Below are 105,531 nucleotides of genomic sequence, written 5' to 3'. Positions count from 1 at the left end.
GGAGAGCAGCCGCATCCCTCCCCAACCTCACCCCTGCAAGCCTGACACTACCAAGCTTCGTACCAGCAGGCCAGGCTTTGACTCTCTGCAACCTTAGCACCTCACCTGTCAAATAGGGCAGTACCACCTGTCCAGCAGGTACATCTGTGAGGAACAGGTGAGAATGTACAGGATGGGGCTCCCAGGACCTGAGCTGCAAAGCTGCAGGCATAAATGTCACCCCTGCCCCGCTGCCAAGGCTGGAAGCAGGCAGGAAGTGAGGAATGGGAATGCCAGAAAAGAGCTCACCCCTGCCCCATTCCCCCAAAGCTGGAGAAAAAGGCTGAGCCAGGGGCCACCAAGGCCATGAGTCAGCCTCCCCTGAAAAGCCAGGCAGGGGGCCCAGGTCCTCCTCCATGGGTGGGGAGGGTCTCCCTGGGGAACAGCAAAGCCACCCAGGCTAGGAGCCATGTGGAATTCATCTCTCCCAAGCCTATGGAAGGGTGTAGAGTGATGCTGACAGCAGCTGGCTGGACTGCACTGGCCCCTGGAAAAGGTTTCCTTACAAAGGCCAAGCTTGGTGCCCCCTTGGGGGCTACCTACCCCCTTCTCTCAGACTACTTTGCATGGCCCCCTCCATCCTGCCACCCCCATCCCCCGGCAGCCGCCACAGTGCCCAAAGGGCCCTTCTGAGCCAAGAACAGGACTTCAGAGAATAGCAACAGTCCCTTCCCGGTGCAGATGGGGAAATCGCCACAGGGGGCAGCACTGAGCTGCCTGGGTCTGCACGGCCAGCTAGTGGCAGGGCTGGAGATGGGGCCCAGCTGGGCCTGGCCCCAAGGCCTGGCCCTTGGCTCTGCCCTGAAGACAACTCACTCAGGTGCATACGCCCCCTGTGCTGCTGGGTTGGACCCTCTGGCACAGGCAGGCTCTGACGCCAGAGTGGGGACACCATTCATTACCCCATTTCACCCGGTCTCTCACCAGCCCCCAACCACCGCTTGCTCTAGCCACAGGAACTTCTTGCAGTTCCCTCAAACTGGCCAGGTGGTCTCCAGCCTCTCCAGCTCCAGGCCTTTTCGTTTCTTTTTTCTTTCTTTTTTTTTTTTTTTTTTTTTTGAGACAGGGTGTTGCTCTGTCACCCAGGCTGGAGTGCAGTGGCGTGATCACTGCTTATGCAGCCTTGACCTCCCAGGCTCAAGTGATCTTCCCGCCTCAGCCTCCCAGATAGCTGGGACTACAGGCGTGCCACCACACCCAGCTAATTATTTTATTTTTTGTAGAGATGGGGTTTCACCATGTTGCTCAGGCTGGTCTTGAACTCCTGGGCTCAAGCGATCCACCTGCCTTGGCCTCCCAAAGTGTTGGGATTAAAGGCATGAGCTACAGCACCCGGCCCCTCCAGGCCTTTGTCCATGACGTTTCTTTTGCCTAGAAATGTGTTTCTCCTCCTTTCCCTGGTCAGCTTGTACCCATCCCTCAACTCTCAGTGCAGACAGTAGACATGGCTTCCTCCGAGAAGCGCTCCCTCTTTCCTCTCACCTGCCCCCATGAAGGTGGGGTTACAAACCCCTCTCTGGACTCCCACTCAACAGGAAAGCTACTCTGCAGGGCCCATGGCTCAGCCCCAGATCCTAGCAGCACAGCCAGTACACAGCAGTGGCTCACTGTTTGCTCACTGAGGGGACCAGTGAACAACAAGGAATGGACACTCACAGTGGAGGGGCTCCAGGATGAGAGCCAGTGCAATCCCCTCCTCTCCCACTCCCTCTTCTGGCCACTCCAGATGCTGGGGAGCTGGAAGGGAGACTGAGAGGGGCAGGAACTGCCACTTTCACCCTGTCTGTGGCCTCCCCTTGGAAGTGCCTGCTCCACCCTCTGCTCCTCAGACTCTTTCTCACTTCTGCTCCAGAGCCCCTGCGGCTCACCTCTTCTTCACTCTCTATTTTCCTCTTCAAATTCCAGAGAGAGGAATCCAACAGCCGTGGCCTGGCACTGGCCGGCCCAGGAGATCATCATGCAATCGTCTTCAGCCAGCAGCCCGGGGCAGGTCCACACCCCAGGGTGATTCACTCAGAAATCCACTCATTCTTTCATCCCTGTGCCCGGCACTGTCCTAGGGGCAGGGGATCCAGCAGGGAAGAAACAGATGGGGCCCTGCCCTCCCAGGGCAGACAGTCCAGGGAGACTCTTCTCTCCTCCCCATGTTTATAGAAGCCTCAGACTTCCCACCTGGTAAAGATTTCTTCATTTCTCCTCTCCTCGCCACAAAACCCTTCTATGCAGCTGAGACACAGTTGGGGGCCCAAGAAGGAGGTCAACCACAAGGACCACATGAGGACCCTAAGACAATGACAACTACGGTTACCATGACAACACTCACTGTGGGCTGAGTCCTGCCTCAAGCCTGTTCCATCTGCTATCAGTGAATCCCTGCCATACCCTAGGAAGGTGCACATGGCTGTTATTCCCATTTCTGTGAAAGGGGAAAGCACAGTGAGGTTAATGTCACATCCTCAGGTCGCAGAGCTCAGGTTGGTAAACACTGGAGCCAGGTTTAGTCCAAGTCATCACACCCTGAAGGGAAGGGCTGAGCCACTGAGCCACTTGGTTTTTCCCACTCAGAAGGGCACATCCATTGGTTCATTGCCCTGCAATGATCCTGCACCATCAGAGGTGTAAGGCCTCCACTAAGCCTGCCTTCTGGACGGAAGAAGGTGTTGGGCAGGGCCTGCCTGGAAGAGGGGGACAATCACCACCCTTGCCTATCCAGCCCCTTAGGAGGAGAGACACTACCCTCCCCCAGCAGCCCAGCCTCAGTCTCAGGGACCTCTTTTCCTTCTCCACTGTTGCCAGTGGCACAGGGGCCAGTGCGGGGAGCTGTGCCCACTTTACCATCCCATGCTCAGGACACCAGCTCTATTTCCTGCATCCCACACCTCTGGCCTCTGGCTTCCCTGGCCCGTCTCTATCCTCTGCAGCCCCCATTGCAGCCAGGGTGGCCTCCTGTTCCCCAGCACTCCCTGTGGCCATGTGGGCTGCCCTCATCAGGCTCACCCCACTGCCGGGCCCGACAAGGCCATCCATGTGTCCCAGTTGGAAGCTAGTGATCAACTCAAAATAACTACTCCCCTCCACTCTGACACAACTGTCTTCCCCCAGAAGGACGACAGCTGCAAGGGATTAGAGCTGGGGATGGAAGGAGAGAACCCCTCACCCACAGCCCCAAGCCCACGGAGCTGGAGCAGGTGGCAGCGGCATGGGGTGAAGAGCCTGCGTCTAGGGCTGCCCTGTCTTCTGGAACAAGTTCCTCTCCCCCCGGAGCTGGAGAAGGTGAAAGAGGGGATCTGGAAGGTGCAGCCTCCCCTACCCTAGCACCCCAGCCTGGCCCATGTGTGGCTGGAACCTGCCCACCTCCAAGCCTGCGGCTGCAGCCTGGAAATCGATGGGAGGGAACCACGTGCTCCTGCTTACCCAAAAGCTGGCTGTCCCGAGACTGGGCCTCTTGATTTGCTCCACTTGGTTCTCCTTCCCCTCACAGCCTGGTGCCACACCTCCTAGTCCTTCCTCCACAAAGCCTTCCTCCACACCACCCCCCAAAATCCAGAATCACACAGTTCACCCACCCCCACACTCTCTCTAACCGTATTTCTAGAGGGGAACAGTTCCCTGGGTGAGGATGACACCCCTGTCCCTTTCCTGGGAAAGCTTGATCACTTTCTCCCTCCAGGTCACAAGGGTTTTCAGGGCAACATTTTCAGGCCATCTCCCAAGCACATATGAAGAGAGGTGGCATCAAAACAGACCTCCTCCTGGCAGGTAGCCCTTGACCTTCCTGCCTTTACTGAGCCTTTTTCCTCCCCCTCATCCTTCTAGCTTTAAGAACACATCAGCCGGGCGACGTGGCTTCTGCCTATAATCAAAGCCCTTTAGGAGGGCGAAGTAGGAGGATTGCTTGAGGCCAGGAGTTCAAGACCAACCTGGTCAACATAGCAAGACCTCATCTCTACAAAAAAATTTAAAAAACTTGGCCAAGTATGGTGGTGCGTGCCTGTAGTCCCAGCTACTCAGGAAGCTGAGGTGGGAGGATCGCTTGAGCCTAGGAGGTTAAGGCTGTAATGAGCTGTGATCGTGCCACTGCACTCTAGCCTGGGTGACAGAGCAAGACCCTGTCTCTAAAAAAGGAAAGCTTCACATTATATGCACTTTTGGTAAACCTCATATCCTTTTAGGAACTGAGATGAGATGCACATTAATAAATGAATAAATATTACCTGCTTTCTCCAGACTATGCCTTAATGTATCTTTTCCTGTCCTTGCCTCAAGGGCACTTGGGGTCTGAGGAGAAGGGGCAGGTACTGAGACGGGGCGACTGGGTGCTCCTCTAGGACCTGAGCCACTCAGGTTTTTGTGATCAGCTGCTACCTGAGGAACCACCTGAAACTTCATGGCTTAAAGCCACCACCATCGTATTTGCTCCCAATTCTCCCCTTTTATTTTTTTGAAACGGAGTTTCGCTCCTGTTGCCCAGGCTGGAGCGCAGTGGAGCAATCTCAGCTCACTGCAATCTCCGCCTCCGAGATTCAAGCAATTCTCCTGTCTCAGCCTCCCAACTAGCTGGGATTACAGGCGCACGCCACCATGCCCAGCTAATTTTTGTATTTCTAGTAGAGACAGGGTTTCGTCATGTTGGCCAGGCTGGTCTCAAACTCCTGACCTCAGGTGATCTGCCCACCTCGGCCTCCCCAAAGTGCTGGGATTACAGGTGTGAGCCACCACACCTGGCCTTGTTTGTTGTTGTTTTATTTATTTATTTATTTTTTTGAGACGGAGTCTCACTCTGTCACCCAGGTTGGAGTGCAGTGATGCAATCTCAGCTCACTGTAAACTTCTGCTGCCCAGGTTCAAGCGATTCTCCTGCCTCAGCCTCCTGAGTAGCTGGGATTACAGACGTGCACCACCACGCCCAGCTAATTTTTGTATATATGTATTTTTTAATAGAGATGAGGTTTCACCATGTTGGCCAGGCTGGTCTCGAACTCCTGATCTCAAGTGATCCACCCGCCTCGGCCTCCCAAAGTGCTGGGATTACAGGTGTGAGCCACCATGCCCAGTTCACTTTTGGCTGAACTCTCTGGGCAGTCCTTCTGCTGGGCTGGCTGGTGACCACCTGTGTACTTGTGTTCATGGATAGCTGAAGCCGGGCCTCCCTCTTCTTCTCCACATGCCTCTCCCTGTGGTCTCCTGACATGATCTCTAGGGTAAGTCTAAGGTAGCCAGACTTCTTTGTTTGTTTGTTTGTTGGTTTGTTTGTTTTAGACACAGGGTCTCACTCTGTCGTTTAGACTGGGGTGCAGTGGCACGATCATGGCTCGCTGCAGCTTCAACCTCCTAGGCTCAAGTGATCCTCCCACCTCAGCCTCCAAAGTAGTTGGGTCTACAGGCGCATGCCACCACACCTGGCTAATTTTTTTTTTTTTTTTTTGCTCTGTCGCCCAGGCTGGAGTGCAATGGCACGATCTCAGCTCACTGCAAGCTCTGCCTCCCGGGTTCATGCCATTCTCCTGCCTCAGCCTCCCGAGTAGCTGGGGCTATAGGCGCCTGCCACCATGCCCAGCTAATTTTTTGTATTTTTAGTGAAGACATGTTAGCCAGCATGGTCTCAATCTCCTGACCTCATGATCAGCCCGCCTCGGCTTCCCAAAGTGCTGGGATTACAGGCATGAGCCACTGCGCCCGGCCCTTTTTTTTTTTTTTTTTTTTTTGAGACAGAGTCTCATTCTGTCACCCAGGCTGGAGTACAGTGGAGCGATCTCAGCTCACTGCAACCTCTGCCTACTGTGTTTAAGCGATTCTCATTCCTCAGCTTCCAGAGAAGCTGGGCTCACAGGAGTGCACCACTACACCCGGCTAATTTTTGTAAAAAAAAATAGTAATTTTAAAAATTATTTATAGAGACAGGGGTCTCCCTATGTTGCCCAGGATGGTGTCAAACTCCTGGGCTCAAGTGATCCTCCGGCCTTGGCCTCCCACAGTGCTAGGATTACTGGTGCGAGCCACCATGCTCGGCCTATGCTAGCCAGACTTCTGATGTGGCTGCTCAGGGCTTCTGAGAACACAAAAGCAGGAGCTGTTAGGCCTCCTGACGGCTTAGGCTGGGACCTGGCACGGAATGTCACTTCTGCCACGTTCTGTAGTTAAGCATGTCATGGGGCCAGCCCAAGCTCAAGGGGAAATACATGAGGCAAGACATGAATACTAAGAGGCCACATTCATTGGGGGTCAACAAATTGACAGACTATAGTGACATACACAGAACTGAGTGGTGCATGAAAAATTCTAACAATGGTAATTTGGGGCCGTGGGAATAAGGGTACTTTGTGCTTTCCTATTTTTACATTTGAAAAAAGACAGGAAATAAAGGGGAGGCTGAAACAAGGCATCCAGCTCAGCGTCTGAGCAGAGCTGTCTCAGGCAGCTGTCACTGCAGGCCCCCTCGGTCCCTGAGGAATTAGGGCCTCCTGGGGCCCCAACATGGGAGAGGGCAGGGGAGCTGTCCCTGACTGTCAGGGCCTATCAGGGTGGCAAAGGGGCCCTTGTGCTGGGCCTGTCATTCACAACAGGCCTGATATGAGACATTGTGTCTGAGTGAGGTTACTCAGTGGCCAAGGCATCCTGTCAAAGCCAAAGAAGGTAATGTGCGTCACTCGTCACATAGGTCTCAACTCGGGCCCCATTCCTGAGGCTCAATGCCTATAATGCACCTTAAGTGTTATCTATTTATTTATTTATTTATTTTTGAGATAGAGTCTCACTCTGCCTCCCAGGCTGAAGTATAGTGGCACGATCTTGGCTCACTGAAACCTCCACCTCCCAGATTCAAGCGATTCTCCTGCCTCAGCCTTCCAAGTAGCTGGCATTACAGGCATGCGCCACCACGCCTGGCTAATTTTTATATTTTTAGTAGAGATGGGGTTTTGCCATGTTGGCCAGGCTGGTCTCGAACTCCTGACCTCAGGTGATCCACCTGCCTCAGCCCCCCAAAGTGCTGGGATAACAGGCGTGAGCTACCACTCCTGGCCTGTTTTGATTTTTTTAGAGATGAGATCTCACTCTATGACCCAGGCTGGAGTGCCGTGGCACGATCAGAGCTCACTACAGCCTCAAACTCCTGGGCTCAAGTGATCCTCCCATCTCAGCCTCCTGAGTAGCTGGGACCACAGGCATGTGCCACCATGCCTGGCTCTCTTGTTTTTCAATGAATCTTCTAATCTCTCCCTTCTAAAGAGTGGTCCATGGACCAGCAGTGTGGGTATGACCTGTGAGCTCATTAGAAATGCAGAATCTAGGGTCTCATCCCAGACCTGCTGAGTCAGAATTTGTATTTTAAGGCCAGGCATGGTGGCGCACACCTGTAATCCCAACATTTTGGGAGGGTGAGGAGGGTGGATCACTTGAGGCCAGTAGTTCGAGACCAGCCTGGGTAATATGGTGAAACCTGTCTCTATTAAAAATACGAAAAATTAGCCAGTTGTGGTGGCAGGCGCCTGTAATCCCAGCTACTCAGGAGGGTGAGGCAGGAGAATCTCTTGAACCTGGGAGGCGGAGGTTGCAGTGAGCCAAGATCATGCCATTGCACTACAGCCTGGGCAACAGGGTGAGACCCCATCTCAAAAAAAATAAGAATTTGCATTTTAATAACATCCCTAGGTGATTCCTGTGCACATTAATGTTTGAGAAGCCTGCTCAAATCAGCTTATTAAAGTCACCATTATAATACATTGAATTTTTTTGGTGGTGGTGATAACATCTTATTTTGTTCAATGCAAGCATTTAAAACAGCATTGTCCAGTAGAAATTGTCTTTACCTGCACTGCCCAATGTGGAGGTCACCAGCCACGTGTAGCTACAGAACACTTGAAATGTGTCTAGTATGATAGAACTGAATCTTAAATTTTATTTAAAGTTAATTAATAAAATCTTAATTTAAGGCTGGGTGCAGTGGCTCACGCCTGTAATCCCAACACTTTGAGAGGCCAAGGTGGGCGGATCACCTGAGGTCAGGAGTTCGAGACCAGCCTGGCCAACATCGTGAAACCACGTCTCCATTAAAAATACAAAAATTAGCTGGGTATGGTGGCGGGCGCCTGTAAACCCAGTTACTTGGGAGGCTGAGGCAGGAGAATCGCTTGAGCCCAGGAGGCAGAGGTTGCCATGAGCAGAGATCATGCCACTGCACTCCAGCCTGGGTGACAGAGCAAGACTGCGTCTCCAATAAATAAATAAATGAAAATAAATTTTAATTTAAGTAGCCACACAGCTAATGGCTACCATGTTAGACGGCATGAATTAAAAATCTACTTTGTGTTTTGGTAGGGCGTGATGGCTCACGCCTCTAATCCCAGCACTTTGGGAGGCCGAGGCAGGCAGATCACAATGTCAAGAGATCAAGACCATCCTGGCCAACATGGTGAAACCCTGTCTCTAATAAAAATGCAAAAAATTAGCTGGGCATGGTGGCGAGCGCCTGTAGTCCCAGCTACTTGGGAGGCTGAGACAAGAGAATCACTTGAACCCAGGAGGTGGAGGTTGCAGTGAGCCGAGATGGCACCACTGCACTCCAGCCTGGGTGATAAGAGGGAGACTCTGTCCCAAAAAAAAAAAATCTACTTTGTGTTTTAATGGCTCATAAACCGCCTGGGTGCGGTGGCTCACACCTGTAACCCCAACATTTTGGGAGGCTGAGGCAGGTAGATCACGAGGTCAGGAGTTCGAGACCAGCCTGGCCAACATGGGGAAACGTCATCTCTACTAAAGATACAAAAAGTTAGAGGCGTGGTGTGTGCCTGTCATCGCAGCTACTCAGGAGGCTGAGGCAGGAGAATCACTGGAACCCGGGAGGCGAAGGTTGCAGTGAGCTGAGATCACGCCACCGCACTGCAGCCTGGGTGACAGAGTGAGACTCTGTCGAAAGAAAAGAAAGAAATAAAGAAAGAAAGAAAGAAAGAAAGAAGGAAGGAAGGAAGGAAGGAAGGAAGGAAGGAAGGAAGGAAGGAAGAAAGGAAGGAAGAAAGGGAAAAGAAAGAAAGAAGGAAAGGAAGAAATGAAGAAAGGAAGAAAAGAAGAAAGGAAGAAAGGAAGAAAATTGCCAGCAGCTTGGCCCGTCCTCTGTCTGCAGGGGGATTTGCATGGCCCCTGTACTCCTTGTTACGGTTTTACAGACAAGGCGGGAAAGATTGTGTCACTGAGTGCCACAGAGCCTCAGGAAGCTCCACCTCCTCCACATCCTTATTTGAGGTTGCTGGGATTTCCTGCGGTGGTGGTGGCCTTGGAGTGGAGTTAGGAAAAGGGCTTTGGGTACAGAGCATCTCTCTCCCTCCTGCCCCTCTGCCAGCATGCTGACCAAAGTGTTCACAGCCTTCTGGGAATGAATCTCTGCTCCCCTATCATTAGTACAGGGATCTCAGCAATACCTTTCCATTAGTGAAATGAGTCAAATTCAAAATAAATGACTGGCTAGAAACGTTATATAGCTACCTCTGTCGCCATTAAAATGGGGCATAAGAATTGGGTGAGCTCAGGCTTGTAAAAGCTTTGGGACATCTTAGTGCAGAACTCCTGCAGGACTCACCCCTCACTCCCACCCACCCACACACTTAACAAAGAATTCCCCCCTGGTACTGTTCTCTCATCCCATCCTGCTGTCCATGTGTATTAGTCTGTTCTCATGCTGCTAATAAAGACATACCCGAGACTGAGTAATTTATAAAGGAAAGAGGTTTAATTGATTCACAGTTCCACATGGCTGGGGAGGCCTCACAATCATGGCGGAAGGCAAAGGAGGAGCAAAGTCACATCTTGCATGGTGGCAAGCAAGACAGAGCACGTGCAGGGGAACTCTCTCTTTTTTCTTTTTTTTGGAGACAGAGTCTTGCTCTGTCACCCAGGCTGGAGTGCAATGCCACGACCTCAGCTCACTGCAACCTCTGCCTCCTGGGTTCAAGCGATTCTCCTGTCTCAGCCTCCTGAGTAGCTGGGACTATAGGCACCTGCCACCATGCCTGGCTAATTTTTGTATTTTTAGCAGAGACGGGGTTTCACCATATTGGTCAGGCTGCTCTTGAACTCCTGACCTCAGGTGATCCACCTGCCTCGGCCTCCCAGAGTGCTGGGATTACAGGTGTGAGCCACTGCGCCGAGCCGGAACTCTCCTTTCTAAAACCATCAGACCAGCAGGGCATGGTGGCTCACGCTTGTAATCCCAGCATTTTGGGAGGCCAAGGCTGCTGGATCACCTGAGGTCAGGAGTTTTAGACCAGCCATGCCAAAATGGTGAAGCCTCATCTGTACTAAAACTACAAAAAAAGTTAGCCAGGCATGGTGGTGTGCACCTGTAATCCCAGCTACTCCAGAGACTGAGGCAGGAGAATCACTCCAGGGAGGCGGAGGTTTCAGTGAGCTAAGATCATGCCACTGCGCTCCAGCTTGGGTGACAGAGCAAGACTCTGTCTCAATAATAATAATAAAATAATAATAATAAGGCCGGGTGCGGTGGCTCACGCTTGTAATCCCAGCACTTTGGGAGGCCGAGGCGGGCGGATCACGAGGTCAGGAGATTGAGACCACGGTGAAACCCCGTCTCTACTAAAAATACAAAAAATTAGCCGGGCGTGGTGGCGGGCGCCTGTAGTCCGAGCTACTCGGAGAGGCTGAGGCAGGAGAATGGCATGAACCCGGGAGGCGGAGCTTGCAGTGAGCCGAGATAGCGCCACTGCACTCCAGCCTGGGCGACAGAGCGAGACTCCGTCTCAAAAAAAAAAAAATAAATAAAAATAATAATAATAATAAATAAAACCATCAGATCTCATGAGACTTATTCACTATCACAAGAACAGCATGGGAAAGACCCGCCACCAGGTCCCTCCCACAACACAGGGGAATTATGGGAGCTACAAGTTGAGACTTGGGTGGAGACACAGCCAAACCATATCATCGTACATCCTAAAACATGCACTTCCACTGAGCTTTAGGTGTAGGTGGCATGAACCTATTTTGCATGTTCACTAATAATTTTTTTTCTCCTTCCTTGTGGGCTGAGATTTGCTTTCATTGTAGCACACTACCAGCAGTCAGGTGGAGGGAATAGGAACTACAGCTCTCCCTGCCTTTTACTGCTGGGGGCTTAGGTCAGTTTCTGATATCAAGAAAAGAGGTCTCAGGCTTGTAAAGAGGCTTTAGGTTCAAGTACACATGAGGGCGGTCTTGGAGGATGGGAGGGAGCTTTGGAGAGTGACTTGGAACCCAAAGGTTAGTGTATTTATGGCCCGATTTTACTGTATTTATTGATCTTACTGTCTTCCCTCCAAAATACCAGGATTTACAATTTAAGACTTTATGGAAGCAGGGGCTGGGGGATACCCAAGTGATGAGAGAACCCATGGAGGCTCATATTGATATTTATTGGTGTCATTCAATAGAAGAGTAGAGGCGCTTGGTGACCTTTTATACCCCTTTAACGAGGGGTTCTGTTCAATCCCTTTCCATATCCACCCCTTGCACACTGTTTTTCTTTGCTTCAGACACCATGGATACCAAGAGGTACGATTTTTCCAAGGCTCATGCTCTATCCAGATGTTCAACGTCTTGTGGATTTACAATTTGGAGTGCCTCTATCACAGCCCAGAGGCACTCGTGGTTTGCATTACAGGACCTCACACTTTCAGGTTATGGAAAATGTATGGAGACGTCAGTGACATATTAGAATTCTGTATAAAAGGAGGAACTTAAGGGTTTTTTTGTTTGTTTTTTGTGGGAGGAGTTTGCAATCTGCAGATGTGCCTGGGTGGCGGGCGGGGGCAGGGAGGGCGGTGTTTTATGTTTCTTTTCTCTCCCAGCAGTGTCTGACCTCTCTACACTCAGATGTATCATATCCACCCGCTCACTCCAATGTGGAGCCGCTCTCAGATGACAGAATCACCAAAAAACACCAGGAGAAGGTATTAAGATGCAGATTTCTGGGTTGGCTTTAGACAGAGAGAATAAAAATGTTATCTCTTGGGGTGGGGACAATTGTCATTTTAATAAGCTTGGTCCCAGAAATATGCATTTTAAATAGGCCAGGCCAAGGAATCTGAATTTGCTGGATTTTTATTTATTTTTTTAGAGTGTTGCTCTGTCACCCAGGCTGGAGTGCAGTGGTGCAATCATAGCTCACTGCAGCCTCCACCTCCCCGACTGAAGTGATCCTCCCACCTCAGACTCCCCAGTAGCTGAGACTACAGATGCATGCCACCATGGCTGGCTAAGTTTTTTATTTTCTGTAGAGATGGGGTCTCGGTATGTTGCCTGGGCTGGTCTTAAACTCCTGGCCCCTGGTGATCATCCCACCTTGGCTTCCCAAAGTGCTGGGATTACACACATGAACCACTGTGCCTGGCCCAGCAACATAATTTAAGAATATGAATTAATATTCAGCAGATTCATTTTCCTGTGGGAAAGGTACATTGTGCACCCCCACCCCCTCCAAATCAGGTCTATCCTTATTTATTTAGAGACAGTCTTGCTCTGTTGCTCAGGCTGGAGTGCAGTGGCACAATCTTGGCTTACTGCAACCTACGCTTCCCAGGTTCAAGCGATTTTCCTGCCTCAGCCTCCTGAGTAGCTGAGATTACAGTTGCCCACCATGCCCAGCTAATTTTTATGTTTTTAGTAGACATGGCGTTTCACCATGTTGGCCAGGCTGGTTTCAAACTTCTGGCTTCAGTTGATCTTTTCGCCTCGGCCTCCCAAAGTACTGGGATTACAGGCATGAGCCACTGTGCCCGGCCTATTCAAGTCTATTCTAGATGCCTTATGAGCAGACACTTGAGCTCAACAGCAGGAGTCTGACCTTCTAGCAGGAAGCCCTAGGCTTTATTCCCAGCTCTGGCCCATGTGAGCTATGCAGCCCCTGTGAGCTATTTAACTTCTGTGCTTGTCCATAGATGGGGGCAGCGCCACACGTAACCTTCCAGACAGGATCCCAAGGGCGCCACATGCAACGGCTATGAAAGCATGCTGCCTCTGAAAAGCACTGCCATGTACCGCGCGGGTCTCCATCTTCCTTCCTTAGAAGTCACCTGCAGTGCCAGGCCTTCCCAGGCTCCTGAGAGAACACGCATGACAGGGATCAGGAAACTGAAAAAGCTGTTCATGCTAGGCGGCTGGGTGCAGGAAGAAAGGGCAACTACATTCTGTTAATACATTCGGGTGCTGTCATTTCAGAAATGGGAAGTATGGGAAGTGGGACTTATATCTTACTTTATATTATTATTATTATTTTTTGAGACGGAGTTTCACTCTTGCTGCCCAGGTTGGAGTGCAGTGGTGCAATCTCAGCTCACTGCAACCTCCGCCTCCCAAGTTCCAGCGATTCTCCTGCCTCTGCCCTCCGAGTAGCTGGAATTAGCGGTGTGCGCCACCACGCCCGGCTAATTTTTTTGTATTTTAGTAGAGATAGGCTTTCACCCTGTTGGCCAGGCTGGTCTCAAACTCCTGATCTCAAGTGATCCACCTGCCTTGACCTCCCAAAGTGCTGGGATTACAGGCGTGCCCAGCCCTTCATATTCTTTGGACCATGAGCTCATGAATGTACCATGAGCATGTATTACTTTTATGATTCCCTGGTTAAACACAAATGAGATTTTTACTGTCAGCCTCAGACCCTGGTGTTCAACTAATATGTGACCACATAGTGACTGACCAGGCCAGCCCTCACTGCTGAGGCAGAGCTGACTCCAGTCCTTGAGGCAAAGGGATGCCAACATAAAAGAGGATATAGGTCTCATCAGGTGCATTGGGTCCTCGTTCCACCTCGTCGCTTCTAGAGGGGCTAGCCCATCCCTCTCTGGGCTTCAGTGTTCTGATCAGTAAAATGAGGGGGATGGGGATGTGGACAAGAGCTCCAAGACCTTTTTCAGTGAATTTCCTGACACTTAGGGCTTCTGGCTGAAGCTGCTGAGGGGCTAGGGATATCGGTTTGGGGTTGTTCTCTGGGATTCTTGCAACCTTCAGAAATGCCCCAGGAGGGGACTGGTGTGGCGCCGGCCAGTCTTCTAGCCTGGCTATAGAGGAAGCAATCAACGGGCCAGGGGCAATTAAGGGCCAGAGTAAATCGACTCTCCCCCAGAATCAGCCCTGTTGGGAACGGCTATGTGCTATTCCAAGTTCATGCCAATTACCTAACACTCTCTCATTTAGAGGGCAATTCCTTCTAAAACACACCATGACTTCCAAGGAGCTGGATAATGCAATTCTGCCTGCTCCAATTACCGTGATCCGAGATCACCCGGGCCCAAACTCCATGAGGGCGCCTCAGCCCAGCAGCCTGTCATTCCCTCTTCCCTCAGGCTCACTGGAGGTTGTCGTCTTCCTGGTGAGCTGGAAAGCTGCAGGCAAGGGGCTGTGCAGTCATGACACCACTATTCACCCTGGCCTGGGGCCAGCTCAGATAATACCTCTCATCACCCCTGGGGCCCCTCGCTTCCTTCTTCCTCTGGGATGGGTATGTGAGGCATCTGGGAAGTCGCCGCCTACCACCCCAAAGAGGGTGGTGAGGTAATCCCCAGACACGGTCTGACAAGTGCCTGGGGTGAAAGAGGCTCTGTGTGGAGGAGAGTGCCTCGCTGTGTTGCTCTGAACCCCCAGGAGCACTTCACTGATATCCTGGCACCCAGAAGAGATGAGAAGTTAACCCGGTTTTCTTGTCACCACAAAAGCATCTTTCATGCCATAATCGAGTCTGGATTGGAGGGAAGATTTCACTAGACAGTGGCCAGAGGCTAGACACTCTGTTGGTCACTGCCCACCCCTCCACCCACTCAAGCCATTTGAAGATTCCTACTGTAGCCGAGAAAGTGAAGGAGACAGGCACACTGCCTAACAGGGGGATGCTGATATGCTAAGCACAGGGAAGCAGGACGACATTCAGTTTTGACCGAAGTTGGCCCTGCAAGAGCAGGCTCTGTCACCTGGGCTGAGGGGGTGTTCTGTGATGCTGACGACTAGGGACTCAAAGGAGAGGGGCAGCATCCTCCAGAAGGTGGCTCCAGGCTGGTCACTGGCAGGAGAAAGGGGAAAGTTGTCTTAACTGCGCCCACCTGAGTTTCAGGCACTTGACAACTGTCTCATCACGTAGCTGTGGAGCACCCTCCCCTCCACTTCTCCCCCTCCTGTAGCCCCTGCCTCCTCAGAGACTTGGCCATGCTTCCCCACAGCATACTCTGGAGGATACGGATGCGGGGAAAGCATGCTTCCTGCCATTTAACTTCTCAGAAGGCAGCAGTGGAAATGACAAATTCCAGAACTTAGTGTTTTCACCTCTAACCAAAGTCAAAATGGCAGGTGCCCACAATTCTAGTCTGTGCAATGACAGCAAACCCCGGGGAGTGACTGGGGGAGGGCACAGAATCTGGAATAGCCTTTTGCTCTTGCATTAACTTTGAAATTTTTATTACAAAAATGTCTTTCCAAAAAAAATTTTTTTTTTGAGATGGAGTCTTGCTGTTACTCAGGCTGGAGTACAGTGGCATGATCTCAGCTCACTGCAACCTCTGCCTCCCAGGTTCAAGCAATTCTCCTGCCTCAGCCTCCCAAGTAGCTGGGATTACAGAAGCGTGCCACCACACCCAGCTAATTTTTTATATTTGGTAGAGATGGGGTTTCACCATATTGGCCAAGCTGGTCTCAAACTCCTGACCTCAAGTGATCCACCTGCCTTGGCCTCCCAAAGCGTTGGGATTACAGGCTTGAGCCACCACGCCCGGCCAAAAACATTTTTTTTTTTTTAATAGTAGAAGAAAGTATACAAGTGATTAAAAAATAACACAACAAAATTATTCTGCCCAGGTAATCACTGTATTAGTTGTGTGTCCTTCAAGATCATATAGGACACCACCTAACAGGGGGATGCTGATATGTGCTCTTCTCTGCCCTCAAATTGCTTTCCCCTCAGAAATGTTGCATGTGGTAGAGTTGCATCATATACAGTGCTTAACTTTTGCAAATTCATCTGTGCCTAACCAAAAAAAAAAAAAAAAGAAAAAGGCAGGCAATAGTGCCAGTGTCATTCCACTCAACAGGCATCTGCCCAGAGCCCAGAATAAGCACAGTGGGAAAAGTGGTGTAAGGTTCCAGTTCCCTCATGCGATTCCAGCGTTTAAAGAAACATTTTTCTGGCCGGGTGCAGTGGCTCACGCCTGTAATCCCAGCACTTTGGGAGGCCGAGGCGGGCGGATCATGAGGTCAGGAGATCAAGACCATCCTGGTTAACACCATGAAACTCCGTCTCTACTAAAAATAGAAAAAAATTAGCCGGGCATGGTGGCGGGCGCCTGTAATCCCAGCTACTCGGGAGGCTGAGGCAGGAGAATGGCGTGAACCCAGGAGGAGGAGCTTGCAGTGAGCTGAGATGTTGCCACTGCATTCCAGCCTGGGCGACAGTGAGACTCTGTTTCAAAAAAAGAAACATTTTTATTTAAGTCCCTACACTCAAGGCCAGTAGTACTTCAGCAGGAACTCAGATAGAGAAATGGTGATCTGCTCCAATGCTTTAGGTGCAATTTAGACTATGTCATTCTGTCTTAAGCTCAACCTAGGACCCAACCCCTAGCAAGATGATTCCACTGGTCACATACTATTTTTTTTTCCCATTTAGTCTTTAAAGTTGTTCTGAACCAGTTTATACAGTTGACCCTTGAACAACTCAGAGGTTAGAGGCACCGACCCCCTTATGCAAAAATCTATGTATAACTTTTGACTCTCCCAAAGGTTAACTACTATAGCCTTCTGTTGACTAGAACTCTTACTGATAATATAAACAGCCATTCAACACATATTTTGTATGAATTGCATACCGTATTTTATATTCTCACAATAAGGTAGGCTACAGAAAAGAAAACGTTATTAAGAAAATCATAAAGAAGAGAAAATATATTTACTGTTCATTAAGTGGATCATCATAAAGGTCTTCATCATTGTTGTCTTCACACTGATGAGGAGGGGAAGAGGAGGAGGTGGAGGGAGAGGAGGAGGGACTGGTTTGTTGTCTCAGGGGTGGCAGAGGTGGAAGAAAATCCTCATATAAATGGACCCGCACAATTCAAACCTGTGTTGTTCAAGGGTCAGCTGCATAATATGTCTTTTTCTTTAGACACTTAATACAAGACATTTCACAGCATGAAATGTACAAGATGTTCAATGGAAACAGTTCTCTTTTCATATCACAAAGGAAACAGAAATGTCACCATGAAAAAAGACAAACTAGGAACAAATTTACAAACCAGGAATATATCATTTTATTCATTTCCAGATTATGGGTATGACACAGCATATACATATATTTAGATAATATATAAAACATAGAATAAACCGCAGGAAGAAATATTGGTCTGGAATTCCTTATGGGCCATCTTCAATTCTGTAAGTTCATGATAAAGGTATCTCCCCCCTCACTGGGGCAGGCAGCGGAATAAGCTCCAGCATTCATGCACCACTCACAGGACTGCTTACCCCCACTGCACTTACAATGCAGTCACAGAGTTACGGCATGTTCACCGGTGTCCATGACAAGTAACACCAAGTATAAATAACAGAACTACAAAACTACAGCAGAGCGAACTAAGATAAATATGTTTTTGCATCGTCCTCCACATAGTTTCCTTCTAAAAAGAAGAGTCACATCCAGGGTCTATCCCTTGAGTCACAATTCCAGTTATTGCTGAAGGGAAAAAACAGAGAAGAGGCATCAGTTTAAGTTACTAGAAAATAGACGGTCAGTCTCACAGGCCCCCTGCTCCTGGTGACACTTGAGTGGACAGTGACTGTGGAGAATGGACACACATCTGCAGCACACAGGCAGGGAAGCACCCACCCTTGTGTTAGCAGGGACCTATCAGCTGATAATACTTTTGGGCTGATTAAGAGTTAAGATGGGGCTGGGCACGGTGGCTCATGCCTGTAATCCCAGCAGTTTGGGAGGCCGAGGCAGGCAGATCACTTGAGGTCAAGAGTTTGAGACCAGCCTGGCCAACGTGGTGAAACCCCATCTCTATAAAAATTAAAAATTAGTTGGGCATGGTGGCGGGCGCCTGTAATCCCAGCTACTCAGGAGTCTGAAGCACAAGAATCCCTTGAACCTAGGAGGCAGAAGTTGCAGTGAGCTGAGACCGTGCCACTGTACTCTAGCCTGGGCAACAGGGCAAGACTCCATCTCAAAAAAAAAAAAAAAAGAGTTAAGATGGAAGATATTTTCTGAAGTTCTGTGAGCCAGTAGTAGGAAGTGCCTCATTCCCTCTCACTGTGGAGAGAGGAGACAGCAGTAACAGAATATTTCACAGGAGCATTCCTGATTCAGTGCTGATGCTGGAAGGAGACCTAAGATCTTGCGATATAAAGGCACCCCAAAGTGTCAACACAGAGAGGCTCTGCAGCTGAATTCTTAGACCAGAGCACCTTCCAGCAACACAGCTCCCCCAACTCACTGGTGGGCCTTCCTGTGGGGAAGACTGGCTTACCTTTGCCTTGTTCTGAACTGGGAGATACAGTTTGAACTCTGCCGGCAGCTCATCTTCTGAGTAGAGTCTGTCTGAGAAGTAAACCCGTCGGATGCGACAATTTGCATGGATCTGTCAAGGCAATGCTTCTTTTGAGAGGCTAAATGTGACTGTTCTCCCCCTTTTCCTGAATCTTCTAGAGGCCCTCTTCTAGGACTGGAAACACTTCATCTCCAGCATCTCCTTGGCTTGTCTTAGGGATGGATTCTGGCAAGAGGGAGGTCTTACTTGCTGCGTTCACCTCTATACCTGACCCGACTTCTGAATATTTCCTGGACCTTTGTGAGGCCAAAGCTCCCTGGACAGTGTGGCAACTGAAGCCAGAAACCCACACTGTTCTGCTGCATGGGCCACAAGCCAATATTAGACGCAGTGTGCCCTATCCCCAACCCAGAGCTCTATCTGGGAAAGGAGCAGTACCTGCACTCTGAGGGTCTCGATGTAATTGGTGCCGTATGCTCGCCGCGTGAAGTCTAGTAAGTTGAACTGAATCTGGTTCCAGCCGTCATCCAGCCGCATGGGCATAGTGCAGATGAAGGGTTTGACCCGGGTGGTGCTCTGGTAGTTACTTGCCCGAAAGCGACGACGCACATTCTTGTCATCTAGTACCTGTGAAATACAGAGAAGAAGCGTCACACTAGCTTTGTCTTGGAAGAAGCACACAACCTTGTCCAGACAAGGACCTGAATTCCCACAGCTTGCTTTCCCAAGGCTGAGACTTAGAGGAAAATAAACAGACCAGACACAGGTCATACGCTGCATGCAGATGGCCCGGAAGTAGCAAGTTTATCTTGTTTGTTGCCAAGACAACACCAGCTGCTTATGACATGTAACACAGTCAGCAGGCTCTCAGACCATAGAGTATATAAATGTTCTTCCTTTTGAAAAATCAGAAATACTAAAACAGAACAGCCACCCACTATTAAATAATCACTCCCCAAATGGATACCACACTAACTGACACTTTGAAATTAGTAGATTTTCTAGGTGCTTACTGTTTCTTTAAAAACCTGGCATTAAATTTTATTACTAATATCAAATTTACATAACAAGGACTGCATTGGGCTTACACTAGAAGCAGAAAAGAATACATGCAAAAGGATAAAGATACTTTTGTAGGGCCACTTTTTCCCATCAGTTCAAAGGCTATCTCTTTGGTATAGTCAAGAGTGGACACATTCATGTACACATACTTACCTGCACTTCGAAGGTAAAATACTTCTTCAGGTTTTTGATAATCATGACAAGGAAAGGAAGTTTAATTCCCAGTGTCTTCTTGGGGTCTGCAGGGCATGTGATATATGTGGTGCTGTAGAGAGAGGAAATACTAATAAACACACTCCTGGACTCTCTTCCTTTGTGGTATGCGCAACAATAACACACGGTCCAAGAGGATACACTGGAAAGCAGATCTAAAAGATTCAGACATGCCACCCAGTGAATCCCTCAGCCCTAAGTCAGCGGATGCTTTAACAAATGCTGGACCCAGAAACAAAAGCTTAACACAGGACTAGACAGCAGCAATAAAATATCTGAAAAACAAAGCCAGACAGTGGATCTTAGAAGCTCCTCCAGTGAGAGAAGACCTCAATTCTGGTCCAGGGGAGCCATCAAATGACAGAAAACCAAAACTGAGACCTCTATGGCACTGAAAACCACACTGTCCACCCACTGGATGAGCTGTACAACACTGCCCACTCCCCACCCCAACAGACACTTTGGTTAATAATATAGCTAATAACTGACATCGTACTTACTATGTGCTAAGCAAGGCTTTAAGTGTTTTATATATATTCATTTATTTACTCCTCACAATAACCCTATAAGGAAAATGTACTATTATTCTGCCCATTGTACAGATGAGTATGCTAAGGTCTGGGGGATTCAGTAACTTGCCCATGGTAAGCTCTAAGTGGCAGAGATGGACTCACATCCAGCACTCTGACCCTGCAGTCTGTGCTATTAACCTCTATGACATACAGCCTCCCTAGTATATGATGTCTCTGGGAGAACAGAGGTGGCAACCTACCTTACATTTGTCCCTTCAATCTCTAGCACCAGGGACTGGATGTCATTATCAGTGATTCTTTTGATGTGGCCATTCCGTACCTACAAGAAAGAAAATTCGATTAGTACTGAAATATCCGACAAGGCTGAATAGGACTATTTAAAGAAAACCATGGTAGCCCAAGAGGCGTACAAAGAAATTTGTGACACAGTACACTGAAGCTTATATGTAAGTAAGCCATGCTATTACCTCTAGACAGGGTCACATCAACCACCATGGGAATCCCAGGTAATTTGGCAATCCCTAAACCAGGGGAAACTTCTCCCCAAATACATCAACTCAATTTAGATTCAGCTAATATCTACCGAATGCCTACTATGCACCAGGAATATCACACACATTCCCTTCTCACTTAAGCCTCACACAATAAAAACAACAAGGCAGGTGATACTGTTTCCATTTTACAAATGTGGACATTGGCACCCCGGAACTGCAAATGCCAAACCCTAAGTAGGAGACTAAGGATTCAGCAGCCTTTCCACTGACTCATACTGCCTCGTAGATTTCTTTCTTTCTCTTTCTTTTTTCTTTTTTTTTTGAGACGGAGTCTCGCCCTGTCGCCCAGGCTGGAGTGCAATGGCGCGATCTTGGCTCACCGCAACCTCTGCCTTCCAGGTTCAAGCGATTCTCCTGCCTCAGCCTCCTGAGTAGCTGGGATTATAAGCATGCGGCACCACGCCCAGCTAATTTTTTTTTTGTATCTTTAGTAGAGACGGGGTTTCACCATGTTGGCCAGTCTGGTCTCGAACTCCTGACCTTGTGATCCACCTGCCTTGGCCTCCCAAAGTGCTGGAATTATAGGCATGGGCCACTGCGCCCGTCCTGCCTTGTATATTTCTTTGGCCAGAAAAACCAAAGCTGAGTGTTACTGAGGAGGGCAGCAACAAAAAGTGAAAGCATTCCTCCCCTGGAGTTATCCTGCTTCATGCTTCCCTGTCTGCTTTTCCCTAATTTTCTACTTTTTAAAGCAGGAATTCAATTCCCATTTGTGCCACACACAGATGCCTTCTTTAGCATTTTCAGCCCACACTGACCTCTCTTTTCTCTGATTTGTTTTTCTGGCTCATGTTGTCTAGACGACATAATTTAGCACCTCATCCTGCATTGTTTTGTATTGTTTGCTGCATATGTAGGAGGTAGACGATGGGGAGGAATCAATACTCAATACAGATTCCTCCTCTCAAAATATTTAGGAAAGAACAATTATCTTCAAGCATTAAACTTTTAAGCAACTAATATGGACAGAACAGATATGCAAAGGTACTTTCAAAACAGGGCTGGAGCCAGGCACAATGGCTCATGCCTGTAATCCCAGCACTTTGGGAGGCCGAGGCAGGAGGACAGCTTGAGCTCAGGAGTTCGAGATCAGCTTGGGCAACATAGTAAGACATTGTTTCTACAAAAAATTAGCCAGGTGTGGTGGCGTGCACCTGTAGTGCGCCTATAGTCCCAACTACTTGGGAGGCTAAGGTGGGAGGATCACTTGAGCCCAGGAGGTCCAGGCTGCAGTGAGCTGTGATTGTGCCACTGCACTCCAGCCTAGATGAGTAGGTGACAGAGCAAGACCCTATCTCAAAAAAAAAAAAAAAAAAAAAAAAAAAAAAAAACCAAACCAAACCAAAAAAACATGGCTGGGGTCGGGCATGGTGGTTCACGCTTGTAATCCCAGCACTTTGGGAGGCCAAGGCGAGAGGATTGCTTGAACTCCGAGATCAAGACCAGTCTGGACAACATGGTGAAACTCCATCTATACAAAAAATTAGCCAGGTGTAGTGGCACATGCCTGCAGTCTCAGCTCCTCAGGAGGCTGAGGTGGGAGGACAGCCTGAGCCTGGGAGGTCGAGGCTGCAGTGAGCCGTGATTGTGCCACTGTACTCAAGCCTGGGCGACAGAGTGAGATCCTGTCTCAAAAATGAACAAACAAACAAAAAAAACAAGGCTGGACTATTAGGGCTGAATGGAATAGCATATGAAAAAGATCAACTAGGTTTAGAACAGGAGACATCAGAAAGACAAACATACAGTCTTTCTTTAGGTATTGTGGAAAGGGCTGTCTTAGGCTGCCATAATCAATGACTCAATCACACTGACTAAAGCTCCTCTTGTTCACTCATCAGCCTTCTGATTACAATTTGGCTATTAGACTTGCATATGGGGAGAAATCAGTGTTGAGTCTGGTAGTTTTATTTTTCAACATAAATTATTAATAATATGTTTCTGTTTTTAGACATTAGTCCCTGTGAGCTCTGTCACTGTGAGTCTGATCCACTCATGGTCTGCCTGGTGTTCTAAAGGTGACATCTGATGTCACTGCCCACCTTTTTCACAACTGCAACCAAGTCTTGTCTCCTTAAAAAAGAATAAGCTCAAGCAAGAGCAAAGACCAGTTATGAAGCATCAGTTCTATCTGCGACAATGCTTAGCACAGTGCTAGCCATAAACTAAGAGTTCAAATATTTGCTGACTTCTGGAATCTGTCACCCTAAGAGTTGGCACATATGAATAGGTTCAAGGAGGGTTTTAAAAATTCCTGGATAACACATCCCCCGTGGACTATTATAGGAAGCCAGAGATGCTGGGGCATATCACAAAGCCCACAGGGCCGCCAGCATGAAGAATGCTTCCACAAATGGGTGCCCATTGTCAGAGACAGAATGCTGGGCTAGACGGGATCCCAATCCCTGCCAATGGAGCATTTCTTAGGCTCTCAAGACACAAAACGTCACATTGAAATGATTCTCAAACAAAGCTGGCAATGTTCAATGCCCTCCTGCTTTGAATTCTGGGCCCCTTTCCAAGGAGATTAAGAGCACAAAGGCTTGGGTCTGTGCAGAACACGCCACCACTGCCCACCTCATTCGCCATCTAATGTTTCCAACCTAAGTGGCAATATTCCTCCTATATTTTCTGTGGAAAACCAGGCAGACTCAGTGAAGAAGGAATTAATGAAGAAATCATTTCCAACTAATGCGAGCAGCCCTACTGATAAGAGCTGGCAGTATTCCAACAAGATGCAAACACTACTTTTGTAACACACCACTAATTATTCTCAATAACATAACCATTCTTTAAAACGGGACAAACTGCAAAGATCAAATAGACAGTTAAATTGACAGGATTAAGAAGTAACTTGGGCCTGAAAACTGCTATTGCTAAAAAGCAACATGTTGCTATTGACCCACCCTTATTTAAAGCATGCCCTCAAATTTCACATCCCTCAAGCTCTCTCTGGCCAGAGTCAACAAGAGGCCTCCCTCAGTTCCAGAAAGACCAGCCAGATCTCACAGGGAGAAAATGTTAGGGAATCTGCCTTCTGCCCATCTCAAAGTTTACGACTTCCCTGGAACTCCAGCAGATATGACCTATTCAGGTCTTTACAGAAGAAAACAAAGCCGTACAATGCACACAGAAGCCAATGCAGGCTGGAAGCCGGATAGACTGTAGTATTCCTACACTTCTGCCCGAAGGCAAGCTAACTTTTATTTGGATTTCAATAAATTACTAAAGAGATTTCTTTTTCTCCCAGTGTTACTAGATAACAAACACACTCACAAATTTAAGTTTTACAAAATGAATGAATGTATTCCACAAAACAAGGGAACTTGGAAGGGTCAAGGCAACTTTGTTGAAGGAATGCCCATCAGTCTCTAGAGTTTGAACCTGGCTGGTGGTAAGACAAACTAAACAGAGCTTTTCCCCAAGAGACTGTTTAACCCCCAAAGAAGAAAAACACAAGTATCCCCATGTGACAAGTCTCCAGAGGTTTGAAATCAAATTAAGTGGATTTGTTAGTGAATTATGATTTTTCTCCTTTATTAAGTTTAAAGGGCTGCAAATACAAACTCACTGGAAAAGAGTAGGGTGGAGGTAGTAAGGGCGATGAATCAGATATGTGCATTAGAGGGTAATTTCCCAAAGCCTCTTCTCTAGGCTCTAAAACTAGGATCAAAGGGGAGAGGCGACAGGCAATTTGGGGCAAAGGCTCCCCACCACCTTAAATGTGGCTGTCATTGCCTAATATTATAAAGGTCTTCAGGAAAGCAACCCCCTCCTAAAACCAGCTTCTGACAACAGCATACAGGAAGATACATGTCTCAGAAAGTATCAACGTCCTTTCCTTAGCTCCTTCCAGTTCAGAGGTCACTGGCAGGCTTGGCTTTGGGATGAAGATAAAATGAACTGCTCAGCATTTATTGCTCATGGCGGAAGCAGGTTTTAACATGTTCTGTCCCTCTCTAGATCACAAAAACAGCCGACTGTTTTTGATTTGTTAATTCTTTTTCATTCATGATACATTCCCACTATCAAAGTGTGGCCTATGAGTGCTTTATTCCTCAAAAAAAAAAAAAAATCTAAAGCCAATATTGTTTTATTTCATTAATTTCCCCTCCCCTGCCCATGAGCTGGAGATACTCAAAGAGCTTCAGAACCCAGTTACTGGCAATTACAGATCATAGTGGTTCTCTGCCTCTGCAGACAACAGAGGTGACCAAAGCTTCAGGCCAGTCTTACAATCACTCTCCCAGGCTTTCCATGGTTGCTAGGGCAACTAATAACACCGATTTCTCTCCCTCCCCGCAATGTAAGCCTCAGGGAGGTGGGTCAAGCTGAGGGAAAAAAAAAATACTACTAGTGGGATAGGGAGGGAGCTGGTGGATGCTGTATATTTCTATGATTGCTTTAAAAATAACACGAGTTGTATCCATTCCCTCCCCCAACTTTCATTTTTCTGGCCCCACCCACTCAGCCTGGCAGGCAGCTGAACCCTCAGCCATCTGGCATCCTAGCTTTAATGACACATGCTCTAATTTACATTAAGCCATTAGAGCTGTCCATTTCAGCAGGAAAGTTCCTGCACTGGGTTAAGGGCCGGCTTCCGAGACAGAAATTAGGCAGAGGGAGACCCCTGTGGGGAGAACTGGGCATAGCTCCGACTCAGATTCCCAGGCTCCAAGGGTCAAAGGCTTCACTCCCTTCGCTGTACTTGACAGGGGCTATCCAGACAGCAGACAAGCAACTCTGGGCATACACCAACAACCCCTAAGTTAGCGTAAGGACAATTATGTGCACAGCTAAGAAAAGGCAAGTGTAATTAAAATCCATGCCTTCGGACGGGCGCGGTGGCTCACGCCTGTAATCCCAGCACTTTGGGAGGCTGAGGTGGGTGGATCACCTGAGATCAGGAGTTTGAGACCGGCCCGGGCAACCTGTGAAACCCTGTCTCTACTAAAAATACAAAAAATTAGCCGGGCTTGGTGGCGGGCGCCTGTAGTCCCAGCTACTCAGGAGGCTGAGGCAGGAGATGGCATGAACCCAGGAGGTGGAGCTTGCAGTGAGCCGAGATTGTGCCACTGCACTCCAGCCTGGGGGACAGAGCGAGACTGTCTCAAAAAAAAAAAACAAAAAAAAAACAAGGCTGAAAATTATAGCCTGTTTTACACAAGTATAAGTGGGAACAGAACCTCCTGGTATTTTCCTTACAACCAGAAGTAATGTTTACATTAAACATAAGAGTCTTTTAATAAATATGATTTGCTGGTGCCAGATGTCAAGGTAACATTAAAGAAACCCCTAATTTCTTCTAAGCTGTTGGTTTAGAAACTTACAAAAGCTTCTATCAGGAAACTGTATAGCCAGGAATACAGACCTTAAGAAGCTAATAATGTCAAATGTGATAAAAAAGAAATTAACTTACCTTGAAGAGTCAAGGAAGGTCACTCTGAGAAAGGCCTTTGAACTGTGACTGGAGACTAATGAAAAGATGGGAGTGAGGCTTGTGGGGTGGTGAGGGGCAGCGCCCAGCAGAGGGACCAGGAAGTGCAAAAGCTTGAAAGTGCGAGAACAGGACTTCCTTCAATTCAGTAGGAGGCTACTACTAAGAGGGGGAACCGGGTGAAGTGAGCCCCGCCTGGAGAACGAGTGAAGCAGGTGCCAGAGCATGGGTTATGTGGCCTTAGAGCCACATTAAGGGCTTAGGGCTGGGCGAGCCATGGTGCAACAACTAAATTCTTCTCACTTCAGAAGTCTGGTTTTACAGTACTTCCTATTCCTAGAAATCTGGATGGTGAGCTCGGTTTAAACATCTTATTTTAGTTTTGAGCAAATTCCTCAGTCCCTGCCATATTTAATACTATATGTCATTACTTATAAAGTACTAACTACAGTCATGCATTGCTTAAGGATGGGGTTACGTTCTGAGAAATGCCTCATTAGGCAGTTCCATGGCTGTGTGAATATCAGAGTGTACTTACACAAACTTAGACAGTACAACATCCTACACACCTGGGCCATAGGCTACAATCTGTACAGCATACTATGGTACTGAATACTGTAGGCAACTGTAACATAATGGTAAGCATTTGTGTGTCTAAACATAGAAAAGGTACAGTAAAGTACTGTATAAACGATAAAAAGTGATACAACTGGATAGGGCACTGGCCATGAGTGGAGCATGCAGGACTGGAAGTTGCTCTGGGTTGAGTCAGTGAGTGAGTGGTGAGTGAATGTGAAGGCCTAGAACATTACTGAATACTTTGTAAACACAATACACTTATGCTACACTACATTTATTTTATTTAGTTATTTACTTACTGCTGGGATTACAGGCATGAGCCACTGTGCCTGGCCAGGCTACACTAAATTTATTAAAAATATTTTTCTTTCATCAATAATAAATTAACCTTGGCTTACTGAAACTTTTTTACTTTATAAACTTTAAAAATTTTAAAAACTTTTAGACTATTTTGTACCTAACACTTAGCTTAAAACACAAACACAATGTTCAACTGCACAAAAATATTTTCTTCCTATATATCTTTATTCCATAAGGTTTTTCCTATTTCTTTTTTTAACTTTTTAAACTTTTTTGTTAAAAACTAAGACACAAACACACACATGAGCCCAGGCCCGCACAGGGTCAGGATCATTAACATCAATCACAGTCTCCACCTCCACATGCTGTCCCACTGGAAGGTCTGCAGGAGCAATAACGCACATGGCGCTGTCATCTCCTATGACAACACTGCTTCTTCTGAAATATCTCCTGAAGGACCTGCCTAAGGTTATTTTTCCAGTTAACTTTTTGTTGTTGTTGTTGTTGTAAGTAGGAGTACATTCTAAAATTATGATAAGGCCAGGCACGGGAACTCATGCTTGTAATTCTAGCACTTTGGGAGGCTGAGGCAGGAGGACTGCTTGAGCATAGGAATTCAAGACCAGCCTGGGCAACATGGAGAAACCCCATCTCTACAAAAATACAAAAATTAGCGAGGTGTGGTGGTGAGGGCCTGTAGTCCCAGCTACTTGGGAGGTTGAGTTGGGAGGATTGCTTGAGCCCGGGAGATGGAGACTGCAGTGAGCCCTGATTGTGCTACTGCATTCCAGCCTGGGCAACAGCAAGACCTTGTCTCAGAAAGATAAAATACAATAAAATAATGATAAAGAGTATAGTAAATACATAAGCCAGTAACACAGTCATTTATCATCAAGTGTTAGGCACTGAACATCATTGTATATGCTATACTTTTACATGACTGGCAGTGCAGTAGGTTGGTTTACACCTACTCACAAACACGACTAATGCATTTGACTTAACGAACAACTATTATGTCACTAAGCGACAGGAATTTTTCAGCTCCATGATAATCTTATGGCACCACTGTCATGTGTAAGGTCTGTCATTGACTGAAACGTCATCATGTGGTGCATGACTGCATATACTATAACTCTGTTGCTAAGGACTTTATATACAGCTTCATTGAATCTTCATAACCATGAGAAATAGATGAGAAAACTGAATGGTTAAGGACATAGCTAAGGTCACACAACTGGAACACAGCACAGCCAGGATGCAAATCCAAGGTGTCTGACCATGTCCTAGCGCTGAGGTTTTTCGGTAAGATACTGTTCTTCCGCTTAAGGAACCTGCAGTCCAGTGCACGATCTACAATAGAAAACCGCCAGCCACAGGCACACCCATGAGGCTTAACTTAAGTTCTCAATGAAAAGAATGTTTAAGTTGAGATCGAAGGATGAGATGGAGGGGAGGGGCTGTGAGCTTCAGAGAGTCAAATAAATTGCCGGTGTTACAAACACTAACGAGCAAGCCATCCTCACAAAAGGGAAGCTTGCAAATTCACTGTGAATTTACTGTGAATACAGCGTTCACTTCTATGCAGACAGAGGCTAAACAAAAGTCAAACCAAATTTCTCAAGATTCTTCATAGAAACCGAACAGAAATTCTATATATACTCAGGAAAGAAAACAGGAAAGTTTTCTGAAATAAAAACTATAAATAGGCACCACAGTCAATATATACCTACTGGCAAAAGTCAAGGTCATGTCTAGCTAAATGTAGACAGTCCTCACCTCCCCATAAACTCTGTCCTTATTACAACTTTGCCTTAGTCCCTGGCAGCAGGAAAAATGCTTTCTCTATCTTCCCAAGTCTACACAAAGCCTGTCACTCAGCTGTCACTCAATAAATCTTTGATAAGTACATCAATTCCCAGTGTTCCCCCTACTGGATTGGATTTCCAGCACTTTATGCGGACTTACAGCTGAGAAAAAGCACACACAACAAAGCTGAGGGATACGGCCCCAAACTTTCCCTTTTCTTCTCTTTCCTTCCCTTGCCCCAAGAGGGGAAAAAACCTCAATCCTAAACATTTTTCAATTGAGTCTAAATAAGAAGAGTTAGAAACACAAAATTAACTTTTACCATTGTGAAGATTTTGCTTGAAACGAGTGTTCTAAAGGTTTTGCCAAAATGTCTGTTTAATTTACTCCAAGTAACTGTGCCAATCGATTTAACAACGTTTTCACACGTGTTTATGTCATTAGGATACCATCCGACCTCTAGTGGTGTTGTTAAGGGACACAGTGCACCATGGTTACTATGCTTTTATATTCTTGGGTAAACATGTTGACTAGTCAAAAAGCTGCATTTGAAAAATAAAACACAGCACACAAGATCAAGCCCAGAAGGGTTAAAATGGAAAACTGATACAAGTTTTGAAACAGAAATTCTGAGGCCTCCCTACTACTGGAATTCTTTCAGCTTTAGTAAGTTCTCTATCTGCTCTGAAAACCTCTCCTCCTAGGTCAAGTCCCATTCTGGATTTCAATTGCCTTATACTGACACTTTGTTACAATTCAGTTTCCAAATTCCACTGGCACAGAGGGCCCCCCTCTTCAGGCCTTCTGACAGCCCATAACTGAGTCAAGTGACAGCTGGGAAGCCAACCTCCTTACAGAGTTCCCAGGCACCCTGGGCTCTCTTTGTACAGATGCAATTTACAGTTTACAATGCTTTATTCCATTGTGAAAAAACACATGAAAACTAAAAACCTCAGTAACGCAGCAACGTTAAGGAACTGCTTTCCTGTACTCTGGCACTAGCTCTAGCTTGTGGATAGAATCATCTGAAAGAGAAGAGATGGGCAGATGTTACATACACAAAGGCCCAACTTCATTATATTCAGATTTTTCAACTATCTTATGAAAGTAACATTATGAACACACCATCCTCAAAGCTGCCCTCAGAACGCAGAGTTCCCTAATGGTGACAGGCAGAAAGCTGCTCATGTTCTCTCCCAACTTTATGTGGCCCAGAGCTCTCATCTGTGGATAAGGGAATACAGAGACTTGTTCCGAGATCAAATCCAAAATTCTTGGCTTCATTACCAATAAATCCTGCTGAGATTATTCCACATGCATCTCTATAAAAAGCAGCATTCAGCATACCCACACTCGCCATTCTCCCAGAGAGCAGTACTAAGAATATGACTTAAATTCCACATTGGAGTGCCTCCCGTAACTTATATTCAAGAAATAGTACAGCTGATTGCCTGGGAATTTGCATGAAGAACGAAATACCGAAGTAATAAAATGCAGACCAATTCATAGACAGCTAGATCTTTCTTCACATCTGCAAAAAATAGATTCATCATCTCGTGGGGTCAAACACAGTATCATCTAGTGGATGCCTGAATAAAGATGAGGCCTGTACTTGGCTCTGAGTTTATTAATCCAAACAAGACTTTGACTGTCAGCATTCTGCAGTTTTCCTGATGGAGAAATCAGGCACCGAGGGCATAGTACAGGCAAGTCACAGTGAGTGTGGAGCAGGTGCCAAGGGCCACTGAATTCTGACTTATTTGGGATCAGTGGGAGGAAGGGAGCAAATGAATGAAATTTAAACATCACTGGCTTGGCCGGAGCCTTTCTGTCTGCGCCTCTGTAAGGGTGCCTGAACAAAGGCTCTGTGTCTAGTGCCCAGCACCATGCCTGGCACAAAACATGATATCAGTAAATATTTGGAATCCGTGAATAGCAGGTCCTTTCATCTTTACATCCCCAAAGCTCCCTCAAATAAGTTCGTGCATTTCATGGTAGGAGATGGGCACCATCAACCCCATTATACTGGTGGGGAAACAGTGGCTCAAAAGAATGGACTGACCGACCAAGTCAAGTCAGCAGCGAGGGTCGTGGCCCTAACCACACCACAGCTGCAGGACACTTAGATCTCAGCCAAGCCCACCCACATGCACCGCCCCCCCACCTCCTCCGCTGCTTACACGACGCCCCCACCTCGCGCCCCAGTCCCGCCAGGCTGGGGACAAGGCACAGCAGCGTCCTCTCGGCCTCTCCCAGGCCCCAATTCGACACAACCATTCCCCGTCCCCAGCCCCCGGACAAGGAGGGGGTGCAGCCCCTCCACCCCGCCCCGTCGCCGCCCCTAGCCCGACCTTTTTGTCCCAAATTTGCAGAGGCTTGCTGCCGATGCTGTAGAGGATGGAGAGGAAGCCGCTCTGGAACGTGTTTTTGAACATCTCGCCGGCGGCCTTCTCCTAAGCCGCCCCCGGAGCCGACCTAGGCCCCGGAGTAGATACAGGCACCTAGCGTCCAAGGCACAGCAGCGGGCCGGCCCTGTTCCGAAGAAGGGTGGTTGAGCTCCTGGCCTCCGGATCTGCAGCCACTGATGGCCGGACTCGGACGCGGGAACGCTAAGTCCGCGATCTTCAGCTCCTAAGCTGCGAGCTCAGAACGGAAACCACAGCAACTACCGCCAGCGCCGCGGTATTTCCCCGCCTTCAATGGAGGCGGAGGGCCGCCCGTTGCTTAAAATGAATCCCTCCGCCCATCTGAGCCCGCCCCCGGGGAGGGCGGGGCCCAATCCCGTTACAAGGACCACGGACTTCCGTTTCGTTCTGCTTGTAAGCCCCGCCTGGTCCCGCCTCCTCCTGAAAAGAGCTCAGTTGTCAAGGAACTATTTTTCTTGCTGTCGTCGCAGAGATGCCTTTGGGAAAGCGGAAGGGCACGGAGGGTTCTGGCGTTTGTTGCTGGCGCCTGCGTGGTGTCATGGGAACGTGGCAGGGCGGTGAGTGACTTGAGGGGGCGTGACGGCCAGGCCGGGAGGAGTTGCCCGCGCGGGAGAAAAGGGGCAGCGCAGGGAAACTGGCTTTGAAAAAGAAGAGCTTCTTGGCGTCGGGCGGACGCCCAACAAATGCTTGTCGGCCAAGTACAGGATAAGGTTAAAGGGAACTAACTAATATTCAGCACTAACTGTGATGAGCGCCTAATATACGTCCCTGCCTGTCATTATTCACATTGTGGCATGCAGTCAAAGCGACACGCTGAGGAAAATGTATCGCCTTAAATACATTAATTAGAAAATAAGAAAGCCCGAACATTATTAGGCCGGGCGCAGTGGCTCACGCCCGAAATCCCAGCACTTTGGGAGGCCGAGGCAGGCGGATTGCTTGAGTCCAGGAGTTCAAGACCAGCCTGGGCAAAAAAGCGAGACCCTTCCTCTACAAAAGAACACAAAAATTAGCCGGGCATGGTGGCGCGCGCCTGTAATCCCAGCTACTTGGGGGGCTGAGGTGGGATGATCCCTTGAGCCCGGGAGGCGGAGGCTGCAGTGAGCCGAGACCACGCCACTGCACTCCAGCCTGGGCAACAGAGCGAGACCTGGTCTCAAATAAATAAACAAATAATCCTGAACATTAAGATAAAGGCAGAAATACATTAACAAAATTAAGAAAGTTGAGTTGAACCAACAGCTGATTTTTATTTTATTATTTATTTGTTTATTTATTTTTGAGACAGGATCTTGCTCTGTCACCTAGGCTGGAGTGTGGTGGTGTGATCATGGCTCACTGCATCCTCGACCTCCCCTGCTCAGCCTATCATTCCACCCCAGCCTCCAGAGTAGCTGACTTCAAGCGTGGGCCAACATGCCTGCCTAATTTTTTGTTTTTGTAGAGACAGGGTTGCACTATGTTGCTCAGACTGGTCTTAAACTCAGGCCAGTCTACACTCCAGCCTGGGCAACACAGTCTCTGAAGAATAAAAATAAAAATACGGTTGGGCACGGTGGCTCACTCCTGCAATCCCAGCACTTTGGGAGGCTGAGGCAGGCGGATCACGAGGTCAAGAGATCGAGACCATCCTGGCTAACACGGTGAAACCCCATCTTTACTAAAAATGCAAAAAATTAGCTGCGCGTGGTGGCGAGCGCCTGTAGTCCCAGCTACTCGGGAGGCTAAGGCAGGAGAATGGCGTGAACCCGGGAGGCAGAGCTGGCAGTGAGCTGAGATCGTGCCACTGCACTCTAGCCTGGGTGACAGCGAGACTCTGTCTCAAAATAAATTAATTAATTAATTAATTAATACCTAAAATATTTTAGAAAACACATAAAGTAAGCTACATTTTGAGGGTAAAGGGAAATCTCAAATGTTGACATACATTAGTCACTGAGCATCTACCTAAATATTGTATTTTGTGCCTAGGCCTGTGCTGGGTGGTATGGCTGATAGAAATGGAGTCTGTAGCTAATATCATCATTATTAGCAGTTTTTGTCCATTATAGCAGTAAGTTGAACATTTACTATGTGTCAGGCACTATATATTAACACCTTAGCAATGTATTAACTCATTCAGTCCTCACATCAGCCCCCTAAATAATCCAGCCAGAATTTCTGGACATAGTGAGAAAATATATGAATCTTATTACTGTAGAAAGTCAAAAACTTTTTATATGAAACTGTCATTCTTGGATGATTTCTGGAGAGGCTATACCTTAGACCGATGAACAATGTATCCCTTTTTTTTTTTTTTTTTTTTTTTTTTTTGAGACGGAGTCTTGCTGTCACCCAGGCTGGAGTGCAGTGGCGCGATCTCGGCTCACTGCAAGCTCCGCCTCCCGGGTTCACGCCATTCTCCTGCCTCAGCCTCTCCGAGTAGCTGGGACTACAGGCGCCCGCCACCGCGCCCGGCTAATTTTTTTTGTATTTTTAGTAGAGACGAGGTTTCACCGTGGTCTCGATCTCCTGACCTCGTGATCTGCCCGCCTCGGCCTCCCAAAGTGCTGGGATTACAAGCGTGAGCCACCGCACCCAGCCACAATGTATCCCTTGATTGTTATTAAATTGTTAAAAATATCTTAGGCAAAAACTCCAGTTAAGAAAAGCAGACACATTAAAGAAAGAATTGACTATAGAAGAGTTATTATGATGATTATTTAGATACTACACACAACTTTACCCCCTTGGAAATCTATACGAGATAAATTATTTTCTAGGAAAAAGGTGACCAATATTGAGTCTAGAACTAGAGAACCACATGAACAATAATCATAGAGGAAAATAAAGCTTGTGATTGCTCACCTTCAGAAAGGTTCTAATTATTTTATGTGAGTTTACTTTTTTTTCCTTTTCTTTTCTCTCTCTTTTTTTTTTTTTTTTTTTTTTTTTGAGACGAAGTCTCATACTGTCGCCCGGGCTGGAGTGCAATGGCGCAATCTCGGCTCACTGCAACCTCCGCTTCCCGGGTTCAAGCAATTCTCCTGCCTCTGCCTCCCGAGTAGCTGGGACTACAGGCACCCGCCACCACGCCCAGCTAACTTTTTGTATTTTTAGTAGAGACAGGGCTTCACTATGTTGGCCAGGCTGGTCTCGAACTCCTGACCTCGTGACCCTCCACCTCCCAAAGAGCTGGTATTACAGGCGTGAGCCACTGCGGCTGGCCAAGTTTACTTTTTTCCGATTAATGTAATATTAAGTTCATTGAGGAAACTGTGCAAAATAACATTATGATCACTCATAATGCCATTATTCAGAAATAATTGTGTACTTTTGTGTATTGTCTGTTCATGTCTTCCTGTCTTGCCATCCTCACCCATTCATTTGACTTAATTCATTCTCCTTCCTCATTGAATTGTTTAAAAATACATACAGACATTCATGGAAGTTTTGTTTTAAGATAGACACAGCCAGGCGCAGTGGCGGCATCTGTAAGTCTCAGCTAACTGGGAATCTGAGGCAGGAGGATCGCCTGAGCCTGGGAGGTCGAGACCAGCCTGGGCAACATAGTGGGACTTATCTCAAAAAAGTAAGATAAAAATAAGCAGCACACATTTTACAAAGAAAAAAAAAAAACCGGCCGGGCGCAGTGGCTCACACCTGCAATCCCAGCACTTTGGGAGGCCGAGGTGGGTGGATCATTTGAGGTCAGGAGTTTGAGACCAGCCTGGTCAACATGGTGAAACCCCGCCTCTACTAAAAATACAAAAATTAGCCAGGTGTGGTGGTGGGCACCTGTACTCCCAGCTTCTAGGGAGACTGAGGCAGGAGAATCACTCGAACCTGAGAAGTGGAGGTTTCAGTGAGCCGAGATCGTGCCACTGGGCTCACTTGTAGTCCTAGCTGCTGGGGAGGCTGAAGCAGGAGGATCTCATGAACCTAGGAGGTAGAGGCTGCAGTGCTGCTATAATGGAGATGGTGAATAGCTACTGCACTCTAGCCCATCTCTAATATTAATATATGTATAAAGATACAATAGACACATACTGAGCACATTCTTTAGCACTGTGGCTTTTAAGATCCATCCATTGTACCAGTGTGCATCTAGTCCATTGCTTGTAACTGCCGCTCAGTTTTCCAGGTGTGCCCCAACCACATTTTATTTGTCCATGCCTACAGTAATGGACGTCCTTATACCTGTCCTCTTAAGGACCTATATGAGAATTTTCTTTCTCTCTCTCTTTCTTTCTTTCTCTCTCTCTCTTTCTTTCTTTCTTTCTCTCTTTCTCTCTTTCTTTCTTTTTCTTTCTATCCTTTCTTTCCTTTCTTTCTTTCTTTCTTTTGACAGAGTTTCACTCTTGTTGCCCACGCTGGAGTGCAAGGTGCAACGGCACAATCTTGGCTCACTGCAACCTTCGCCTCCTGGGTTCAAGCGATTATCCTGCCTCAGCCTCCAGAGTAGCTGGGATTACAGGCGTGTGCCACCGCGCCCAGCTAATTTTGTATTTTTAGTAGAGACGGGGTTTCTCTATATTGGTCAGGCTCGAACTCCTGACCTCAGGTAATTCACCCATCTTGGCCTCCCAAAGCGCTGGGATTACAGGCGTGAGCCACCGCACCTGGCCGAGAATTTCTTTTGCATACACAGGCAGTAACAGAATTTCTAGGTATTCATCTATGCATATACAATGTGTAATGTGACTAAATGGCTCTCCAAAATAGTGTACCCATTTACACTCACATTAGCAATGCATGAGGATCTCTGCAGTCACATCCAACCACCAATAATGGATGTTATTTCACTTTTTGAACTTTGCCAGTCTGATAGGTATACAATGATAATTCATTTTATTTATCATTTGTCTGATTACTAACACGCTGGCTTATCTCTTCATAGGCATTTAAGTTTCTTTATTTTATTTTTATTTTATTTGGAGACGGAGTCTTGCTCTGTCATCCAGGCTGGAGTGCAATGGTGCAATCTCAGCTCACTGCAACCTCTGCCTCCCAGGTTCAAATGATTCTCCTGCCTCAGCCTCCCGAGTAGCTGAGATTACAGGTGCCCACCACCATGCCTGGCTAATTTTTGTACTTTTTTTTTTTTTTTTTTTGAGATGGAGTTTTGCTCTTGTTGCCCAGACTGGAGTGCAGTGGTGTGATCTTGGCTTACCACAGCCTCCAGCTTCCTGAGATCAAGCAATTCTGCTGCCTCAGCCTCCCGAGTAGCTGGGATTACAGGCATGTGCCACCAAGCCTGGCTAATTTTGTATTTTTAGTAGAGACGGGGTTTCTCCATGTTGGTCAGGCTGGTCTCAAACTCCCGACCTCAGGTGATCTGCCCGCCTTGGCCTCCCAAAGTGCTGGGATTACAGGCATGAGCTACCACGCCCAGCCAGTTTTTGTATTTTTTAGTAGAGATTGGGTTTCACCATATTGGCCAGACTGGTCTCGAGCTCCTGACCTCAAGTGATCTGCCCGCCTCGGCCTCCCAAAGTGCTGGCATAACAGGCATGAGCCACAGCACTGGCCATTCTTTATTTTAAAATTGCCATTTGGTATCCTTTGCCCAAGTCTCTATTGAGGTACCTTTCTTTTTCTTATTGATTTGCAATAGTAAATAGTATGTCTAGGTAGTAATAATCCCTCACTGGTTTTAGACACTGCAAACATCTTTTCCCAGTCTGTCAATTGTTAATTTCATTTATCAATGTCTTCATCGAACAGAAGTCTTAATTTTTACTTAATTGTTTCCTTTCTTGTGTTATGGTTTGTGCTTAGAGGTTTAAAGAAGTTATTACCCACCCTTAGGTCACCTTTGCAAATTAACTGCGTAGATTTATATTATGCATTTATGTTTCAATCCTTCCAAAGATAGTATTTGCATGTGGCATGGGTAGGAAATCAGTTTTATTTTTCTCCTTAGAGTAAGCCAGTTTCATTAATGTCGTATGTAAATTATTTTTTCCTGAATGGTTTATGAAGCCACCTTTATTTTATATTAAGTTTCCATATATACAATGTATCTATTCCTGAACTCTCTTCTAGTCCACTGGTCTATTTAAAAATTCTTACACCAGTAAGACCCAGATTATTAGATTTTATTAGTATTGTTTTGTAGTGTATCTTTTTTTTTTTTTGGAAACAGAGTCTCACTCTGTCACCCAGTCTGGAGTGCAGTGGTACACTCTTGGCTCACTGCAACCTCTGTCTACCCGTCTCAAGTGATCCTCCCACCTCAGCGTCCTGGGACTACAGGTGCACCCCACCATGCCCAGTTAATTTTTGTGATTTTTGGTAGAGATGGGGTTTTGCCATGTTGCCCAGGCTGGTCTCAAACTCCTGACCTTGGGTGATCCATTCACCTCAGCCTCCCAAAGTGCTGGGATTACAGGCGTGAGCCACCACATCTGGCCTATGGCATGTCTTAATATCTGACAGGGGAATCTCTCTCTTTTTTCTCAAGTCTAATTTGGCTAATATTCACAGACCTTATTCTTCCATTTAGATTTTACAGTAAGTTTGCTGACTTTCTCAAAAATATTTAACTAGTTTTGATTGTGATTGCATTGTAATTATAAATTAGTTTAGGAAGAATTAACATCTTTATAATATTGTCATCCCTACGAAAAAAATATGTACTATCTCTCCATTTCTTTTTTTTTTTTTTTGAGACGGAGTCTCGCTCTGTCATCCAGGCTAGAGTGCGGTGGCGCGATCTCAGCACACTGCAACCTCTGCCTCCTGGGTTCAAGTGATTCTCCTGCCTCAGCCTCCTGAGTAGCTGGGATTACAGGCACATGCCACCATGCCCGGCTAATTTTTGTATTTTTAATAGAGACAGGGTTTCACCATGTTGGTCAGGCTGGACTTGAACTCCTGACCTCGTGATCTGCCCACCTCAGCCTCCCAAAGTTCTGGGATTACAGGTATGAGCCACCATGTTCGGCCCTCTCCATTTCTTATTAAGGTCATCATCTGTCTTTATGCTTTAAAACTTACTCCATAGAGGTCTTATATTAAATTGTTTCTTAGATATTTTTATATCTACTTTTTATATCTTCTTATATCTATGTCTTCTTAGATATATTTTATACCTACCTTTTTTAGATATAAATTTTTGTTGATATTTGGAATAATATCTTATTTTAAATTATATTTTCTAGTTGGTTATTGCTGGTGTTGAAAACTACCACAGATTTTTCAAAGTTAATCTTGTATCCAGGCATCTTGTTGAACTTTTAAATTATTAATTTTAATAGTTTGTGATTTCTTGATTTTTCTGTGTAGATGATCAGATCACTGCACAAAATAAAAGCTATATCCCTTTTCCTTTTTTTTTTTTTGAGATAGTCTCCGTCTGTCATCCGGGCTGCAGTGCACTGGTGTGATCTCAGCTCACTGCAACCTCCGCCTCCCAGGTTCAAGCAATTCTCCTGTCTCAGCCTCCCGAGTAGCTGGGACTACAAGTGTGTACCAACATGCCTGGCTAATTTTTGTATTTTTAGTAGAGACAGGGTTTCACCATCTTGGCCAGGCTGGTCTGAAACTGCTGACCTCAGGTGATCTGCCCTCCTTGGCCTCCCAAAGTGCTGCAATTACAGGCATGAGCAACCGCGCCTGGCCGCTATATCCTTTTTCTCTGAATGCTCATACCTCTTATTTGGTGTCCTTATTGCGTTGGCCAGGATCCTCAGGACTATGTTAAACATTAGGGGTAATGGTTGGCATCTTTGCCTTATTCCTTCTAATGAAATGCTTCTAAGGTTTCCCCACTAAATATGATGTTTCCTTTGGGTTTCTGGTATATAACCTTTGGTCAAAATAAGGAGTTACTTTCTACTTCTAGTTTGCAACAACAGAAATGTTTATCATGAATAGATACTGATTGTATTTGAGGTGTCAGCCAATTCAATTACAGAATAAAAAGCAATTAGAGTCATAAGAACTGGAAAAGAAAAGGTAAAACTGTATTTGCAGATGATACAATTATATAACTGGAAAACTCAACAGAAAAAATAGGAAATTTTTATAAATAGATAATAAAGTATCAATATATAAAAATAATATACAGAAATCAATAGCTTTCATCTTTTTTTTTTTTTGTGAAACAAAGTCTCACTCTGTCACCCAGGCTGGAGTACAGTGGCGTGATCTCTGCTCACTGCAAGCTCCGCCTCCCAGGTTCACGCCATTCTCCTGCCTCAGCCTCCCGAGTAGCTGGGACTACAGGTGCTCACCACCATGCCTGGCTAATTTTTTTTTTTTTTTATATATTTTTAGTAGAGATTGGGTTTCGCCATGTTAGCCAAGATGATCTCGATCTCCTGACCTCATGATCCACTCACCTCGGCCTCCCAAAGTGCTGGAATTACAGGTGTGAGCCACCACACCAGGCCAGCTTTCATCTTACTAAGAATAAACAATAAGAAAAAATGGGGCAAGGGACTTGCTAATAAGGTATTGGGATAACTGAACAACCATATGGAAAAATATGTAATTGAATTCCTTTCTCATCCCTCATCATGTAATGAGCTTGTATCATTCTGAAACCATCAACTCCCACCCCCGTTGTCCCCAGTCTGTGGAAAAATTGTCCTCCACAAAACCATTCCCTAGTGCCAAAAAGGTTGGGGACTGCTGCTCTAAAACATGTCAATAAAAATTTTGAAAACTAAAGCACAAAGAAAAAAAATAAGAACAATGTGTGAGAGACATGTGCAAAATGTCTAACATATCTGTAGTTTGAGTTCCATGAGGAGAGAATAAGGCAGAAAATAATATTTGAAAAGATACTGAGAATTTTCCAAAATTGATTACAAATGTTAACCTACAGATTCAAGAAGACCTCAAGCAGATTTGAAAAAGAGAGAAAGCAAGAGAGAGAACACCTAGGTATTGTCAAGCTGCTGAAAACCTAAGACAACCAAAAAAAAAAACCTTATAAGCAGCTAAAGGGAAAAAGCACATTAAATTCACAGGAACAAATAAGAAAAATTACAGCTTACTCTTCAACAGCAACAATGGAAACCAAAAAACGATGGAATAACATCTTTGAAATACTGAAAAACAAATTACAGCCCAGAATTTTATACTGAGACAAAAGGGTCTTCAAACGTTTGATAGCTGAAGAAGATAAACACATTTTCACACAAATGAATGTTAATTCATTTCCAGCAGATTCATACTACAAGGAATACTAAAGGACGTTCTCCACACTGAAGGAAAATGATCTAAAGAGAAACACAGACCTGTAAGAAGAACTGAAGAGCACTGGTAAAGGTAAATGTCAAATTATTTAAGATTAAACTATATGTTTAAATCGACAATAATTGTGATAATTATAACATAATAAAAGTAAAATTACATGATAACAATAGCATAATGGGGGGCATGGAATTATATCATTTGCGATAGTTTGGATGTTTGTTCTCCTAAACCTCATGTTGAAATTTGATCCCCAATTTTGGAGATGAGGCCTAATGGGAGGTACTATGATCATGGTTGGGGGATCCCTCATGAGTAGAGTAATGCCCTCTTGGGACTGGGGAGCTTTTATTAGTTCCTGTGAGAGCTGGTTGTTAGAAAGAGCATGGCACCTCCCTCCTCTTCTCTTGCTTCCTCTCACCATGTGATCTCTGCACATGCTAGCCTAGCTTCACCTTCTGCAATGTGTGGAAACAGACTGAGGTGCTCACCAGAAGCAAATGCTAGCACCGTGCTTCTTGGAGAGCCTCCAGAACTGTGAGCCAAATAAACCTTTTTCTTTATAAATTACCCAGCCTCAGATATTCTTTCACACAACACAAAAGGACTAAGACATTATTGTAAGGTTTTAGACATTTTACACATGGTATAAGATGTGGTGAAATACTAAATCAAAGCACAGACAGTCCCTGATTACAGTGGCTTGACTTACAGTTTTTCAACTCTTTACAATGAGTTCATTGGGATGATTAAATGCATTTTCAACTTAACAATATTTTCGGCTTACAATGGGCATATCAGGACATAACCCCATCATAAGTTGAGGAACGTCTGTAGATTATAATAAATTAAACATGCACATAGCAATCTAGAATAACTACTAAAAGAAAATGCAAACATAGGTATAACTAAAGAGATAAGAGAGAGACAAAATAGATTTAAAACACTTGATTAAACTAAAAGAAGGCAGGAAAGGAGGAACAAAGGAACAAAGAAGAAATGGGATAAAACAGAACAAACAGCAAGATAATAGACTTAAACTCAATTATGCCAGCAATTACATTAAGTGTAAATGAACTAAATATGCAGTTAAAATATCTAGATTGGCAGAGTGGATTAAAACAAAATAAGATTCAACTATATGTTTCTTTTTTTTTTTTTTTGAAAAATAAGAAACATACTTTAAATATAAGATACACAATAGTTGGAAGTAAAAGAATTCTAAAAAGATATATTATGCAGATACTACTCATAAGGAAGCTGGTGTGGCTGTATTATTAGTCAGCTAAGGTTACTTCAACACAGAAATATTACCATAGATAAACAGGGACATTTCATAATGACAAAACAGTCAATTCTTTAAGAAGATGCAATTATAAATGTGCATGTACCTAATAATACAACTTACAAGGAGAAATAGAAAACATGAATTGTCCAAATGTACTAAAGAAATTAAATGCAAAATAAAAATCCTTCCCACAAAGAACCCTTCTGGTTCAGGTGGCTTTACTATTAAATTCTTCCATATATTTAAAGAAGAAATAATACTATCTTCACATTCTCTTATAGAAAATATTTTCCAATTTCTTTTTCTTCCTCCCTCCCTTCTTTCCTTCCTTCTTTCCCTCTTTCCTTCCTTCTCTCCCCCTCCATCCTTCCCTCCTTCTTTCCTTCCTTCCCCCCTTCCTCCCTCCTTCCATCCCTTCCTCCCTTCCTCCCTTCCTTCCTTTTTAAATTGAGACAGGGTCTTGCTTTGTCACCCAGACTAGAGTGCAGTGGCATGATTATAGCTCACTGCAGCCTCGACTTCCTGGGCTCAAGTGACCCTCCCACCTCAGCCTTCCTAGTAGCAAGAACTACAGGCACATGCCACCATGTCCAGCTAAATTTTTTAATTTTTTTCTAGAGACAAGGTTTTGCTATGTTTCCCAGCCCAGTCTCAAACTCCTGGACTCAGGCAATCCTCCCACCTCAGCCTCCCAAGGTGCTGAGATTACAGGCATCAGCCGCCAGGCCTGGCCCCAATTTCTGCTACCAATCAGTATAACCCTGACACCAAAACTTAACAAAATAATCACAAGAAAACAAAATTACAAGTCAATATTTCTCATGAACATAGATGCAAAAATTCCAAATAAGAGACTAGCAATCAAGTTCAGCAAAATATAAATAAAGGATAATATATCATGAACAAGTAGGAATTACTCTAGGAATGCAAGGTTGGCTTTACACATTAAAATCAATCAGTGTAATTTACCACATTAACAGAATAAAGGAGATAATATAATTACCTCAGGAGATGTAGGAAAAAAATTTAAATGTTCACTTATGACTTAAAATAATAAAAGAACTGGATGTGGTGACTTGTACCTGTAATCTTAGCTACTCAAGAAGCTGAGGCAGGAGAATCTCTTGGGCCCAGAAGTTTGAGGCCACAGTGAGCTATGATGGTACCACTGCATTCCAGCCTGGGTGACAGAGCAAGGCATCATCTCTTAAAAAAAAAAGAAAGAGGCCGGGCGCGGTGGCTCACGCTTGTAATCCCAGCACTTTGGGAGGCCGAGGCGGGCGGATCACGAGGTCAGGAGATCGAGACCACGGTGAAACCCCGTCTCTACTAAAAAAAAAAAATACAACAAAAAAAATTAGCCGGGCGTGGTGGCAGGCACCTGTAGTCCCAGCTACTCGGAGAGGCTGAGGCAGGAGAACGGCGTGAACCCAGGAGGCGGAGCTTGCAGTGAGCCGAGATTGCGTCACTGCACTCCAGCCTGGGCGACAGAGCGAGACTCCGTCTCAAAAAAAAAAAAAAAAGAAAAAGAAACAACTTTCAGCAAACTCCTTCTTTCCTTCTTTCCCTCCTTCCCTCTCTTCTTCCCTCCCTCCCCTTCCTTCCTTCCTTCCTTGCTATCTTGGATAGCAAGATCCAAGATAGGATCTTGCTGTGTTGCTCAGACTAGAGTCCAGTGGCTACTCCTAGATGCAATCATGCTGTACACTATAGCCCAAACTCCTGGTCTAAAGGGATCTCCTGCCCCAGCCTCCAGAGTAGCTGGGACTACAGGTGTATGCCACCATACCCAGTTTCAGTTTCTTTCTTTCTTATTCTGAAGAAGGCTATTTACAAAACTATCTCAGCTAGCATCACACTTAATGGTGAAATTGAGCACATTCCCCCTGGGGTTGGGAGATGGATAGGGATGTTCACTCTAATCACTTCTGTTCAACATTGTACTGGAGGTCATAGCCAGTGCAATAAGGTAAGAAAAATAATTATTAGGTATAAAATTGGAAAGAAAAAAGTTAGAGTCGGCCAGGAACGGTGGCTCACACCTGTAATCCCAGCACTTTGGGAAGCCAAGGCAGACTGATTACGAGGTCAGGAGATCGAGACCATCCTGGCTAACACAGTGAAACCGCATCTCTACTAAAAATACAAAAACATTAGCCGGGCGTGGTGGCGGGTGCCTATAGTCCCAGCTACTCAGGAGGCTGAGGCAGGAGAATGATGTGAACCCAGGAGGCGGAGCTTGCAGTGAGCTGAGATCATGTCACTGCACTCCAGCCTGGGCGACAGAGTGAGACTCTGTCTCAAAAAAAAAAAAAATATTAGAGTCATTATTTGTAGATGACATTATTACGAGTATACATAACTACAATCAAATGGTTAATATTAATACATGAATTTAGGTAGTTCAATGGATATAAAATCAATATACAAAATATCAATTATATTTTTTATGTAACAGCAACAAACAATTAGAAAATGAAATTTAAAAAAGACACCACTTACAAATAGAACCAAAATATCAAATTCCTGGAAATAAACCTAATGAAAGTTTGGTAAGATTCCTCCGTTGAAAACTACAATATATTGCTGAGAGAAATTAAAGAAGATGTAAATAAATGGAAGAATATGCTATATGCTTAGAGTGACAGAGCAAGTATTAAGATGTTAACAAATTGATCTATAAATTTAATGCAATTCCAATTGAAATCTCCATGGGATTTTTGGTGAAAACTGGCAAGATGATTGTAAATTTTACATGTAAATGCAAAGGACCTGGAATAGCCAAGGCAATCTTCAAGACCCTTAACAAAACTGGAGACTTACGCTTTCAGATATTAAAACTTAATACAGTTAGTATTGGCACAAGGATAAACAAATAGGCTGATGGAACAAAATCTAGAAACTGGCCAGGTGCAGTGGCTCATGCCTGTAATCCCAGCACTCTGGGATCAGGCAGATCACCTGGGGTCAGGAGATAGAGACCAGCCTGGCCAACATGGTGAAACTCCATTTCTACTAAAAATACAAAAATTAGCCGAGTGTGGTGGCGGGCACCTGTAATCCCAGCTACTCGGAGACTGAGGCAGTAGAACTGCTTGAACCTGGGAGGCAGAGGTTGCAGTGAGCCGAGATGGCACCACTGCACTCCAGCCTGGGCGACAAGAGTGAGACTTCATCTCAAAAAAACAAAAACAAAAACTAGAAACCAACCTATGTGATTTATGACAAAGGTGCTAAAGAAATTCAGTAGGAAAAATGATAATCTTTTCAATAAGTGGTGCTGATATCTGTATTGTAAAAAATTAAAGCTTGATTCTTACCTCATACACAAAATTAATTCTAGGTAGAGGGTGGACTTGAAGGTGAAAAATAAACAATAAAGTTCTAGATAAAAACCTAGAGAAATATCTTCAAAGCCTTGAGGTAGATAAAGATTTCTCTCTTTCCTTTTGTATTTTAAATAGAGGCAGGGTCTCGATATGTTGCCCAGGTTGGTCTCAAACTCCTGGCCCCAAGTGACCTTCCTGCCTTGGCCTCCCAAAGTGCTGGGATTATAGGTGTGAGCTACCACATCCAACCAAGATTGCTTAAATAGAACAACAAACCCACTCACTTAAAAGAAAATATTGAAAATTTTGATTTTATTATAATTTTTTTTTAGATATTTGAAATACAACTTTCTTCTGATTCTAAACGAAAAGGAATGGGAATGATAGTAACAAACAAGATTTCACCACTGAATATCGTGGTGTGACTGTAGTGTCTCATATTTGAAACTCAAGAAGAAATCAACTGTGTTCCAAAACAGTGAAAGATGCAGGTCCAAACAATGAAGGTATTTTCTGAACTGCCACATTTACTCTGAAGCCATATTCATGTCCTTTGGCATCCCACAGGTGATAATAAAGTGGCACACACGCTGCACCACTGACATCACAGGACAGCTTCCTATAAAACCAGACTCTGACGCTGAGCTCCAGCTTCATCCTCACAGGTCATCCATCATCCTCATCCAGGAGAGCAGTTGTCTGAGCAACCTCTAATCTGGGCTCATATTGTACTGCCACAGCTGGGTCCATGACAGCCCGTGGTAGGGCAAGAGCAGGCATGGCAACCACCTCCAACTTAAGGTCTCCAAAGAGCTTCCTAGCAAGCCAGAGGAGGGCTTTTCAAAGTTGTAGTAACTTTTTGGCCAGGTGCAGTGGCTCATGCCTGTAATTCCAGCACTTTGGGAGGCCAAGGCAGGTGGATTGCTTGAGCCTAGGAGTTTGAGACCAGGCTGGCCAACATGGTAAAACACTGTCTCTACAAAAAATGCAAAAAGTAGCTGTGTGTGGTGGAGCACCTGTAGTCCCAGCTACTCAGGAGGCTGAGGTGGGAGGATCACTTGAACCCAGGAGGCAGAGGTTGCAGTGAACAGAGATCACACCACTACACTCCAGCCTGGGTGACAGACTCAGACCCTGTCTCAAAAAAAAAAAAAAAGTAAAAAACAAAACAAAAAACCCAAAAAACAAAGTTGTAGTTACTTTTGGTAGAAATGTCATAGTACTGAACATTGGTGGAAGGCAATAGATTTTGCCTTCACTTTTCTATCCTTAATATCCACTTTGTTGCCGCACAACATAATGGGGAGTTTTCACACACTCATACCAGATCTCTGTGCTCGTTGGGCACATTCTTGTAAGTAACTCTTGATGTTACATTAAACATTATAATGGCACATTGGGATTGGATATCATAGCCATCTCTCAGTCCACTTAATTTCTCCTGGCCAGTTGTATGTATGTATGTATGTATATATTTATATTTATATTTATATTTTTGGAGGGGACAGAGTTTTGCTCTTGTTGCCCAAGCTGGAGTGCAATGGCATGATCTCGGCTAACTGCAACCTCCGCCTCCTGGGTTCAAGCGATTCTCCTGCTTTGGCCTCTCGAGTAACTGGGATTACAGGCATCTGCCACCACACTCAGCTAATTTTTGTATTTTTAGTAGAGACGGGATTTCACCATGTTGGCCAGGCTGGTCTTGAACTCCTGACCTCAGGTGATCCTCCCACCTTGGCCCCCCAAAGTGCTGGGATTACAGGCATGAGCCACTGTGCCTGGCCTATACATTAAATTTAAAAGGTCCTCTGTTGGTGTGAAACACAAGCAGATAAACCTCAACACCCAAGGTATACTTCTCAGATTCACCAGCCAAATGATGTTTCATGGGTGTAGTTTTTCCAGCACCAACATCGCTAACCAGTACAAGTTTGAACTGGACTCGGGGCTCTCCTTGGGCAGCCATCGTCATGTTGCTTCCAGAAGCATCTCCACACCAATATGACTGGGCTGGAAAGATGGTGGAAGCACAATTGTTATCATTTAAAAAATTGGTTAATTAAAAGTCAACATTATCAGAGTAAAAAGGCAAACCACAACTTAGGAGAAGATGTTTGCCATATATACATTAAAAAAAAAAATCTTGTTTCCCGAATATATAAAGAACTCCCATAAATTAATACAAAAAAGACAAATTCCAATTTTGAAACATTGGTAAAAGACAAACAGGCACTGTACAAAAGAGAATATTCAAATGGCCAGTAAGCATATGGAAAGGTACTCATCATATCTGGTTATCAGAGAGGGGCAAATTTAAATCAGGATATATTATTACACCTCTACCAGCATGGCTAAAATTTAAGAACTGACAATATCAAGTGCTGAAGAGGATGTGGAACAACTGGAATTTTCATACTTTCTTGGTGAGAGTCTAAATTGATATAGCCGTTTGGGCAAACTGACAACATCTACTAAAGTTAGACATATGCATACTTTGTGACTGAGAAATTCTAATCCTGGGTATATTCAAACAAAAATATTTATATCCATGAAATACCTGCACAAGAATGTTCATAGCATGGCTGGGCGCGGTGGCTCACGCCTGTAATCCCAGCACTTTGGGAGGCCAAGGCAGGCGGATCACAAGGTCAGGAGATCGAGACCATCCTGGCTAACACAGTGAAACCCCGTCTCTACTAAAAATACAAAAAATTAGCCAGGCATGGTGGCAGGCGCCTGTAGTCCCAGCTACTCGGGAGGCTGAGGCAGGAGAATGGCATGAACCCAGGAGGTGGTGCTTACAGTGATCTGAGATCATGCCACTGCACTCCAGCCCTGGGTGACAGAGCAAGACCCCATCTCAAAAAAAAAATAAATAATTTTCATAGCAACAGCATTTATAATAGCTCCAAATTGGAAACATCCCAAATGTCCATCAACATTGGAATGGATAAATTTTCATGTATTTATTCAATGAAATTATCTATAACAATGAAAATAATAAATATTCTCCTCACAATAACTTTGCCGAATATGTGCTGCTATTGGTGGTACTGCCACTTGTTTGTGCCTTCCAAATCCTGATTAATTCTATTGTGTTTGAGTCCTGTTTTAAAAGAGGGAAAAGAAAAGTCCTTTTTTTTTCCTCCTGGACTCAAGCGATCCTCCCACCTCAGCCTCCCCAGTAGTTGGGGCTACAGGTGCACACACCACATCCAGCTACTTTTTGTATTTTTTGTAGATAGAGAGCTTTGCTATGTTGCCTGGGCTGGTCTCGAACTCCTGGGCTCAAGCAATCCACCCACCTTGGCCTCCCAAAGTGCTGGGATTACAGGCGTGAGTCACCACGCCCAGCTATCACTATATACTCTGTACTATTGCCTTTATTTCTGATGGGAGGGAAGTTCCATTTTGACTCAGCTTTTAAAAAAATACCCTATGAAGAGATTCACCAGCTCAGCTTTGTTGAGACCCAAATCCTCTGCTTACCTTTACAAATTTTACAAAACCATGTGGACGACTTGAATAAATCACTAAGTCACCTCCCAAGTGCTTGGAAGGGGCTCAGCAAGTGAGGGTCCCTGAAGTTTGAGTTTCTTCTGGAAGAATATGTCTCTGCTTCCCTCATATCATTCACTTACTGATACTCTATTCAGCCAGGTTGGTCTTTGCCATTTCCCATAAATAAGCACTTTCCCACCTCATTTCCTGCCCATACCATTCCCGCCTCCATCTTGTCTGCTTATTCCCGGAAGGCATGGCTTTCCCTTCAACCCTCTTAAAGTGAGTTAGGCAGTGGGGTGAGGTGACTCACGCCTGTAATCCCAGCACTTTGGGAGGCTGAGGCAGGCGGATCACCTGAGGTCAGGAGTTCAAGACCAGCCTGACCAACATGGAGAAACCCCATCTTGACTAAAAATACAAAATTAGCTGGGCGTGGTGGCGCATGCCTGTAATCCCAGCTACTCAGGAGGCTGAGGCAGGAGAATCGCTTGAACCCAGGAGGCGGAGGTTGCGGCGAGCCGAGATTGTGCCATTGCACTCTAGCCTGGGCAACGAGAGCAAAACTCCATCTCAAAAAAAAAAAAAAAAAAAAGTGAGGTAGGCTCTCCATTGTACCCCTCAACCACTGGGTCTAGAGGTGGGATGTAGGTCCTCCTTTTTCTTCATATCTCCTCCCAGACCATTGCCTCTCTCTCATTCCAAAAACCTCCAGCTCCTTTGAAACTCATACCATCAGCCTCTGCTACCCACTACCCCTCCCTCATTGCAGCCATCTCAGATCCCTGGGTCATCTCTTGAATATTTAATGCCTGGCCCATTGTCTCTCTCCGTGGCTCTCATGAATAACTATTTCTGATATGTGTGCAACAGCTTCATTGAGATGTAATTTACTTACTAGAAAACTCACCCATTTTAAGTGCAAAATGATTTTTCTTGTATTTACTGAATTCTGCAAACACCATCACAAATTTTCCATAACTTTCATCACTTGAAAAAGAGTCTCTCATCTAGCTTCTCTCTGTATAGATTTGCCTTTTCTGAATATTTTATCTAAATAGAATTGTACAAAATGTGGTCTTTTGTGCCTGACTTCTTTCACTTAGCATAATGTTTGGAAGGTTCATCCACACTGCAGCAATCAGGACTCTGTTCATTTTTGTTGTTAAAGGGCATTCCATTGTATGAATGTACCACATTTTTGTTTATCCATTCATCAGCTGACAAACATATGGCTCATTTCTACTTTTTGAATGTAAATAATAAGGCTCTTATGAGGCTGGGCATGGTGGCTCATGCCTGTAATCCCAGCACTTTGGGAGGCTGAGGCGGGTGGATCACCTGAGGCCAGGAGTTCGAGACCAGCCTGGCCAACATGGTGAAACCCTGTTTCTACTAAAAATACAAAAATTAGCCAGGCGTGGTGGTGTGTGCCTGTAATCCCAACTACTTGGGAGGCTGAGGCAGGAGAATCACTTGAACTCGGGAGGCAGAGCTTGCAGTGAGCTGAGATCGTGCCACTGCACTCCAGCCTGGGTGACAAGAGCAAAACTCTGTCTCAATAAATAAATAAATAAGGCTGCTATGAACATTCACATATAAGTCTTTGTGATGACATATGATATACCTAAGAGTGAAATTGCTGGGTCCTATGGCAATTCTATGTTTAACATTTTGAGAAACTACCAAATTGTTTGCCAAAGTGAATGCATCATTTTCCAGTTCCACTAGCAATGTATGACAGTTACAGTTTCTCCACATCATCACCAGCTCCTATCATTGTTTTTGATGATCCAGGACTTCACTCCACCCCAGCTACCTGTTCCTGTGGAAAGACCTCTCTCTCAAGCATCCCACTCCACTACCTCTTCCTATTATTATTCAGGCTGCCTTCTTCTCATGTTCTGAGTCCTTGAGTCCTCACGTTATGCAACATCACTGGGACTTTGAATATACTACTCTCTTATGTTGGATGCTCCCTCACTTCTGTCACATCCTCACTTTCATTTGTCCTGGCTTAGATTTCACAGCCCATTATTAACTCACTGGTTTGAGTACATCCTCCACAACATTTTCACCCTCTCCTCCTGGTATGCACATGGATTCATGTGGCAAAACCCAAGCCAGGTTAAATGTGGTTGGGTCTAGTCTGTTTATCCCCAGGCAGTTAGATGTGGCTGGAGAAAGGTTCACAGCCATGAGGACTCATCTTGCATCAAATTCATAACCATGGACCTCCAGTGGACACTTAGTGCAGCTCAGCAATTCTCTGACATTTCTTGGGCACCTGCTCTTCTGTATTAGTCTGTTCTCATGCTGCTGATAAAGACATACCTGAGACTGGGTAATGTATAAAGAAAAAGAGGTTTAATGGACTCACAGTTCCACGTGGCTGAGGAGGCCTCACAATCATGGTGGACGGTGAAAAGCACGTTTTACGTGGCAGCAGACAAGAGAGAAATGAGAGCCAAGCAAAAGGGTTTCCCCTTATAAAGCCATCAGATCTTGTGAGACTTATTCACTACCATGAGAACAGTATGGGGGAAACCACCCCCCATGATTCAATTATCTCCCACCAGGTCCCTCCCACAACACACGGGAATTATGGGAGCTACAATTCAAGATGAGGTTTGGTGGGGACACAACCAAACCATAACACCCTCTTTTATCACCTTCCCCTCTTCTCCTCAAGTTTCAACATTTCCAAACCCAGTGCCTTTTGGATAAATACCATCTTCCTCCTCCTCTTCTTCTTCTTCTCCTTCTTCCCCATCACCATTATCTATTTTCAAACCTTTTTAATTATTTCAAACAGGAACTCTGTACCCATTAAGGAAGTATAAGCTTGGTTCTATTTCACTGAGAAAACTGAAGCAATCAGAACAGGGCTTCCATAGGTCCCTTCTGTGAAACACACAACCCGGATGTGTACACATCCAGGTATTGTGCTTTCCCTCCCATTACACAGGAGAACCACCTGTGCTATTTAAGGCCAGCCCTTGTACCTGGGCACCAGGTCCCAAAGCCACTGACTCATCACAGATGTTATTCCTGCAACAATGCCCTCATGCTCCCACACCATCAATTTTCCCTCTGCAGAGGATCATTTCCATAAGTCTATGAACAGCTGTAATATTCCCATCTAAAAATAAATGCCTTCCCTTGGCACTGCCTCTTTCTCCCTATAGCTCAATTTGCTGCCTTTTATAGCAAAGCTTCTCAAAAGAGTTGTCTTATAGTCTCCACTTCTTTTTCTCCTGTCCCTACCTCAATCCATTCCAGTCCCACTTCTGCCACACCACTCTGCAAGCTCACTCCTCATGCTCACAAGTGACCGCCATGTTGGCAAACCCAGTGGCCAATTCTCACACCTCACATGACTTGATTTTTCAGCAGCCAGTCATTGCTTCCACCTTCTTGAACTACATTTTTTTCCCTGACTTCCAGGCATCATACTCTTCTGGTTTCCTCCTTTTTTCTTTTCATCAGTCATTCCTTCTTTGTCTTCTTTGCTAGTCCATCTTCATCTCCTCCATGTCTAAGCTTCACAGGGCTCCAGGTGCCATCTGCAAACTCCACTCTTCCCAAAATCCACTCCCTCCAATATCAGCTAGTCTCATGGCTTTAATACCTCCCTATATATATGCTGATTCTTTCCACCCCTATTCCCAAAGTCTATCTCCACTCCCACTGCCCCACTGGGCTCCGTTTGCATATATCCAACTATCTATTTGACGTCTCCCTTGGGAGGTATCATGGGCATTTGGATCTTAACATGGCCCAAACAGAGCTTTACGTTTCTCCGCCCTCTCCCCTCACACACATCCCACATGCAGCCCTTACCCAAGCCTGCTCCACCCCAAGTCTTGCCCATTTTGGTAAATGACAACTTGATTCCTTGCTCAGACCCAACACCTTGGAGTCAGTTCGAGCTCCACTTTTTCTCACAGCCCACATCAGCAAATCCTATAGCTCTACCTTCAAAATATCTCTCCAATCTAATCACATCCCTACCTTTATGGGTACTGCCCTGGTCCAAACATCAACCCCTGATATGGTTTCAATGTTTGTCCCGTCCACATCTCATGTTGAAATGTGATCTTCAGTGTTGGAGGTGGGGCCTGGTGGAAGATATTTGGGTCAGGAGGCAGATCCCTCACTCATGAATAGCTTGGTGCTGTCCTTGTGATAATGAGTTCTTGGTCTGAGTTCACGTGAGATCTGGTTGTTTAAAAGTGTGTGGCACTGGCTGGGCGCAGTGGCTCACATTTGCAATCCCAGCACTTCGGAAGGTTGAGGTGGGCGGATCACTTGAGGCCAGAAGTTCAAGACCAGCCTGGCCAACATGGTGAAACCTATCTCTACTAAAAATGTCAAAAATTAGATGGGCGTGGTGGTGCGTGCCTGTAGTCCCAACTACTTGGGAGGCTGAGGTACAAGAATCACTTGAACTCAGGATGTGGAGGTTGCAGTGAGCTGAGATCATACCACTGCACTCCAGCCTGGGCAACAGAGTGAGACCCTTTCTCAAAAAAAAAAAAAAGTGTGTGACACTTGCCCCCTCACTCTCTTGCTCCCCCTCCTGCCATGTGGCGCACCTGCTCCCCTTTGCCTTGTGCCATGATTGTAAGGTTCCTGAGGCCTCACCAGAAGCAGATGCTGGAGCCGTGCTGGTACAGCCTGCAGAACTGTGAGCCAATGAAACCTCTATTCTGTATAAATTAACCAGCCTCAGACATTTCTTTATAGCAATGCAAGAAGGGCTAATGCAGCCCCTCTTCCCTGTACACCCAAGACAGCCTCCTCCTGATTGCTCACAACTACTCTTGCCATCCTGTAGTCCACTCTCCACATGGCAGCCAGAAGGATCCTCTTAGTGGCTCTTTGCTCTAATAGCTACTCATTTTGCTAAGAATAAAACTAAGGCTCACACCTATAATCCCAGCACTTTGGGAGGCCAAGGTGAGCAGATTGCTTGAGCCCAGGAGTTTGAGACCAGCCTGGGCAACATGGCAAGACTCCGTCTCTACAAAAAAATGCAAAAGCTAGCCAGGCATGGTGGTGCACACCTGTAATCCCAGCTACTCGGGAGGCTGAGGCACGAGAGTCACTTGAACCCAGGAGGCAGAGGTTGCAGTGAGTCAAGATTGTGCCACTGCACTCCAGCCTGGGTGACAGAGTGAGAAATATACATATTTTAAAAGTGTGTATATAAAATATAAAAAATATTTTTTAAAAGTATATAAGTATAAAAAATATATGTGTGTATATATACATACACACACACACACACACACACACATATTAGAAAAAAATCCTTACTCTGGTCTCCTCCATCTTGTTCCCTGAAACCACTTTAGCCTTCTCTCCCACATCCTTCTCCTCACACACTCCTCCCTCAGTGCTGCCTGCACCCTGCACCCTTCTCTCACTGGCTTCCCTCTGCCTCTGTCCCTGCCCCGGCTGGTCCTGCTCTGCTGGCTCACTCCTTTCCTCACTCGGAGCTCCATTCAGGCGCTGTCTGTATTAGCTGCCTAGGGATGCCACGACAAATGACCACAACCTGGGTATGGTGGCAATTGAACAAAATAAAATTAAAGTAAAATTAATTCAAAATAAAATTTAAATGTAAAATAACAGCAATGTAATCTCTCACAGTGCAGGAAGCTAAGAAGTCCAAAATCAAGATGTTCACTGGGCCATGCTCCCTCTGAAGGCTCTGGGGCAGGGTACTTCCTTGCTTCTTCCTGGCTTCTGGTGGCCCCCAGGCATTCCAATCTGGTTGGCTTGTGGCAGCGTCATTCCAATTTCTGCCTCCATCTCCATGTGGCCGCCTTTTCTCTGTGCCCTCTCCTCTTGTTATAAGGATACTCAGCCTTGGATTTAGGGCACACCTGAATCCAGCATAACATCATGTTGAGATCTTTGACTAATTTACATCTGCAAAAACCTTCTTTCCAAATAAGGTCACATTCTGAGGTTCTGGGTGGACATGAATTTTGAGGGGATATTACTCAGCCCGCAATACTGCTTTACTGGAGAGGATGTCTTTGACAACCTAGTCTTAAAAACAGCACCCCCTCCACACCCTATTGACACTTGTCTTCCCACTGCTCTGCCTGATTCTTTTTCATTGCACTCATTACCACTTGACAGTCGAAATAGTTATTTGCTTATTATCTGTCTTGCCCATCACTCAGTTCTGAGCTTCTGGGAGAAAGAATTTGGTCTGTCTGGCTTATAGATGTATTCCTAGTACTCAAGCCTAGTGCTTGCCTTTTTAAGTGGGTATGCAGTATGCGTTGAATCAGTGACTCAGAATCACAGGCTTGGGGCTCCTGGCCACTGAAGGCGCAGCACAGGCTCTGTGTCTCCTGGTCTCTGCAGCTCCAGACCCACCCAGTCCGTGTAGACCCTCCTGAGCTTGGAATCCAGGCTCACTGAGCCCATTTGCCTGCCCACAAAAGCTCTGTGGTCTCTTATTGCGTTGTGTTGTTCTTGTAACTTTCTCTCAGTAACTACGCATTTTTCTCAGTTAAAATGAAAACACAGCTGGGCACAGTGGCTCACACCTGTAATCCCAGCACTTTGGGAGGCCAAAACGGGAGGACTGCTTGAGCCCAGGGGTTCGAGACCAGCCTAGTCAATATAATGAGACCTTGTATCTATAAAAAAATAAAAAATTAGCCTGGCATGGTGATGCACGCCTCCTGTAGTCCCAGCTAGTCAGGAGACTAAGGTGGGAAGATCACCCGAGCCTGGGAGGCGGAGGCTGTAGTGAGCTGAGACCTTGCCACTGCACTCCAGCCTGGGTGACAGAGTGAGACTCTGTCTCAAAAAAGAAAAAAAGAGCCTGGGCACAGTGGCTTATGCCTGTAATCCCAGCACTTTGGGAGGCCGAGGTGGGTGGATCACAAGGTCAAGAGTTCTAGACCAGCCTGGCCAAGATGGTGGAACTCTGTCTCTACTAAAAATACAAAAATCAGCCGGGCACGGTGGCAGGCACCTGTAGTCCCAGCTACTCAGGAGGCTGAGGCAGGAGAATTGCTTGAACCCAGGAGGCAGAGTTGCAGTGAGCTGAGATCGCGCTGCTGCACTCCAGCCTGGGCAACAGAGCAAGACCCCGTCACAAAAAACAAACAAACAAACAAACAAACAATAGCCAACAGCACAAACATCTCAATTGGTTCGGCTTACACAATTTTGAAAAATTAAGAAATTATGAAAAATAAAGTTAAGCAAACTTTCCATTTGATGGGTGCGAAAACTGCTTCGCCCAGATCAACTACAGAGAAGCACAGAGCTTTCAATGGCAATTTTAAATAAGTGGGGTCAAGAATCTGAAGCATTTCTTCAAAAAAAAAAACTGTAACAGGAGATGACACATGGGTTCACCAGTACAATCCTGAAGACAAAGCACAAAGCAGTGGCTACCGAGAGGCGGAAGTGGTCTGGCCAAAGCAAAAGTAGACCAGTCGAAGGTCATCGCAACAGTTTTTTGGGATGCTCAAAGCGTTTTGCTGTTAACTTTTTGGAGGGCCAAAGAATGATAACATTTGCTTCCTATGAGAGTGTTTTGAGTAGGTTACCCAGAGCTTTAGCAGAAAAATGCCTGGGAAAGCTTCACCAGAGACTCCTTCACCACCACAATGATCCTGCTTACTCCTCATGAAAAACGAGGGCAATTTTGCAAGAGTTTCAGCAAGAAATCATTAGGCATCCATCTTACAGTCCTGATTTAGCTCCTTCTGACTTCTTTTTGTTTCCTAATCTGACCAGTTCTTTAAAGGGCACCCATTTTTCTTCAGTTAATAATGAGGTTGGGCACAGTGGCTCATGCCTGTAATCCCAGCATTTTGGGAGGCCAAGGTGGGTGGATTATCTAAGGTCAGGAGTTCAAGACCAGGCTGGCCAACATGGCAAAACCCTCTACTAAAAATACAAAAATTAGCCGGGCATGGTGGCACGTGTCTGTTATCCCAGCACTTGGGAGGCTGAGGCAGGAGAATCGCTTGAACTCAGGTGGCAGAGGTTGCAATGAGCCAAAATCATGCCAGTGCACTCCAGCCTGGGCAACAGAGGGAGACTCCGTCTGTAAATAAATAAATAAGCAAGCAAGCAAGCAAGCAAGACTACATTGGCATGGTTAAATTCTCAGGACCCTGAGTTTTTTTGTTTGTTTTTTGTTTCTTTTGAGACAGAGTCTCACTGTGTCACCCAAGCTGGAGTGCAGTGGTGCAATCTCAGCTCACTGCAACCTCCGCCCCCCAGATTCAACAATGCAACCTCCACCCCCCAGGTTCAAGTGATTCTCCTGCCTCAGCCTCCTAAGTAGCTGGAATTACAGGCACGTGTCACCACACCGACTAATTTTTTTGTATTTGTAGTAGAGGCGGGGTTTCACCATATTGGCCAGGCTGGTCTCAAACTCCTGACCTCAAGTAATCCACCCGCCTCAGCCTCCCAAAGTGCTGGGATTACAGGTGTGAGCCACCGTGCCGAGCCTCCCTCAGTTCTTTAGGGAGGAACTAAATGCTTGATGTCACTTACAAAATTGTCTTGAACTTGATGAAGATTCTGTTGAGAAATAAAATTCATATTTTTAATTTTTATCTTTTAATTCAATTTTTCACAAACTTTTTGAAGTTCCTTTGTACAAGAAAAACCTTGCTAGTAAACTGCTGCTGTCAGGCCAGCATGATGGCTCATGCTTATAATATCAGCACTTTGGGAGGCCAAGGCAGGAGGATTGCTTGAAGCCAGGAATTTGAGACGAGCCTAGGCAACATGGTCTCTCTCTTATTTTTTTAATGGCTCAAACATGGGAGGAGTTTTTTGTTCTAATTATAATTAATGTCTCAAAATTCTGGGCAGGCCTCAGCACATAAGCCACATGACTTTTTGTCCAAGGCCATGTTCACCCTGGAGTTGCTTTATGACAGCATCCATAGCCACCTTGACAGGTCGATGTCACTTCTGTGCCTGCCCAGTTGTCTGTTGATTAAAAAGACCAGCACATTTTTGGTGGGCTTCTTGCATCTGAAGGACTTGTCAGGCTTCCTGATGTTCAGTGCAAGCTTGTTGGGACTGGCTTTAGGGAGTTCTTTATCCATGATGCAGCGGCTCCAAACAACCTCAGGAAGACAGCTCAACTAAGAAAGCACGATCACAAGGTCCCACAATAGGCTGTCTGCAAGCTGAGGAGCAAGGAGAGTCAGTCTGAGTCCCAAAATTTAAGAACTTGGAGTCTGATGTTCAAGGGCAGGAAGCATCCAGCAGGGGAGAAAGATGTAGACTAGGAGGCCAGGCCCGTCTCCAACATGGTCTCTTAAAAAAAATACAGGGCCAGGCGTGGTGGCTCACGCCTGTAATCCCAGCACTTTGGGAGGCCAAGGCAGGTGGATCACCTGAGGTTGGGAGTTCAAGACCAGCCTCACCAACATGGAGAAACCGCGTCTGTACTAAAAATACAAAATTAGTTAAACTGGGCATGGTGATGCATGCCTATAATCCCAGCTACTCGGGAGCCTGAGGCAGGAGAATCACTTGAACCCGGGAGGCGAAGGTTGCAGTGAGCTGAGATCACACCACTGCACTCCAGCCTGGGCAACAAGAGCAAAACTCCATCTCAAAAAACAAAAAACAAAACCTCCAAAAATAGCTGGGCGTGGTGGCACACGCCTATAGTCCCAGCTACCTGGGAGGCTGAGGAGGAAAATCATCTGAGCCTGGGAGGTTGAGGCTGCAGTGAACCATGATTGCACCACTGCACTCCAGCCTGGGTGACAGAGTGAGGCCCTGTCTCCAAAAATAAAAAATAAAAAAAAAACTGCTGCTGTCAATATTAGAATGGATTAGCCATCCAATTGAGTGACAAGAAAAAAAATTTACATGAAAAATATATATATATATTTTTTTGAGACGGAGTCTTGTTCTGTCGCCCAGGCTAGAGTGCAGTGGCACGATCTCAGCTCACCATAAGCTCTGCCTCCTAGGTTCATGCCATTCTCCTGCCTCAGCCTCCCAAGTAGCTGGGATTACAGGCACCCGCCACCAAGCCTGGCTAATTTTTTGTATTTTTAGTAGAGGCGGGGTTTCACAGTGTTAGCCGGGATGGTCTCCATCTCCCGACCTCGTGATCCGCCTGCCTTGGCCTCCCAAAGTGCTGGGATTACAGGTGTGAGCCACTGCGCCTGGTCGAAAATAATTTTTAAAAGAATGGCATAGTCAGACAAAAATAATAATAAAAAGGGAGGAAAATCGAATGAGGCAGTAAAGTAAGAGCAACCTGGGCAGCGGGTGCAGAAGCTCAACTGATGCAAATCAGGCAGTTAAAAGTTGTGCAAAAGGTAAAGTAATGCACCAGAAGCAAGATACAAGTTGTCTTAAGAATCCCATTACTGGCCAGGCACCGTGACTCACACCTGTAATCCCAGCACTTTGGGAGGCTGAGGCTGGTGGATCACATGAGGCCAGGTGTTCAAGACCAGCCTGGGCAACATGGGGAAACCCTGTCTCTACCAAAAATACAAAAAATTAGCTGGGCGGGGTGGCACATGCCTGTGGCCTCAGCTACTCAGGAGGCTGAGGTGAGAGGATCGCTTGAGCCTCGGAGGTGAAGGCAATAGTGAGCTGAGATTGCGCCACTGCATTCCAATCTGGGCGACAGAGTGAGACCATGTCTCAAAAAAAAAAAAAAAAGAAAAGAAAAGAAAAAAGAAAAAAACCCATTACTACAAGACGTTTAGCTTCCACCTTGGGTGGAAGCAGTATCAAGTCCTGTGCCTGGCCCAGAATCTCTAACCATTAACATATTGCAGTCCTGAGCTGAGGCAGAGTATGTCACCTTGGTGGGGCAAGTGCTAAAACACACAAGAGATTGTGGCAAGTAAATCCAACCCATGATCTCAGTAATCCGGGTTATACTGAAGAATGTTTCCAATTATGGTGATACTGTTAAGATATTTGAAATTTTTTTTTTTTTTTTGATACGGAGTCTCACTCTGTCGCCCAGGCTGGAGTGCAGTGGTGGGATCTTGGCTCACTGCAAGCTCCGCCTCCTGGGTTCATGCCATTCTCCTGCCTCAGCCTCCCAAGTAGCTGGGACTACAAGCGCCCGCCACGACGCCCGGCTAATTTTTTTTTTGTATTTTTAGTAGAGACGGGGTTTCACCGTGTTTGCCAGGATGGTCTCGATCTCCTGACCTCGTGATCCACCCACCTCGGCCTCCCAAAGTGCTGGGATTACAGGCGTGAGCCACCGCGCCCGGCCGATATTTGAAATATTTAAGAGGACCTAATGTCTTAGAGGATCAGACCTTGGAATTTAATTCAAAATGCTTAAAGGAATTTGAAATTAGATCTGTGGTTTTAATTTTAAAATGTCTAAGAAAATTTAACAAGTTGAGGCCGGGCTCAGTGGCTCACGCCTGTAATCCCAGCACTTCGAGAGGCCGAGATGGGCGGATCACAAGGTCAGGAGATTGAGACCATCGTGGCTAACACGGTGAAACCCCGTCTCTACTAAAAATACAAAAAAATTAGCTGGGTGTGGTGGTGGGCGCCTGTAGTCCCAGCTACTTGGGCGGCTGAGGCAGGAGAATGGGGTGAATCTGGGAGGTGGAGCTTGCAGTGAGCCGAGAGCACGCCACTGCACTCCAGCCTGGGTGACACAGCAAGACTCCTCTCAAAAAAAAAAAAAAAGAAAAAAGAAAATTTAACAAGTTGATAAATAATGAATGTTTACAGACCTTAATATGTTAAATTTATGAGTGTAAATTTAGGTTAGTATTTGAATGCTTAGGAAGATTTCATCAGATTTTAGGTCTTTCATATTAGTTATTGGAAGTGTGTGCAAATCAAACAGTTTAAATGTGTAATTGAGCTTAAAATGGCCAAGGAAACTAAATTAAGCATGCAAGCAATTTTTTCATTTTAACTCATTAGGTTTTGAACTAATTGAACATTAAAGATTAAGCGTTTCTATCTATATACAAAATCAATTTGTTCGTAGCTAGTTGTAGCTAGATTTATAAACTGATCTTGAAGACGAGGCAAATTAAATGTACAGCTTTAATAACTATTGTTTAAAACACGAGTAACTGTAAGCATCCTTTTCAGTGCACAAAAGCCCTAGTCAGATGCCAACACCCAGTGGACAGTGTCTTTTCATGTTAGTCCAAGCCCAGAAATTCAGAACATCTGCCCTGGAAATACGAGGGGCTTGCCACACACTGGAAGGCAGAGTTGACTCCCCGTCTCTCTTTTCTGATGGGGATGGGGATGCGGAGGTATAGCAGTGAGGTGAGGAGCTGTATCCCTTAGCTGGGAGCAAAGATGGAAGGGTGCCCTAAATGACTGGAGTGTCTAGCTGGCAAAGGACAACTGTATCCCAGCCCCAGCTGTGATAGCCATCGAGCCTATCAGGAAGAGTCATGGTGGGCAGATGAGGTTCCTGCTCATTGGAGAGTGGAGTCTAAATGGGAGTCTGTGAGGCCCTGCACGTTATTATTTAAAAAATGAATTTTAGGCTGGGCCCAGTGACTCACACCCGTAATCCCAACATTGTAGGAGGGTGAGGCAGGAAGATCGCTTGAGCTCAGGAGTTTGAGACTAGACTGGGAAACATAGCAAGCCCTTGTCTCTATTAAAAACTTTAAAAAAATTAGCCAGGCGTGGTGGTGTGTGCTTGTGATCCCAGCTACTCAGAAGTCTGAGGTGGGAGGATCATTTAAGCCCAGGAGGTTGAACTGCAGTGAGCTATGATTATACCACTGCACTCCAGCCTGGGCAACAGAGCAAGACCCTGTCTCAAAATGAACTTTTTAAGTGTACATACAATAAAATATACTATTTTTTAGGTGTAAAGTTTTGACAAGGGCACCAAGTCATATAACCACCACCACATTTAGGACACAGAACAATTCCATCATCCCCCAAAATTACCTCATACTCATGTTTTGCAGTCATCCCTAACCCTTGGCAACCATAGATCTGTTCTACACGGATCTGGCTTCTTCACTTAGCACAATGCATTTAGGATGCACATTAACAGTCTGTAGAATAATATTCTGAAAAAGATTGTTCATCCATTCCGCCACCTGGCCCCTTACAGCCAGAGCTATTTTAAAACATGCTAGTCCTCCGCATGTTTTTTTTTTTTTTTTTTTTAAAGCAGGGACTCACTCTGTCACCCAGGCTGGAGTGCGGTGGCGTGATCATAGCTCACTGCAACCTCAAACTCCTGGCCTTAGGCGATCCTCCCACCTCGGCCTCCCAAAGTGCTGGGCCTACAGGCATGAGCCACCGTGCCCTGCCGTTGTGCTTACTTATGAATTCTTTCCCATGGTATTTCAAATACATTAAAATGCAACCATTTTTCATATTTTTTCTTCTGTGATTTTTGAGAAGAATCCTTAGAATTTGCTTTTGAAATTATCTGACAATTCTGTGACTCTTCACTAATTTATCATGAGAAAAATATTTTTAAAATCAACTATTGAATTTAATGAGTGATGTTCACAAAGTTGTACATTAAGACATTTAATTCCACTTATTAATATTTACTTTCAACTTTCTTAGGTTAGAGCCAACACTTTTTCTTTATTCAGGTCTCAAACATTTCTGTAGTACTCTGGAAAGCTGAGAGGCTGCAGATACTGTGCCCATGCCCCACATGCTTGACAGAGGCCTGCAAGAATCCCATGGCCAAAGTCATCACAGTTCCAGCCTGCACCAGTGAGGGAGGGGATGGGAGGCTGCTTTCTAGAATCATAAGAATACCCTTTCTAAAAACATCATATAGCATAATTATTTTTAAAGATTTCATTCCACATACATACTGTCCAAAAATGTATGTGCAAATTTGTTTATTGCAGCAATACTGGTAATACTGAAAAATTAAGAACAATCCAAAGTCTATGAGTAACAGATTGATTCAACCGTGGTATCACGCAATGGTAAACCATGCAGCCACAAAAAGGGGTGAGGTAGATTTATACACGCTAATGCAGTAAGATTTTCACAATTAAGTGGAAATACAAGTTGCAGAATAAAAATGCATAGTCTGATTACCATTTATGTAAAAATGAAAATTATAATTTTAAAATAGTAAGTGCATAGGAAAAAAATGGGAAGATATACACAAAATTTAATGGTGATTATCTCTAAGAGAGGAAGAGGCTTTCGTGTGAGCATGGTGTGTGTGTGTGTGTGTGTGTGTGTATGGCTGGGGGCGGGGGCTTTCGTTATTTACTTCTCTGTAAGCATTTGAAATTTTTTTTTTTTTTTTTTTTTTTTTTTTACCACAAACATGTATTATTTTGGTAATCAGGAAAATGCTATCAATATTGTTTAGAACACAGCCAGGACCACTAGGAGATGAGAGCTGATGTTCTGAATCTCCAAGCACATTGAGGAGGAGCTGAAGATGGTTTTTGTGGTAGCAGGTGTTAGGACATGTCCCCTGCTTTCAAAAGTCAAAACAACCTACTCAAAAATCACCTCCTTTCTCTTCTTTCTACAACCACACACTTTCTCAACCCAACCGTAATCACCCACAAAACTGAAAATTATTTGTGAAACATGATTTCCACACGGAGCAGTTAAAGAGAGGCTTGGTTGAGGGGGGAAATTGGAGGACAGAGTTATAGTACCAAGTTCTACATGACATCTATAAGATGCAAGCCAATCAAATGATTCTATTCGAATAAGACCCTCCAGGTCTGGAAAAGACCTGAAATGGCAGTAAGTCATGCTAAGTAACACAGATACGTGCTGTGGAGATAAACATGCACACATGAAGCATGTTCCTAGGTACAACAAGGTACAAGGTGCAACAAAATAACAAGGTATTCTGATGCTGTTCCAGAGATCTGGGAGACTCACAGAAATTTGCACAGCCTTGTTACAAAGAGCCCCACGAGACAGCCAGCTTGAGAAAATTAGGCCAGTGATGGGGCTGGAAAGCACCAAGTCTATCTGCTCAGTGTCCCACAGGTGGTGGCCTATGGGTCCTCACTTGCTGGTGTCCAGGGGGAATGCACAGTCTCAAGCTCCTACACCTGAGCAACAGCTTAGATGCCACAGAAGCTGGTCCAAAGGACACCATGATGCTGTGGTGGCCCTGAAAGGGGCCTCTTTGCTTTCCTCCATAGTCACTTCAAAAACTGTGAACATCCACACTTGGGTTCCCACCATGGGCCAGAACTAGCCGCAGAGGACAGAGAATGTTGTGTGAACCAAGTTGCTTTTGTGGAGACCTAGCCGGCGCACCATCCAGTGGCTTGGGGGTCTAGATCTGCCCATAGCTTCTGCTGTCCTACAGGCAGTGGGAGGACACAAACCAGCAGCCAGGACAAGGTCATGGCCATTGCTTTCACCTGCCCTGGCGCCGTCTTCAGCTGAGGACCATGGGAGCCAGCGAAGTCTCATTTGTAGCACTGGGTTTCTCCCATTTAACAAATAGAACCAGTGCTTCTGTTCTAGCTCCCTGAGTGTCCGCTTTTCCTTCCAGTTCATGGGTGCTTCAGAATGTGTGGTCAAAAGCAGCCCTCAGAACAGAGACCCCTACCCCTCTCCTGCCTCAGGACAGCAGACTCAACCAGCCTCCAAGATGGGGCCTTTCTTCAGTAGTGGGTGCTGAGGGGACAGGATTGAGATGGGATGAAATGTGGAGACGAGAGCAAAGGGGCAACCAAGAAAGGGCCAAGGCATCTTCCTGCATTCACGGGAGGAGACTCTCATTTGAAGGAGAGGCCAGGGAGGATGCTGGCCAGTTGGAACGAGTTCAAGGCAAAGCCCCACTTTCCTGGCTGAATCTACTTCAGCCATCCATGTTGTCCCCATTCCTAGGACTGGTTCACTGTGTACCTCTTAACACCACTCAGCTCTGGAAGAGAGTCCTTACAAACGGGCCCTCCTTGGCTGAGTGTGGTGGCTCACACCTCTATGTAGTCCCAGCACTTTAGGGGGACTAGGAGAGAGGATCACTTGAGTCAGGAGTTTGAGACCAGCCTGGGCCACATGGTGAGACCATTTCTACAAAAAAAAAACTTAAGAAAACTTGTCAGGTGTGGTGGCATGCACCTGTAATCCCAGTTACTCAGGAGGCTGAAGCAGGAGGATCACTTGAGGCCAGGAGGCCAAGGCTGTAGTGAGCTATGGTTGCGCCACTGCACTCCAGCCTCCATGACAGAGCAAGACTCTGTTTAAAAACAAAAAGGAAAACTGGCCCGCCTTGCCCCAGGACCTCCCCCGTGTCTGGTTAGAACCTGGCACGAATGCGCTTTTGTCTCGTCCTGAGTCACAGGTCTCAGTTCATGGCCTTTTCCATACTGAAAACTCTCCATACGTTTCTTTTAAAACCTTTTATTCAATAATATATACTTTTAAAATAATAATATGTAACTGCCGCCATGCCACATACTGCCCCCGTCCCCCCACTGTGGAGTCTGTGGTCAGCTAGTTAGCGTGGTTTGCTGGAAAAACAGGCGGCCACGGGACGAGCTGAGGGGCTTGGGGAGCAACAGTAACCAACAACATTCTGCATACCCTTCACATTCCCCATGCTTTCTGGGTCGGGAAGAAGTCAACAGGAAGCCAAAGGCAAGTGAGCCTTTTACATTCGGAAGTGAGGTTTGATATACGGTGGTGGGCTGCCCTTCGCTTGGTCTAGTTCGTGCTCGCCAAACCTGCCACCGTTTTGTGTCTGCTCACGGAACGTGATCTCTCTATACGCGTTAAGACGTTTGATTTGGTTCTTGTTCTGCTTATGGAAAAGTGGGAGAACCGCAACAGACCTGGGGAAAGAGACGGGAGGAGGGAAAGACGTCATTAATCAACCTGAGCGGGTGAGGGGAGGCCTCCACGTGTGGGAGGGCCTGCGCTAGAATGCAAGCTTGGCCCTCCCATGCCACTTGGTGGAGAACCCTGTGAGAACTCAAGAGTTCAGGTTTCCAACAGTACCCTCTGCCTTCCTCTTCTGATTATCATGACAGAGATGGTCTCTGGCACGGCCTTCTGTCACAGGACGGGTGCTCTGGGCACCACGTGTGTTGTGACCAGGTTTTCTACCCTACCCCATCCCTCAGGTCCAGGGTGCTGATGGAGAAGCCTCAGAGACTCTTGACCATTCTGTGCCAGTCAAGCTACAAATTCAGCAGTCAGCTCTAGGTCCCCCTCAGACCTGACCTGATTATCTGAGGTGTCTTAGGACTAAGATGGGGTCTGTATTTACTCAGAAAAAGGGCTGAGTCCACTAATAAACAAAGAGCCGTGAGTTCAAATATTTTTAACTGTCCCCTGGAAACAGCCAGCTGCCTGGCATGGCCTGAAAACCTCATTTCTCCTTCCAGGTCCAGCATAGCAAGTGGGTGGTGAGATGCCAGCAGCGGAATTCTAGAAGCAGTGCCTCCCAGAACAGCACTACAGTACTGAGAAAGGACTGTGCACCTGGGAAGCTGTCACACACACAAAATCATTTCATGAAAACTTTCTTTGGGTAAAGGAAGGGTTCCACTGCGTAGTATTTGAGAAGGGCTGCATGGTGCATAAGGTTAAGAAAGAAATGACTATATTTGCCTTTAAACACTTCAGCTGATTCCAAGCACCCAACTTCAGAGGCTCAGTGAGAAGAAAGCACACTAATTAAAGATACCACCATCTGCCAAATAATAGCATGTGCTGCAAGGAATGGGGCTAGGGAGAGTGTTTCACAAACGCAGAACACCAGGCCACAAGGTTAAAGTCATGCACTAAAATCCCAAGAAGCAGGTGTCTGAGTGGCACGACTCAGAAGCGAGTACATAAAAACGGAACACTCCCACCAGGACACCACTCTAGCCCCACTTCTGCCAAAGGAAAGTTTTCACATCAAGGTGTAACACACATCTTTGCAGTTCAAGGTTTATCCCTCCCCTCTCCCCAAAGAGACAGGAAATACAAGTTAAGGTCCTCATAGCAATGGTTTGTCTCCCACTTGGGAAGGCTGGTTATTGTTAACATTTTTATTTAAGAAAACAGGATTTAACATGGCATTTTTCTTCCCTCTAAGGGCAGCAGCACATAAATCATACATCAGTCATCCAGTGATACAAAGAGGTGGCCAATTGTGTCTGAAGTAGTCACTTGTAAAAGATCACAACCCAGGCAGTGTTGCTTTTCTGCAAACAGAAGGAGGAAACAGAAGGCTCCACGGTCCTTGCAGATTATCCGAGTTTTCCACTAGTTGCCAAGATTTCTGTCCCAACCTCTTAGTCACCATTTACAGCAAGAAGAGCCAGCAAGTGAAAAACTGTTAATTTATTGATTCAAAGTTGTTTTTTTTCTTTTTAAAAAACAATCCCCAATACATGCAGTTCAGGGTTAAGTATCACATTTGTAGCACATTGTTGAGTCTCAACACAAAAATATGCATCACTTGTATAATCCCATCACATCTTTTTCCAGCCTCTACAATACCTAGTTGGGGGTGTTTTCATTTACACATCCACATAGCTCAGAAGCATGTTATTAGCGGTTGATCTGGCCCGATGCTTCTCCGCCACCTCCCCTGCCCTGGTCTCCACCTCGGGGTTATTTTTTTCTAAAGGCAGGATGTTACTCAGTCTTAATTTATTAAGATCACTGACAAACTTTGGCTTCTTGTGTGCTCATGTGGTCCCTGCTTTTGCTTTCGGAAGGGTTTATATTGAAACGACTGTGACTCTGATCAGTTATTATCCCCTCATTTATTTGTAGGAAATAAGTTTGCTTGTTCCTGTGGGTGCTCACACAGTAACACAGGTTCCTAAAGTAACCATTTAATCTGAACTGGCATTAAAGGAAACTGTTAACCGGGCTCTCTTAGATCTATTTCAGTTCATATAAAAAAACTCGTCCAATTGTTGCTTGTGTCTCAAAGTAGTTCTGCTTCCATCCTTATCAACAGAGCACCTGGGAGAACCTAAGTCATTTCCCTGAGTAGGCACAGACCATGAGCCCCGCGGCACCCAGCTCTCTCCGGGACTTAGCACCTGACTCGAGAGCACCACCTTTCAGTCCACCGGGACCAATCCAGCGGGCAGCGCCCTCCCCAGGGTACACTCCAGAACATAAACTTGGTACCCTCTAATTTATCCCCTCAAGAAGTACATTTCCTCCTCAAGAGCTACCTTTACATGGTTTTTCTTATTGGTCCCTTTTCTTTTAACAGCCCCTCCCCTAGCCACTTTCTTCAAGTCCCCAAGGATTACGAGTTTGTCTGTCTCCTCTAATCTATCAGTCTGAGAGCACCTTCCTCTCTGCAAGGGAACACATTTGCTTTAAACCTTGTGAGTGCTGACATGTTACAGAATGTCTGGGAGGAGGCCTGGCTGAGTGACTGGTGTTTAAGTGCCTCAGTGAATGACATCAGCGCTTCTCTAGTTGGTGAGAAGGCCCAGGAAAGCTTGGTCTGCATCATACACTCAATCGCTTCTCCTACCCAGCCACCTACCCTGCCTACAGGGATAGGACGAAAGCGAGGCCAGCTGACAGCATCCAGGGGAGAGTGAACTGCCACCACACCAGAGGTGCAAATATGACTCAGCACTTCATGAGTTCTACTCTCACCATGGGATTTCTCAGCAGAAGCAAACCTTGCAGTCAGGCTCACTTGTAGCCAACAAATGATATAGCCATCTGGATTTGGCATAGGAACCTTTTGTTCTCACCATACCAGGTCTATGTTCTTGAACATAGGCAGTACCTGAGATGATAGTATAACACTACCCTGTTCCCCACATTTTTTGCTTTTCTTTAGGAAATAATTAAGTCCTTATCATAGGCACTTTTAACCTGTTTAAGATAATGAAGCAAACAAATGAAAAGTACTGAGATGAGTTTAAGAAAGAATATGCTAACTGAAAAGAATACTGGGTGCGTACATTTACCATGGTTTAGTCTAAATATTAGACACACAGACACACACACACACACACCCCTTTTGGAACTCTCCAAGACCATCTCCGAATCTAGGTAAATAGTCTTAAAATTTCAGGGGAGCTAGGTTTGGAAACAAAAATGGTTTTTGGAGACAAGAAAAGAGATGGTCTGAAACTGGACTCACTTCAGTTTGGAAAAGAATGGCCTAGGTGCCAAGACCAGACCCAGGAAGGGGTGAGCATTTCAAGCCCAGTTATGCTCTAAGTCTAAGGCATGAAGAGAGGTAAAAGTCTAGGTGTTGGAAAAGCAAGCTGTGTGCTTCAAAGGAAGAATGCCTGTGTCAAAGCTGCAGTTACAAAACCCCAGGACAAGGCAGGCAGGCGGTGTCTGCACCTACATCATCGTCAAAGAGACAGGCAGAGGTCAATCACCTGACTCTTCTCCTCCAGGTACTTTTATTACCTTTGGGGGACCCAAGGGAAAGGAATGGAGTTACCACTTCACCAAGACCCTCCAGTAGGCTCCTCTTGCCTGGTCCAGACAGGCAACTTAAAAAAAAAAAAAAAAGGGAGGGCTGAGGAGTAGGGTGATAAAGGAGATTAGAGGGGGAGCAGGAAAGACACGCAGTGGCACATCTCCCTGATGATAACCAATGCTTCAGGATTGCCTGTAAAGGCACATTAGAAGGCTTTTGATAATCTCAAACACTGAGTTTTGCTGCCTGACATATCAATATAGGTTTAGCCAAGAGCTCACATCTTGCTTTTGATTTTCAGGTAGAACAAATGTTTACATTAGTATACAGAATGTGCAATGCAAGCAGGCAGCATTGGTATGAGAACCTTAACTGAATGCATTTCTTGGCTTTGGGATCTTATTTATTTTTTACTCTATAAACTCAACTCTATAATAAGAGAAGAGTTTCATTTGTATTTTAAGTTCCCACAGACCAAACGACAAAAATAGAATCTACATTTAGAGATAGGACCTGCTACCAATACCAATAAGATTTTATTGGAATATGGAATGTAAACAAATGTTTCAAACAAACATCTAACCTTATAAAAATGTATGGCATTATTAAATAGTTAATAAAGAAATCCTAAAGGGTGATGTGGTAGACACCTCTAGTTCTAGTCTAGGTGTGTGAAGTCCCCAGAGCTGTGGCATGGCCCTGCAGCTGGGGTGAGGGGACTGCCTACAAACCATGTTGCTGCTGAGTCCCCAAAATGAAATCAGCCCTATTTTTGTTTAAACAAACTCTAGCTTTCTCTGCTAACATGAAGGTTTGCACAATGTATCCAACACTTGCTCCGGGAGCACCATTTTCTTCCCCAAGCCCCTTGTATACTCCTCTCAGTTGCTTGAGTTTCAGATGACCCTGCCCACACAACTCTAGTACCTGCATGCAAGACAGACTTATCTTTGCCATCACATAAATGTATCACATATCAGAACTTACAAATGCATATTACCCTGATTACAGTGGGAAACTGTGTCTCATGGGGATAAAAGGAGGTGGGAGAGAGAGATTTTTTTCGGTAAGTCTTTCCTGAAAAAATTCTAATGGGATGTTTTCCTCCCTCGCCTTGCCTGAAGACTGACTTTCCAGCTTTAGTTATGGTTGTGAACAAAAAGGTCTCTGTTTCAGAGAGGTGCATTAAAATAGGTGCACACATAGAGATGTGCTGGGAAATGGTGAAGTTCTCCTTACAAGGCTTCCAAAAAAAAAAAAAGCAACAGAAAAATAGCAACAAGATTTTATGGTTAGGCAAATCAACAAAGGTTACAGTGAGCTCCAAGTTATGCACTTAGCATGGAACTTTTGATGATAACCATGGACCAGTTCATGGCATTGCAAGGTTTCCTGATCCCTCCTGACATCAAAGAGGACTCTTGTGAAAGTGACTGCAGTTTGCTCCCAAATGAATCCACTTGGAGGAAAACTGCGGGGATGAGGTACATTTCCTGGAGAGCTCATGTCATTAAAAAATACATAAAACATGGATTTGTAAAGAGCTTAAAAAAAAATACCGTCACTGTTTTAATATCTCCTTTTTGTAAATGAGGCTGGTGTGTCAGTATAGACTGCTGACATTTCGCTAAGACTTGAGCCTGAATTTCACCAAAGGAAACCCAGACCACAATGGAATAGATAGGAAGTCAGACATTCAGAGCTTGTTGACTGAATGGGTTAATTCAACAGTGGTGCCCTGTTAAACAAAGGTAAATGTACAACAACTCCGAGTCTCTATCTCCCATGCATTCCAAAGGCAGAGCTCCTTCAGATCCTGAACTAGGTGCGTCCCCATGCTGCCACAGTGACAGCTCCCTGGAGACTAGCACTGGGGAGTTTCTTTCTTGTTTTTTGACAGACTTTTAGGTCTTTACTCTTCTTTGCATTTAGAAGGAATGATAAGAATTTCTTTTTATCACACTGTAGTTTTCCTTCAAGGTTTGTGTTTGGTTGGTTGGTTTTATTGGCAAGCATCAATGCCGCATTACCCGTCGCTTTCCAGTCTTCATCGTGTTGCCGTGAGACCACTGGAAAGCACAGCATTGTCTGCACAAGGCTGGGACTGCTCCTTCACCACAGGGTCTGCAAGAAAGCAGGAGGAAAGTCAGGCAACCAGGGTGGTGAGTGTCAAGAGAAGCCCATGGCAAACCCACCCTTTCAACTGAAAGAGAGACAGACTGATGGGCAAGCCAGGGTCAGGGGGGCAACAGGAGAGACGGAAATCACGGAATTCCAGCCATATGAAAACCAAACACTGAAAAATGATCAGGGAAATTGTTATTGCAGTCAACTCTTATACTTCCTTGGAGTACAGACTCAACTGCTAAGAGGCATAGAAACCCTAATTTCCCACTGTTCAAATTTCTACATTCATTTTCTTTCAATATTAACATCATCTCCAACCCCTAATTTCTTCAAAGCATGTAGAATAATAAGCACTTCAAAGGAAAGGTGAGTAAAAAGAGCCATCAGAAGACCTATCCATTTTAAGCAACCGTAGTTTGAAATTTTTAAAAATTGAAGTATGACATATATTCAGAAAAGCAGAAAGATCATTAATGACATGTCATAAACATCAGTATTCCTAATTTGGTCTAACTCGGGTAAAAACAGCTTTCTGTGCCAGACACTGGGGCGGGGACATCTGAGTTCCCTGGGGCTGAGGTCTAGGAGGCTGAAGGCTTTTCCATTTGCAGTCTCCCTTATGCATATTGGCCACAGGCTCAAGACCACAGCGACATATTCTTCAGGCAAGAATTTAGTTCATCTCCAGAGGAAATCAAAGGAGAGGGAAAGACAGCATGTTTGTTAAGCCAGAGACAACGACTTTAAGGGTTGAACGTTTCCATCTTGATTCAGAAAGCGAACTGAGGTAAGTCTCTCAACCTCCCTGCTCCCCAGGAAGGAGACTGATAATAGCAGGAAGTTTATTTGAAACACACTTTATCAGTGGAAAGAACCATACACATGCAGAACAACAAGCAACCATGCAAAGTGAATGTGCACACACTTCTAAGTGAGATTTCAGTGAGGCCAAGTTCAGTCAAGATTTCAGTGAGGCCTCTCCACACCTACTTCCCTTTCCTTAAATTCCTTTCATCCATCCATCTGTTCATCTCCTTCTTTCAAAACATACAATACTTATCTTACTACTTTTAACAAATTACTAGTTTTCTGAGGGGAGAAATAATCTTCAGTTAGGTTTCCACACATATATATGTATGTTTGAAAACAAATTTTAGAAACTTGTGATCTGTTAACTCAGGGTAACAGGGAGTAGTCAAACAGCTTGAACTCAAGGGAGATACATTCAGTGAATAAGCAAACACCTTTGGTGATCAAGAAACGGATCTGCAAAGTTGTCTCAATCATCTACAATAAATGAGGCCAAATTCTAGGAATAATCCAATCCAAACACCCTAGAATTCTCCTGACTGGTCTCAAAGAGTGGAAGATTTGTTCTCTTGAATGAATTACTCCCTGAACACAGTCCCTGGAGACTCACAGAAGTATGGGTGCTCCATGGCCTCTTTGGCAGTCAGTCTCTGTTGATGGTCGTATCGCAGAAGTTTGTCCAGAAGATCTAGGGCCTCAGGGCTGACAAGGTGTCTGTTTTCACTATGGATAAAGTTTTCCCAGCGTTTCCGTGAATGTCTGAGAAGAAAAATGAAGCATTGGTAATCAGAGACTAAATTCAACAAGAATCCTTATCTACTAGGGCTAAAGCCAACAAAATCTCAGAATAATGTACTGATTACAAGTTTGTTAAATCTCTAACTGGTGCCTGCCCTACTGCCCCATAGTTACCGCATAGCATCCTGAAACACAATGGTGCTCTGTGATTAGATAAACACAACTAGGTAAAACTTCTATATCTGATTTAGAATATGTGGAACCTTTCTAGATTATTTTTTATGCTGTAGACTTTTAGTCAATTCTGGGTGGCATGCAGAAGAGTGGGTAATTTTTATTGGTCAGCAGATATATTTCCCAGGGCTAGCCTCAGAAACAGGGAGGTTCCATAAAATACTGTTTGAAAACTGTTAACAAAATGTTTACTTCTCAGCATTATTGCACTGTACCTGAAAACTCAATGTGCTTTAAAATTTGCTATTGTATAGAAAATCCATTACCGAGAACAAGAAGAAACTGTAAGTCTCTCCACCTTGAAGAGGTATGAAGTAAATAAAATAAAATAAAATATAATAAAAAACAAAGTCTCTTATTCAAAGAATCATCGCTCTCCAAGTTTGGCCATTAAAAATAAGCTTATGCTGTACCAGAAAACTTTTTTCTGTAACATCATGATTTCTGTTTTATCTTTTCTATTAATAGGTTATCTCTCAGAGAAGTAAAATGATTAAAAGATATAAAGTCCAAATATCTCAGTAAGTTAAAAGAAAATATGCATAGGAAAAAAGACAGCTATTTCCATTTTATTATAATTAGAACAGGAAAAGAAAGTGATTTTGGCTAACCTTTCCACTTCTGAAACGGGGTAATGTAAAGCACTCTCTCTCTCTCTCTCTCTCTTACTTACTGTCCCAGGATATCGTTGAAGTGTGGATCTAGGTCTATGTGATACTTCTTCAGATACCCATACAGTTCTTCTGTACCCAGAACCTTGGCAATGCGAACAAGCTGAAACACAAAACAAACTGACCAAATCACTGAGCACAGAACACACTGTGAGCCCATGAGGACACTGTACCAAGGAATCAGAAGACTTCCACACCACTAAACCTCTAGGAACGAGATACAAACCCGAGTCCAGGGCAGGCAGACAGACCCAAGGACAAGAAGTTCACATGAATGCAAATTTCCAAACTGCCTTTAAAATAACACAACTTATGATAATAATCTTCTAGAGGTGGACCAGTATAGGACATCACAATCTAATGACTAAAACCTAGTTTTATTAGACAAGGAGGTGCCTGACTTCTTCACAGATTCACTTTGGAAGTTTGGCATAGATAGCATTATCTGCCTCTACTTCTGCAGACCTGGTAAACACAAAATTCTGTGCAATCTTTATCTTGAAGAAAAGCTCATATGCAGACACTGAGTGACATTTAGTGGCTCAAGGATAGTATTCCTATCTAAGGATGCTATTTTCTTGGCATTCACCCCCAAATAAATAAGAACCAGATAGTGTTTGCTCACCTGGTCATAGTTGTCCTGTCCATGGAAGAACGGTTCCCTTCGAAAGATCATGCTTGCTAACATACAGCCCAAACTCCACATGTCCAAGCTATAATCATACATCTGAGGCAATAAGGATAACCCATTAGCCAAAGGTATTAGAAATCCATTTTTCTGATATAAATTTCGTTTTTAGATGAGACTGGGCGTGTTCAGGGTGGTATGGCCATAGATAATTTATTTTAAAAAAATTTTTTTTAACTTCCTGGCTCCTAGAAATGATCTGAATTTCTAGTCTTCATTTAACCTTTGCAGATATTCTAGACTTAAAAACTTCTCTGTCCCCCCAAAAAACTAGCTGAGAAAAAACTAAAATCAGCATTTTAGGGTGAAATAATGGCTGGGTTTTGAGTGTTATCCAAACTGACTAGATAAACAGCAAACCAGAAAAAGCCGTAAGCAAGTATAAATAACCCAGAGCAGCTCTGCTAACAAGTTTACCTGATAGTCCACAAGGAGCTCTGGTCCCTTGAAGTACCTTGAGGCTACACGAACATTGTACTCCTGAGCAGGATGATAGAATTCTGCCAGACCCCAATCTATCAGTCGCAGCTACAAATAGGACAGAAAAACACATGTGAAAGGAGTGTTTCTAGATGCCTATGCCTTAGAACAAGGCCACATCACATTAGGTAATGATCATTTGGCCACACAAAAAATGTGAGCAGGTGCACTGGCTTAAAAATTACATTTTCAGCAATTGTGCAAGAGGTCATTTTTAGAGCAGAACACTTGAAATACTTTTTGAAAAAATTTTAAATTATCCTGGTTCATCTCTCTTCTCTAGATCAACAGAGCTCAACCTTTTTTTCTGCCTACATTCAGAAACTGTAGGCAGTTACACTTGGTAACACATTCTCCCATCATTCATAGCTTTTTGTTATAAGCTCCAGGCGTCAGTGAAAGGGCTGGGGACACACATCCCACTCCAGGACTGAAGCACTGCTCTAATGATTTATTCGTCTAATACTAGATGATCCATTTACTCACTGCTTAGGGCCAACAGAGTTGGATATCAAAAATAGGAGGGACCCAAGTGTTCTTTTAAGGCCAGGCAGATTGGTCTGCAGGTCATCAAGAAATGAAGCAGAAACTACCAGCTGTAATTTCTTTCTGAGGCCCTCCAGAAAACTATGACCAAAATAAACAAGTGACTATAGTTAGTTACTGTAGTTAAACTGTCTACTTTCCTTGTGTACTACGCTATACAAAGTAGAAATCAACAATGGAGATGAGAGAAATCACAGTAATGAAAAGTTTGCCAAAAAACCCACCATGGGTCTACAGAAACCATCATGGCACTGGACAGCTTTTTGGTCTGCTCTAAGCCTTTTAATCAAGCTTGTTGCTGCCTGGCTGTAATGGTACCTTTTTCTGTTGGTGATCTATCATGACATTGTGAGGTTTCACATCCCTGTGCATGATTCCCTTGCTGTGGCAGTAATCCAGAGCCTATTAGGTAAGAAAGCACAGATAATAGTAAGCAACCCCTCTACCATCCCCCAACACAAGCATAGTCTTATTGTTTGTGACACCTTGACTTGAATACAGTCCCCCAAGGGGCAGCTTGCTGGCTGTAATGAAGGAGAAAAAAAGCGTGCTTCAGAAGGCACCCCTTGCTCTCTCTGCATACTACAGCTGGTACAAAGGGGGTATGAAGGGAATGGCAAGGGCTGTGAGGAAGATTTCTTTCTTCTTTTTTTTTTTTTCTGAGATGGAGTCTCGCTCTGTCGCCCAGGCTGGAGTGCAGTGGCACAATCTCGGCTCACTGCAAGCTCCGCTTCCCGGGTTCACGCCATTCTCCTGCCTCAGCCTCCCGAGTAGCTGGGACTACAAGTGCCTGCCACCACGCCCGGCTAATTTTTTGTATTTTTAGTAGAGACAGGGTTTCACCGTGTTAGCCAGGATGGTTTCGATCTCCTGACCTCATGAGCCGCCCGCCTCGGCCTCCCAAAGTCCTGGGATTACGGTGTGAGCCACTGCGCCCAGATGAGGAAGATTTCTTTAAAAAGGGGGGGGGGATGAAGGCAGGCACAGTGACTCATGCCTGTAATCCCAGCACTTTGGGAGGCCGAGGCGGGTGGATCACTTGAGGTCAGGAGTTCAAGACTAACCTGGGCAACGCGACTATACTAAAAATACAAAAGTTAGCCAGGCGTAGTGGTGCGCGCCTGTAATCCCAGCTACTCGACTGGGCTGAGGCAGGAGAACTGCTTGAACCTGGGAGATGGAGGCTGCAGTGAGCTGAGATGGTGCCACTGCACTCCAGCCTGGGCAAAAAAGGCGGGCAGTGGGGAGGGGTGTGGTGTGTGTGTGGGATGATAAACCAGACTTTGGAACCTCACTGGAGTCACGTCTCATAATGGTTCAAAGGACAGACCAGCATCTATGTGGACATGAAGAATGACATTCAAATACATCTTTCAGTATGGCTTATTTTGTACACAAGGGTCCCACGTGGGTTTTCTAGATGACCAAGCGTTAGTATTTTCCTTAATATAATCGCTGAGCCAGCTAGCCTTTAAGAATTAACATTACGAGGCCAGGCATGGTGCTCATGCCTGTAATCCCAGAACTTTCAGAAGCAGGCAGATCACCTCAGGTCAGGAGTTCAAGACCAGCCTGGCCAACACGGCAAAACTCCATCTCTACTAAAAATACAAAAAATTAGCCAGGCGAGGTGGTGGGCACCTCTAGTCCCAGCTACTCATGGGGCTAAGGCACGAGAATTGCTTGAACCTGAGAGGCGGAGGCTGCAGTGAGCTGAGATGGCGCTATTGCACTTCAGCCTGGGCAACAAAGTGGGTCTCAAAAAAAAAAAAAAAAAAAAGAATTATCATTACATTATTACTCCAAGGGAAAAAATTGCTTTGTATAAGATGATTGATATGCAGATAAGATTTTACATATATAATGGTTTTTCATAAATTTAAAGAGCTGTGCAACCATTACCACAATCCAGTTTTAGAACATCTCCATCACTCCTAAAAGTTTTCCTGAGCTTGTCTGTAGTCAGTCCTCTCTCCTAACTTCTCCCAACCCCTCCGTGCCCTGCCCACAACCACTGACCTGCTATTTGCTGGTATAGATTTGCCTTTTCTGTACATTCATAAAATGAAATCATAGATGTATAGTGCTTTGTCTACCTTCTTTTACTCAGTATACTGTTTCTGAGATTCATCCAAGTTGTTTTTCCTTGCTGAGTAGTATTCCACCACTAGTTGATGGACATTTGGGTTGTTTCCACTCATGCTTTCATTTCCCTTGGGTAGATTCCTAGGGGTGGAAGTGCTGGGTTGTGTGCTAAGTTTGTGTTTAAACTTTTAAGAAACTGCCTAATTATCTTCCAAAGTGGCTGCATCACTTTTACTCCCACCAGCAACCTGAGGGTTTAAGTTTCTCCACATTCTCATCAACACCTGTCATTGTTCAACTTTTTGATTATAGCTTTTCTGGTGGGTGTAAAGTGGTATCTCCATGTGGTTTTGATTTTTATTTCCATAATGAGTGATGAAGTGGAACATCTTTTTACGTGTCTATTGGCCATTCTAAATCTTCTTTGGAGAAATGCTGATTCAACTCTTTCAATCATTTATTAGATTGTTAAGCTCCATTTTTTTAACGTAAAAATTTGCTTCTAAATCTCCCTTACTTAACATAATAACTATCTTCATAAACTTCAAATTCAGGACCTTTGGCTAATCTTAGCAAGCACCTGAATCCTACACAAGGTCAATGAAATACTCCTCAAGTAGAATCCCTGTCCTCTACCTACCAGTAGAGCTCCAGTTTTAACAACCAAAAATGGTTCCAGATTTTGCCGAATGTCCCCTGGGGGACAAGCTTGACCTGGATGAGAAGCAATAAACTAGACTCTCGAGGACACTGGAATGGACTTCTTCATGCTGGAGGAGTACACAAGGCAGAGAATGAGCCCTAGGATTAGCATTCCAGGAATAAGCTCCCCTGATCTGTGCTTTTCCCTGAACCAAGAGTATACAATATAGAATGCTTGTTATGGCCAGGCGTGGTGGCTCATGCCTGTAATCCCAGCAGTTTGGGAGGCCAAGGAGGGCAGATCACGAGGTCAGGAGTTTTGAGACCAGCCTGACCAACAGGGTGAAACCCCGTTTCTACTAAAAATACAAAAATTAGCCAGGTGTGGTGGTGCATGCCTGTAATCCCAACTACTCAGGAGGCCGAGGCAGGAGAATTGCTTGAACCTGGGAGGCAGAGGTTGCAGTGAGCCAAGATTGCACCACCACACTCCAGCCTGGGTGACAGAAGACTCCATCTCCAAAAAAAAGAAAGAATGCTTGTTACTTGAAGATCAAGAACAGGCACTACTAAACTATGGGGATACATATAAGGATATAAATCTTCAGATGAGACACTGAACAGAAGAACACAAGAGAGCCCTGCAGGATGTTCACAACATCCTCTACCAGCCCTGTCCAATAGGACTTTCTGCAACGACGGAAATATTCTATTCCTGCACTCTATGATATGGTAGCCACTAGCCACATGAGGCCACCGAGCACCTGAAATGTGCCTAGTGTGACTAGGGAACTAAATTTTATTTTATTATTTTTTGGGACAGGGCCTTGTTCTGTCGCCCAGGCTAGAGTGCAGTGGCATGATCTCAGCTCACTGCAACCTCTGCCTTACAGGCTCAAGTGGATCCTCCCACCTCCACCTCCTGAGTAGCTGGAACCATAGGCATGCACCACTACACCTGGCGCATGCATGCATATATATATATATATATATATATATATATATATATATACACACACACACACATATATATATATTTTTTGGTAGCTACGGGGCTTTGCCATGTTGCCCAGGCTGGTCTTGAACTCCTGAGCTCAAGCAATCCACCTGCCTTGGCCTCCCAAAGCGTTGGGATTTACAGGCATGAGCCACCGAGTCTGGCCAGCAACTAAATTTTGAATTTTACTTAATTTAAATAGCTACCTATGGGCAGTGGTTACTAACTATACTGGATATCATCGTTCTGTGTAAATCTGGTTGAGAGTTTCACATACACAAACATCCAAAAGACTGTACATTTAAGATTTATTTACTTAGCTTACATTCTACTTCAATTTTTTTCCTCTGTTTTACAATAACTGTAGCAAGATTCCAAAGTGCCTTTGTGGCAGTGCTTTATGAAACCAGGGGTCGTGAGGGCAGACCTCCTTGAATCTGAATCAGGAGATCAGGTTAAGTCACTGAGTCATCACACTGCAGCCCTCAGCCTCAGTTGCTTCTACATTTTCAAAGGAGTTAAATATTTACTCTTCCCCGCTCCTATTTTTTCTTTTCAAAGAGAAAATTTGCCAAGTGTTGATTCTGCTATATTGCCTACTTTGTCCAAAGGAATAAACTAATTAAGACCACAATACCTGGCATGTGAAAAATACTCAATGAAAGCAAAGGCTGAACAAATACAGCAAGGTAATTAATTCTTTTGCCAAGTTTCCTAGTTGGACTCCTTATGGAGTTACTGACATGCTTTGAAATTCTTTGGGGAATTATTTCAGTTTTAAAATCTGGCACAGTTTCTGACCATTAAGCACGAAAGACGTTTTTCAAGTTTCATCTGGGATTCTACGTCTCATTAGCAAAAATAAGTATATGCCCTTACTGCCTAGCTGCTACCTCCAGAAAGCAGAAAGGACATCAGACATTGAGTGACACCCACATGTCCACCTGGGAAGACCTGCATTTGTTGGATGTCTTTATGGGACCTAAGGGCAGGCAAGCTTATACAACTTTAGTTGTGTTATTTGGTTAAATAACACAAAATCTCAATACCATCTTACTTAAAAATAATCAACTGTGAGATTTGAATTGTAGCTCTCATAGGGTGAGAGTGCATGGGATTACTCGGGAAGCACCTCCAGAAAAGCAGCTAGCCTGACAGTTCACAGGATCATGGCACTGCAAATTTTATCCACACCAATGCTTCAATTTTAGTCTGGAGAAGACATGGAGAAACGTGGGATAAATCAAGCTCGACCTTTTTCGTCTTTCTGATCTTACTGACAAAAAGAAAGACCCATTAGTCCTAAGAGTGAACCTTAAATCCACCACCTCAGCTTTCTCTAAGAAAAAGTGGTTCGTACAAATTCTTATAAAAACACATTCGTTTCATAGAACTGTTCTTAAGATCTACAACTACCCTAAAACTTTACACAAGACTGCATATTAATATATGTATTTTTGGAGGGAGTTCATAGTTTTCATTAGGTTCTTAGTGATCCAGGACACAAAAAATCTAGGACCCATGGGTGTACTCCATTTTACAAACTGAGCATTCCTTTATGTGTTTATCTAGACAAACAAAATGATCATTCCTCCACCAATCAGTAATTCTTCAAATTTCATTGTGCTTGGGATTAGTAAGTCTCTTAGACATTCTATCCATCACTTCTCCCTGCATTAACGAGCCAGGGCTACAGGGGTAGGGTAGGAAGACTCCTGCAAGAAGGGGATGACAACACATGGCAAGGAAAGATGGCTGCAAATGCCTGCCACCCCGTAGGCATATCTCTCTACAATATGACTTCAATGCTTTTCCCATCAAGAGTGGAGTCGGTTTTTCCACCCTTTGAAGCTAGGTTTGGCCATGTGATTTGCTTTGGCCAATAGGGTTATTAGCAAATATGACACAGGTAGAGGGTTGAAAAGTGCCTATACATTGAGGTTTCCCTCTCTCTGCCGCTAGGAACCCCAGGAGGACCACCATGGGGAGCAGCATGAACTTCACGGGCTGGAGGATGAGACCTGTGGTCCTAAATTGTGAATGAGGCCATCCTGGACCATCCTGCCCCAGTCAAGTCAACTGAGACCTAAAGAATCACCTGGCTAACTCAATTATAAGAAACAATAATCATTTTTTAAAAGTCATTAAGTTTGGGGTGATTTGTTATATTCACAGTAGGTATTAATAAAGCAGCAAAGAGAAAACATATGGCCCAACAAGAGCTATGGGAGGTTCTAAGGTATAATGTCCCTGTACCCCTTGACTTGGCCACTTTTTTCCCAGTTCCACTGGAAAGTTTCTATGTGAAGATTCCTTGATGGAGGCCTCAATATAAGTTTAAAAACTTCATTAAATCCTCTGCACATCAAGAAACATTCTGCTTGAGTTCTCTTTGTTCTCTCAAAAACTTATCTTTTAATTAACAGGCCTGAAAAAAATTAACGGTTTATGAATACCACTTACTTTAAGTAGTTCATACATATAAAACCGGATATCAAAGTCTGTCAGGATCTGGTAGAGTTGCTGAAACAGATTCCAGAAAACAGAAAGTTAATTTAGTCTCACTGCATCTTGTCATCCTCAGTGCAGGCCATTCTCTAAGCTTATTTGATACTTAAGTGACTAAGGAATCCCATGACTTTTTTACTACCTGATCTGAAATAAATGGGAAGACTAAAGATGAAGGTTTTATATTTTAATCATCAGAAGAAAAAAAAAAAAAGGAAGGAATTCCAAGGGAGAAAAACATTTAAGCCAACTCAGATCTTTCCTATTTAATGCTCTGTGATTTTGCCAATTACAATTATTAACCACAATTACACCACTGTGAAGTCTAAATTGTCTGTCTTCACATTCTTACTGAACATCAAGAAAACTAACCCCACTGTAACACCACAGTATACTCTAGAGAAGTGGGTTCTGAGTGGATGGCAGAGCTCTGAAGAACTTCATGGGCTACTGTGGTAAAACAGTGGCGAAACAGGCTGTTCCCAAAAAAAAAGGAAAAAGGAGGTGCTATGGCATTTGCAGATGGCAAGAGCTTACAAAAAAAATCTATACCCTCTGCTCCCCGGAAACCAATTCCAGGCTGGAAAAAAAGTACATTTCACAGGCAACAACTGATGTCTTAGGAGTGAAAAAAGACAGGGGTATCAAAAGTGATCACTGGCCAAACTGATAGGCAAATGGAAGTTTTCATTATTGATAATCCAAAGACCAAATGAGAGTTTTTAAAAAATTTCTAAGAGTCAGAATACATTAATGCTACAAGCTTCATTAAAAGCATCATAAACCCTTGCCAGGAACTTTCATTATCTTTGATATCTAATCAAATCCACGTAAATCTGTTTTCCCATCCAAGCCACGCTTTCTATAAAACTAAGAAACACACCTTTATTAAACTTCTCTTGTTCTTCTATTGGAAGAGAGACTCAAGCAATGTAGGGAATCTCTCCAGGGAACACAGAACAGTGTATACAATGTGTCTGTGTAATAGGGAGGAAATAAAACTATACATCCATGTTTTCTGTATCTGCAAAAATGATATAGAAGAAAGTAATAAAAACTGGTTTCACGTATAGATGTGTAAAGGAATAGGCAGCTGGAATACAGGGGAATAAAAGAGACTTTTCACTATCTACCATTTTATATTTTTGATCCACATATAATGTTAAAAAAAATTTAATAAAAACATCAAATTTGCCGAGAACCAAATTTAACATTTTCTAAGAATACCAGGTCTTTGCTTTCTCAAGTTTCCCCCTTTAGGTAAGAGTAATTCCCTCTTCCAGCTTAAGAAAAATATTTGATCTCATCAACCTCAGGGCAGCGCAGGGAATGAAATGCACAGGCCAGTACATGGTGTTGTGGGGTTGGGTGGCTGGCCCTGGCTGCAGCCGACCCCCATTCAGGCAGAACAGCACCAACAAGCCACCACTTCTGCTCAGGAGAGCTTCAGCTACATAACACACACCCAAGCTTTTTGTTCTTCTCCCAGCTCTGCTGCAAGAAGGCTTCTTAGCCAGGACTTGGCTGCACACTGACAGCTTGAATGCAAAGACAGAGGCTTAAGATGCCATCTCTTGGGTGTCAAAGCAGCTCCTCTGTGAGTTAAGGAAATCACTCACAGAGACTATGCTAAATTGAACTTCAAGTCAATAAATACGCTATGTAAGAGAAAAGATCTAATTTTCTAACCCTTAGAGGGCTGGAATATTTTATTTCCAGAAAACTAACATGGGCTATCTTATTAGGACTTTTATCTGTAGAAGGCTTTCCTTATCATGTGGTACCTACACCATGCATCTGTATAAATGGTATAAGCCATACAAATAAATGTCTCTGGACTGCTAACACAGTATTTCTAGCTACAAAAACCATTAACAATTTAATTCAAAAGACACCAGTTGTACACTAGTGTATAGGACTAAGATATTACAAAGTTCCAAGTGACTGGCTGCCATTCACCCTCACTTCTCAGGATCTCTGGGTAGGAGGAGACCAAACTACATCTGTAACATTTAACCGCCTGGGCCTAAAATTCAAGACGATGCAGGGTCCACAGTCTGGCTTCCTCTGACTTTTGTAGCTCTGTTCTTCACTGTACCCCCAGGCGTCCCCAACTCTCACAAAACAAGCCCGTGTTTGCTGCCTCCACTCTTCCCTCTCTAGCCCCACTCCACCTTAGCCTGTAAAGCCAAAACCAACCTGTCTGCTTTCTATAGAGCTGACAATGATACCTCCCTCCTCTATCTCCATGCCACTGACTCTCCAACGTGTATGTGCACAGGACACCATTAAGAAAACAGCATCCCCAGAGTTAACATTCCTCACACAGGGACTGGTGGTAACCTCAGGTTCTCAGGGTGACTCTTCATTCTGCTATGTGCTTTGTCCAGACCCCAAGAGACTCATGCCAACATTCCCTGCGCTTCGTGGCATACACATGACAGGGAGAAATGGGTACAGTGGCTGGTGGCACAGTCATCAAATTTGGTGATAAAAGATCTCTGAACTGTCCCCACCACCCAAGTATGCCAAGGGCCCACTGAACAACTCACTCAGTACCACACCCATTTCCTACACTGAACTCCAACCACATATGAAGTCCTCACACAGCAGAAGAGCAAGTGCTTCATACACCAAACACCATGTATGGCAGCTCTGTCTTGCATACATGTTTTTACAAAGTTCACAGTCAATGGAACAAAACAGAAGCACTCTTCCAAGAAACAGAAGTATCAAGAGTCCATGACACATTAGAAAGAGAAACGCCACAAGAACCACACTTTCCCTCGCTTCTTCTTAGCCAGCTATGGGGAGAACATTATTAAACAATTCACTACAAAATGCTGGCAGGAAGTCAGCTTTGGTTACATTTTCAAAAAATAAATGACTTAAAAGGTGGAAATTTCCTGGGCCTTTTAATTAGCTCCAAAAAGTCTGAGGAGGAGAATGGCAGGAATTGTAATTTGGTCATCAGACTCAGGGCCTACATGGTGTAAAACCACAGACACCCACAAAGGCATGGCCACAGGTGGGCCTCACTGCTACGGTAGGCATACACACAGCCGTTCAGACTCCAAGTGTGATTCAGCTGCATCACCATGAGCCACAGATTCGAAGACCCCATTCCCAACCGTGACCGTCAGGAAGATTTACACTTTATAAGAAAGCTTCCCAGGCAGCTCTGGTCACCTGCCAGATGTGGGAATCACCGACACACCAAACTCTCAAGCCACACAGTGTGTGCACATTCCCTGATATACACAGCTCAGTCTATGCCTATAAATAAATCCCTGTCATGTGTAGAGAAGAAAAAGTGGTGGGATATATAAAGTCCAAGCAAAAGAGGGATTTACTGTAGCAGTCGCCAGTTTAAGAATTATTTACATGTAACCTCTAAGTTCCAGAATAAAACCTAGGTCAACGTTTTTAGAAATTTAAGGAAGTAGAATAAATCTTTAATCAAGCAGATCAAAGTTATTACAAATCCCCTGAAAATGTCACTTATTTTCCTACAAGGAAATGATAAAATAATGTTAATGACCTATAACACACATGATGTAATATGAAAGTACAATTTGTTTCCCCAATTAAGGAAACTATTTAGTCTGTAAACTCAACCTCTAACAGAATTAACAAGGCCTCACATTATTTACTAAGTGGTGATTTACCTCTATGTGAGTGATTTAGAAATTCTCCAAATATCAATATGATTCTACCAGCTTCTTAGGATGGAGCCCATTTGGGGTGTCTTATCAAAATCTTTTTTTTTTTGTATTTCAAAATAGTACCTTAGCTTCTCTTCAGACGCCTTTGTTTTCCTTTCAATTGAGATGGAATCTCACTCTGTTGCCCAGGCTGGAGTGCAATGGCAAGATCTCTGCTCACTGCAACCTCCGCACCCCCCCGGGGTTCAAGTGATTCTCCTACCTCCGCCTCCTGAGTAGCTGGGACTACAGGCGTGCACTACCACGCCCGGCTAATTTTTTTGTATTTTTAGTAGAGACGGGGTTTCGTCATGTTGGCCAGGCTGGTCTCTAACTCCTGACCTCAGGTGATCTGCCTACTTCGGCCTCCCAAAGTGCTGAGATCACAGAGGCATGAGCCACCACACCCGACCTGAGATACTTTAAAGTATGGGAGGTTGCTACAATTATTCATTCCAACTCTTAGAGACTGACTTTTCTCATTCATTCATTTCAAAGTTTTGTCTTGTTCTAAAATATCTTTATTACAGTTTTGGCATATATGAAGCATTAAAACTGCTGATTTTAAGGAGAAACTGACCAAACCAATACCTCTACCATAAAGTGAAATACAAGGAAAAAAATTGGTAGGCCAATTCTGAACTATATTAACACACTTGGTATAAAAAATGATCAAGTACTAAAGTTACAAAGCAACCATCAACAAATTCCAAATAATTAACATTATATAGGTCATGTTCTCTGAACACAGTGCAATCAAATTTTTAAAAAATTCAACTGGATCCTGGACCATACATTCACAAACACACAGCTATAAAGAACATTACTGAAACAATGATTATAGAGAAACTTTTGAGTATGAACTTATCTTAGATGGCATTATTGTATAAATATTAAATTTCTTTGGTGTACTAAGAGTATTGCGGTTTGCACAGGAAAACAGCCTAGTTTCAGTGCTAGCATATTTACAAGTGACGTATCATAATGATGTCTGAAACTTAATTTAAAATGACTCAGCAAAAAGATAAAACAGAAAGGAGAGGCTGGGCATGGTGGCTCACGCCTGTAATCCCATCACTTTGGGAGGCCAAGGTGGGCAGATCACCTGAGGTAAGGGGTTCAAGACCAGCCTGGTCAACATGGTGGAACCCTGTCTCTACTAAAAATACAAAAAATTAGCTGGGTGTGGTGGTGCACACCTGTAGTCCCATCTACTCAGGAGGCTGAGGCAGGAGAATCGCTTGAACCCAGGAGGCAGAGGTTACAGTGAGCCAAGATCAGGTCACTGCACTCCAGCCTGTGTGAGAGATCGAGACTCTGTCTCAAAAAAAAAAAGAAAGAAAAGAGAGGGTTAGGGGACAGACAGAGAAATAACTGCAAACGTGGCAAAACAACTGGTAAATCTAGGTGAAGGATATATACTCATTGTGCTACTCTTTCCAATTTTCCAAGTGAAAAGTCTTCGGAGAAAAACGCAAATTCACCATGTTGCAGTTTGCACTTCTAGTTTGAAAACTATCCAGAAGTGGGTTCCATAACCATGGGATACAGGTAAAATGATGCTTAGGGTTGTACAAACTTAAGCACATGTATTGTCAAGAAAAACAAAATCAAGGCCAGGCGCGGTGGCCCATACCTGTAATCCCAGCACTTTGGGAGGCCAAGGTAGGTGGATCATGAGGTCAGCAGTTCAAGACCAGCCTGACCAACATGGTGAAACCCCATCTGTACCAAAAAATACAAAAATTAGCCAGGCATGGTGGCACACACCTGTAATCCCAGCTACTCAGGAAGCTGAGGCAGGAGAATCACTTGAACCCGGGAGGTGGAGGGTGCAGTGAGCCAAGACTGTGCCACTGCACTCCAGCCTGGGCAACAGAGCGAGACTTTGTCTCAAAAAAAAAAAAAAAAAAACAGAAAAACAGAATCCAATGAGTTTGATTCAACTCAAGAAATGAAGAAGAAAACCACTGAAAGCCCAACAAAGTTGAAGGAAGAAAGAAGAAAAATAAGATAGGAGCAGAAAGAGAAAAACAATAACTGAGCAATAAAAACAAAAAGCTAGTTCTTTTAAAGGACTAATGAGAGATCTCTAGCAAGACTGATTTAAAAAGAAAAAGAGTAAAGGCACAAATACTACTTAAAAATGTGAAGGAAAGGATAACTACAGATATGCCAGAGTTTTGTTTTTTTTGTGACCAGTCAACAGTATAGTTTCTAAGTCCTAACAGAATTCTTTATGTCAATCAAATTGAAGGTGAATAAAATATATATTATCCAAATAGACTCAAGAAGAGACAGAAAACCTGGATAAACTTTAACCTATGTTTTAAAAAGGAAAGTATATTTCAAAGTCTTCCTCCCATCCTTGAAAGACATCTACCCATATAATACCTATCTTACATAAACTTTCAGAGAATAGGAAAAGGAAAAGCTACTCAATCTATCTTATATAGCATAACCTTGATAGCAAATTTAAAGGACCCTATGACAAAATAAAATTATAGATCAAAACTTATAATCCATTGCACAAATATAAAACACTGAAAAGAATGGGCTGCGGGCTGCATCACTGTTAATTCACCCTGGTATTAACAAGGGACAAACACTCTCTGGGTGATAACCTTAAAACCAGTTATTAACATACTTTACACTAAAATTAAAAAGATAAAACAAACTCTCCTAATAAGATGGACACAGGACAAAATAAAAAGACTAAAGGACACCATGACAATGAACTAAATGATCTTCTATTTGTGGCCTGCCATACCATCTGGAAAAGAATATAATTTTCCTGCCATGAATTGCTCTTCAAAAATACACATCTGCCACCTGATATTTAATGATCTCTTGATTAAAATGTCATGGCTTGAACATTCAAAGGGGACCTCCAGTTACACAAGGCAGATGAAACACCTCTGCTCTACCTGAAACTCCTCTAAAATAACCGTAAAAGGAGCAGGGAGATTAAATCATAAGAACAAAGAGTTTAGGAGAAACAACATTGTGAAGCTAGAAAACATGTCTCTGCCAACAGCGAAAGAGGGGCCAGAAGCAAACAGCTTCCAGCTGAACAACCTCAGAAAGGCTCAGGACAGGGGACCTCCGATGTTGGTCTAAGAGAGGAAACACAGTGCACTGGAAACGGGAAATGAGTTTAAGATACCACACTGAAAACTGGAGAATTAGGTGAAGTCTGCACAACACTCCCCATGGTTCTCCTCAACTTAAGGCTAAAATACCAGCAGCCAAGCCTGCATCCTTGAGACAGGGGCTGATGGTTCTTTAGAGCAATAAGCAGACATTCAAAAACCATGATATTTCAGAGACTGAATAACAAAATAACAAAAACTCACACACAAAGAAAAATAGAGAAAAAGTATGAAGGGAAAAAATACAATATTCTTAGTGAGAAAATAGAAGGTATTACATAAAACATAAAAGAACAGGATACTATTTTAAAAAGTTCTGAGACCAAAATGGAGCTGTAAGATGTGAAGTCTAACATTTGAATGAGTTCTGGAAAGTGAGAACAAAGAAGAAAGGGGAGAAAAATCAAAGAACATTAAAAATATTTTTCCAAAACACAGGGGAAAAAGCCCAGCAAGTATGCAGAACAAAAGATAAAAGGGACCCATGCGAAGGCACGTCATTGTGAAATTTCAGAAGACTGGAAATGAGAAAATCCTAAAAGCTTCCAGAGGAAAAAAACAAAAACAAAATCGTCACATAAGATGAAACTAGAATGGCTTCAGTGGTAATACTGGAACAATCTCTTCAAAATCAAGGAAATTATGAATTATAACCTAGAATCCCATACCCTGGCAAATTAATTGGCAGGACAAAATAAAAATGACTTCAGGTATGCAAGCTTCAAAAAAACATTAATTTCCCATAATCCCTTTAAAGAAAGCTACGAGAGAATGTATGAAACATCCCCTTTGAGGGTTAAGACCCCAGAGAGAATTTATCTAAGAAATCAGAATTCCCACTAACTGATCGTCAGCAGCTGTTAAATCAACAGAGCAGATGACACTTTAAGAAACAGAAAATGGGCTACGCGCAGTGGCTCACGCCTGTAATCCCAGCACTTTGGGAGGCCGAGTTGGGTGGATCACGAGGTAAGGAAATCAAGACCACCCTGGCTAACTGGTAAAACCCTGTCTCTACTAAAAATACAAAAAAAAAAAAAAAAAAAAAAAAAAAATTAGCCGGGTGTGGTGGCGCATGCCTGCAGTCCCAGCTACTCAGGAGGCTGAGGCAGGAGAATTGATTGAACCTGGGAAGCAGAGGTTGCACTGAGCCGAGATTGAGCTACTGCACTCTAGCCTGGGCGACAGGGCGAGGCTCCGTCTCAAAACAACAACAACAACAACAACAAAAACACAAAATGCTGAGGTGAAATTTTGCACATGTAGCTACTAGACAATTGGTAAAAACTCATTAACAAGGCACAGGCATTTAAAACTTGGGGAATTACACTATGAAGTTCCATTCAGATAAGCCTTTCAAGTTTTGCATTAGGAAAATATTTGGTTTCATTAAAGTCTATCTGGTTTTCTAAGACATGCACACAAATTCCCACTCACATATATCAGGATAAATCTGGGTGATTCATAGGATCAGCTACACATACCAGCATAGTACCCTACCACCTAAGTGCTGTTATGCTGCTGAATGAAAAAATTTACACCCCGTTTTTTAGAGTTCACTGCTAATTTCACCTGTAAGGAGTCACATTAACAAGAAAATCTGTCACATGTGGGAAGTGCTATACTACACATAAAACTTCCTTATTGTTTTATAAGTCAAAATATCTTCTTTTGCTACTTTTCACTAATTAACCTTGTTTTAGTCATTTTAGAGTGATTAAGAAAAATTAGGCCGGGCGCGACAGTGGCTCACACCTATAATCCCAGCCCTTCGGGAGGCCGAGGCGGGTGGATCACCTGAGGTCAGGAGTTCAAGACTAGCCTGGCCAACATGGTGAAACCCCGTCTCTACTAAAAAAAAAAAAAAAAAAACAATTAGCTGGGGGTGGTAGTGCATGCCTGTAATTTCAGCTACTCAGGAGGCTGAGGCAGGAGAATCACTTGAACCTGGGAGACAGAGGTTGCAGTGAGCCAAGATCATGCCATTGCACTCCAGCCTGGGTGACAAGAGCGAAACTCCCTCTCAAAAAAAAAAAAAAAAAAAAAAAAAAAAAAAAAAAAAAAAGTGTGAGAATAAGATTCTCTTACTTTCACCCAGAACCATCCGTCCTGATACCAACATCTTTCAACTGCTGATTTAGTTTTGTCTCTAGCCCGTCACAACAAAATCACAAGTCTCTTATTCAGAGTTACAATCAACTACAAGTCCTCCAAATGCCCCTGAAAATCAACACTACTATTTTGTTTGTATATTGGTTTTTAAATTATGCGCTAAAAAAAGCTTTCTACCATGTCTAGTACGCCTAACCCCAAAAACCTTGATATTGAGGTTTTAATGTTTCGACAATAAAATTTGTGAAAAACGAGTTTAAAACCATGATTTTAAAAGAACACTTCAATGTCTAAAATAATTTACATTGTAAGAAAATGTAAAAAACCCGATAGGGCTCTTCTAAAGCACTGACTCTGGTTTTTCTGAATCATTTCTTTGTACGTCACATGCACAAACACACACTTGTTATTTGACAGCACTGAATCCAACGCATTGCTTCTTTTCACAAGGGCCTTGTATCGGTCTATCCCTTCCTCTCGGCAAAGTAAGATGTCGTACAAAAGTCAAAGTTAACATACAACTAAAGCTATGCTGTCTAAAACAGGAGTGTTACAGATGAGGCGTTAGCTTAGACCCAGCCGAGCAGCTACTCCTGGAGTAGGCAAGGCAAAGGGTGATGAGTAATTTCATCTAATGCAAGAACCCTAGCCACTTTCTGCATCCTGCACTCATGCTTTAAGGAACCCAATTTGTTATTTCCTCCTCTCACCAATGACAGCCCTGGCCCCTTGGGTTCTGGAGTACACAGTATTTACCACCAGCTCCCCCTCACCCTGTTAACCCCATGCCAGAAAGAAAAGCATACGCACCTTAAAATCTGTATTATTGATATATTCAAATACCAAAGCTGGTGTCTTTGACTGTAAAAGAGAATATTAATGCTTTTTAAGTACCCAAACAATAATCAATGTAATCTGCTTCTGCCAAAATGGCCCATCCCCAAATCCTACTTAGGTAACATAGGGATTCACTCATCAGGGACAGCCTATCAAGAAAAGTATTCTCTTGAAATTTTATGATGTCTGGAATTTGCTTCAAAATAACTGGGGATAGTGGGAGGTGGGAAGTGGTGGGAGTATAGATGAAACAAGGTTGGCCACAGCCGATTAACCGCTAAAGGTGGGTCATGTGTGAAGGAAGGTTCATTACATTTTTCATTTACTTTTGAAAATGGTCGAAACTTTCATAATAAAAAGTTTTAAGAGGAATGTATTCTTCAAATAACCTACCAATTGGCCTTAACCAATCTTCAAAGGTTATGTGAGGATTTACACCCTGCAGTGTTCCAGTCTGCCATATACAAAAAAAGTGACACATTTTCATCTTAGTTTAGCAAACCAGAATTGCACTTGACAGAATTATCATAGGTTGTGGGAATGTATCATAGGTCTTTTGGGGGTCCAAAAGGAAAATATAACCATCCGTGATATTACTAATAAGCTATACTACAATATTATTGCCTTGGCTAGAGACCATTAAAGACTGTCTCATCTTATCAAGCAGATCTGTTCCTAAAATCTCATATATAATCAAATATTTTTAAAGCACTATGATCTTTAATCCAATGAGTACAAAAATGTTCAATATTATCTTGTGTAAATCTAGATTTTCAAATAACAGGATTCCTTAACTGAAGTAAAATAACGCTAACTGGCAGTAATAAGCTTTCAAAATTGGGAGAAAGTAGGGACTTAAGCGGTTATAGAAAAAAAAATCATCTAGAAATCTTTTGCTCAAGAACCGTGTGAAAGTTACCTAGGAAACAGGTCACAGGGCAGCATGCAGATCTCTGTGAGGACAACTCAGAGTCCAAACAGCAGCCCCAGTAGCAGCCATGATTAAAAATTCTTCACCAGCCCGAAGCTGTAAGGGTTTCATCAATATTACCACATCTCTCTACAGGCTGTGGAGTAAGCCTGACCTTCTAATAGACAAGGGGTCCCTGTTGATTTTTGTCAACTTCAATTTACTTGTCTTAGATACCATGTAAAACATACACATACTTTAACAAATTACAAAAATAATAAGATGTATCACTAAGTTCTGCTAACTTAAAAAAAGAAAAAGCAAAACAACGATGTTCCTGGTATACCACATACTGACTCACATTTTAAAAATTATTCTGAAATTCCTATTTTTACATGGTGCTCATTTTTTCAATGGGTACTCATTTCTAATGCAGCCCATTTTCAAACATGAGGCAGTCTAGAACTAGTCATTATAAAATCAATTTGTGCTAAAAGGACAGGATATCTGAAAGGCCAATTAGTTACAATCTGGCATACAATCATCCCTTCCCTTCTCAGTCTTCTCAGGGTCCAGAAGGAAAAACTTTCCTTATGCTTCAACAATACTGTGTAATCTTGAGTGAATTTTTTAACCTCTGCAAACTATGGTTTTCTCATCTGTACAATGTAAACAATAAATGGTACCCACCTCAACGGACTGTTGTGAAGACTGTTGTGTGACATGGCACAGTTGGGCACTTGGAATGTGCCCAGCACATAGTAAGCACTCAATGCATGTTAGCTACTATATTATTATGAGGATGTCTTTAGCAGCCAGAAGCAAAAACCTTTAATAAACAAAACTATCATGGGAGGAGAACAGGGAAATATCTGAGGTAGAGCAGGTGGAGAACAGCAATGGGACAAGAAGGGATACAAAAGTGGGGACGTGAGGTGTCTCCAACCTTAGCTAATCAAAAACACCTAAGGTTAAGTTACTCCCTAGGGAGAAAAAACGAAATTAAACAGTACATTTAAAATGGCTAAAAACTAAGCATTGACAAAAATATTTTAGTCTATCTACATATGCGACGTAAGCCCTAATGGCACATGCTGATTTAAGGGAAAGAAGAAGCCTTCTTCAAAGGGTCAGTGGAGCTGGGACCTGCTCAGGCCTTTATGCCAGGTGTCCACGTGGAGATATTCATTCTTTCCTTGTGTAAACCCAGATTTTCAAATGTCATGCTTACTTAAGTGTGGTAGAGTAACACAAATTGGCAGTAACGAACTTTAAAAACTGGAAAGAGGCTGGGGCTTAAAGGAGACATTCAGCAAACATTTGTGGGCTGAATCAAAATAGTGAAGTACAAACCCAGAAAAGGGATTTTTCTCTGTACACTTTTAGGTTCCATTGCAGTGGTAGTAGCTGTTTTATCACTGGGCCACCATGATTTTTTTCTGGTTTTCAAACCAGTCAGTAGTTAAGACAAACACCACCATCCCCACTGTATCATTACGTGAGGTTCTGTGTGTTAAACAGCCCCCATATCCACACCCCGGTCTACTAGTATACTCCCCCAACCATTTGGCACCTACCACGGGGTCCTTTACAGTGTCAATCAGCTTAATGATATTTGTTCCACCACGAAGGTTCTCCAGAATCTTAACCTCTCGTTTTATCTTCTTTTTCTTCACTGGCTTAAATACACAAGAGTAATCAGAAGTGAGACTCCTTTTGAAGTTAATAAATAAAATTTAAAACAATGTTAGCCAATCAGATGGATAGTACGCTATCTTGTACACTCTGTTGTGTTAAAGAGTGTGCCTAAATTTGAAGAGAAAAAACTGAAATAGAATGGGCTTGCCCATAAGAACCTTTAACATTAAGTTAAATAATTTACAGACTCATACAGCTTATGTGTCAAGATCTTTAAGTAGTTACACTGAGGGCACTTAAAAATTTTGAATACCCATATCACACTTTAAAAATAAAACTTGTGCTTACTAGATAACTGCCAAGTGGAAAATATAGCTCTGAACAGCTGTATATCACGCACTCACAAATGGAAAAACTGAAACAAAATGGTGAGACACCTGCTCCTCCAATGAGTTACATGTAATTTTGTCTTTCAGGAGTGAAAGACCAGTTCACTGACATCAGGTTACAAACTTGCTTCCCAGCTGCTGGCTCTCATTTCCTGTCACCACTCCCATTTCCTTAATATCTAGAATCCGAAATCAGCACAGAGCCAGTTAATGTTTTCCAACAGATCCCATTCCTGAAGAAAGGAATGTTGAATCAGGAAAGGAGAAATCAATCTGATACAACAGTGACTGAACACTTCTATCCAACTTTTCAGTCTGCTGTAAAGGTTAAAGGCTTTAAAAATAATTACTCTCATTATACATATTACTCCTTATCTTAAATGAGCTAAAGAGTTTGAAGAATAGAAACCGTTCTGAAAAAGCAAGCCTATCATAATCAAGTATGCTTTATAAGGCACTGAGAATGGTGACTGGAACACAGTAAGCACCTAATAAATGATAGTGTTATTTTCATATTTTTAGTAATTTATTATTTAATAAGTCATTGTGAATCCTCACAAAGTCCCTATGTAGCAGAGTTGAGCTATCTGCCCAAGATCAGAGAGCCCATGGCAGAGAGGGGCAGGAACCAAAGCCGGAAGCTGGGCAGTCTAACTGCATGCTATACTCCTGCCACAGTGCTTTTGTTCCCCAGGTGTGGCTAACGGGAGAAACGTAACTAAGGAAAAAGAGTATTTTATCACTGAGACACTGTTATAATAGCAGAGGCAAAGAGAGGCCAACGGATTTGCCAAGAAATAATAAAGCAAGACTTTTTTTTTGCCTGTGTGTGGGGTGAGGAAGGGGAGGGGAGGGGAGGGGGGAAATATTAACATACACACATGCCAGAGAAACCTTCATCTTTTGTTGGTCACTAAGATACAGCTTTGAACACATAACAAAACAGAGAAAGAGAGGACTATGAAACACAGAGCACTTGCATCACCTATAACAGGGGGCTCGACTGAGAGGCTGGGCTCTCGCTGCGTCCTTGTGAGCCAGCTGCCACGATGATACCCGCTCTCTGCCCACTGTGCCAGGGTTCCCAGGAGAGCAGATGTGGCTGCTGTGCATGTTCCCTGACTCCACTTAGAAACCTTACTCCTTAGTCCCTTTTTCATTAACGAGGGAGCTCAAAACTTTGGGGAAAAAAAGCACTGTACAATCCGATTAAAAAATAGCCAGGGAAGGACACACTACAAAATAACCGGCCTGTAAGATCAAACATGTCAATGTCACGAAACAAACTGAGCAACTGTTCCAGACTTTTAAAATGTGACAACTGAATGTAACACATGACTTCAACTGAATATAATCATGTAATCTGGGATTTTCCTTTGCTATAAAGAACATTATAAGGATAGCTGGCAAATGTGAATGAGAGCTGTAGGTTAGCTAACAGCAATGCATCAATGGTTACCTTCTAATTTTTTAACATGGCATTGTAGGGTTATGTAAGAAACTCTATTTTTAGGAAATGCACACCGAAGTATTTAGGGATGACTATGATTTACTCTCAAGCCACGTCACGAAGAAATACACAACATAAATGTTATTATATAGGTGTGTATGTATGTACATATATGTGTGTGTATATGAGAGAGAAAGAGAAGGATAAAGCAAATGTTAACATTTGAGGAGTCTGGGTGAAACAGATATGGGAATTCCTGCAACTTTTTTTAAGTCCAAAATTATGTTAAGAAGTTAAAAGAAAAATAAAAACTGGCTTTTTTTTTTTTTTTGAGACGGAGTCTCACTCCGTGGCCCAGGCTGGAGCAGAGTGGCGTAATCTCAGCTCACTGCAACCTCTGCTTCCCAGGTTCAAACAATTTTCCTGCCTCAGCCTCCCACGTAGCTGGGACTACAGGTGTGCACCCCGACGCCCAGCTAATTTTTTTGTATTTTTAGTAGAGACGGGGTTTCACCACGGTGGCCACGGTGATCTCGTCCTGACCTCAGGTGATCCGCCTGCCTCAGCCTCCCAAAGTGCTGGGATTACAGGCTTGAGCGACTGTGCCTGGCCAAAGCCGGCTATCTTATAAATTCAGCCAATGCTACCAGTTTAGTCAATGCCTTTCAATGTAAGAAAATTCTAGATTTGTCATCCAATACTGGAAAGCAGATATAGATCTGGAAGAGTGGTAAAAGAGAAGAAAAAAACCCACAGCCAGAGGCCTATATCCACCAAAAACCCTCTTCTAATCCTAACAGTACTCCTAACTCCTTACAGGGACAACCCATTAGTTGCCTTTATGACACTGCCTCATGCAAAGTCTTGCATTGCTCTCCGGTTATTCGGCAACAGGTCAGGCCTGGACGACCCAGTTAAGATGAACCTATCTCTCAACACATCTAAAGGTATCTGGCACAGCAACTGAAGCGTATTTTGCTGCCCAGCAGGTGTCTAACTTAAACTTCCCAAACTAGAGACTGGGAATAGCAAGGCAACTCTGAAGGTGGCACAAAGGAGTCCCAAGTCACAAACGCAGCTAGAGTCCTCACATGCTGACAAAAGACCAAGAAATGATAAAAAAAAGAAGGTGACACCCACAGTCCAGGACACTTCCCTCCAAACCATCAAAAACTAAGTTACAGGTAGATCCCTTCAGCCTCAGTTTATTCCTCTGAACTGGAGAGACGCTTGAGAAACTAAACCAATGAGCTCTGAGGAGCTGAAAGTGATCCTTTTAATGTGAATCAGAGATAAAAAGTTAGGATTTATGAGGGAGGATTGTTGGTATCCTAAGGAAAATAAACCTAGTTTTACAGAAGTAAGGATGCCTTGACTCTCCTGTCCAGAGCGTGTAGCCGTTCACCACCAGTTACACAAAATGGAGAAAATACATATACTTCCACAACGATCTCACAATTTCACTCTGCATGCTAGAAAAAGTCTCCATCTGGGGTTCATTTATTCCAATTCAGAGACTATCTGTTTAAAAGATTCAAACTCAATCAGTTTAGCTATTGTTCAAACCAATAAAAAAAAATTTTTTTTTAACTCGAAGTCTAGTAGACAAAGTGGTGAAAAAAACAACAACTGAACTGACAAATTCAAGACAGGCAGGAACATATCTACAGCTCCTAGCTCTCAAATTTGGGGTTACTTTTACTCTACTACCAAACTAACAACTGCTCCACCAAGATATTAATATCATCACCTGCAATGAACAATGGTTGCCAGGAATGTAGAAGGACAGAGTAAAAAGAAATTTCACCCTGGATGATGGCATGTAATTCACTACCCTGGTGGCATCCCTAAAACCCACTGCACTTGACCTAAATAAAAATATTATCTGAGCAATGTTATTTCATCACAGAAAACTCTTCCTCTCATCTTTCAAGTTTCATCACCCCAATTACATTATCTACTCCTTGAGGGTAATTGTTTACTCTCAGGAGTTAAAAAATTATTTAAAAAGGCAAGGCATAAATTCAAAATGATAATCAGATACTACCTCACACAAGTCAGGATGGCTATCAAAAAAACCAGAAAAGAAGTGTTGGCGAGGATGTGGAGAAACAGCCACACTTGTACACTGCAGTCAGAATGTAAAATGGTATAGCCACTATGGAAAGTTCCTCAAAACATTAAACACAGAATTACCTTATGATCCAACAATTCCACTTCTGGGTCTATACCCAAAGGAAGTGAAGCAGGGTCTTCAGGAGGTATTTGTACACTCACATTCAAAGCAGCATTATTCACAATAGCTAAAACATGGAAGCAACCCATCTACTGATGGATGAATGGCTAACAAAATGTGGTATATACATACAATGGAAAATTATGTAGCCTTAAAATGGAAGGAAATTCTGACGCATGCAACAGTGATAAACCTAGAGGACATTATGCTGTGCAAAATAATCCAGTCACAAAAGGATACTGTACAATTCCACTTATATGAGGTACCTAGAGTAGTCAAATTCACAGAAACAGTAAGATGGTTGTTGCCAGGAAATGGGGGAGGGAGAAATGGGTAGTTATTGTTTAATGGATAGTTTCCATTTTACAAGATGAAGAGTTATGGAGATGGATGGTAGTGATGGTTGCACAACATTACCCACTGAACTGTACACTTAAGAATGGTTAAGATGGTGAATTTTATGTTATTTTTTTTTAGATGAGTTTCACTCTTGTTGCCCACGCTGGAGTGCAATGGTGCAGTCTCAGCTTACTGTAACCTCTGCCTCCTGGGTTCAAGCAATTCTCCTGCCTTAGATTCCTGAGTAGCTGGGATTATAGGCACCCGCCACCATGCCCAGCTAATTTTTTGTATTTTTAGTAGAGATGGAATTTCACCAGGTTGGCCAGGCTGGTCTCGAACTCCTGACCTCAGGTGATCCGCCCACCTCGGCCTACCGAAGTGCTGGGATTACAGGCATGAGGCACCGCACCTAGCCTATGTTACATGTATTTTAACACAATTTTTTTTTTAAAAGGCAAGGCATAGAGCAGACCCTTTGAATCTCATTAACAGAACACTACAACCCTTTCTACTATTGGTTCTGCCTCTAAAATCATTCGCATGACCCAAATGTAATATTGTTATTACTACTATACTTTATTGATCTCTCAGGCCAGGCACTGTTTTAAGCACATTTAATTGTCTTAGACGAGCACTGTTAACAGTTTTACTTGAGGAAGGACACCAAGGCACAGAGAACTTAAGTAACTGTTCGACGTCACAAAGCGTCTATAGTTGGAACTAACACATGAAACCAGGCAGACCACTTCCTAGGCCATACTCTCTCAGGAAAGAAAAGCATTTTGTAGATTAATAAAACATGATAATCAATCTCTCTACCCATCTTTCTATAGTTTATCTGACTTTCCTAACAACCCTGTGACTTAAGCAGGAAATGGATGCTTACTTCATAGATGAGAAAACAGTCAAGTGGGTATCAATGAAGAAGCTAGTTCTGGAACTCAAGCCTTCTGCCCTCTCATTTACAGCACTTCTTACACTACACCACCCTGATGATGAGATGGCAGATCCTGAAATTAAACTCTAGAAACTATCTGGAGCCCTGCTTTATACATGAAAATGGGCACACTATATCAATATATTCTTTTCACACGTGGTTTGCTCTCAAATAAACTCATATATTAAAGGGATAAAACTATTAAACTATTAATCCCCAAATCTGCCAAGTGATCATGCTGAGACTTGGAGGAACTTTATGGGTTAAAAAAAAAAAAAAGCATAAAAACACTACTTATTGAGGCTTCAAGAGAATAAAGTAGCATTTCATTTAAGCATTAAACATGCTGCTGTGGATACTAATCACAGAGAACACCTGCCTAGGTCCCTGTAGCCCTCTAGGACTCTTGGATTCCACACTTCAACTAGCAACTTACCAAAGTCAAACACTTCCTTTGAGAAAAATAACTCCAAAAATCATTAGAAACGAATTAACTTCATTTGACTCCTGGTGAGTGTTCCTCAATTCTTCCAGTATAGATCAGTACATCACAAAGTCAAATATCCAGCTAATGTCCTAATTATGCTCCTCACATCTACCAAGACTTCAGGACAAGTACACAGGGTCCTACACTGAGTGCTTCCACCCCGACTACATGACGCTGAGCATACACATCCTTTCTCTGGGTCTTGGTTGACTTGTAAAAGGGCCTGGGTTCTAATGGTTTCTAAGTGCCCGCACTCTGTGATTCTGTTTGACACAGGTTAACTACACTCTTAATCTGTGACTCCCCACTACAATGCTGGAAACGGCCTAGTTCACATACAATTTTTAACATTATTTTTAATGTTAGCAATACTTTAGTAATACTGTTTTCACTACTTTTATACCATGAGACATTAGTGAAAAACAGAATGTACCAAAAACTTAGATAAATACCACTAATGTTTTGTTTCAGGAAGATGTCTTCATACACATGCCTAAATTTAGGAGGGTAAAAAACCTACCACAGGAGAAGTAAAGAGGAAATAAAGAGGAAAGCACCACTCTGATATAAAGATCACCAGCTCACGATGAAGCTACTAACGAAGATGTATAACCAACGCCCATCCTTTTAACACTACCTACTGACAACATAGAACTTAAAAAATATCTGCAAATATGCTAAACATGCTTAAAGAGCAAAATTTTAATACCATCATCCTTTGTTTAAAGCTAAATAATTAATATCTGGGGGAAAATGGATAGTCAATCTGTTTATAAAATAAGACCTCTAAGAGGAAGCCTTACATGGGAATTTCCAAGTCATTTTAGCACTGGTTCAAAATGCTGTTTTTTTAAAAATAGTGTTGCTCTTAACTTTTATTCAAGAAATAGCAGTTTAATTTGAAAGATCCCAAGGACCCCACGAAGTACTGAAATCTACACACACAGGCAGTGTTCATAAAATGCTAAAAGTTGTCAAAGGTGGCCACTTTTACTTCTGTGTACACTTTTCTAAGAGGTACTACAAAGGAAATGAAGAATTGATTTTTCAAAATCAAAAGATGAAACTTTTGGCACTAATGTAGCTTTCTGCCCTGCCATATAAACCCTTACCGTTTTCCTCCTCCTTTTTCTCTCTTCTCCTCAAAACAATTTGTCAAAAAAAGATACAACCTCTCTATTGATTGGAAACTTTTAAGATTTTAGCCACAGAATACCACTTGCGGATAGACAGTAAAATTTTGCTCACCAGTTTCTAAATTCCTAAAACTTCTTAGTGGCTCGTTTTTGATCAATACCTGGAAATCTACTAATGCAAATTAAACGATATAAAATTCCTCTGTAGTCACTCACCATCCACCTGTTCTCACATATTGGAAAGAATTGATATGAAATGTTACTGACTACAAAAGTAAGACCGCTTGTCCTCAAGAAAGGCACCCTCTATCTTGGTCACTATGTGCATAATACAATCCTGCAGCTAAAATACAGCAGGCTTATACAAAAAGGAAGGCTGTTCTAGATTCTTCCAAGTTATGAGCAGCTGGTACTCTGTTAAGGACCTAATTTCCTATGACCAAGCACCACAATAGTAGCTATTAGTCATAACTTCAACTTATTTGAATAAAGAAACACAATTTTGGCTAAAGACCCTGTTCTTTTTAAAAAGTAATACTTTTAATTCACAAAACAACAAAACCACAATCATGCCATTAGTGATATATTACTCCATCCTTCAGACAGGAACAAAATTTGGATAGAAATGCCACCGGGCTTTAAAAAACATATAGGAGTGAGTCTAGTTTTCACTAGTGGTTTAGGCTGCACTGTGAAAACAAACAACGTCAAGAAGAAACAAGAAACATTTCATTAACTAGGGGCCTCCCAAGTCTGATTCCAGGACACTGGCACCTGTTTCTGTGCTCAACGTTCAGATCCTACAATCCAATGCTAAAATGAACAGTAAGAGATATGAAGAAATAGGAAACAGGAGTTCTGGCTAATGGTCATTCAACATAATGACATTAGGTAAGTTTCTTTGTGCCTAGGTCTCCCATTTGTAAAGATAACCCGCACAGCTTACATACTGGGTTTCCTAATATATGCCAAGAATCGTTAGAGTAGGGGGAAAGCTAGAGCCTATGAAGCTCTTTGGATGGTGAAGCAGCAATGTGATGCTCTCCTAAATGAACATGCTGGTATTTATACATACACCTGAATGCTGTTCCTTTAAAAAAAAAAAGCACCACAGAAAATCGTACACGTATTCTAAAACTGCTGCCATAGCACAAAAGTTCAGACATTTTTCTGGAATTGCTTTAGAGTCAGCAATTCATTCTTCTGAATACACAGCAGTGGAATATGGATATTCCTAATTTCAATTTACGTTTTGCTTATTTCTTAGATTTGAGGCAGCTTATTAAAAACTTATGCTTATGTACATAAAGCTAATGTATGGCTTTCTAAGGTAATTCCCCTGTAACTTAAAAAAAAAAAACCACCTTGTGACTTCATAAATGCAATTCATATTTAGGGAAGAGAGGAGTCACACTCAGTATCTTCAACATCAATTCCTCACTTCTCATCCCCAGTGTGTCTGAGAACACAAATAACTTTGTCTATTTCCCTTTACTGCAATTCTGCTCCTTCATCACTAGGCTAGGATGTTTTGAGTGATGGAGTTAATCATTTCTTCTGAAAGATGATTACCAGAAAGCATAAGTCTGACCCCTCACATTAAACAGGGATTACCTACACCAGCTGCCCTAACACACAGAAACAGCTTTTCAATACCACATTCTTAGTCCACAGAACCTCTGCAAAAGGGCCACATTGGAAATCACATGTATGCAAAGTGCTTACATCACTCTTCCGTCTTCTCAATCTCTCACTAAATGACATGTACCCACATGAAATGATCCGACAATAACGAGGACCCATCACAGATTCTAAGAACTACTTTTTACTATACCCTATGAAACATTATTAAAGCTACACAATTAAGCAGTTAACAGAAGGAAAATTTGGCCGACCCTTCATGCTCATTAAAATCATCTTCATCAAAGAGATAACAAAAGGCATATCATTATCAAACTGATTGTTAAACCACATATTAAGATAGTTTTGTTCCAATTATTACTTTAGTAATTATACATGAACTCTTCTACATTTTTACTAGCTGATAAGCAACAATGGCTCTCTGGCTTCCCAACAAGGCTTCTCAGCACTACTGGTGCACTATATCCATCCCACCTGAAACTACTGCCAAAGGAAAAAAACAAGTGATTATCCGCTAAGGAATTTCCTTCCACTTGGGCTTGAAATACATTTCTGAAGTCGCTCCAATTTTTTCCAACTTTCTTTCTGGAATAACGTAGAGCATGCACCAAGAGTAACAAACACAGTGCTAAGGGAGCTCTTAATTTGAGAATGGCTTTTCTGTCTTTTGAATATCTATTTATTTTCTAACAAATGGAGCCCTTTTGGAATTTTTGCTTTAGGGAATTTACATTTTAGAACAAACATTTTACTGAACTTAGATTTGAACTTAGATTTGTGATGTCTGCACATTTTCTTGAAAGTTCACAGGAAAATGGGGTGGAAAAAGTAATGAAGGTACATCGGATCAGATAAATAAAATTTGAGCGTGGGCTGGGCACAGTGGCTCATGCCTCTAACCCCAGCAACTTTAGGAGGCCTGCAAGGAGTCCTTTTGGAGGACTGCTTGAGCTCAGGAGTTTAAGACCAGCCTGGGCAACATTACCAGACCCTGATTCTACAAAAAAATTTTAAAAATAGCTGGGCGTGCACCTGTAGTCCCAGCTACTTGGGAGGCTGAGATAGATCACTTGAGCCCAGGAGTTGAAGGCTGCAGTGAACTATGATCTGCACTCCAGCCTGGGTGACAGAGGCTCTGACTCTAAACAAATAAAATAAATTCAATTCAAGCTTGCATTGCCCATTATAGAATGTGACTGGGGTAGCTTACAACCTTTTGCCCTGTAGGGAGAAAAATGTTACATACCACTCATAGGACACTCACCTTGAGGATTTTTACAACCACTCTCTCATTGTTGGTGATATTAATGGCCTCAAATACTTCACTATATTTTCCCCGACCAAGTTTTCGAACCAGTTGGTAATCATCTTGATTACTGTAAAAGGAAGACACACACATAAATGCCAGGACTGGGGGTTAACCAAGCCTATGCCCACTGTACACGTCATTCAGCCGCTTCCACCAGGCAAACACTTGGAAGTGTCTATACATCACGTCACAACTCATTCCCTAAATGAAAGCCACGACGTAATCTTGGCTCCCTTCACTCTGCAGAGCTCCTAACCTAATTGGTCTCTCCTAACTTGGGAAGATGGGGCAGGAAGGCAACGCTCTGAGCCAATCCAGAGGGGCGAGCAAAGCACCCGTCCTGAAGGCCTAGAGGGCCCTGTGCCCCGCGGCTCCCCAGCACCTGCTTCCCGTTTCACATCTTGAAGGTAGACAGTGCCTGTTTTAAAAATCTGGACGTCTTTAAGAAATTTCCTCCCACCACCTCATCTCGGAAAACCTAAAAGGCAGGGAATTTTAATAGCTCCAAAGGACAGCTATTGACTTCCCACCCCAGTGGAATCCCAGAAGTGTGAGGAAGGGCTGCTCCCTCACTTCCACCCGGCGTCGATCCCTGGACTCCACAATTCTCCCCCAGTAAAAAAGCATTCATTGGGGGAAAGGGGTGCGCAAAGCGGGGAGAAAGGGACGAAACGGGGGTAAAGAGGAGGGAAGAGGAAGACGAGGACATGTGCGAGAGCCGGACTTCTGCCTCCCTGCGGGCCCGCGGAGGGGTCGGCGGGAGACACCACCGGGCCCGAATGCGGTTCGCAGGGGGTGGCGCGGGGGGGGGCAGGGGTCAGCGGGCCCGGCGGGGGGCGGCGGCGGCTTTACCCCCAGCTCGGGACGTGAGCCTCGTAGTCCCAGTACTCGCGGCTCCTCAGGCTGTTCACCTCGGCGTAGACCCGGGCCCTGCTGCCCGCGGCCGGGCCGGGCATGGCGGGCGGGACCGGGGGGCGGCGCGGGGCGCAGAGGGTGGCGGCGGCGGCGCGGCGGGGGACGCGGGGCGGCGGGCGGAGGAGGCAGCGGGCCGCCGGGCGCTGGAGGAGAAGGAGGAGGAGCGCGGCGGCGGGCGGCCGCGCCAGGACGGGCCCGCGGGGGCGGGCGGGCTGGGGGCGCGGGGGGCGCCGGCCGAGCCGGCCCGGCCCTTGAGCGGCCGGCGGGACGGCGGGGCGGGCGGCGCTCGCGCTCCGCGGCGGTCTCCGCTCGGCTCGCGGCCCCCAGGAGGCTGCGGTGGCGGCACCGGCAGCGGCAGCCACCGGCCGGGAAAGGGGCAGCGGCGGCGGCAGCGGAGAAGAAGGAGGAGAGGAGGAGGAGGAGGAGGAAACCCGGAAAAGGGGCCGCGCTCACTGGGAGCGGCCGCCGCCCGGCCTGGGGCCGCCCAGGCTCACAGCGCCCCCTGGAGCGCGGGGGGACCCACCGGGCGGTGCCGGCCCCGCCCCGGCCCCGCCTCGGCACGCCCCGCCGCCTACCTCGCGCCCTCCGCCACCCTCGCCCTCCCGCCGCCACAGGTCGGACTGTCCAAATCGCCTCATCCTCGGGCTGGCCTGACTTCACGCTACAGG

General features: G+C 44.1%; 3 protein-coding genes and 1 pseudogene across 5 annotated transcripts; all 4 read right to left on the bottom strand.

Moving 5' to 3' along the window:
• Positions 1-17,288: 17,288 nt before the first annotated feature.
• On the bottom strand, positions 17,289-31,862 carry CFAP20 (cilia and flagella associated protein 20). Of its 2 annotated transcripts, XM_055297975.2 has the most exons (6): positions 31,387-31,862; positions 20,599-20,678; positions 19,767-19,878; positions 18,990-19,178; positions 18,531-18,641; positions 17,289-17,734 (listed from the first exon to the last, which is right to left on the bottom strand). In XM_055297975.2, exons 1-6 carry the CDS (start codon positions 31,468-31,470, stop codon positions 17,729-17,731), a joined length of 582 nt encoding a protein of 193 aa, XP_055153950.1. In that variant the 5' UTR covers positions 31,471-31,862; the 3' UTR covers positions 17,289-17,728. The 2 variants fall into 2 exon arrangements, with proteins under 2 accessions (XP_055153950.1, XP_055153949.1); XM_055297974.2 differs by lacking the exon at positions 17,289-17,734 and having other exon boundaries at positions 18,247-18,641; positions 31,387-31,753.
• Positions 31,863-45,930: 14,068 nt separating this feature from the next.
• Positions 45,931-47,230, bottom strand: LOC129492608 (GTP-binding nuclear protein Ran-like; annotated as a pseudogene).
• A 10,419-nt stretch (positions 47,231-57,649) lies between these two features.
• Positions 57,650-57,878, bottom strand: LOC129492746 (embryonic testis differentiation protein homolog B-like). Its single transcript, XM_055297976.1, has one exon. It carries the CDS (start codon positions 57,876-57,878, stop codon positions 57,699-57,701), a length of 180 nt encoding a protein of 59 aa, XP_055153951.1. The 3' UTR covers positions 57,650-57,698.
• A 4,738-nt stretch (positions 57,879-62,616) lies between these two features.
• On the bottom strand, positions 62,617-105,287 carry CSNK2A2 (casein kinase 2 alpha 2). Of its 2 annotated transcripts, XM_055297973.2 has the most exons (12): positions 104,801-105,287; positions 103,904-104,015; positions 93,961-94,062; positions 91,447-91,497; positions 81,624-81,683; positions 75,755-75,838; positions 74,828-74,938; positions 74,348-74,449; positions 73,725-73,825; positions 72,690-72,838; positions 71,173-71,266; positions 62,617-65,564 (listed from the first exon to the last, which is right to left on the bottom strand). In XM_055297973.2, the coding sequence occupies exons 1-11, from the start codon at positions 104,902-104,904 to the stop codon at positions 71,190-71,192; spliced, it is 1,053 nt and encodes a 350-aa protein (XP_055153948.1). In that variant the 5' UTR covers positions 104,905-105,287; the 3' UTR covers positions 62,617-65,564; positions 71,173-71,189. The 2 variants fall into 2 exon arrangements, with proteins under 2 accessions (XP_055153948.1, XP_063467917.1); XM_063611847.1 differs by lacking the exons at positions 62,617-65,564; positions 91,447-91,497; positions 93,961-94,062 and having other exon boundaries at positions 67,051-71,266; positions 104,801-105,086.
• Positions 105,288-105,531: the final 244 nt, after the last annotated feature.

This window comes from Symphalangus syndactylus, chromosome 11 (assembly GCF_028878055.3).
Source record: "Symphalangus syndactylus isolate Jambi chromosome 11, NHGRI_mSymSyn1-v2.1_pri, whole genome shotgun sequence".
Lineage (NCBI taxonomy): Eukaryota > Metazoa > Chordata > Mammalia > Primates > Hylobatidae > Symphalangus > Symphalangus syndactylus.
The sequence above is the reverse complement of the archived record's forward strand: the minus strand, read 5'-3'. Positions and strand labels throughout refer to the sequence as shown.

Excerpts from the sequence above, each read along its gene's own strand:
- CFAP20 (XM_055297974.2), bottom strand. The coding sequence starts at position 31,470 with ATGTTCAAAAACACGTTCCAGAGCGGCTTCCTCTCCATCCTCTACAGC. Across the intron at positions 19,879-20,598 it reads ATTGAAGGGACAAATGTAAG|CACCACATATATCACATGCC; the intron begins GTAGGTTGCCAC and ends CTCTCTCTACAG. Across the intron at positions 19,179-19,766 it reads ATTTTACCTTCGAAGTGCAG|GTACTAGATGACAAGAATGT; the intron begins GTAAGTATGTGT and ends TGTATTTCACAG.
- LOC129492746 (XM_055297976.1), bottom strand. The coding sequence starts at position 57,878 with ATGGATAAAGAACTCCCTAAAGCCAGTCCCAACAAGCTTGCACTGAAC.
- CSNK2A2 (XM_055297973.2), bottom strand. The coding sequence starts at position 104,904 with ATGCCCGGCCCGGCCGCGGGCAGCAGGGCCCGGGTCTACGCCGAGGTG. Across the intron at positions 91,498-93,960 it reads ACACTGTAAAGGACCCCGTG|TCAAAGACACCAGCTTTGGT; the intron begins GTAGGTGCCAAA and ends TCTCTTTTACAG. Across the intron at positions 72,839-73,724 it reads TTCAACGATATCCTGGGACA|ACATTCACGGAAACGCTGGG; the intron begins GTAAGTAAGAGA and ends TTTTCTTCTCAG.